Source organism: Scardinius erythrophthalmus (assembly GCF_964197995.2).
Source record: "Scardinius erythrophthalmus genome assembly, chromosome: 14".
In the NCBI taxonomy this organism is placed as follows: domain Eukaryota; kingdom Metazoa; phylum Chordata; class Actinopteri; order Cypriniformes; family Leuciscidae; genus Scardinius; species Scardinius erythrophthalmus.
In genome coordinates, this window is record NC_138234.1 from 34,550,044 (window position 1) to 34,694,222 (window position 144,179).

Below are 144,179 nucleotides of genomic sequence, written 5' to 3' on the forward strand. Positions count from 1 at the left end.
CTATAGCTACATTCTAACATCTTATGAAACTTATTATAACATAACATGACAAAATGTGTTCAATGTAACTGATGTATAGATTAATGTCTTTTCCTCGTTCTTTTTCTCTATCTTTTTATTTATTTATTTATTTTAGTCTTCAGCTCATTGTTCTTTTTAGTATTCTTATGACATTGAACATATCGCAAATACATTTTGTATATTGTATACAAAGTTGTATGTCATAAACGTGTCATCTTTGTATGTTTTGCAAAAAAAATAAAAAAATAAAAAATAAAAGTAGACAGCTGTAAGCACGTCCTAGCCGTCCGTCCGTCACTTATTGGGTTCCCCGGAAACATTTCCGTTGTGTTCTGTTCTATTTGCAGCGCGTTTCTGTATTTGTTTTTTTTGTTGTGAACTTTTGCAGCGCGTTTCTGTAATTGCAGCGCGTTTCCGTATTTGGTTGTGTTGTGAGTATTGGGACGCACGTGAGTTGTAAAACTGATGAAGATGTTTTCTTATTCGCTGGTGGGTTTTTTTTCTATTTGCATGCGTTTTTTTCTGTTTGCATGCGTTTTTTTCTGTTTGCATGTGTTTTCTTCATTTGCAGCGCGTTGAGCTCTCTCGGCCACCGTAATATATATATATATATATATATATATATATATATATATATATATATATATATTTATTTAATTGAATTTAGGGCAACTTTACAATAAGGTTAATTAGTTAACATTAGTTAATGTATCAACTGACATGAACTAACAATGAGAAATACATTTGTTACTGTATTTATTAATCTTTGTTAATGTTAGTTAATAAAAAATACAGCTGATCATTGTTTGTTCATGTTAGTTCACAGTGCATTAACTAATGTTAACAATACAACTTTTGATTTTAAAAACGTATTAGTAAATGTTGAAATTAATATGAACTAAGATTAATAAATGCTTATTTATTCATTCTTAGTTCATGTTAACAACTAATGCACCTTATTGTAAGTGTTGCCGTATTTATATGTTTAACATGGATGTTTATTTAATGTTTAATCCTAGAAAATCAACTTGCTTTATTTGAGCAATTTAAATTCTTTAATCAACATTTTCAGAAGTTTGTGCACCTCTTCTCACTGACCATTTGTTGCACTTCAGGCCTTATTTTGTGTCCTATTAGTGGAAAGTGCCAGACACATGACACAGAGACAGAGGGAACTCACTCCTGGCATATTTGAAATATCTAGGGCTTTTACCGTCACATTTGTGGCATTTTTTCGCCCCCAGTCCTGGTTCATTTCTGACCTTGGTTTGGACATTAAAAGATTATGAAGTTTGATGGCTTAAACATTGGCCCAAATATGCAGTTAATCTGCTTGTAGATCATACACTCAGCATTCACAAACAGGATGTGACAGTGACAATTCCTAAATCCAGGCAATAAAGCCAGGATGTGCTGGAGAGAGAGAGATAGAGAGAGCAAGAATCAGTGACAGCCTCACAGCTGGCATAGCCCTAGTGACCCAAAAGAGGCACGCTCACATGTTGATGTAATTAGGGCACCAATCCACAGTATGTTTCCAAGCTCTTGCCCTTAAGTAAGCGCGAGTCACCAAGGCAGCTCTTCGTGCCGACTGCGGCAGTTCGGTTCGCCTATATTTAAACCGGGATCACTGGATGGGGTCAAGAGTTCAGTCTTGACTTCTGTGGCCCTTTGCAGTTGCAGTAATGTTTTCAGTAAGAAGCAACATCTACATAGACGTCACAGTTGGGAAACCTGAAGTCATGATAGTGTACAGTAGGGCTAGGCTTTTCAATGAAGCGTAAAGATCTGTGGTACCACAAATATTGTAGGGGTGCCACAGGGCTCTGTACTAGGCCCAATTTCATTCTTTGATATTTGCTCTTTAATTACTCTACCGAACTATATAAAAAAATTAAATGATCATTTCTGACTGTATAAGCTGTTAACGTGTAGATTTTTTTTTGTTTCATATGATTCTAGAATGACACTAGAATTCAGAAATGAAGTTTGCGGGCGGGTATAGATGTGCATGGCCATGCTGGCCTTCTCAAGACATCTAATCCGTTTGTACATGGTTAAATATCATAAAGCTGAAACTACAATTACTTTTTTTGGGGAATTGTGTAATATTCTGTCATCTTGGATATAGACCATGCAATGCTGAAAGTGGGCCGTGCATATAAACATGGAAATACTGCAACTTAACATCTTAATTTAAGCTCTTTTGAACTTTTTAGTGCATTTACATGGATAAAAGATTGTGGATAATTTGTTGTAAGTTAGTAGTAGACTTTAGAACTAAAGTTGATCATTCATAATTAATGAATGTAAAATAATCGCTTAAATGTCTTCAAATTAAACACTATCTGTGAGCAACTGTATTGAGTGACCTTTTCAACTATCACATCATGACTTAAGTTGCAATTATAAATAAGTCTATTTTTAAATAAAATTATCAAATGAGTCTATAGTTAAGCATAATCTTGCATAATCTAATGTTACATTACTGAACATTAATATAATAAAACATATCATTTAAAATGGTTAAAAAACTCAATTATATTGCAAAACATTTTACAAAATAAAAATGTATTGTAAAATTTGATGATATATTATTTTAAACAGTATTTTTTACATCAAGGATTTCTGTATTGATTGTTATTGCAACTTAATACAAACTTTGGTGTTTAATTTTGTTTTAATAAACATCAAAATTAAAACAAAACGAAATAAAACAAGATAAAACAAAACAAAACAAAACAAAACAGCTACATTCATTAGATTTGCATAGAATTTATAGTTTGTATTCTTTAAAGATGTTTCCAGTATCTTTATATTTCAACATAGCAGAGTTAAATAAAAAAAGCTTAGTAAATATTTTGTAGTAATATATCAATACATATTTGTTTTGATTTGTTGTGTCTTTTTAAAACTGTATCCTGTACACCTCAATGCAAAATTCACAAACCTAAAACACATATTTCTTAAACGATTCAGTTCAGATCATTCCTGTTTGATTTATGAATTATTTCAGTAAAAATGTCTCTATTTTGTGAATATATATATATATATATATATATATATATATATATATATATATATATATATATATGAAGAGTTTCAGAAGTGCCATCTGAAATTTTCTTATAGAATGATCATTTGTATCAAGCTTGTATATTTAAGTTCAGTAATTTCACTTAAATAACCATTAATAGGTCATTTCAATTGCCATTTAAGTGAAATTACTGAATTTAAATATACAAGCTTGATAAAAATTATCATCTAGAAGAAAATTTAGATTTTCTTAGATGGCACTTAGAGGCTTTTGCATCTGAACTCTATATATATATATATATTCACAAAATAGAGACATTTTTTTCTGAAATAATTCATAAATTATTATGAATTATTTCACAAATTATATGCATTGTTATGGGTAACTATTCCTGTGTAATTTGTTAAATTTTATCTATACCCCAAGAAAATGCTAGAAATATTCAAATGCTAGATGCAAAATGCTAGAAATTCAATACTAGAAATATATATATATATATATTGTTTTTTTTAATGCTAATAATTTTTATTTTTATTCAAAATAAAAAAAATAACTTAAAATGATTAAAAGCTTAAACTTATTAAATAACTTAAAATTATAAGTATTAAAATTGAATCATGGACATATAAATCATATCAAAATATGTGCAGCTTCTTTTAAATGTAGCCGTCGGTTCAGATATTTCTTGACATTTTAAATATTGATCTCAGCATTTCACACGCCATGTGCTAACAGCATCTCTCACCTCCTGAAATAGATTTAACATATAACACGTACATGTCATTTCTTCCTGCTCTCTGTTGTTTGTGGACCACAGAAAATACAGGCTCCTTACAGGTATGTGTTACACTACGGTTTTCATGCCACACAACCACAACCTCGTCCTTGCTGAATAATGTATTTCCATCAGCACAGGTCAGACCAAAACTGGGTCAGATCTCTGGGAGTGATCCTTTTTCCACTTATACGAAGCAGAAAATGAAAACATTGGCTCCGCAAAGCTACACATCTCTAGTCAGATGGAACGACTCAGTTCACTAATAAAGCGGCCAAGGCCACTTCTATTCGAATTTACTCCACTCTTTTCATTACAGTACGAGAGGTTGAACTGAAAAATGTACACGAGTTTGGAAATGTTCCGAGGAACATCTTGTGCAAGAATTGAATTGCTCTGTAGAGTATCAAGTAGCCTATATTTAGTATCTTATTTCTTCAGCCTCATAAAGTTGAGTGTTTTAACTGCTGTTATTTTTAAGAGAGTAAACGCATGTAAGCTCCTGCAAGCACTGGGCCGATTAAAAGCACCTCAGCTAATTGGATTTAATGAATGATTTAACATGGCACAGCCTGATCACATCAAACTGCCCCTGTCCTGCACATTTACCCCCGGGTCAGCGCTCTAATGTGAACATGTCTCCGCACACACACACACCGAGACACACACTTCTGTGCTCTCTCTCTCTTAATCTGTGAGCTTTCGATGTTTCTCACAATTCACATATACATAAAGATGAACTGGTTCATAATGTTGTATTTTTGCTGTTGGTATATTAACAATGAAAATTGTATTTAATAAACAAAATCAAATAAAATATAATATTGTTTATTTAATTAATTCAAATAATATTAATAATTATATTTTTTTTTGGAACCCACACACCAATCATTTTTAAGCATAATAACAGTAATAAAAATAATAATGTTTATTAAACTTGTATATAGATAACAATATGACAACTGACCATTTATAAACATTTAGCAAAATAAAGTAAATAATTCAATTAAACTATTTTATATTAATGCAATAATAATTACTAAAGAATGATGACATTAACATAATAATAAAATAGTTGTTTAACAACAATGTTAACATGTATAACAATACTTATAAAAAAAAGAAACGAAAAAATACATTAAGAATAAAAAACCTAAATTGTGTTAAGAGTGTTCAGAGTCCAAGCTGAAAATTAGAATTATTATTATTATTATTATTATTTAATAACTATTTCATATTATTATTAATATAATAATAAAAATATGTATAACAACACAGTAAAAAATAAACCTAATATACATTTTATATTATATAGTTTGACTATTTCAAAATCACTGTTAAATTGTGGTAAAAAGTTCTTTAACAATTTCTTTATCAAAGTCCAAGCTGGAAATTAGAATTATTATTATTAAATAACCGTTTTATAATTATTATTATCTAATATAATAATAAAAATAGTTATTTAATAATAATAACATATGTATGACAACAATTATATAAAATAAATATTATATTAATTTGTACTATAAAGACTATTTCAAAATCACTGTTAAATTGTTCGTTTTCTTTAACAATTTCTTTATCAAAGTCCAAGACGAAAATTAGAATGATTATTATTATTATTATTAAATAACTATTTTAATATTATTATTATTATCTAATATAATAATAAAAATAGTTATTTAATAATAATTATTATTAGTAGTAGTATTTAATAATAATAATAATAATAATAATAATAATAATAACATATGTATAACAACACTTATAAAAAAATAGATATAATATACTGTACATTTTATATGATATAGTTTGGCTATTTCAAAATCACTGTTAAATTGTTAGTTTTCTTTAACAATTTCTTTATCAAAATCCAAGACAAAAATTAGAATAATTATCATTATTAAATAACTATTTTATTATTATTATCTAATATAATAATAGCAGACCACATGACAACACGCTTAATGATTATCATTATTAAATAACTATTTTATTATTATCTAATATAATAATAGCAGACCACATGACAAAACACTTAATGATTATCATTATTAAATAACTATTTTATTATTATTATCTAATATAATAATAGCAGACCACATGACAACACACTTAATGATTATCATTATTAAATAACTATTTTATTATTATTATTATCTAATATAATAATAGCAGACCACATGACAACACACTTAATGATTATCATTATTAAATAACTATTTTATTATTATTATTATCTAATATAATAATAGCAGACCACATGACAACACACTTAATGATTATCATTATTAAATAACTATTTTATTATTATTATTATCTAATATAATAATAGCAGACCACATGACAACACACTTAATGATTATCATTATTAAATAACTATTTTATTATTATTATTATCTAATATAATAATAGCAGACCACATGACAACACACTTAATGATTATCATTATTAAATAACTATTTTATTATTATTATTATCTAATATAATAATAGCAGACCACATGACAACACACTTAATGATTATCATTATTAAATAACTATTTTATTATTATCTAATATAATAATAGCAGACCACATGACAACACGCTTAATGATTATCATTATTAAATAACTATTTTATTATTATTATTATTATTATTATCTAATATAATAATAGCAGACCACATGACAACACGCTTAATGATTATCATTATTAAATAACTATTTTATTATTATCTAATATAATAATAGCAGACCACATGACAAAACACTTAATGATTATCATTATTAAATAACTATTTTATTATTATTATCTAATATAATAATAGCAGACCACATGACAACACACTTAATGATTATCATTATTAAATAACTATTTTATTATTATTATTATCTAATATAATAATAGCAGACCACATGACAACACGCTTAATGATTATCATTATTAAATAACTATTTTATTATTATCTAATATAATAATAGCAGACCACATGACAACACGCTTAATGATTATCATTATTAAATAACTATTTTATTATTATTATTATCTAATATAATAATTGCAGACCACATGACAACACACTTAATGATTATCATTATTAAATAACTATTTTATTATTATCTAATATAATAATAGCAGACCACATGACAACACGCTTAATGATTATCATTATTAAATAACTATTTTATTATTATTATTATTATTATCTAATATAATAATAGCAGACCACATGTCAACACGCTTAATGATTATCATTATTAAATAACTATTTTATTAATATTATCTAATATAATAATAGCAGACCACATGACAACACACTTAATGATTATCATTATTAAATAACAATTTTATTAATATTATCTAATATAATAATAGCAGACCACATGACAACACGCTTAATGATTATCATTATTAAATAACTATTTTATTATTATTATTATTATTATTATCTGATATAATAATAGCAGACCACATGACAACACGCTTAATGATTATCATTATTAAATAACTATTTTATTATTATTATCTGATATAATAATAGCAGACCACATGACAACACGCTTAATGATTATCATTATTAAATAACTATATTATTATCTGATATAATAATAGCAGACCACATGACAACACGCTTAATGATTATCATTATTAAATAACTATTTTATTATTATTATCTGATATAATAATAGCAGACCACATGACAACACACTTAATGATTATCATTATTAAATAAATTTTTTATTAATATTATCTAATATAATAATAGCAGACCACATGACAACACACTTAATGATTATCATTATTAAATAACTATTTTATTATTATTATCTAATATAATAATAGCAGACCACATGACAACACGCTTAATGATTATCATTATTAAATAACTATTTTATTAATATTATCTAATATAATAATAGCAGACCACATGACAACACGCTTAATGATTATCATTATTAAATAACTATTTTATTATTATTATCTGATATAATAATAGCAGACCACATGACAACACACTTAATGATTATCATTATTAAATAACTATATTATTATCTGATATAATAATAGCAGACCACATGACAACACACTTAATGATTATCATTATTAAATAAATTTTTTATTAATATTATCTAATATAATAATAGCAGACCACATGACAACACACTTAATGATTATCATTATTAAATAACAATTTTATTAATATTATCTAATATAATAATAGCAGACCACATGACAACACGCTTAATGATTATCATTATTAAATAACTATATTATTATCTGATATAATAATAGCAGACCACATGACAACACACTTAATGATTATCATTATTAAATAAATTTTTTATTAATATTATCTAATATAATAATAGCAGACCACATGACAACACACTTAATGATTATCATTATTAAATAATTTTTTTATTAATATTATCTAATATAATAATAGCAGACCACATGACAACACGCTTAATGATTATCATTATTAAATAACTATTTTATTAATATTATCTAATATAATAATAGCAGACCACATGACAACACACTTAATGATTATCATTATTAAATAACAATTTTATTAATATTATCTAATATAATAATAGCAGACCACATGACAACACGCTTAATGATTATCATTATTAAATAAATTTTTTATTAATATTATCTAATATAATAATAGCAGACCACATGACAACACACTTAATGATTATCATTATTAAATAATTTTTTTATTAATATTATCTAATATAATAATAGCAGACCACATGACAACACGCTTAATGATTATCATTATTAAATAACTATTTTATTAATATTATCTAATATAATAATAGCAGACCACATGACAACACACTTAATGATTATCATTATTAAATAATTTTTTTATTAATATTATCTAATATAATAATAGCAGACCACATGACAACACGCTTAATGATTATCATTATTAAATAACTATTTTATTAATATTATCTAATATAATAATAGCAGACCACATGACAACACACTTAATGATTATCATTATTAAATAACTATTTTATTATTATCTAATATAATAATAGCAGACCACATGACAAAACACTTAATGATTATCATTATTAAATAACTATTTTATTAATATTATCTAATATAATAATAGCAGACCACATGACAACACACTTAATGATTATCATTATTAAATAACTATTTTATTATTATCTAATATAATAATAGCAGACCACACACTTAAAAACCACTCAAAACAACTACAAATCTATTTCTACAGAATATATTAGTACATTTTACACTGCAAAGTTAAAATGCTTTCGGAGTAATTCAGTAAGAGTTTATTAGCTCTGATACAGTGGTAAAGCTCTCTGGTCTGATGTGTGTGTGTGTGTGTGTGTTGTGGCTCTGATTTAGTGCATTGGTGAAGCTCTCAGGTCTGGTGTGTGTGTGTGTGTGTGTGTGTGTGTCTTCTCTCGCTCTGGTGTTCTCTGGGTTCAGCGGCAGGGCAGTGGGTCACGCCGGGACTCTGATTTTCACACTGTTCCTCCACTGAACGCCACATCAACTTAATCAGGGTTAGCAACGGAGGTGGCTTGAGGAGCACAGGACCCGGCGGCTCAGCGTGACCCTGCGCTGGTCACACAGATGGGGTGATAATCCTCCCCCCCCCCCCCCCGCGGACAGGACGGGGGCGCTGACACTAAACCGACACGACGGCACCGCCGGCACAGGCAACTTTACACTTTACACAAACTGCTTTTGTTTTCTGGACTAATGAAGGTTGTTTAGCCGACCTGATGGTTTTGTTTAAAAATATCCGCTGTTGGGAAACACCGACTAAACTGACCAAACAAGACAAAAGTAGACGAGCACAAACGAGTGGTCCTAAAGACTCCCTCATAATCAAGAGGACGAGGTTACGCTCTGTGTTGAACGATTGTGAGATCCCGTTAGACATCGCCGGCGATACTGCGGACACTATTGTCCTTCTGTGAAACACAAAAGAAGAAAATCGCACAAAAATTGCGACAGAATCGTTTTGGTTTATCCAATTCACAAAAAAGTCTGATTGATTCTTCCTTGAATGGGACTTATTCGTTTCAACTCATTCTTAGGACAAATTGCGCTAATTTGTACGAGCTGACAAAAAAAATTAAAAAAAATAAATCGAAAACTTGACTTTTATAGTTTTGTTTTCCTATAAAACCCATGTTTAGGTTTAGGAGATTATATAATTGGTGTTTAGGAGTCTATATAATTGTATGATTTTGTATGGCATAACTATAATGCTTTTTACGCTTTCACCACTCCGTACGAATCCGGATAGCGGAGGTTTTACACAGCCGGTTCGTGGGACTTTTGGCACACTTTTTAATTGCATTTTTCCCTATCAAATATTATAGCAATCATCATAAATCGGGTGTCATTCCCACCACTCAGAAATCATCCTGTGAAAACCGTTCTGAAATTGGACATTGCGTTTCAATGGATACGATAACTTAAAACATTTGGCGGGCAAAATTTTTGTGATATCAACTTCAAATTTGGAACATAACTTGGTTAGACGAATAGCTTCGATTTTTCTAGCAATTTTAGAGTCCAAATCATTTTGTAATTTAAAAATAAATAGAAAATGTTTAGTTCAGTACATTTGCTTTACAGTAAAATTTAACTTCAATACATTTACACTTTCATTTTTTGAAGCAGATTCAGTGTCTTTAAAAAAAACCTTTGCTTTCAATTCTGTTTACTAAAAGCATTCATGAATTACAACCGTTTAACAGTTAACATGTGAGGGCCTGTAAAAACGTAAAAAATTGTACGCGTTTTGGCCGTTAGAAAACGGGGTTTCAAAGTGCAAGTGTTTGAAAACAGTCTCCGTGTAAACGCCAAAAACGTGAATTTCTGAGGACGATGCATATTACGTGTTCAGACTATAGTGTTTCATCGCCACCTACTGGTCTGGCAGCAGAATACAGCGTTTTTAGTCATTTTTGCGGATTCGTGTGAATAAGGATCGTTTTGACAATGGTGTCGTCTGTACGTGGAAAACTCAAAGGAAAAACTTCTCCGTTTTAAGCGCATCGTTGTCGTGTAAACATGCCCTTATAAACAATCAGAAAGACTTAAAAGCTAAGTCACCTAAATATATTATATCGCTTTAGCAGACAAATATAACATACAAGTATGGACTTACGATGCTTTTTACAATTTACTTCTATGACACTTTTGCGCGAGTACATTCTTCAAAATATCTCCTTTTGTGTAAAACAAGTCACAAATTTAGAAAAACATGACTAAACGACAAATTCTTTAGGTAAACTAATCCATTAATATGCAAATAAAAATGCAAATCACATTACACTTGTATTCCTTTAAAACAAAATGTTGCAAACTTTGCAACAAAAAAAAAAAAGTTTAAAAGAAACTTATTTCAAGTATACAAAATCAACATGATTGCATCCAAACGCCTTCACGACACCCATCATTTTTTTCCCCTAAAATTTTAACCACACTCGACATTCCCTCAATCTTCCAGCCCATTATCCGTGATTTCAAGATTTATATGTATCTCACATCCATTATCGAGGAGGATATTCGACTACAGCCCTCGATCGCACATGTCACCGCACTTCCAGTAATAGTTTATTTAAAGGCAGTGACACTTACTTGATTTACAACTCTTAAAAGCATTTTCCAACACTGCTGTGTAATCTTAATATTTAATAAAGTCTGCCTGAAAAGCTTACAGTGCAGTGCGCTCGGCAATATATTTTTAAAGTGTTGGTCATACTGGCGTTTTTGACATGATAAAGTGCGTAAATTGAAAACTGAGAGGTTAACACAAAGCACACAAAATGGCATCTTAGTGACGCTTACGAAATCCAGCCGAATTTGTCGCTTGTGCACGAGGTCAAACTTCGGTCAAGTTCTCGGATGAACTGGCAAAATCCGATATTGCTCCAGTGTTTCTGAAACGTTGAATCTCTAACAAAGTATAAACCCAAACAAAACCCTTGTTGTCCCAATGAAAGAATTAAGCAAGGTTCATCTGAAGTTCATGCGTCTGGTATCATAGATTTACATGGGCAAGAGTAAAGGCTGATTTTTTTTTTTCATTCGTGGTTTGTTTTGGGGGGGCTCAAAACTAATCACAGACTTTCACGTCAGCTATGACGTGACATTTTCTGAACTTCTGACCCCGATCGCTGGGTCATCGCTCGGTCAGACCCCTCCCGCGGGCCAGAGCTGGCTCTCTAAAACATAATCGAAATTCCTCGCCATTGCCAACATGCCGTATTTTCGTTCCCTCATAACCAACCCCCCCCCCCCCTCGGTCTAGATTCAGGGTTCACAGAAAGGCCAGTGAATAGGCCCCGCCCTCAGACAGCTTTGCTCCGCCCATCGTTAAGCGACTCGCGACGCGTAACGGTTTCTTCACACAGAAACGCAGCGCCCCCTGTTGCGTGGACCTGGAAAATCATGCAGAGCGTTTTCAAAGCATTCCTTTTTTAATAATAATTACATTATTACAGAACGACAGACTACTCATATATTTGTTAAATATTTGGTCATGCTTTTATGGATGGATCTTTCATGTAAAAATATATAACATTTTCTTTTAATATTGTAACTTTTTTCCTGATATTTCCATTAAAGCCCAGTGTAATTTACATATAACAGCTAACATTCAGCATTTGAGTGTTCTTCAGCTTAAGTGAAACTGCATATTAATATTTGTTATTGAACATATTCTTACATATTATATTTAAATTTTTAATGTTTTAGGAGAACTAATTTGTAATTGTGAAAAAAGCTTAATAATAAGAAATATAAATATCAAAGCTATACTATTATTGTAGCTCCAACTCTTAAATATGTTTTTCTTACATGGATTTGTTTGTCATATTTTCCAATAAATACCTAAAAATTAATGTCTAATGTCTAATGTCTTAATGTCTTGAGTCATTTTGCTTATCAACTAAATGTGTCTTGATTCAAGTCTTGTTTACAAAAAATGTATCAAAATGTAATGAGTTTTAGGCTTAAAACATAAAACATTTTGAATTAATTTTTAAGTTTATTTTTTGTTTGCACTGGCAGATAAACTCACTCGGTTTTCTTTTTCTTTTTCGTCAGATGTAATATCTGTTGTCATTTAGCATCTAAAGTAACTTTATCTTGATTTAAGAATGTTTAGATATGTGTACTGGAAAACAAGACAAAAATACTGAGAAAGAAAATCTTTTTTTGCAGTGCACTGACAACTTTGCATTTTATCCAATGATGTACAGCAAAATCTGGGATTAATATTAATATTTAATTCATTCCAGGAAATAACAAATTGCGATATTCTGAAAAATTCCAAACATTTTGACAAAATAAATAAAAAATTTCTTGAGAACATTTCCCAAATCTTGCTGGAAAACATGATCATCAGGTTATTAACTTTTCATATAAAATTATTTTGCGTTTAATATAATTTATAATGAAAATAAATAGAAAAATGCAACAACAACAAAAATTACATGTTTAGATACTGAGTAATTACAGTTTTTGCTAATTAATATTATCAACCAAAATGTGACATTATATAATAGGAACATTAGTATTCTTATAAAGTTAAAGAGAACAGAAAAACAAAACAAAAAATGGAGATTTGTAAGAGAAATGAATCATCCAAATGTATCCAGCCTGGCAACATTTGTCCAAGGTCAGTTTATTAAAAAGCGTGGGGTAAAAATTGGTTTCATGGGAGAAAAATAACATAAAACACAAGAAAAGAAAAGAAAAAAAGACTTCAAACCCTGCAAGCATCGGAGAGATGAGTCCAACATCGCATTTTATGGCTGACACGGATTCCATTATTTCCGGCATGGAAATGTTTAAATAGCTATTAAAAAGAAGCCATTTTATTTATTTATTTAAAATTATTTTTTAATTAAAAACAGTGTGTCTAGGATAAAAATTATTTTGTATTAATGAACCCACTAGATAAACTAAATATCAAATAAAAATCTGACAAAATAAAGTGTGACCAAATGTAAATTAATCAAAAGTTGAAAGGTTAAATTCACCACGTTACAAACACAAGACATATAATTGCACTAAAAACAAAATTAATAAACATAAAATATATATATATATATATATATATATATATTGTTGGTTCCACATAAAGCTATATGTCTGGCCACACACTTAAATTATGGAAATTCATGACACACATTATATGACACGTATATTGAATATGTTAAAACAATAATTACATTCATTCTACGTTTGCGAAAGACAAAATATTTCATTATAAAAAAAGAACAAAATCAAAAACTATTTATACTACTATTTAGTTGTTGTATAGTAGTGATCATCATTGTAATTTCACTAATAACAAATACTGGCATTTTACAATCAGCCAACGCAGATGAGGAGAAGAGAGAAATTAAATTCAGCATTCATACCTCAATATTTCTCATTCATAAAGGTTGCTGATAGTGTTTTCTGGGTTGAGGGTGTCCTCTAGTGTACAGTTGATGTAATGCTGTCTTCTACACAGTTAAACTTAACATCAATCTAATATTTTATCAACACAAGCATCATTAAATGTTTTAGTTGAATGAATTCATGAATAAATGAATATAGATATATATTAACACCGATGCATTTTAAAGGGATATTTCTGTTAAAAAAGAAAGAAAAATTTGGATCTACTGAAATAAACTTTTGTGCTTTCACTGCTTTCTTTTTTTTTATATATATATATTTTATATATTTTGATATTGCAGGATTTTACACAGCATTCTTGCACTTACTATTCAACCCCATCATGCTGACATTTAAAAAATCAGTTTAGTCTTAATGACATGAAAATATGTCAAGATCAAGTCATCTTGTTTGATTAATTTTAGAAACAAATATTGTTCTTGGTATAAGAAAATTATGCCTAAATGATAAATATTCTAATCTTCAATCCTGTAACGTTCAACCCCAAAACATTTCAGATGTAACAGGGTTTACTAAATATTTTTGAGAAAGAAATGTAATGGGGTTATTATGATTATTTTCAATTATAATCTACATATCTTATGGTACTTTAGGCCTGAGGTGGTAAAATATGACTTTTGAAAGTAGCAAATGAAAAAAAAGGAAATGAATACATATAAAAATGACCCAAGTGAAGTTCATCATTTCAAAAAAGCATTATATCATTTTTTCAATCATCAATCAGCAGCTCCAAAATATATTAAAGCCCTAAACTTAATGCATTAATCTCTTAATTATTATTATAAAAACATCATGACACACATAAACGGATTTTCCCTGGGAATGTGGCCGGTTCGTTCTTAATCATAAAACATTTGATCCACTGCAGTTTCCATAGGAAATATAGTGTACATTCAGATTTATCAGAAGAGTCTTTGCCTTGATCAGAGCTCTGCACAGACCCTCCTCGTTTCCTTTTCTCATGTTGTTCTTACCCCGCTCCTGAAGGCTTCATGCACTGCCACTTATGTTTATTCCTGCAGTAAATGCAGATTCTCTCCAGTCGTCACCAGTGAATCACATGTTAGTGAATCAACCCTACACCACTTACTGGAGGTCAGTGTGTCAGTAAACAGCTTGCTCACCAACAACGGCACAAACCTAGAAACAAATAAATCATTTATTTAGTGATGGATCATTTTGCCAAACTACTTAAGGTTTATTTTCAATAATTTCATTCTTTTAATCTCAAAATGAATTTTAATTAACTAATTAAAAATACCTTTAGAAGAGATGTAGAGTCAGTGAATGCATTTTAATTAATGCAATACCCCACTAGGCAATATGCTCAATTAGACCTTACATTTCCTTTGTGATAAATCTGTGATCTTGATCATTTTTGACATTAAAGGGAAAAGTTATGTTTCTATATACAATTAGGGGGAGGGGAGGAATACTAAATAACATTGTAACTGCATGAAACTCGCTGAAAAACATGATTAATTCATGCGAGTAAGTGTTACAAGATGTAATATAAGTCTCAGGTGTCCCTAGCCGCGTTTCCATTACCCTTCAAATCGCGCAAATTGAAATTGCGAATTGAAAATACGCCCAATGAAAACACGTCAATTTCGCAAAAACTCCCATTTATCGCAAAAAAGTTGTCCCGCTCGCATGAGGTGATTTTTCAGGCAATTCGAAAAATAAATATTTCGCAAAACTGCAATGGAAATAGTTTTCCTGTCATTTTTGTGTGGAAGCAAAAACACGCTGTTTTCGTGTCTGTATCTTTAAATGCAAATTAGCTCCAGCACCCCTCCCCCTTTCCAGAAGTGGGCTGTGCCTTCATACTCCAGGCAACACAAGGACGTGTTTTTTTTGTTTGTTTGTTTTTTCTCTCATTTTGGGGTCACTCACACATGTAAAAAAAGCGAGACGCGGGCAATAGAAAGCGTAAGGTGTGGAGTACCTGTGTCAGTCTTCAGATTCAGCGCCTGTCGGACTGTCCACCGTTACAGGCTCCACCAGACGCTCATACGACACCACCATCATGATCTGTCAATCATTCACAAGGAGATATAGTTTAACCACAGAGCTGCTCAAACGTCTTCAACGTGTGTCCTCACACTCTCGTGTGTGCACTAGATGCTCCAAACAAGACTCACGGTAAGCAGGGCAAGCAGACCCATCATCACCCCCATCATCACATAGAGGTCAGAGGTCAGCCCGCCGGCCCAGAGAGGACCGAGGATGGTGGCCAGTCCTCCGACAGAGCGGCGGATCCCCTGACTGAATCCTGAGAAGAAACAAACAAGGCCTTCGTCTAAGCAAACATTGATTATTAGAGAACCAGAAAAACTAGAAAAGTTTGTCTAGATGAACTTTGCTTGACAAAGCCTTGCCTAAAAGTTTAAAGGTGTGGTATAATTCCCTTTTCACAAGATGTAAAATAAGTCTCTGATGTCCCCAGAGTGTGTATGTGAAGTTTTAGCTCAAAATAACCCACAGATATTTTTTATATCATGTTAAAATTGTCACTTTTTAAGGGTGAGCAAAAACGCGCCGTTTTTGTGTCTGTCTCTTTAAATGCAAATGAGCCGATGCTCCCGGCACAGAGGGCCTGTGTATGTGAATTTTGAGCATTTTACTTTGTAGATGTTGTTTATGCTCAAACATCACACCCTAACTAAAGTTAAAAAAGTGAAATCATAATCAACCACCCCTTTAAAAAGCCAGAGAGCTCCACTAACAGAAGATGGAGGCCACTAAGAGTGATCTTTTCAGAACTCAATGCATTGTAATGTGTTTCGTTTTACTTTATTTTTTACTACTAACTGACCTTGCGTCTTCTGTGATGTAATTTTGGAGAAGAGCGACACCTGGGCAACCGCCACAAAAGGAAGGCCCAGGACCTGAAGGAAAACACCAATGATGAACTCCGCCAGCTGCCACGCAAATCCACCTAAACCAAAGGAACACGTGTGAGCCGTGTGGGATTCCCAGCATCCGAGACGGCGCGCTCCTCCTTCTTCTTCTTACCCTGAGGATTGGCCAGGAAGATCAGGCACCAGACGCAGGAGATGTTGCAGAGGATGAGGCCGACGGCCAGCACCACTCGCTCCGCCACGCGCTTGCTCAACCAGCGCACGAACACGAACCCAGCGATCACCTCCACGCCACATATACAGTACATGATGCTGTTCTCCAGCTCGCCGAAGTTGAAGAACTTCTGCGTCAAAGGAGTCACCATAGTCTGGAGGGACAACGGTACACTTAGTAGTAAAAAACCTGCTGAATTTGAAATGAGGCGACAAATTGGATGCAGAATTGGAATCGAAATTTTAATTTAAGGAAGAAGAAACAAAAATGGAATAAAAATTGTCAATTTAAATCTCAACTATTTAAATTATTTAATTTATATGTATTGCAAATATATGTAATAAATTAACTAAGGCTGCAACTAACGATTATTTTGATAATCGATTAGTTGGCCAATTATTACTTTTTTTTATTACTTCGATTTATATATATATATATATATATATATATTTTTTTTTTTTTTTTTTTTTTTTTTTGACAAAACACACTTTTTTCCTCATCCAATGCTTTCCTTCAAACAAACGTGCCACTGAATGCTATGAAAACTTATATAGAGAATATATCTATGTCTATGCTATACATTACAGTTATTGTAGTTTGAATTACAAAACAAAATGACAGTTTGAAACTCTACACTAAAAATTAAGATAATAATAATAATAAAAAAAAATATATATATATATATAAACAAACTCAGTGTTAAAAGATTAGGTGGAGAAAAAAAAAGAAAAGATAGAGGAATGTTCTGGGGGAACACACACACACACACACACACTCACTCTGGACACAGTAACCTGTTACTGTCATTTCTTTATCCTGTAAATGTTAGAAACATCTTACATTTATATTCAATTATCCCTTTACAGTTGCTACTCTCATAAAATACTTGAATTACATGTAGACTTTTAAACCTAAATTTAACGACCAACAACAGTAAAATTGATATTTTTGTGCTGCATATTAATTGCCGTCCTCTGTAATGCGTCCTGTGTGTTTGACACCGGCGCTCGTTCGGTAAAGTCTGAAGTCTGAGCCTTCATGAGAAATGGAAATACTTGCGAGTATTTGTAACATTTACAGATAAGGATATAACCGTAACATGCAAGTTTTGCGCCGAGGAAACATATCGCGCATTAAACAGCACACGCATCTGTCAAAGCGCTTACCGCGTTAAACATTACGCTTTTGCATTAGCTTGAAGCTTAAAATGAAGAATTCTCATGTTTTGGGCGGCTTGGATCGCGCACCTGTCCCACAACAGCTCAATCCTGATCCATCCGCTAATTTTTAGATGCATTTTGTCCATAGAAATGTGTTATTAAGTGCTGTAACATAGCCCGTCTACGGAGAGCCTGGCCACTCCCTATTAAGTCCTATTGTACCGAATTGTGGTTGTAGTTCCACCAGAGTTCCACTGGGGGCGATCGCCCATGAGTGCAGACTGAATGGGAGTCTATGGGGCTAGACGGCTAAATTTGTCTCTTTCACCTGATTGCCGTTGAGAAATCTCAGATTTGATTGTAGGTTTTGCAAGTTCAACATGGGTTATAGGTCGAAAGTTGAATGAACGAGTACTTATGTCCTTTCGATTTCTTACAGGTTGAGTTGTTGTTGCCCATAACATGCTAGCATTCTGCTAATGAACGCTAATTGGTCAGTGAAGGACTGATTACGACCAGAGATCACGCTTGATGGTCTTTTAAAACAACAAAACAAAAACTCTTCTAGCACGTGTATTTACCTGTGTCAGCGCAAAAGCACCAGTGACTGAAGGACTGCCGTAAGCAGTATCTCTGGTCGTACGATGTGTATGACGTCATTGACATTTTAAAAGACTTTTTAAAGCAAATAAGTGACTAAAAAAAAATCGAACACCCAGCAATGTGTAATTTCTTTGCATCTCCTTTCGAATACAACATTCAAATTACTAGACAAAAAATTATATCCTGAGAAAAGTGGATTTTGAGGGTTATAGCGCCATAGACCTCCATTCACTCTGCACTCGTCCTGTGAGCGCCCTCATATGGAGCCGGAGTGAAACTGCAACCAGTTCAGAAGCCGGAAGTTTACCGAGAGTGGAAGTTCTCCCCTTATTAGACATTCTCTGGCTGTATTTTGACACGACTGGTGGCGGAAGTTTTCCGTTCATTGTCGGCAGACATGACTAATCGATAATGCCGATGATTTTCATTATCGATTAGCTGTTGCAGCGTAAAATTAACTTTCATTTTATGGAGAAACTGAAAACAAAGTGGTGACATATTGCAAAATTAAAATCTTGCTTTGATGGCATAATTAGTTCAAAATGAATGATGACATTTTCCCACAAAACTTGCATTGAATCTAAATTAAAATTCAATAACTTCCATTTAGTGTCATTTCGGTTCAAAATCATGTGGGTATGCCGTGATTTCAATTCAATTACAATTCAAATCCAAATCCATTCAAATTTCAGTTCAACATTCTGTGGAGCTTGTGGCATCTACACATTTTGTGGAATGTGTGGCAAATTAAATCTGAATTCAAATCAATTCAGATTCAACATTGTGAAGTGTGTGGCAAATTCAATTCAAATTCCAGTTAAAATAATCTCAAATCCAAATCCAGATCATTTCAAATTCCAATTCAACATTCTATGAAGTGTGTGGTAAATTCAACGTTTGAGCGTGGCCAACTCAATTTAAATTCCAACACATGAAATTGAAAGTGTCAATTGTTAAATTCAGAATTTTGCCAAACCTGCTACTGCAGGTGTGTGAGTGTGAGTGTGAGTGTGTGTGTGTGTGTGTGTGTGTGTGTGTGTGTGTGTGTGTGTGTGTGTGTGTGTGTGTGTGTGTGTGTGTGTGTGTGTGTGTGTGTGTTCACCTCCAGAGCGGTCTGATTAAACAGTGTGATGAACTGAGCTGCCAACAGCACAACCACCTCCTCTCTGAGGAACTCTGAAAGTAAAAATTATGAAACACACAAGTGTATATTCAGCCAAGCTGATTCACATACAGAAATGTACAGTACAATGACCTAATTTTATTATACAGTTAGTAAACTCTAAAATATGTCAAACTAGGTTTCCAGACTCAATTTATATTAACCCTTGTGTGGTGTTAATATTTTTGTTACTCAGCCACTGTTCGTGGGTCTGGTGGACCCGCTGCATTTTTGGGTTTTTAATTCAACACAATCAAAAATGTTACGTTAAAATACTCAACAGATGTTTACTTCATCCCAATTACAAGCAATATAAACAGCATGTATGGTCAATATTTTCTCTTTACCTTTGTTAGATCACATTTAAGAATTGCAACCTCGTGTGGGAATGGCAGGAGTAGAAGCACAAAACTCACTCTTGCACTCTTTCACACTTACACACAATCTCTCTCTCACACGCACGCACACACACACTCATGCAGACACATACACACACCCACAACACACACACAGACACACACACACACACACACACAAAACACACACATACACACACCCACACACACACTCACTTGGATATGTGGTGTACAGTCACTCTCCTTAGGCATATTGGTTTTTCTAATGTACAAACTGTATAATCTATCCCCCTACACTAACCCTACCCCTAAACCTACCAATCACAGAAAACTTTTGGCATTTTTTGAATTTCAAAAAACACCATTTAGTATGTTTTAGTATGAGGACACAGATGTCATCATAAACCATGTTTACGTTGTAATACCCATGTCATTATACACATTTGTGTCCTCATAAACCATATACAAGAACATACACACACTAACAGCAGGCCCTGACAGGAGGAGGACAGAGTAAAGGTACACAGGACCTACAATTTCCACACTTTTATTAGCCCCGGGTCCAGTGGACCCGAACATCCTGTGTGTAATATAAATGTGTAGGGGGGGTGTACAGTGTGTTTTCATTAAAAATGTGTTCTGATATACATTCCTCAGAAAATGAGCCAAGGCCAATGAGTCTCAGTTTGAAAAAATAATTAATTGTATAATTTTTCTTTTGATAAAAAATTAAAACGGGTCCAACAGACCCGAACACCATACAAGGGTTAAAGGAGAACTCCGGTCAATTTTAACATTGAGCTCATTTTATTGTACATTTGGAGTGCTGTCAATACAGAGAACAACGACAAAAATCGGTGTTGCCTACACCGAGTTATTCTATTTTTAAAATTTGCACCCTGTTGACTTCAATGGGGCAAGTACTAAACCTGCTTTTAGCCTCTTAACATCCTTGATGTGTCATTACAAGTGCACAGCTAATGTGAGTGATTCCTTCTGAGTGAACACAGGTGAATCTGACTGCAGTAGATGTGAAAGATATGAATAAAAATGATGTTATTTAAGCCAGCGCAAATACCTGTTTACATCCTGTTTTTCGGTTGAAGTCCAAAGTAATCGATTGCCGAGTTCACGCGCGTGATCATAGGTAACTAAACCTATGCGCGTGAACTCGGCAATCGACTACTTTGGACTTCAACCGAAAAACAGGATGTAAATACAGGTATTTGCGCTGGCTTAAATAACATCATTTTTATACATTTCTTTCACATTTACTGCAGTCAGATCCACTCGTGTTCACTCAGAAGGAATCACTCACATTTTCTGTGCACTTGTAATGACACATCAAGGATGTTAAGAGGCTAAAAGCAGGTTTAGTACTTGCCCCATTGAAGTCAACAGGGTGCAAATTTTAAAAATAGAATAACTCGGTGTAGGCAACACCGATTTTTGTCGTTGTTCTCTGTATTGACAGCACTCCAAATTTACAAAAAAATGAGCTCAATGTTAAAATTGACCGGAGTTCTCCTTTAAGTGAGATTCAAACTTATCTGAGCATTTAGTGTGTTTTTCTATGGCACCAAACAAACAAAAGATCTTTCTCCTTTAAGTAAAGCAGCTTTGAAAGTCTAATAAAAAGAATTCTACAGTAATCCTATTAGTATACTAATAAGTCAAGCTGTGTGCTTATATTTATATATATATATATATATATATATATATATAGACAGTAACAGTTTAATAGGATAAAGGTGTATTTTAAACTTATTGTCAGATTAAAAATTAATCACAATTCAATAAATTCCACTCGTTTCAATTTAAAATCCTGTGAACACATCCCGATTCCAATTCCAATTTAAATCAATTTCAGCTCAAATCAAATTAAAATGGATTCAAATTTAAATTAAAAAATTTGTGGAGCTTGTGGCAAATTCTATATAAATTCCCAATCAAATCAATTCACATTCGTTCAAATTCCAATTCAACATTTTCTGGAATGTGTGGCAAATTAAATTTAAATCCAAATCAATTCGAATTCCAATAAAAAAAAAAATACTCCATTATAGAATGTTTCATATATATTTGATAGGACACAAAACTTAAAGTTCATTAGAAATCAAAATGATTTCTTTTTTAATTCATGTTCCTCGTAATCTTGAATCAGAATAACTCCCCCTCCCTCCCTCTGCATCTCATCTCTTCTCTTCTCTGATGACGAGGGCGGGGCAACCTGTCAATCACATCAGATCCACCAATAGCAAAGCACCACCATCCAATCAATTCCCCACATACAAAATAAAGCCCCGCCCACATTTATTCGTATTCATGTGCCGTTTCACTGGGATATATGTCACATTAGGGAAGAAAACACTATTGCAGCTTCTGTTTCATGACGACTTTAGGACAGACAAACTAATTGACTTGTTCTAATGAATGTTATTTTTCAGATTTTGAGAATATGTATTTTTGCGGTCACCTCTGCTGGCACTGAAGTTCTTGAAGGGACTGGAGCTGACGTCCTCCGGTGGAGGGGGAACATGAGTCACTTCTCCATTGGCCACTGAAGAGGCTCTGGACTGGACACTGGTGACCGTCCCGTACGACCCGGTGAGCTCACTGGGCCCAACCAAAGGCTTGCCCTCTTCATTGTCCTCCTCCTCCTCTTCTTCTTCTTCCCGCACCTCTCCGTTCCTCTGACGCCTGTCGTCTTGAGGAGTGAAGTCCCAGTACATGAACAGGACCACGAACTGAAGGAGGATCCACAGCAGACACATGAAGAGCTGGAAAACACAACAGATCCATCAGGGCGAGCGCGTCTGCGAACGTCCACACACGCTTCGAGCGCTTCAGTCTCTCACCCCTGGGGACGTGTACTTGTTCACGGTGAAAGGCCCGACCTGGAAGTCACAGAGCCGGAGGAAGATATTGAACGCAGGACCTAGAAGACAAACAGGACAAAGTCAGCATTCGGAAAACAGTATATGAACACCAAGCTGTGCTGTCATTACCAGAAAAATAATTCATATTCATATACATTTTTCTTAAATGTAACAATGCATGTGTAAGTATTTATATACACAGTACACACACATATATAATGTAAACACAAACTTTTATTTTGGATGCGATGAATCGTTGCCCAGCACTAAAAAAAAATCGTACTGACCTTAAACTTTACAACAATTTTTTTATCTTTTTATTTATTTTTTCACATATTTATTCACATACTCATATTTATTTATTTATTAAGGTCAAGAATTTTTTAGAAAAATACATCAAATTTTGTGTTTTTCATCAAACCTTATCATGAACCCCCAGAACGCATGTATATACGACACGTGTCGCGTGGGATCATTCTGTAATACTTCTGTGCCTTTTTTTAAAAGCGTGCCGCTGGTCCTTATTCAATGCCATTATATAGGACTTTTTTAATTTATTTTTTAAATGATGATATAATTTTCATTTTAGGGTGAACTATCCCTTTAACTGTGTGTTTGCAGTTGCTGGAGAAGCTGAAGCTGGCAGTTACAGTAAGGGGTGTTACACTTCCAACATGCGCCTGAGGTGTTCGGCCAATCACAGCACACAGGGTCAGCTGGCCAATCACAGCACTCTGAGCTTTTCAGAGGGAGGCGTTTTATAGAAATCAGCGCGTTTCAGACACACTGGGAATAGAGGTTCTGCAATAATGTGATAAACAATGTGTTTTTTAGCATTAAAGCATGTAACCTTATTCTATCACACCCAATAAACAAAATAATACACTTAAAATAGCATAAGAGTGTGTTCAGCAGAATAGTTGCTGAATCTAAAAGGGTAACGACTGCTATGTTTATTGCACATGATTGGTTGTTTTGCACCTACCAATGAGAAGCCCAGCCTGACGGCAGGCCATGACCGCAGCGAAGACGGTCGAACGGTCCTCAGGGGCCGTGTTTCGAGTCAAGAAGCCAAAGATAGAGGATCCAGCACCAGTGCCGATACCTAGGACAGCAGAACCCAGTTCCATCACTAAAGCACCACACACACACACACTTAAAGAAATTAGATTGAAACTTCACCTGCAACTAGACGACTGCCGAGCAATAACCATTTGGAGTATCCCATAAAATACAGGAAATTACCTAAAGACAGACAGAGAGAGATGTTACCCACAAGCCACTGGTGTTGCAAGCGTAGTCTCCGTGAGGTTCGGGCTTACCAACAATCTCGAAGACATTGGCGAACAGGATGATCTTCTTGGTGCCGAGCGTGCGGTCGGACCATAGGCCGAACAGAGGCCCGGCGAGGAGCCCGCTGAAGCTGAACGCTGATAGGCTGAGGCCGAGGAAGTACGGCGCCGCATCCAACGTCTGCAGATACCGCCATATCGTGGGCAAGATCACAGCTGGAAAACCCCTGCGTGTGAATATTACTGCTACATCTGATATTATATTTTAATTATTATCCTTATAGATAGTGTGGTAGATTGTTAATAGATAAAATATTAACTGTATATTAAACTAACCATGTCTCTAATATCTAACCGTACTTCTCTTTTCAGGCCTAACATGATAACACTTGGAAACACAATGTACTAAAACGTTCTGTCCTGTGTTTTTGGATGTTGTATTGCCATACCCCTTTGACTTTGGTTGTGTGAGTGTAAAAATAACACATTTGGGAATTGAAACTAGACAGACAGATGACTAAATTTGAACCTTGAACAATGAAGTAATCATTAAAACAAAGTTTGCTTTACCTGGTAACAGAAGGGTTTGTCTATGAAAACTATCAAATTGTGGGGAAATTATGTAATGCCGTATGACATTTTTGCCATTCCTCCTTATTCTATAAAAACGGTTGTATTCGTGTTAGCTGGTGGGACTCTCAATGGAATTTGTCTGAGATCCTCCGGCCTTGCTTCTTCTTGGGAGAGATTCCCTGAGAACTGCTCGGGAAGATCTCCTGGCCGTGATTAAAGCATTTAAAGGACATTTGCTAAGGTCTGTTTGTCAATTATTCCTGCGCAGGAAGAAAGCTAGTTAGGGAAGCAAGTTAGTTAGGTAGACTATATATTAAGCGTCGATTGGAGACGGCCCAGGTAATTATTAAACACCGACTGGAGACGTTAGCGATCGTCGATTAGAGACGGCCCCGGTCAGATTAGATAGGACTTAGTTAGGTTTAGGGAAAAAATCTACAACAATAGTCAGCTTAGTAATTAATGCCAGTTTATCATTATATATATATATATATATATATAACCTCTGTGACTCACTATTATGAAAAATCTGAAGAATCTCTGAACACAAAGAGCGATTCGGAGACAGGAATGTCAGAAATTGTCTCTTATACAAGAAACAAGTGTATTAGAAACAAGTAACAATTCAGTCACGGTTATTAGCGACATCCCGTTACACGTGACAGTATCCAAGACAGTATCCTTGTTATTATATGGAGTCTAGAAGAAGGGGGATTTACATTATTAAGAATTTTCCAGACAACTGAAACATTTAGCAACATTAGGCCTATTAATTTATTTTACATTTATATAAGGAATCCAAATAAAATAACAAACTAATAACAAATAACTTTTTTTCTTTTTATCATAGCAATATGAATATTTTAATGTTTACCAAGGAAACGCTATGGTACATTGGTGTCCCATTAACTTAACTAGTATAATATTATGTCAAATTCCCATTAACTGAACAAGTATATGACATGTTAATATTATGTTAAATTCCCATTAACTGAACAAGTAGGCTATATGACATGTTAATATTATGTTAGATTAATGATAAATGTTCAGTACTTAAAATCCAAATCCAGTAAAATGTCAGTTCAACATCCTGTAGTGTGTAGCGTTAGTAGATTCAACTCACATTTGAGTTCAAATCAAATTTATTTAAATTCCAGTTAAAAAATGAGCGGCGCTCGAGGCAAATTCAAATTAAATATTTAATCAAAATCAATTTATGAATCCTAAGTCCGAATAAATGTTAATTCAAATGTTAATTCAATTCAACTTTTTGTTACACTCGTGAAAAATTCCATTTAAATCAATTTACATATTAGCCTACATTATGCGGAGTGTATGGAAAATCATATTCGAATCAATTCATTATGATTTTTTCCATATGACATTTGAAACATAGCAACATTATTTGCTATATGTAGGCTATACATTTATTCTGATATAAGGAATCCAAATAAGATACACACACACACAAAAGCGCCACGCCACGACACGGTAAGTTACTATATCAATATTTTGATGCAAGTTACCATAGTAATGTCATGCTAGTGTGGAGTACCAGTAGCTTGAAGTATATCTAAATATTAATGACACTTGTTCTGTTCTACAGTGAAAATAGCGTCTGATAGCATTAATACAGAATTATTTTAAAGAAAGTAAGTTACTGATATTAGCCATACTGTAACTCTGTGAACTCACCGTACTCGATGCCGCTCAGTAAGAAGATCAGTCCTATCGTGAAGAAGGTCAGTCTCCTCTTGCGCCTATAGTCCATGTTACACTCTTCTTAACAACATTTATCGGTTATCGCAGCGAGTTTGGCTCATTTTATCAGCGCAGCTCGTAATGATCAGGACACCGCGACCAATTACTTCAGCTCAGAGACAGCACTGCAGTGCACACTAGAGAGTGCACACTTCAGCACTGAGGATAGAGACAGCACTGCACACTGCACACTTGAGAGAGCGCACTTCAGCACTGAGGATATCACACACACGGCTAATGTATAGCTATCAGAGAGTTACTCTCACAACTCAGCGCATGTCAGTTATGATGAAATCACGAGCGTGCATTATTCGAACGCAGTGATTTTAATAACAGTAGCCGCAGTGACAGACGCACCTTATGACGTCACTTCCGGTTGGTATTATAAGTTCGACCCACTACTAAATTATCTAGAAAAGTACGCACACCCGAATCTTACCTTTTTTCAAACTATTATAAACATAGCCATGGCATGAAACAAAAGGGGGTTTTGAACATAAAATGTCCGTACTCCTAGTCTTTTGACAATCTGTTAAACTGGTATTCAATTTATGGCAATAATAATTTGAAAGAATTTTTTAATGGCAAAAAAATAATATCAATTCACATTCTATGTTATATTCTTATAAAAAAAAAAAAAAATTATATATATATATATATATATATATATATATATATGTATATAAATATATATATATATAAATATAAATATATAAATAGATATATATAGATATATTACACAATTTTATTATTTTAAAATGTAGAATTAATGATTTAATAAATAGAAAAATATTAAATGTATACACTATTTTAAAATGTATATTTTAAATAAAAAAATGTAATATTCTATTTCACTTAAATAATTTCACATATTTAAATATAGATTTTAAAATAAAAAGTCCAAATGTAATATATAATTTGCATAAATGTGTGTGTGTGTGTAAATATATAATTAATTTTAATATTATTGTTTAATTTGTTAAATAGAAAATAACAAATAGCCTAAGGGTTTTAAAGTGTATTTTGACATTCAATGTTGGTCAAGTATCTCCTTTCAAAAAATATTTCGAACTCTAATGTGATATTCTCTGTTTTGCCACTGTATACAGACACCCAAGGGTTAAATATGTTATCCAGCCCCTCATCTGACGGAAACTTCTGTCTTATGATTTCCATTACGAGCCTCTCAGTGCAAACTGTGCCGCACACACTGACGCTTTTTTTCCCTTTAAATTACATTAAACTGCATTTCTTTCTATGTTGGGACGTCATTTCATTCTCAAGGCCCAGGATGCAGTTCTTCAGACGCTTTTAGACAATTTCTCATTTACTGATAAACAGTTTAAAAGAAAACAAAGGTACAAAATGTTATTTATATCTTAATGTGATTCAATAGGGATTGGATTAAAACGTTTGTCCAACACATGGACAGTTCATCAAATGTTTTGAACATATAAACAAAATGTTTTCTACGCAATTTCCCACAGGCCACAGTTTCCAGATATCATCAGCAACATCAGTCTCTCATCAAAGAACGTCGTGTTAAAAAAAAAAAAGTAGTCTCCTCAGTCCTGAATAGTGAGAATCCCGGCGGATCAGGAAAAGCGATGGGAAACCCTTCAGAAAGCCAGTTTCTTCATCAGCAGATAAACCCTGGAGTCCACCTCGAATCCATGCAGGTTATTGGCATCTCCCTGAAGCCGCATCAGCAGGCCCCCGTAAGACACGTACGCCGATCTGTGCACACACACACACACACACACAATCATTCATTTACTGCATTCACAATGAGAAGCGAGCATTAGAGCAGAGCACTCACAGTCGTGTGGCCGCTTCTGTGGAGGTTTCATCGCCTTCGATCCTATAAACCTTTCCATACATGACATAATCAAACTGATCAGCCCTGCAAAGGAACAACAAACACCAGATATCATCATTAAAATAACAGTCTTCTATGTGAATGTGTGTTAAGGCAACCTATCAATCACATCAGATCCACCAATAGCAAACCACCACCATCCAATCAATTCCCCACATACAAAATCAAGCCCCGCCCACATTTCACTGGGATATCCGTCACAATAGGGGAAGAGAGACTTTTCATATTGCGTTTATAACCAATAAATGTTGATTTAGTGATTTTTTTAGTTACATATGTTATATCATAACCACTTGATTACCTAGACGGTCTGTCATCTTGAGGGTTGTATTCGCCGTCGTCCGGCGTCCCGTCCTCATACAGTGTGCTGGCGATCACCAATCTGAACTTGTCACCTGAGAAAAGGGTGCGTATATATTAGGTTCAAATCACTCACAGTTCGGTTTGTATCACGGTTTCAGTACGGTTCAAATATCCAGACTACAGGCAACAGCACCAATAAACACTATAGAGCAAAGATACCAATAAAATAAAGTGTTTTTCTGGTAGGTCCAACATCAGTTTGAATAAAGAGATCAAATGTAAAATAACATTTAAGTAACTGTATAAATTAAAGATTAATCCTTATTCAAGTTATAAACGCTATTCAATCAAGAGCTGTCAGGGATTTCCTTGTCTTTTGCTGTTGTTGTTTGATTAAAAGCACAGAGAGCAGGAATATTAGGCTACTGTCACTTTAAAGGTGACATATCATGAAAATCTGACTCTTACAGTGTTTAAGTGCTATGATCGGGTCCCCGGTGCATCTACCAACCCAGAAAACGTGAAAAGTGATATCTGATAGCCGATCAGATTTTGCTCCTCTTCTGACGTAGGAAAGGGATCTTCTTATTATATTACGCCCCTTAATCTGCACGTTTCCAAAGCAAAGCATGTAAACTGATCAGTCGTTGCTGCACAGACGAGCACTGAACACTATTGGACCACAGAAAAATGTCACAGTTGTCTTATTTAGACCTCAGGGAACTGTGTCAACTTGTGTAAAAGTTAAACATGACGGTACAAGTCGATGAGATGAATCAATGTAACTCCACAACAAATATATGAATATTTGTCTAAAAGTTGAACCTCTTCCTGAGTCTCTCTGTAAGGCTGCACTCGACACTGGTTATTTCTGAGATTATTCGCGTTTTGTTATTGTGTAAAGGCTCCGCCCTCTTCTGAACGGAGGCGGAGCTCATTTGCATTTAAAGGGACACACACAAAAAACAGCGTGATTTTCCTCACACCCAAGAGGGGCCAAATTTGACAAGCTGGGGGGGGGGGGAGATTTATAATACACCTTGTGAAAGCGGATTAATATGACACCTTTAAGACCTGATGCACGGATCCAGTACACTGACACTGTTACACACACATGCGTTGTCTTTCTCGACTGTTCACTTTCACGTAATGTCTGCTAGGATACTCACCGAGATGGGCATGTTGACATCATTTTTGTGTAAATTTGTCCAACCACAAAACTTGAAAGTGAAGTCAACATTTGTGCGCTGTCTGAGATGTGAGTTATGACAGCCACTGTGTAAATGATTATATTTCAAAAAAAATAATTGGTGTAGAAAATTTACTTTTATAATTATATTTAGGAGTTAATGCAAAACCTGCCTTATGTGCAATATAAAGTATTGTATGTGTGTGTTTATTAGATCTAAAAATAAATAGCAACTGAATTAATCATTTGGGCTCTGTTGTTAATTGTAACCTTTAATATTATAGAAATGTGTAATTAAGGGCTCCCTATATAGTTTACAGCATTAGCAAAGATAGATTTTTTTTATCTGTAAGAATTTTAATTATGATCGAATTTAATTAAACACAGAGACACATAGTTTAATAAAAAAGAAAATAAAAAAAGAAGCAATTTTGTGTTTAGTTTTCTCATACACACCTAAAGGATTATTAGGAACACCATACTAATACTGTGTTTGACCCCCTTTCGCCTTCAGAACTGCCTTAATTCTACGTGGGATTGATTCAACAAGGTGCTGAAAGCATTCTTTAGAAATGTTGGCCCATATTGATAGGATAGCATCTTGCAGTTGATGGAGATTTGTGGGATGCACATCCAGGGCACGAAGCTCCCGTTCCACCACATCCCAAAGATGCTCTATTGGGTTGAGATCTGGTGACTGTGGGGGCCATTTTAGTTCAGTGAACTCATTGTCATGTTCAAGAAACCAATTTGAAATGATTCGAGCTTTGTGACATGGTGCATTATCCTGCTGGAAGTAGCCATCAGAGGATGGGTACATGGTGGTCATAAAGGTATGGACATGGTCAGAAACAATGCTCAGGTAGGCCGTGGCATTTAAACGATGCCCAATTGGCACTAAGGGGCCTAAAGTGTGCCAAGAAAACATCCCCCACACCATTACACCACCACCACCAGCCTGCACAGTGGTAACAAGGCATGATGGATCCATGTTCTCATTCTGTTTTCGCCAAATTCTGACTCTACCATCTGAATGTCTCAACAGAAATCGAGACTCATCAGACCAGGCAACATTTTTCCAGTCTTCAACTGTCCAATTTTGGTGAGCTCGTGCAAATTGTAGCCTCTTTTTCCTATTTGTAGTGGAGATGAGTGGTACCCGGTGGGGTCTTCTGCTGTTGTAGCCCATCCGCCTCAAGGTTGTGCGTGTTGTGGCTTCACAAATGCTTTGCTGCATACCTCGGTTGTAGCGAGTGGTTATTTCAGTCAAAGTTGCTCTTCTATCAGCTTGAATCAGTCGGCCCATTCTCCTCTGACCTCTAGCATCAACAAGGCATTTTCGCCCACAGGACTGCCGCATACTGGATGTTTTTCCCTTTTCACACCATTCTTTGTAAACCCTAGAAATGGTTGTGTGTGAAAATCCCAGTAACTGAGCAGATTGTGAAATACTCAGACCGGCCCGTCCGGCACCAACAAACATGCCACGCTCAAAATTGCTTAAATCACCTTTCTTTCCCATTCTGACATTCAGTTTGGAGTTCAGGAGATTGTCTTGACCAGGACCACACCCCTAAATGCATTGAAGCAACTGCCATGTGATTGGTTGATTAGATAATTGCATTAATGAGAAATTGAACAGGTGTTCCTAATAATCCTTTAGGTGAGTTTATATTGTATATATATATATATATATATATATATATATATATATATATATATATATATATATATAAAATTTATAATAGTGACATGACATAATATTGGAATGAACATCAATGACTTACCGAGATCGACAGGATAAATCTGGATGTTCACATCAAGGATCAGGTCCATTTTGAAAGACTCACTTTCACAGTGAAGACGAGATACTAATAACAACAAAACAAATATGAAATTTTAGTATTTTGATTTTATAGATTGCCAGTGTATTTGGACAACATTGAGTTTGATTTAAAAGTACTTTAGACATTCTTCAGTAACTTTGCAACTACATGTCAACTAGCAGTCATTTGCGTATTAGTAGAGCATTAGGTTCGGGTTAATAGTGTGAGTAGTCTACTAATACTCTAATGAGAGTTAGTGGACATGTACTTGCAAAGTTACTTATAGTCAGAAGAGTGTCTAAAATAGACCATCGAAATAAAGCGAAACCAGACAAATTGTTCTGGCATGGAAGGTCTTTTGTATGATGTTTCATGATATATGTTTTTATTTAGTTGTTGTCTTCCCAGTAGAATTAAAGTAGAATTTACATTAAAATAAATATTAAGTAAAAAGTTAAATAGTTTTATTTTCTTGTTATTTATTTGTACTTCATTTTAAACTTTTTGTTTTAATGTGGAATGCTCAGTATCAATTATTAATGTAGCATTTACATTAAAAACATTAATAGTTAATAGCTAAAATAGTTATTAATGCATTATTTAATGTTTACACTCACTGCCAATAGTTTGGAATAATTAAGATTTTTTATGTTTGTGAAAAAAAAGTCTCTTCTGCTGCATTTATTTGCTCAGATATATAGTAAAAACGGCAATATTGTGAAATATTACTCAATAAGGATACATAGGATTGATAAAAACTTGATTATTCCAGACTTTTGGCCGCCAGTGTTAAGTAAATACTAATTTATTATATAAATACTAATTTAATAATGGATATCGGGGGTAAAAAAAGAAAGAAAAATGGTATTTCTTGAAGTAGAAAACATTAATTTCATATTCTCACCTCTGTCAAACTTTTTCCCATCCGGATCAATATCCTTCACATCAAAGATGTCCTCAAACAGAATCCCAGCCATCTGTCCTCAAACTGGCGAAGTATTATCCTGGTCAAACAAAACAAGGAGGGCAATATTTAACACGTGAATTGTCGATGTTTCATAAAGCCTCATACTAACACTCTCGTTAGTATCAAGTACATTAAACATAGCGTTTTAAATAAACGCTTTTCTGCAAATATGACATACTTTCTCTAGATATATTGTGCGTGATATCGTTCCAGTTAAAAATGTGAGAGAATAACTGTATAAATAAACAACTCTCTTCTCATTCAACACAAATATGAAACATGCCGCGAAACAATGTGCTTCACCTCCGGCCACGTGACTTACTACTGCATCCGGTTCATGGCGCGAATTTACTACGATCATTTTACTTTGCTCTAAAATATAAATATTCCGCCATCGTAGTAAATTACACAGTCGTATTAAAAAAATAAATATATTGACATAAATAGAAAAAGTACTACATACATAAGAATAAATAAATATAACTTCTTTTTAGAAGGCTTGCACGACATAAAATATATATATATTTTTAAATCATGCCAATGTTGATTATAATAAATTAATTCTCAAATAAACAAACCAATAACTTTCATTTACTGGGAAAAAAAAAACTTTCGAAGCCAAATGTATCATCGAGAACTACATTTTATCGCACGTAAAACTACAAACAATTTACGACACTGCTTTCCGGCAACCGTAGTTTCGTTGCGGTTGTTATGAGAAAGCGTCTTCCTCATGGTTACCGCCACGGTTAGCCAAACAGCTTCTGTTTATCCCGCGGAAATCATCTTTAATACTATATATTTCCCGACAGATTTGACATAAAACACATCAGATATGTTGAGCGACGGTTGTACATTAAAATATTCTTAATGCGGTGAGTTCTGTTATACTCAGACTGTAAACTGGCTATCAAACAAGCTAACTAACATAACTGTATGGGTTATACGTTATATATGTGTATTCTGCTTATTATTATATACCTAAAAATATGTGTAGTGTTTTAAGCAGCATATATAAGTCGGTTTATTGTGCGTATGTTTTGCCTTGGACTGAAGATAGGAAAACAGTTCTCAAGTGACTTATTTGTAAAGCAAATTATGTAAGTTAACTTATTTTGTTTGTTTTGTGTCGGTTTTCTCAGAGATTACATACAGCCTAGCCAGCAAAAAGCTGTTTGTTATACTATATAAAAGTATTATTTAGTATTTAGCAATGACATCTTCGTCTTGAGATGTAATATTTCCTTTATGCTCTTCTCTGTATTCCAGTATTATTAAAGTTTATGGTTTGTTGTTTTAGATTGTGGATCAATGAGCTCCAGAAAATCTGCAAAGATGGGTGAGAATCTGGCCAGTGAAAGTGATCTTCTGTCGATGATCAATGAGGTAGGCTTACAGCACTTTTAGCAGGTTATTTATTTATGTAATATTTCACAAATATGGACATATAATGACAAATGACGTAACGGTTTACAGTATCTGAAGTTTGGCGAGTTTGAAGAGACTGCAAGAGTGTTTGAGAAGGAAATCAAACGCAAAGGAAAACCTGCCCTGAAAAGCTCCGGAGCGACACGCCGAGACTCCAGAACCAGCATCACTCATGTGAGAGTTACTGATATATCTACCTATCTATCTATCTATCTATCTATCTATCTATCTATCTATCTATCTATCTATCTATCTATCTATCTATCTGTCTATCTATCTATCTATCCGTCCATCCGTCCATCCGTCCGTCTGTCTGTCTGTCTGTCTGTCTGTCTGTTTCGAAAAAAATCTAGCTTTTAAAACTACTAAAATAAAACTTAAAACTATTTCAAACTTAAAACATTTAAACTTAAAACCTTCAAACTTGAAGCTGTATCACTGCTGTCATTACCTGTCAAGCATTTTACAAAGCATTTTTTTTCTTTCTAAAAGAATAAGAGTTTAAAACGAAGTATAATTCATTTAAATATGTTTACTTCGTGATCAGAGAACATCTTTTGTTAATTTCTTTTTGTCCATTACCAAAATGCTAATTATTTGTGAATTTTAAAAGATTAAAAATAGAAAAGCAACTGAAAAGTCTGACTATTATAAAAATTCACTATCAAATGATTTTACAAATCCAAAACATTTTTGGAAAAAACTTAATTGCTTGTTGAATAAATCTAATAAGAATTCGCTTGCAAAACTAAGAATAAATAATAATATTATAAGTGATCCAACTTCTGTGGCTGACGCCTTTAATCAGCACTTTTCTTCTGTTTGTAAATTACGTCCACTTGATTTCTGTTATTCCAACCCCGTAAATAGTAAATAGTACCGGTATTTGAAAAAATTATATTCAAGAGATTGTTTAAATACTTTAATGAGTTTTTTATTTTTTCTCCAAACCAATCAGGTTTTTTTATGCCCAATTACTCCACCACTACTGCTCTTACAAAATTTGTTAACGATGCTACATCTTCTTTGGACAATAATATGTCCACTGGAGCATTATTTATAGATCTTACCAAAGCGTTTGATCTGGTTGATCACTATATTCTCCTTGATAAATTATATAATAGTCTCTCTGAACAGTTCATTTTATGGTTTAATTCATGTCTTCACTACAGACGTCAGTGTGTAATTTTAATGGTGCTCTCTCTCAGTTCATGATCATGGAAAAGGGTGTGCCACAAGGTTCTTGTTTAGGCCCATTTTTATTAATGACCTCCCACAAATGTGCTCTGACAGTCAAATTCTCTTGTATGCTGATGATACAGTTATTTAATCTTCAAAACGTGATATTAATTCGATTTCATCCTCACTGCAACTTGATTTTAATACTATTCAAAAGTGGTTCTCGGATAATGGACTTATACTGAATAAAAGTAAGTCATATAGTATGTTATTTTCCACTAGGTCTGCCCGACGTAATCAAGGTAATAGTCTAACAATTAGATTCTCAGATGGTACATTTATGGAGAATGTTGAGGAATTTAAATATCTGGGCCTCTGGCTCGACTCCAACCTTTCCTTCAGGTCTCATATTGACTGAAAAAGTAAATTATAATTTAAGACTATTATACCGTTCAATTAATTGCTTCACACAATTGATTAAATTAAGAATTGTAACTCAGCTTTTATTTCCTATTATTGATTATGCTGACTTTGTTTATATGAGTACAACAGAATCATACCTTAAATCCTTAAATGTTGTTTATAACAGTCTCTGTCGATTTGTGTTGAGATGTCCGTTCCTAACCCCATCATTGTCATATGTACCAGCAATTGAATCTCTTATCACCAAAGGCCAGACGACAGCTACACTGGTTTCAGTTTGTTTATAAATGTATCTTTTTTTAATTATCCTCTTTATTTGAAGCAATATTTAGTCCTATATAGGTCAACTTATGGCCTGAGACACCTTGATCATCTCTTTTTTTCTGTCCCAAATATATCTAAAGAAATCGAAAGACGTGCTTTTAAATTCAAAGCCCCCTCTGATTGGAACAGCTTAAGGTCCATCTCTTCCTTTCCACTCTTTAAATCAGCCCTTTTAATTTACCTGCAATCCTGTGACCAATGTAAATGTTTCCCTGGTGTATGACCTGTACTTTCTTTTTCACTGATGCACCCTCTCTCTCATTAATGCCCTTAGTAAGATATTATGTATGTATGTGTACATGTGTATGTTGTTTGTAGGTATGTATGTATGCATGCACGCACGTTTGTGTACATATAGGTATGTATTTTTGTATATGTAGGCTATATATTTGTTTGTTTTAGTGGCTTCGTCAAATATGGTTCTCTCCTGTAATATCTTAATATCATACTATACTGTTTATGTGAATACGCTTTGGCCAGAGGTGGGACAGGTTGGGGTGGTTGGTTGTGAGGAAGAGCTTTAGTAGTGTTTGGTGTTATCTTGAGGACCCCCTCGAAAACGAGATGTTCCATCTCAAGGGGTTATCCTCCAATAAAATGAATTTGAAAAGTTTTTATTTTGTATTTTTTATAAATAAAGTTCATTATTTGATAACTTTTTTTTTCTTCTTCTCTTTCCTATAGGATGATTTCCTCAGCTCCTTTAATGATGGAGACTATAGGGTATTCTCTGAGCTGTGGGCTAAACACATTCCTCCGGAGATTCGGGATTGTGATCCAGCGGCACAGAAACTGGAATTCTACTTACAAATTCATTTTACAATATACCCACTGAAATCTCCTGTAGGAAGTCACGTAAGGGCACTTTATTTCTGGTAATGCTAATAAAATGACCTGTTACTTTTAAATGAAATGACTGTATTGACATAGGTGCATGTACGCTGTTCGACCAACAGATGTCCCCATAAAATAACATATTCAAGCAAACCTCTTTGTTCAGTCAAATGCGTGATTTAAATCAATATTTAATAGACATTGTATTGGCTTTCAGTCAAATGTGATAACTTTTTTGTTTAATGTGAAAACATAACTGTGTAATGCAGGATAAAGGAGAGTTTGAGAACAGGATCACACATTTCAGAAAGTACTTGGAGACCAGAGGGGCGGCGCTGAGCCAGACCACTGAATTCCTGCCCTTCTACGCCCTGCCGTTTGTGCCCAATCCCACGGTGCACCCGTCCTTCCAAGAGCTCTTCCAGGTGCAACACACACACACACAAACTAACAATCACCAAAACACCAGCTGATTAAGAGTCACTGCAAAAAATTGCTTTGAAAACTTAGGATAATACAGTCTTATAGGTACATCATACTAGCATATTGAGAGATTCATATATTTATGTGTGGCAAACATCTGTCACACTGAGCACTTCAGAAGAAGTTTTGAAGTGTTGTCATATTTTCTCTACTTGATCATAGGATTCCTGGATGCCAGAGTTGAGAGAAAGGCTGGAGAAGTTTCTTTCAGTGACTCTGAAAGCGTCAAAGAAACCGAGGCTTTTGACTTTATATGTATCCTTTTTTCCTCATTTATATATATATATATATATATATATATATATATATATATATATATATATATATATATATATATATATATATATATATATATATATATATATATATATATATATATATATATATACACCTCTGTCCAGTGGGAAGTTTTAATTAATCCTGGGTAATGATTATATTTGTTCTGTCTTCAGAAGGTTCCTCAGTGAAAATTATTAACTTTTATTGACTCATTGAACCATCGAATGTCCCTTTTCTAATCTCATGCCAACTGCTTCTGTATGTGGAAATCATAAAAAAGCAGAAGTGTAAAGATACGTTTAACAGTGTTTTACAGGTTAACACAACCGTAGTGTTAAATGCACAAAGGTATCTGAAAATGAAGGTAATATGAAGATAAATCAGTATTCTGTTGGTCATGTGATTTTAACATGGCGGCCAACATGAGGACATAACGTTTTGTTGAATAAACATGTTCTAGACTACTTATCTATCTGTAAATTACAGACACGTGTGTGTGTGTGTGTGTGTGTGTGTGTGTGTGTGTGTGTGTGTGTGTGTGTGTGTGTGTGTGTGTGTGTGTGTGTCTATTATTCGCATATCTCTTGAACCGTTAGTCCGATAGATTTCAAACTTGACAGGTGTCTTGCTACAGGCACGAGTAAGTGCAGTGCCAAGGTTGACGTTGTTTGGATTAAAAATTCAAAATGTATCGGTAAATATATCGGTAAAAGAAGCACTTAGAAGGTTGTGATTTAAAAATAAACATTCTGACATAAACACTCTGTCAGCTACACTGTTTACTTCTGAATATTATATTGTATTCTGGTGCGCTTAACGTTATTGCTTTCTACCATGCACAAACAAAAATGTCACTGAGCCTTTGCTGTGTAATTGTAACAATGAGCACTCAAAAACACCAAACCAACAATTACTAAAAACACACACAAAAACTAATTTTGCACGGGCATTTTGCACTAGTATGACTAATAACCTTCCTCTCACTTAAAACATAAATATACTAATAATTACTTAAGAAGTGTCATAAAATGCTGTTTCAATAACCAACCAAAAAAAATTACAATAATATTTTTTAATAGAGTATATAAACTGTCGTTTAAATGACAGTAAACACATTTATAATGTTACACCTTTTTTTATTTAAAATAAATGCTGTTGTTTTGACCTTTCTATTCATCAAAGAATTCTGAAAAATATGTATCACAGATTCCATAAAGATATTAAGCAGAGCAAAATGCAGTATTGACAGTGTGTAGTGTTTCCTTTACTGTAAAGCAATAATGAAAACTATTAGTGGAATGCTTAAATCACTGAACCTAAGTATAAGGCATATTAAAAGTGATACATGCCTTTGAAACAGGTAATGTTATGACACATCGTCCAACTTAAATAGTTTCCCCGAAACCTGAAATAGCCTTGAGAATTTAATTAATGATTGTGAGAGCATTTAATTAGTTATTGTGAGAGCTTTTAATTAGTAATTGTGTAAGAGCAGCTGAACAATGCACCTTTGAAGGAATTTATGATATCAACCAAAGCTGCTTTACAATAAACAATAAATTGTCCACCTCAGCTATTGATGGCTGAACCTCTGTCGTAATATAGGAAAGCCTGAGGATTATGATTGCATAATCATTAAACATTGTGCAAGTGTATTGTATATAGTCGTAAAATGCACATGTTCTGGTGTTGTGTCAGAACAATGGGCTGTGGATTGTGAAAACAAGTCCTCTGAATGATGTTTAATGAGCAAACTGATGGTGTTTAAGGGGAAGGAAAAATGCTGACATGAATCCATCAAAATGAAAAATAACTTTTTGGCATGACTCCTTAACACAAAGAAACCAGAACGATGGTGGAAAAGGCAACAAAGGTGAGTTATTCTGAAGCATTGTTACTGTAGTATTGTTGGTAGAGCCCAAAATAGCCTAAATTCTAATATAATATTTAATTAATTACTTATTAAATTTGCCATAATTTTGTCCCTAATAATGGGATTGTTTCTGTTTTTCTGTGCAAATTAAATTGCACCTGTCAGAAAAAAAAATGTTTTTTTTTGTTTTGTTTTTTTACAATATTTTCTATAAATGATATTGGATTTATTTTATTAATTTTTTATTAAGATTTTTACAAAATCTTTATCTAGTATCACAAATGACTGTTGTAAGTAATTCATTTGTCACAAGGTGAGGGAAGCATATAGAGGAAGTAGTTTTAATCCTGAATCTCCAGGCGCATTGTAAATCATGATGATGGGAAGTAATTCAATTTTTATAATATAATATAATAATAGGTTACACTTTATTTTAAGGTGTCATTGTTACAGTGTAGTTATACATTTAAGTACTCAGTAATATTTATTAACTACATGTGTTTACTATAGGGTTAGGGTAGGATTAGGGTTTGGTTGAGGGTTAGTTGCATAAGTACATGTAACATATAACAAAGACACTGTAAAATAAAGTGTTACCTAATATTATTATATAATATAATTAGTTCTGTCAAATTGATTTTTCGTGATTAATCGCATCTAACATAAAGGTTTGTAAATGTGTGTGTGTTTGTTTCTACACACATTTTTACAAACTTTTATGTTAGATGTGATTAATTGCGATTAATCGATTTGACAGCACTAAATATAATATAATAATACAAATATGTCGATTTTTGTCAATGGTACTGGTTTTATTTAGCTGTTTTAGTGTTCATTTAGGTTAAAATGCACTGTTATACCCTGAAATTGTTAACTTTCTGTCCTGATGTGAGTCTTTTGCCTCGTGCAGGCACACCAACCCCTGATTTGACTTTGTGTTTTTTGTCATCCAGAAGTGATTCAACAAATGCAGCTCCATGTGACTGAGGCAGAAAGGAAGGCCTCCATCTACATGAGGAGATTCGCTAAGCTGCAGGCCGACCATCACAACCTCATCGGCGTCACGGCCGAGCTGGTGGATTCACTGGAGGCCACAGTCCGTGGAAAGATGGCAAGCAAACATCGAGACCCACATTACGCCCACAATTAAAAAAAAGTCTGATTATTGCACGACATGGCTAAAAAGCTCAAGGGAATGTGGTTGATGTTTTGCAGATCTCCCCAGAGTACCTGCAGGGTGTGTGTATGCAGCTCTTCAACAGTCACATGAGACAGAGCGCTGCTCAGAGTGTAGACTTCACCAGACCCGGCACTGTGAGTCTCTGCGTTAACTGTTTCTGTGCTTTTATGAATACTAGATTAGAATACAACGTTATATGCATTTGGCTACCAGAATGTTGGATAAAAACTGTTCAAAATATTAGGCTTTGTGCACACTGCACCCAAATCCAATTTGTTTTTCAAGCAAATGACTCTTTGTTCAGTCTGTACATATTACGTAAAGGAGTAGTTCACTTTAAAATGAAAATTAGCCCATGATTTACTCACCCACAAGCCATCCTAGGTGTATAAGACTTTCTTCTTTCAGACAATATAATCGGAGTTATATTAAAAAACTCCCGGACGCTTCCGAGCTTTATAATGGCAGTGAATTGCAAACATATTGAACATACACAGATTGAAGCTCAAAAAAGTGCATCTATCCATCATAAAAGTGCATCTCTCCATGATAAAAGTGCATCTGTCCATCATAAAAGTGCATCTATCCATCATAAAAGTGCATCTATCCATGATAAAAGTGCATCTAATCATCATAAAAGTGCATCTATCCATGATATAAGTGCATCTATACATCATAAAAGTGCATCTATCCATCATAAAAGTGCATCTATCCATCATAAAATTGCATCTATCGATCATAAAAGTGCATCTATCCATCATAAAAGTGCATCTCTCCATGATAAGTGCATCTATCATCATAAAAGTGCATGTAAAAGTGCATCTATCCATGATAAAAGTGCATCTAATCATCATAAAAGTGCATCTATCCATCATAAAACTGCATATATCCATCATAAAAGTGCATCTATCATGATAAAAGTGCATCTATCATCATAAAAGTGCATCTCTCCATGATAAAAGTGCATCTATCCATCATAAAAGTGCATCTATCATCATAAAAGTGCATCTCTCCATGATAAAAGTGCATCTCTCCATGATAAAAGTGCATCTGTCCATGATAAAAGTGCATCTAATCATCATAAAAGTGCATCTATCATCATAAAAGTGCATCTATCATCATAAAAGTGCATCTCTCCATGATAAAAGTGCATCTCTCCATGATAAAAGTGCATCTCTCCATGATAAAAGTGCATCTAATCATCATAAAAGTGCATCTATCCATGATATAAGTGCATCTATCCATCATAAAAGTGCATCTATCCATCATAAAAGTACATCTATCCATCATAAAAGTGCATCTATCATCATAAAAGTGCATCTGTCCATGATTAGTGCATCTCTCCATCATAAAAGTACATCTATCCATGATAAAAGTGCATCTAATCATCATAAAAGTGCATCTATCCATGATAAAAGTGCATCTAATCATCATAAAAGTGCATCTATCCATGATATAAGTGCATCTATCCATCATAAAAGTGCATCTATCCATCATAAAAGTACATCTATCCATCATAAAAGTGCATCTATCATCATAAAAGTGCATCTATCCATCATAAAAGTGCATCTATCCATGATAGAAGTGCATCTATCCATCATAAAAGTGCATCTATCCATGATAAGTGCATCTATCCATCATAAAAGTGCATCTATCCATGATAAAAGTGCATCTAATCATCATAAAAGTGCATCTATCCATCATAAAAGTGCATCTCTCCATCATAAAAGTGCATCTATCCATCATAAGTGCATCTATCCATCATAAGTGCATCTCTCCATCATAAAAGTGCATCTCTCCATCATAAGTGCATCTATCCATCATAAGTGCATATATCATCATAAGTGCATCTCTCCATCATAAAAGTGCATCTCTTCATCATAAAAGTGCATCTATCCATCATAAAAGTGCATCTCTCCATCATAAAAGTGCATCTCTCCATCATAAAAGTGCATCTATCCATCATAAAAGTGCATCTATCCATCATAAAAGTGCATCTCTCCATCATAAAAGTGCATCTATCCATCATAAAAGTGCATCTATCCATCATAAAAGTGCATCTCTCCATCATAAAAGTGCATCTATCCATCATAAAAGTGCATCTATCCATCATAAGTGCATCTATCCATCATAAGTGCATCTCTCCATCATAAAAGTGCATCTCTCCATCATAAGTGCATCTATCCATCATAAGTGCATATATCATCATAAGTGCATCTATCCATCATAAAAGTGCATCTCTCCATCATAAAAGTGCATCTATCCATCATAAAAGTGCATCTCTCCATCATAAAAGTGCATCTATCCATTATAAAAGTGCATCTCTCCATCATAAAAGTGCATCTCTCCATCATAAGTGTATCTAATCATCATAAAAGTGCATCTATCCATCATAAGTGCATATATCATAAAAGTGCATCTCTCCATCATAAAAGTGCATCTCTCCATCATAAAAGTGCATCTCTCCATCATAAAAGTGCATCTATCCATCATAAAAGTGCATCTATCCATCATAAAAGTGTGTCTATCCATGAAAAAAGTGCATCTATCCATCACAAGTGCATCTATCCATCATAAGTGCATATATCATCATAAGTGCATCTATCCATCACAAGTGCATCTATCCATCATAAGTGCATATATCATCATAAGTGCATCTCTCCATCATAAAAGTGCATCTCTCCATCATAAAAGTGCATCTCTCCATCATAAAAGTGCATCTATCCATCATAAAAGTGTGTCTATCCATGAAAAAAGTGCATCTATCATCATAAAAGTGCATCTCTCCATCATAAAAGTGCATCTCTCCATCATAAAAGTGCATCTCTTCATCATAAGTGTATCTAATCATCATAAAAGTGCATCTATCCATCACAAGTGCATCTATCCATCACAAGTGCATCTATCCATCACAAGTGCATCTATCCATCATAAGTGCATCTATCATCATAAGTGCATCTCTCCATGATAAAAGTCCATCTATCATCATAAAAGTGCATCTATCATCATAAGTGCATCTCTCCATGATAAAAGTCCATCTATCATCATAAAAGTGCATCTTACCATCATAAAAGTGCATCTATCCATGATAAAAGTGCATCTAACCATCATAAAAGTGCATCTATCCATCAGAAAAGTGCATCTAACCATCATAAAAGTGCATCTGTCCATGATAAAAGTGCATCTAACCATCATAAAAGTGCATCTATCCATCAGAAAAGTGCATCTAACCATCATAAAAGTGCATGTATGATGGATAGATGCACTTTTATCATGGATAGATGTACTTTTATGATGGTAAGATGCACTTTTATGATGGATAGATGCACTTTTATCATGGATGGATGCACTCTTTTAGACGTGTTAGTGTTTATTAATATAACTCTGATTGTATTCATCTGAAAGAAGAAAGTCATATACACATAGGATGGCTTGAGGGTGAGTAAATCATGGGCTAATTTTCATTTTAAAGTGAACTACTCCTTTAATGACTTAAATTCACCCCAAATTCAAAATAAAGGTATAATAAATCATATTGTCCCCAAAATCAGCTAATTCTAGAATTATTATGACTTTTGCATTTTGAGATTATATTCATGACATTTAAGCACATATTTTCCTTATAAATTGTCATTCCCGTAATGCATAAAAATGTCATTTTCATTACCGTAATGCAAATTTTGAATAAGTGATTGTGGTATTATTAGCCACTTTAATTTAAAATAAAAATATAATTTTCCAGACAGTAATGAGTCAATACTGAGAATACAAAACAGTCTCAAAAATAAAATGTCTGGATGCATTATGGTAATGTTTTTTTTTTTTTTGGACGGGACAACTAAAAATGCTTAATTGTCATGAAAGTAGTTACAAATGTAAAATAAAATTTGTTGAGAGCACATAAACAGAGAAATTTTAAATCATGTCCATCATGATACCTTCTACGACTCACTCAATCACCACAGTTATGAATTTACACACATAACTAGTTTTTTATATATATGTGTGTGATATGCCCCCCCATGCTTTTCCATCGTTTTTCTATGTAAACATGCATTAGACAAACGTGTTTGACCGTTGTGCCTCTCACGTCTTTTGTGTAAAAAAAAAAATCCATTCTCATTACCATAATGCATCCAGAAATACAGTAATGACCAATTTGGAAGAAAATGTGCTTGATTATCATAAAGATAATGATTAACAATTGCAAAAATCATAGTAATCCTAAAATAATCTTAATTTTAAGTGCAAAATGATTTTTCATATCTTCCTTGACATGATGTTCTAAAAGATGTACCTTTCATTATTGTTCATTCCACTACCCCGTTTCTTACATTTATATATAAAATTATTATTTTTTAAAAAAAAGCATGTGTTTTGTGTTCACATTTACCGCTGGTCTGTGAATTTTCGCAGACAAAATCCAGTCATTTCACTAGTAATCCAAATGAAAGATTTCCACACACAGATTCGCAAATGAAATTTCGCTTGTGTGTTCAGACAGTGTGATTCATATTTGGTGTATTACCCCAAAATCAAAATAAGATATAATAAAAAATATTGTAACTAAAATAAGCTTATTCTAAAACTATTATGACTTTTGCATTGTGACTATATTAAAAACAATTAAGCACATTTACTTACAAATTGTCATTACCGTAATGCATGGAAATCGAATTTGTATTACCGCAATGCGAATAAAAAATTTACAGTTGTAGTAATTAATGCTCATTTAAATAAAAACAATCTTTTTCATATTATTACAGTAATGAATTACCATTGAGAATAATAATAATAATACGCTACACTTTTAAAAAATGGACAGTGAACCCTTTTGGCCGGCGAAATTTCATTGAAAGTTTACTAATGTGACACAACTTTAGATATACACTAATTGGAGCTTTTTTTTAATGTACTGCTTTTATATATATAGTCTGTGTTTGTTTGTTTGTTTGTTTGTTTGTTTGTTTGTTCAGCTTCTATCATGATTTATTAAAGTAAAGCAACTAAAGTGTTACATAACGTATATGATGAGTATTTGTAATATTGAAAACCTGACATTTTTCACATTAAGAGCCTCTCAAGAATCGCATATCGGTTGGATAATCTGACATTCCCTAAAATGTTTGATATTTGACTTGCTTTTGGAGCTAGTGTGTCCTCAAACATTTCTTCCTGTGTTTGTTTGTGTGTGTCTGACCATCTGTTCATGAAGGGATATTACTCTATGAGCCCTTATGATGATGGATATGTAAGTTGCTGAATGTTTCATCGTCGTACTTCCTGCTGTTCTGGACTTGCCTGCGTAACCATTAGCCCTGCCTGTCTTCTTCCTCCTTTGTATTTCGTCCCAAAGCCTTCTAGTTCATCTAGTTCCCATTAGACCGTCTTAGTGTCATGGGACGTACATTCTTGTTCAGTCTAAGAATGATCCACTTTGTCAACAGGCATGTACATTGTTGCTGAATCTCAAAGGAAGCACATAATGCTGAATACTTTGAAGACTGCTTAGTATTTTTGTTTCACTTATTTGTGTAGTTCCCCGGAGTTAACAACAGGTCTATATATTGCAGGTCATATCATGAAAAATATTTCCTTTTCCCTTTTGATATAATCTCGGACTTCCAGGTATCAGATAAACAAATCTCATGGTCTCGCCTATGCTTGTTAACAGTGTCAGGTTTTGTGCTTCAGAAACATGAGCCACCGGATTGTGTTGAAGGAGGAAGGAGGAAAAAATAAATACACCAAAAATAAGTAATATGCCAAATTAAAGATCATGTGACACTGAAGACTGGAGTAATGATGCTGCAAATTCAGCTTTGACATTCACATTTGAGCATATTCGAATAATTATTTTAAATTGTACTAATATTCCACAATGTCACTGATTATACTGTATTTTTAACAAATATAAATGCGGCCTCGGTAAGCAAAAGAGACTTCCTTCAACCAGGATAGGCTCATTATGTGCAAACCCTCATTGTGAAATCCACATACGCAGACCGGCTGCAAATATCCTAAGCAAACACTTAAGATTTGCCAAACTTAGGAATGTTCGCATGAATAACTCTGGCTATCCAGAATGTTCTCCTCAAACCAGTTTGAAGTCAAACTTGCATTATAAGAACAGCCCTTCTGAGAAGGATGTTTACATTTGGCAGGGAAATGTCCTCATGTACCTGAATATCTTGGATATCAATCCTTATTCTCCAAATAATGCTCACTCGATCCACCTTCTCCTGGGTTTCGGTGTATCCCTCCCCCAAGGGAAAGAGTCTAATTGCATCCATGAGATGCCAGATTTTGCTCTGTTGGAAATTAGATCCCACAGGTGCAGCGCTATAATGATCTTGGGGAATTCCTTTCACTAACGCCCCGTCCTAGAACCTTCCAGCTTTGCGGACCGGTCATTTATTTGTTTCAGGTCATTCACTGCATGTACTCGTTACCCCCCCCCGTACTGCATGCGGTCGCAACTGTTGTAAAGCGCATGCTAGTTTATTACTGAATACTCACATTGAGATAGAATAACTAGCGAAAAGTTCACTAACACACACACACAGGCATTTTGTTTTTATTTGCAAGCCGATGTATCAACAAATTATAATTGTTTTCCTCTTGATTTAGGCATCCTCACTGCTGAGGGCATCTGTCGCACCTCAGTAAGTGTTTTTTTTTTTACTTTGAGATTGATTAAAGAATGGTTGAAAGTGGTTTCGGGAGTAATCGAGGGTATATCTGCTGAACATTTGATAACTTGATGTAGATCACACTTTTTTTTATGCCAGGCCCAGGTGATCCGTTTGTATGGCCCCGTTTTTAAAATATATTTTTTTTTCAAGTATGAAGACCCATTTACATAGTTTGAGGAAAAATGTTATGTGGAATATAAAAAAGACTATATTTTCTTCCCAGAATTAAATAATTTTCATTGACCCGAAGCAAATATAAAATATTATTACGGTATATATAAATATATTAAGCTGTATTATATTATAAATATTTGATATTATATGTCAAAATCTACAGCTGTCGATAAAGTAATTGCATTCTAGACAGTCTTTACAGACACTCATTCTTTAAATGTTTTAAATTGATTAAAATATTATCTCAACCAGCTTATAAACTTTGGCATCTTGTACTTTCCAAGTCATTTAAATGTAATTTTGAAAATGTAATCCAACCAGACTTGGAAACATGATCTACTTTTTTTACACCATAGAATTGCCAGCTGAAACCTGAAGAGCAAGATCTCATGTGACGATTTGTCATCTTTTTATTTCCTGCTCGCAGGAGGCCCAAAGACGTGCCGTTGCTGCCTTCGCTGGACTACGAAAAGCTGAAGAAAGACCTCGTGAACGGATCAGATCGACTGAAGGCTTTGCTGCTTCAGGCTTTGCGCTGGGTAACTCAGAGCGAAAAACATCAGCACTTTTGCTGGCGGGATCGGTCCAAGGGTTGGGATTCGGATACATGTTATAAAATTACAATTTCAGTTCCTCTTATCCATTCCTTTGTGTACATTTTAGTATGACTTTAAACCATTCAAGACTCTTGTTTTGCAATAAGACTTAGAATAAATAAGTTTTTTTACCTTATTGGAATCAAAATTAGGAATCGATAAGAATTGGAATAATTAAAATTCCAACGATACCCAACCATAATCGGTCCTGATGTATCCCATAGTTTCTGCCACAACAGCAGAATTACTACAGTTGGAGGTGTTTTCTAAGTCAAGGATCACTGTTAGTATTGCTCAAACCTAAGAAAATTATAAAGATGTCGGAGTGGGATCTTTAGACATCCACTGAAAATACCTGAGCAATCGCATGGAAACATGCTGAGAATCACTGCAGTGTGTACGTGGCCAAACTGCAAATGTAAATCCTTTAAACTTGATGATTAGTCTAGTTTTGTAAGGGATATTTTGTTGTTTAATCTCAGTCTCTTTGAGGTATTTTCTGTCCTATGGAATATGCATTTGCATCACATGCCAATTTTCTTGTAATTTTCCATTGGTCGGCAGAGGTTGACTCGATCTCTTCACGGTGAGCAAAGAGACACAATTCTACAGGCCTTCATCAGCAATGATCTTCTGGAGCGGTATAGTACCGAACAGGTACTTAACAAACTCCTTGTCATGGAAAACTGCATGTTGGATCATTTTATAATTCTAAGATAGCCTAATATTTAAAATAACATCATTTATTGGGGCGCTGATATCGTGTATTTAGCTATTTTGACACATTGTTTCCAACACTTAACCTCCTGTATGCTGCCTCAATGCAAATACGCAAAAAAATGCGTTTTTTTTTTTTATGCTTATCAATGTTCAGTGTCGAACATTTTACTATAATTAAACAGAGTTCCACATAAAAACATGTTTAGCCCATTCCCTATATGGGCTATATATTAGGATAGTATTAGGGATGCACGATATATCGGCCACCAAATCAGTACTATCGGCCGATAAATGTTCATTTTTAATGTTATCGTTATCGGCCCAATAAGAAAATTAGGCAGATATATTAAAGCTGATAAATAATGTATTATTTCCTTCTGTGGAGACACTTCAGATGCATGATCAACATGATGTTTTTGAAGTGCTTGAAATATGATTGGAATCACTTCAAAAAGGAAAATATAGTTAATTGCAGGGCAAGTCTGTCATATTGGCTACATTATAATTGTGTGCCTGGGACGTGAGACTTTTGTTTTTGCATTCAGGCTCTCAAAAATTATATAATAATTTGGATTTAGATTTATCGGCCAATATATCGGTTATCGGCTTTCGAATATAAAGAATAATCGGTTATTAATAATCAGTTTTGAAAATAATAATCAGTTTTGAAAATAGACCCTTTTTAATCGACCCCTTTTATATCATTCCAATGTATTCAAATTGCATTTCGATTGAAAACATTCCTTTTGATACATGATTGCATTTGGCAGTTCACGATGAGGACAGGTATCAAACTCTTCTAAAATGTGTCATCTCAGGTATTTATGATAAATGATCAGGTTTCAGCAACTAACGTGACTTGACTAATTTCCAGTCAATGTCATCTGGTTCCTTGTGGGACAGTCTAGTCGGCTGTCTTTCTGTCTTTGTGCAGGCTGGGAGATAATATCTCATGTTACTATGATCCAGAATAAATGAAATTGTCCTTTGCAGACAACACATTCTACCAAGAGTAACTTTTTACATAATCGTTTTGTGTACTTTGCAGAAAACTGTTCTTCATCTAATAAAATCCAAAAATGAGATTGTCAGACAGTATATGGCGAGACTCATCAATGCCTTCGCCTCATTGTGTGATGGTAAGTGAAAAATATTTCTTTTTTCTTTTTGTTCCTTAAAGCAGTGAAGCAAACAAGGACCCACCAATCATAAACACACACATCCCTCCATCGCTCTAGGTGGCGCTATAATAAGCAAAGTTGGTATGTGTACCTCCAGAACTCTATGGGCTAGAATCAAAAATCTGCCCCTGAATCATTTGAGCTTGTGTATTTTTTTTTCCGCCATTTCGCATTTTTTTCTTTACGTTTTTCGAACTTTACGTTTCCCAATCCGCTTTGTACTGTTACAGTGTTGGTAGTCTGTGTAAATACACAATGTTTACTCGTTCTCTGTGTTACCTGGACCTAAAAATGTCACTTTTATTTCTCAGCAAAAGTCTAGACGCTTGACTACAGATTATACTTCCTAATTTTTGTATCCCCGCCCACAGACAGTTGATTTGACAGATTATTAACAGAACACTTATTGTAAAAGTAGGTTTATAACTGAAAATAAAGAACAATATGAAAACATTCATTATTATACTTAACACTATTGTGACTAAAAGTTTGCTAAGAAGCATTTCCTACTTGAGCAAGAGTCTGGTCAAGCGTAACCAATAGGAGTAGTCTTGGACAACAACATGCCCAGTGCATTATGGGTGTCTATTACCTATTTGGCAAAAGGCTGTTTTTCTGTTTTCTCTAGTCATGTAGCACGATTTCAGCTTTTTGTTTCGCCAATCTACCGCATAGGCAGCCAAGTTTTATTGAAAGCCCATTTTGAGAACACCCTTTTAAGGTATGGTCACATTTACTGTTGTTTGGTCAAATTTCCACAGGTTAAATGTAGGAATGCACATAATTGGGAATCACATGCTAGAATTCTCTGTGTGCAAGTTAGTCATGCAGATTCGTTGCTCTGATAGCTACTCTACATTCTTGTGTTGATGGATATCACAATTGACAGTAAAAAAATTTCCTTTTTTCCCACCAGTACGTTTTTTGGCCCTGGCCCAAACAGATTAAAGCAAAATTTAAATTCATTTCTGGTTCTCAATTCTCAATATTTTTGGTTCAACATATTTACAATGGCAATTGTATAAATTGTATACACCTCTGTCTTTAGTTCTGAAACATGTTTATCGTGGTCTTATGCCTTGTTGCACTGCCAGGGCGCATGTATCTGTCTCAGATACCCTCTTTACTGAGGATTCTGTTTGACTGTCTGAAGACTGAAGAGAAAGAGTCTGTAACTCGAGAAAACGTGCTTGCGGCGCTGCAGAAACTCAGCCTCAGGTGTGTCACTCTCTTAATAAGAAAATAGACTGTAAGAATATGTTTTCAGTTGTTTCTCACTTTTAAAAAGTTTAAAGTACAAAGTTTAAAATTTACTTTTATTTACAGTTAAACTTTATTTTAATGTGTCCTTGTTACACGTGACATGTATTTACTGTAGTAATCACTATAAATTAGCCATAATTACATGCAACTAACCGTATACATAACAAAACCCTTATCCAACCCTAACCCTATAGTAAGCACATGTAGTTAATTACTGTTACTCAGTACTTAATTGTATAATTACACTTTAACGGGGACACAAAATAAAGTGTAAATAAACATTTAAAATAAATATTAGGGATTCCAGGTTTTTTTCCAATCAATTTTTTTTTCCGAACAATACGACCTGCAACAAGCAAGGTTCATGGCTATGACGTAAACTAATCTTGTAAGCTTGTTTCTGCCATAAAAAAGACGGTAATTGTGACTTTTTATATCACAATTCTGTCTTTTTTCTCGCAATTGCGAGTTATAACGCAATTCTGACTTTTTTCTTAGAATTGTGAGATAGAAACTCTTGCCATTGCCAGTTATAAAGTCCAAGTTGCGAGATATAAACTCGCAATTGGGAGAAAAGTCAGAATTGTGACATAAAAAGTTTTTTAATTGCAAATTTACATCTCATAAGTCTGCCTTGTTTCTCGCAATTTTGAGTCTGTATCACGCAATTCTGAGGAGAATTGTGAGTTATAAACTCAGAATTGCGCAAAAAAAAAAATAATTTGCAAGAAATGAAAGCTGATATGAAGTCCGAATTGTAATATATAAACTTTTTTTTCTGCAATTTGCAAGATTATAACTTGCAATTCTGACTTTTTTTCTCAGAATTGTGAGATATAAACTTGCAATTGCAACAGGGGAAAAAAAATCAACATTTTTGAATTGTCAGATAAAAAGCCGCAGTTTTGTATTCCGTGGCGGAAACACCCAGTGGCTTATTTTTCTTTGTTTTTCTTTACATGTATGTGATATTGTCATGTCATAGTTTTAACAGGAAATACTTCAAGTGATTTCATGGGGTCTTTACAAAAATATATGTTATTATCTATTATATATCATATTAAAAGCCTAAAAGCTGCTCAGTGTGTGTGTATGTTCTGCTGTGAGCAGGCGAGCGCAACAGTCTGTTATGATCAGAGATGGTCTGATTGGCTGGCTGGTCAAAGAGCTCCACGACTCCGACTGTCTATCCGACTACACCCTTGAATACACCATCTCCCTCCTCATGAACCTCTGCCTGCGCACTAAAGGTGACACAATGAATTATTAATCAAAGACATCAAGATGCGTATAAACCAGTGTATTGTGCGTCAGTCATCCTTTGTTTAGACTTTTATTTGCATTGCTTATTTTAGCAAATCAATATTTACTTGTCGCTCATCATGTTTCAGGAAAGGAGAAGTGTGCGGAGGAGGCCAAGCACGTCCTGAAAGTGCTGACGGAGCTCTTGGGACATGAGAACCATGAGGTACAACCGCTCATCCGCTATCCACAAACAAGGCGTGTTATTTGTGCTTGTTCTCCCCTTACAGCCTTCGTGATTACTGAAACTGAAGGCGTCAATCAGCTTAGTCCTTTTTACGTCAACCTGTTCTCAAATAAGAGGGCTTTTGTCAACTTTGGATTAAAAAAAGTTTGTCTTGCAAGTGTTCCATGAACTATTCACTCCCTTTTTGAAACTTTAGAAGTGGAGACTCAAGCCTACACTTTACATTATATTCAGAAATTTGCTCACCGGTCTCAAAAATTCATTGCAATATTGAAACTTAATAGTATTAATGGTATTAACTGAATAACTATTAATAATAAACTATTAAGCTGAGCATATATATATATATATATATATATATATATATATATATATATATACAATGTATGTGTGTGTGTGTTACAACAAAATATATTGTATTTGTAGTTGATTAAACATTAGCTGTGGTTCAAACATACTGTATATAATATACATTCTATACTTTTATTTATTTTTTCCAACATTTTTGACTCATTGTGTAATAAATACAGTAGAATAATAGAATATTAAGTAATATATAAAAATAAAAGTAATTGATTTTCCTTTAATATCCAGTCCACTTCACCCATTTAAATAAAAAATAGGCGCAATTTATAAGTAAAGTCATAGTGTTTTTTACAATACTAATAGTTTCAAAGCAGCTTTACAGTAATAAACAGGAAAATAATTGAAAATGTCTCAAAATTCCTCAGTTATGCTCTACAGAAGACAGGAGTGTCTTCAAACAAAACTCATTTCAAGCTTTTTTTTTTTTTTTTGAGATGCCAAAGTTTAAAATGTCCATTGCATATTTGTTTTCTTGTGTGTAAATATAGATTCGCTACTATGTGAATGGAGCTTTATACAGCATCCTGTCCATGCCAGAGATACGAGAGGAAGCGAAACAGATGGTACGTGTTTAATCACTGTTCATTCACAAATCCTAGGCAATAGACTCCAATTCCTTGAGTCATAAAAATCCCATTCATTATCATTACTTTAGCGATAACATTCAAACCTTTCAAAGTTAAACAGTGATGTGTGCACATGTAGACGTCACAAGAATTGTTTGATAGTTAAAAAAAATTGTTTGATAGTTAAATTCCTGGTGAAAAACTACACTACCCATTATCCTTAAGTGAACTCCACCAATCAGAAAAGTCACTGCCAAACATATACAGTATATATATATATTTTTTTTTAATGTTTTTGGTAAAAATGAATAAAGTCCTTCTGGTGAATGAAAAATGAATAAGAAAGTGGTTACATCACAGAATACAAATAATGTGAGTATTTTGTTGTTGCGTTTAGAGTATGGAAGAGACCCTACGCTGTTACAGTAAAGAAGAAAACCCTGAACTCAACAGACAAATCGAATTCATCATCAAACTGCTTAACTCGGGTAAGACGAAAAAAAGCCGGTCACCTCAAAAACGTTTGCTTAAAAACAGAAAATCTGTCCTCATCCTACTCAACCCATGGGACGTTTTTCAAAAAGTGCCTTTTTGAATAATATCCTGGCCAGCGTTTTCAGTAGAATAAAGTGAACGAGGACTGGGTTATCAGCTTCAAAAGGGACGGAAACCACCATAAATGCATCATAAACTCAGTCCATATGACATGGAATAAAGGATATGAGTCATTAGGACTACTTTTATAATGCTCGTCACTTTCGACTGTTAATATGTTGCATTTCATGGATGTCATACGGGTTTAGAACGACATAAGGGTGAATAAATGAAGACAGATGGGTTTCCATATTTGCCTTCATTCATAACTGTCGTACACAGCGGACATTCCCGAGCATGAACCTGAGTCGGACGATGAAGAGGATGATGACGACGATGATGATGAGGTAATAACAGTAATTCACTTTAATCTTGTCTTCAGAGAAAGATTATTGCTCAACGCGCGACTTCTGACTTACTACAATCTACAGGAAAGGCTATCAATGTTATTTTATTAGTATTGGCAGTGTTCAGATAATTTACTGCTTAGTCACCTGACCTGTCTGCAATTCTTGAATCTTGTTAACAGGAAGATGTTATGGAGGCAGACCTGGATAAAGAGGAAGTCCTGCAGTCTCAGCCAAAAGAGCTCAGCGGAGAGTCTTTACTCACAACCGAGTATCTAGGGGTAAACCATCACACTACATTTATATGACGACAGAAACCAAATCCAGGCTAAGAACATCACACACAAGGGTATTGTTGGTCAAGAGTCAGGACCCTTAAATATAAGTGTCACACCTCCATTTTTGACATTAATTAAATCCCTCGCAAAGGAAACAACATTCAAGACATCAAAAATCTGAAAGCAGTTACGCATCTTTACTGACTTTACAGCAGCAATTCATAGTTCACTGCTCTAACGTAAACATACTTTGCGTGTAAATGAAGAATTCAGTTCAATTCTGATCTGCTATCAGAGGTGACTGTGTCCAAGTTATGTATTTAAAAAATGTACACATACAAATCACACAGTTAGGCAGAAAACAATGAGCTCATTGTAGTAATGAATACAACAAATGATTATTACATATAGAAAAATATAGCATTGGTGCATGTTGATTCAGAGTTTGCTTCATCTGAAGTCTTCACAGGAGTTGGCGTTGTCTCTTCACAAGTGTTGGCCATCTGAAGTCTTCATGATAGGATCAGAATCCAAACTAGAGCTGACAAACTCTCTATTTACCTCAGGATGGGCATCCCGAGATAAAACAGAGAAGCAAATGAAAAGTAATTAGCGTAGCTGCTGTTCATAACATTAAGCAAAAATGATCATGTGCCTTTGATCTGATATGATTGGAGTATTAGGTTGTGAGATGCATTATGTGAATGCTTTGCTAAAGATATGCATCTTTAATCTAGATTTAAACTGGAAGAGCGAGTCTGAGCCCTGAACATTATCAGGAAGTCTAATCCAGAGTTTAAGAGCCAAATGTGAAAACGCTCTCCCTCCTTTAGTGGACTTAGATATCCTAGGTACCAGAAGCCCAGGGTTTTGTGATCTTGAAGAGCATGATGGATTGTAGCGCAATTAAATACAAATGAGCTTAACCATTTAGGGCCTTATAGGTCAGTAGCAATACTTTGTAGTTGATAAGGAACTTTATAGGTAACCAGTGTAGAGATGATAAAATTGGTGTTATATGATTATATTTTCTTGATCTAGTAAGAACTCTAGCGGCTGCATTTTGGACTAACTGTAGCTTGTTTATTGAGGATGCAGGACAACCAGCTAGTGATGCATTACAGTAATCTAGTCTAGAGGTCATGACGCATGAACTAACTTTTCTGCATCAGAAACAGATGTGTCTGAGAGGTGTAAGAAGGCAGTTTTTTATCATATGAAATATGATTTTCGAAAGACAAGTTGCTGTCTAATATAACGCCCAGGTCTTTAACTGTAGAGGATGAAGTTACAGTACATCCTTCCAAACGCAAATTGTATTCTAAGAGATTCTGCGTACAGGTTTTATGTCCAATAAGTAATACCTCAGACTAAGCTGAATTTAATAGAAGAAAATTAAGAAAAAGTCATCCAATATTTTTATATCTTTAACACTCTCTGTCAACTTAGATAATTTAGAGAATTCATCTGGTCGTGATGAAATGCATAATACATTTATATATTCCATGTTTTCTTATAATATTACCAATTTTCAGCATATATGTTGAAAATAGCAGAGGGCCTAACACAGATCCTTGCTGCACTCCATCATTTACTGACATTATCTTAGATTTTTCCCCGTTTAAATAGACAAAATGGTAACGTCTGATAGGTACGATCTAAACCACCTTAATGCCTGTCTCCGTTTGCGCTCTAGATTAAGAATTTCTCTCTTGATAGCGTGAGTAATACTGTTGTACCACGGTGCATTACTTTTCTCTCTGACTGTTTTAATCTGATTGGTGCGACAGTTTCTAATGTGCTAGAGAAAATGGTGCAAAAACTGCTAGTCATTTGGATTAGATAGGATTGGTTCCTTGCAATATAATTAAATCTAGTGTATGATTAAAACGATGAGTAGTGACGTTTTGCTTGAAATCGCGCAGCACACATATTCATCTAAGAGCGTGGACGGCGTCAGGATGTTCGCAAACAGTATACCGCTGGTCATGCGTTTCAAACTTATTTGAACCCCTATTGAATAACTTAATATAAAAGAATAAAAGAACTTTGCCGAGTATATTGGGGCCTTAATGGCTATGGATTACAAAACCTTCAATATGACCCACCCCAACTTCCTGTTTCAATAAGAAACACATCAACACAGGAGTGGTGACAAGTGATCAGAAGCCCCGTTTATACCAAGGACGATAACTATAAAGTTTAATAATCGTTCGAATTTTATGAGAATTAGTAATGTCCACGCCACAGCTATAACGACAGTGGAACGAAATAGTTAATCGCTTTCAGGACGATTTTTTTTTTTTTCAACTATGAAAACAATGACTGCCAATCAGAATCCACACCGCGTTAAAGAACTCGAGCATAAATGTAGCGTGCATTTACAATAAACAGCGTTATCGTCTGATGGTGTGGATGCTAATATAGTTATCTTTATAGTTATCGTTCTTGTTATGAACTTGCCCTAATCCTGGTATTATCATGCGTCTCGGATGCATCTACTTTACCGTTCAAAAGTTTGGGGTCAGTAAGATTTTTAATGTTTTTAAAAGATGTCTCTTCTGCTCACCAAGGCTGCATTTATTTGATTAAAAATGCAAACAAAAACAGTCATATTGTGAAATATTATTCCAATTTAAATCAGCTGTTTTCTATGTGAATATACAGTAAAGTGTAATTTATTCCTGTGATCAAAGCTGAATTTTCAGCATCATTACTCCAGTCTTCAGTGTCACATGATCCTTCAGAAATCACTCTAATATGATGATTTGCTGCTCAAGAAACATTTATGATTATTATCAATGTTGAAAACAGTTGTGTACAATGTTTTTCAAAATTCTTTGATGAATAGAAAGTTCAAACAGCATTTATCTGAAATAGAATATTTTCTAACATTATAAATGTCTTTACTGTAACTTTTGATCAGTTTAACTCATCCTTGATGAATAAAAGTATTGATTTATTTTATTTCTTTCCCCCAAAAATAAAATTAAAAATCTTACTGACCCCAAACTTTTGAACGGTAGTATTTAATGTTACAAAAGCTTTAGATTTCAGATAAATGCTGTTCTTTTGAACTTTCTATTCATCATAGCATCATTAAATAAAAATGTAAATAACTGTTTTCAACATTGATAATAATCAGAAATGTTTCTTGTGCATCAAATCATCATATTAGAGTGATTTCTGAAGTGACACTGAAGACTGGAGTAATGATGCTGCAAATTCAGCTTTGATCACAGGAATAAATTACACTTTACTGTATATTCACATAGAAAACAGCTGATTTAAATTGTCATAATATTTCACAATATTACTGTTTTTGTTTGTATTTTTAATCAATTGGTGAGCAGAAGAGACTTCTTTTAAAAACATTAAAAATCTTACTGAACCCCAAAGTTTTGAACAGTAGTGTAGTTGTAGACTGATATATTAGCCAGGCAGTGTAAACACAGTATTTGTTCCCCTTCTGTCACTTTCATAATCTATTGATAGGAAGATGTGCATTATTCATTGAGAAACTGTGGTTTTGTGATTAATTTGAGATGTGTCAGCTGTATTCTGTGTGATAAGTGTCTCTCTGGTGCTTTGTAGATAATGACCAACATGGTGAAGATGAAGAGAAGTTCCTATCCTCCATCGTCTCACAGCACAGACGAGCCCCTCCAGCGGCCGGTTACGCCCAGCTCTCACAAAAACTCCATGTAAGAACCTCATTCTGAACGCCTGTTCATAACAGGACGGATATTTGGTGTGAAAATTCGGTCCTTAATTCGAATCGACGGCTGTTAGCGCGTCTGTTCAGACCGACTCAAACATTCACACATGCCGTCAATGCCACAAAATGAGATACGGAGTCAAGCGTTAGTTGGTAGATGTTGATAAATTTGTAAAAATTTATCATGTCAGCTTTAGTAACAGGGTTGAGTATTTGCTCTTCTTTGCTAATTTTGAAAACAGGACTGAGAATTTGCTAGTTTTTGATTACTTTGGTAGCGGTTGGATGTTTGATCGCTTATGATAGCTTTGGTAACAGAGTGATCATTTTAATACATTTGGTAACAAGGTTGAAGTAACTATTTAATAATGTTTCTAACAAGGTTGAATGTTTAATAACTTTGAAAACAGGGTTGACGATCATACATTCAAGTTTGGTCATTTTAATAATTTTGGTAACGGTTGCATTTTTAATCGTTTTGATAACATTGGAAACAGGGTTGACGATCATACATTCAAGTTTGGTCATCATCATAATTTTGTTAACAGAGTTGAATTTTTTAATCGTTTTGATAACATTGGAAACAGGGTTGACGATCATACATTCAAGGTTGGTCATCATCCTAATTTTGTTAACAGAGTTGAATTTTTTAATCGTTTTGATAACTTTGGAAACAGGGTTGACGATCATACATTCAAGTTTGGTCATCATCCTAATTTTGTTAACAGAGTTGAATTTTTAATCGTTTTGATAACTTTGGAAACAGTGTTGGATACTTGAACTTGACAAATGTGGTCAACATATGGGATTTGTTCCTTGCTTTAAAAAAAATAGTAGTTCTGATTTGTTTTCTGTCGCACTGCGTTGAAAATTGGCCAATTAATAAGATTTAAGATACAAGATATAGCTTTAAGATATAGCTTTTCTATAAGCGGCACCTAGTACAGTCAGAGAGTGAATTTGGAATCTGATATTTTTCTACGCAAAATATAACAGCATATTTGTGCCGAACATTCGTGTTGGTATGAACAGGCCTTGAGTCGTAACACAAGTACACAACTTTGCGACTTCAATGCCATCTTGGATCTATAAAATTAGTCTACCACTTCTTAAAAGGAATTTCACATTGGTTAACACATTGGAATGATGTTATAGATTCACACCAAATGAAGACTTAAGGAAACTGTTTAAGTCAACCTATCTTTTTTTTTTTTTTTTTTTTTTTTTTTTTATATTTCACATATTTGGATCATTCAGAAATCTTCCTCTGTCCATCACAAATCTAATTAGTTTTACAAACTCTTAAATTATGTGTGAAAATGTAACGCACGCGGCACGCCCAGATATGGTTCTTGTGCATGTCAAGTTACTTTAATAAGTTCCTGTGTACTACGCTTCCTTGTTGGTACAGTAACCACAAAAAGTTATTTTTCTCTTTACCAATTAAAGTGTTGTCATTGGAGATGTTTAATTAAACAGAATACCTCAAACATCGCTCACAGCTGAAGTGCAAATGTGTCTACGTTCACCCATGGCCTTGTCGTCAATAAGGGAGAAGTCAATAGTTCTGCCCTCAAGTCAAATAACGTGTTAATGTGCAAGCAGGATATACAAGACTTCATCCTCATTGTTTCTACTGAATGAAGCATATGGATCAGTGATGGGAGCAATCCTGGACAATTGGTTGCGTGACTGTCAATGTTTTGACCTTGCCGTTTTGAAAAATGTGAATGAAAGAAAACAGCATTGTATTTATGCCCTTTATCGGGATAGAATTTCTCAGAGCGTGTGTTTTTAAAAATATATATATATATATATATATATATATATATATATATATATATATATTGTATATTGTATATTGTATATTATATTTATAATATATTTACTACCATCTCCCCAAAGGACGTTTGGAGTAGACCAAGTTTATAATGATTTCTGAAGGATCATTACACAACTGTTTTCAACATTGATAATAATAATGAATGTTTTCTGAGCATCAAATCATCATATTAGAATGATTTCTGAAGGATCATGTGACACTGAAGACTGGAGGAATGGTGCTGAAAATTCAGCTTTGACATAACAGTAATAAATACAATTTTAAAATATATTCAAATATAAAACAGTCATTTAAATTGTAATAACATTTCACAATATTACTGTTTTACTGTATTTTTGATGAAATCAATTTAGCTTTGTTTAGCAGAAGAGACTTCTTTCAAAAACATTAAAATATTGTAATTATTCCAAACTTTGCACTGCCAGTATATTTAATTCTGTTCATTTATAAGCACCAATATATGGAAACAATGCATAGTATACACATTAATATTAACCTACGTACACTACCAGTCAAAAGTTTTGGATTGGGAAGATTTTAAAACAAAAAAAAAACAAAAAAAAAACAGTAATATTGTTAAATATTATGACAATGTAAAATAACTGTTTTCTATGTGAATATATTTTAAACTGTAATTTATTCCTGTGATCAAAGCTGAATTTTCAGCATCATTACTCCAGTCTTCAGTGTCACATGATCCTTCAGAAATCACTCTAATATGATGATTTGATGCTCAAGAAACATTTATGATTATTATCAATGTTGAAAACAGTTGTGTAAAAAAAGTTTAGGTTTTATTGATGAATATAAAGTTCAATAGAACAGCATTTATTTGAAATGTTTATTTTTTAAATATTTATTTTTTTATTTTTTGTGTTTTTAATTAAATACAGGCAGAGTTGGTGAGCAGAAGAGACTTCTTTTAAAAACATTAAAATCTTACCGATCTGAAAACTTTTGATAGTGTATAATTTTTCAATGCAATTTTTGAAGCATGTCAAATTCCAAACGTCTGTAGCCGCGTTTCCATTACCCTTCAAATTGCGCAAATTGAAATTGAAAATACGCTTAATGGAAACACGTCAATTTCGCAAAAACTCCCATTTATCGCAAAAAAGTGTTTACGCTCTCATGAGGGGGTTTTTCAGGCAATTCGAAAAAGGAATATTTCGCAAAACTGCAATGGAAACAGTTTTTGCGCATTTACAGTCAACTGACTTAGAAGACGCGGTGTGTCTGAAGTCCATGTATAGCTACTTGTTATGTTAAAATATGTTATTTTATTATAACATTTAATAGGCTATATTTAGAGAACTGAAACAAAATATAGCCTATGTAGGCTAAAGCTTGAAATGTCCACTTTAAAACGAACAAATTCGAATCGAAAGCTAATACCTTCTGATTATGTAATTCGTATGAAAGGTGCATTTCTCTCTAAAAGCGCATCTGCTTAACAGCGGAGATGGAGATGTGATTTTAGCCGACACTTAGAAAACAATAGTTTATTAATATATTAATGGCTCTTCTCATTCAGCACTGCGGGAAAGACATCAATTCCAGTTTCTAATTTGGCCTTAGAAAACCAGTAAAATCGACATGTTTTCCATATTAATTTGTGAATATTTTAAATGTTTAATAAAGGGGAAAAAAGTCATAAACAAAAATCAGAAAATTCGTCGATATTTACTTTTTTCGCAGCAGCTGGTGTAGCCAGTTCAAATTAAAATTTTGGTGTTCAACTTTGCGTTTTAAAAAGACAACAACCGTTCATTTTTCGTTTTTCAATTAGGGGTTGAAAAAGGAAAAACGAATGGACACAAAAGTAGCCGACATGGATCGTTTGGACAGAATACAAGACAGAATTCTTTATTAAATTCATAAAAGAAACAAGAATTAGCCTATAGGAATACTGGATTCTAAATCTCAAAGAAATGCCACAATCAAAACCTCGGAGCAGAAATGTGGGTGAAACACCCAGAAACTCCTTATATGTGTCGTTCGGGGGTCTTTCCCTGCCATTAATGCTTGGATAACACACCACGTCTCCTTCCATTAATAATAATAATAATGTCTAAAGCGGTGGCTGTGATATTATAACCAACGTCCGTTGCCGTGATTTTTGGAATGACTTATCGCGAGAGAAAAAAGGACGTTTTAGTCGCATAACATCGGTTAATGGAAACGCCGTCATTTCGCAATAGTTTTTTATCGATATTTAGATAATAGCGCAAAACGTTTGCGCAAATCTGTAATGGAAACGCGGCTTGTGACAGTCATATTGTTGGACTGAACAGTAATCAAATTGCTGTTAATCTAACTTTGTCAGCATTTTCAGTGTTGCATGAGTTAAATTACAACACTAGTCAAAATAGGAACTGAATTTTTGTCTACACAATCCTATTAGGCTACTCATTTACACTGCCATGTTGGACATGCTAATGTTGATTTGTGCATGTGAAGCCTTCAGATGCGTCCGTCTAATGATTTTCTTTAATTAACATTTTTATCAGGCTCCTATGTATAGGTTTCTACCTAATTACCGACATTTCTGAATGGCCTGAGGCTGTGATTTAGTGAGTTTGAAGTGAAAATATTTGATGAACGTATACTATGTGCGGAGAGCATTCACTCAATATCATTATCTCATTTTTGACATTTTTGACATCATTTTAGAGAAGCTTTTGCATCGGAGGTCTTCATGTTTGTGTGTGTGTTTGCCTATGCAGAGCTGGTGGGGACGGAGTGTACCCCGTTACCCGACTGAGAAGTGAAGGAAGCCCCGCCCACTCTCGCTTCAGTTCCCGCCCCCCTACTCGCACCGGCAGTCGGCCCAGCTCTGCTGAGTCCATGCACCAAACACTGGGTATGTGTGGCATATAATACATATGTGCTCTTGTGCTATTTTATTTATTTTTGCATTGTTTTTTCTCTGAATAAAAATATCTTTTATCTCAGAAAAATACAAATATCATTGTCTTTGCAACCCTTCAGAAAGATGAGATCACAGTTCCATCTTTGTTAAATATTCAACGTTTCATTTGCATGATTCAGTTTTTCATGGACGCGTTCCAAATGCACAGCTTGAGGAGTTCACTTTGATGTGGCTTTCAGTGGCTGCAGGCGAGGGTTTGTCTGAGAATGCTCAGACGAACCCAGATATGTTCATTCGTGCAAGTGCTGTCATTTTCTTTTAATCATTCCCTCTGAAACATAGTAGTGAATCAAGGTATGTAGGTCGAAAATGTTGTTTATCCACTCGAGGAGGTGTGTTTTATTAATATTTTATTTTATTTTTGTATCAGGTTTGCAATTTGTTCAACCCTGTTCCCTGTTTGGACCGTCTAAATAGAGTTTAAATCATTGATTTGGGTGATTTGTAATTATTAACAGAAAAAAAAAATGAATTGGTCAAATTATTAACAATGTGTTATAAATGATTTATAGTAGTAAGAAGAAAAATTGAATGTTTGCTAACTTATGATAACTTTGGTAACAGAGTTGAATTAACTGTTTTAATACCTCTTCTAACTGGGTTTAATGTTTAATTACTTTGGAAACGGTTCACGAAACATTAAAAGTTACCAAAGTTTAAATGTTTAATAATTTTGATAACTTTAGTTGCAGAGTTGAATGCTTGATAACTTAAGTAACATGGTTAAATGCTTGAACTTGGTCAACATATGGGATTTGTTCCTTGCTTTTAAAAAAAGTCGTCTGATGTCAATGTGTACCCAATATTTGGAAAGCACCATAAAATTAATGGTTCTGGTTCTACAATCTGATTGGATGAGCCATGTTCAAAGCTGTTTGCAGCTACAAACACCAAAAATATCAATCAGTTATGTAAAAAAAAAAACAGCTTTACATCGTTTCTATCAAAACTTGGCCGAAATTAATTTTATCTCATTGCTTTTTTTTTTTTTTTTTTTTGCATTTGTCTTAATAGCGGTTGTGTCATCAAAAATATGCGACACCTGTTTAATTTATCTCTCACTGACTTTTTCTCTCTTAGCAGCAATTCCTATTCAATTTCCTTGCGAACAGCAACCATATAGCACATCTCTCCTAGACCACTTTGCATTTCCCTGTGAAAGTGAACAGCTCTCAAGTCCTTCACTGTGGCGCGTGTGTGTTAATGATGTCAGCCGCATGTGAGGTGTGTGTGACGTCTTCTAATCTTTCTCCAACCAGCCTCTGATTCTGAATGCTGGCGTTCCTCTGTGGAATCGGGGCTCGCGGGATCCCCGGAGAGACGTGTGCCTCCACCAGGCCAGAACAACACCAACGGCCAATCCTACAGGTGGGTTTGCTGCCCGTTCAGCGTATTTTTAGCCCAACATTACTCATCCTGGGATCTTCCACAACAGTTTTACATTAACAAGAGGTTTGAGGATCCGGGTGCGACATTCCATGCTCACTGTGGCATGGCACATCTAAAATGTAAAGGTCCACAGGATCCAGTGTTATCAAGCATGTCACAGGTTGTAACTCAGCTCTGGAAGGCAGCGAGCTAGAGAGAGACCAAAGGAATTTGGGGTGGGAGCGAGGCATCGAACCTTGAGTCTGCATTGCCACAGGACAGAGTTTGTCATGAGAATCCAACAACTGCTAAACAAAGGGCTTATTCAGGTACCTTTCTTCCCAAATCCCTGTCCAACCTGACTCCTGGAGACCTGTGCATGTAATGAGTCTTTGAACACACGTGCACCACATTCTCTTGTGTAAAGATATTATTACACTCTCATCCAACAGGAAAACTGCCAATCAAGAGTATGAGCTGAAATATTCATCGTCTTATTTATTTTGAAGACACTCTATGGGCCCTATTTTAACGATCTGAAACGCAAGTATCAAACGTGAAACGCAAGTACATTTGTGGGCGGGTCTCGGGCGCTGTTGTTATTATACCGGCGGGATAAATGACTCTTTCTCCCGACGCAAATCTAAAATGTGTTGGTCTGAAGCAGCTTCATTACTCATAGGTGTGGTTTGGGCGTAACGTGAAATAAACCAATCAGAGCGACATCTCACATTCCCTTTAAGAGCAGGCGCGCTTGTTCCATGGCGGATTACTATTGTAATGGCGGATTTGCCAGACGCACACCAGGAGCGGTTCACAGCCGAGGAGACCGACGTTCTCGTCAGGGCCGTAAAACACAGAGAAGTGACATTGGGGATGGAGAAACACACCCAAATTAGCTTCGGTTAAACAGGCGTATGATCATTTGGGTAAATGTGTAAGCTAGATGTATGCCTATTTCTTCACATCTTCATGGACACCACAATGATTTCCCTCGTGTCGTAATATTTTTCCTTGTAATTATGTATGGTTTGCAAAAATGAAAACTGCTGCATCTGTGTGTAGATGAGAGAATCAAAGTGTATGCTGTTGTGCACACGCTACATTATGGCCAAGCATGCGCCCTTAAAATAGCATCTGAACGCGCCACTATAACGCGCCACTGACTTTAGACGAGGTTTTTCCTGGTCAGTGGCGGAATTGTTTTCTGAAACTGCAAAATATCACCAGGGAACGTTTGCCCCGGAAACGCCTCCTCTTTTCACTGAACCGCCCCCGGGAGCGCAAGTTCATTCCCTAATTTACCGACGTGCGTCTGTGGAGGGAAAAGTCCGCTGTGCGCGGGTGCAAAACAGGAATGATGCATGCGTCGGTGTACAAAGCCAATTGCGCTGGGTGCAAGATAGGGCCCTATATCCGTGTTTCCACCGAAATTACCCAAAACAATTTGTCCCAGGAACTTTTTTTCCCCTGACCTGTTGCTTTCTGCGTTTCCAACGTGGTCTAAATTTCCGTGAAGATTAGGCAAGTTAGTCAGGTGACGTAGGACTTCGCACGACATTCCAGTTCCTGCTGGATTTCGTCCTCCGCATATAAGCTTGATAAAACCTGAACCTCGTCGTTGGTCCATCGGATGTATTTTTTAAACTCCACTGTTGATTCAAATAGCAAACAACTCCGCAACAGACTTTTAAAAATGGTGGTTGAAATAAAATGCTGCTTGGAGTCAGCCAATCAAAATGCTGCGTGAACTCAACCAATCAGCATGTTCAGCGCCCAAGTCCCACCCCCGAAAGTTCCTGAACTTTTAAATAAGCACTTCCTCTCGAGCAGGGGTTTTCTGAGGAGGACATTTTTACCCAGAACTTCATTTAAACCCTGGTCCCTGTGGTGGAAACACCCCAAAGTCCCTAGTTCCTGAGGAAAGTTCCTGCGGTGGAAACATAAAAACAGAATGCAAACATTTCTATATGCCAATTCACGCTGCACCAATAGACACCGACCAACAGCAACAGACACTTTGTCGAGTTTTGTCGGATCAGTGCGTTACCCATCGGCATTTGTTGTCGTTGGTCACCGCTTGTTTTCGCCGATCGAACATGTTCAATTGCATTTTCAATCGTCCGAGTCGGTGCAGTGTGAATTGGGCTGACGAGCGCTATAAATGATACGCGCAAATCTAATTTAAATCAGTACAAAGATATATTTTCACTCTTAACTTCTGGAGAGAAATAGCGCAGACATTGGACAAGGAAGGAAGTTTCTAAGTGCGCATGTGTTGAGTGCCTGTGTTAACGAATGCTATAAAAAGAAGTAGACTTTGAAAGGCTGTACTTATGCCAAGTGTGTGTGTCAAAACTGAAGTATACTTTAAGCTTAACAGAAAACTTTTAGGAATGCTGTAATAAATGAAACATGAATCCAATAAATATGTTCATTAAGCAGCCTCAGGTAGTTTTACAAGAACAAAGGCCCGTTCACACCAAGAACGATAACTATAACTTTTATGAATATGATATGAAAAACGGGGTACATTTAGCAATTTAGCGGGTGTATGATGAATATGACGATGTTATTATGAACTACATGCCTTTCTCCACTGACATTCTGAGTTGTTTAAAACGTTTCTAAGGATCCTGATTGTTAGAAAGGCATACTGAGATGGTGAATGGGACACGTTAGCAACACATTATTAGCTGTTTGATAACGTAGTCAAGAAAAGGCTAGTCATATTAATTACCATTATGTGTCCAAAATTGTAGAGAGCGATACATAAAATGCGTTACCATTCTGATACATCGACTCTGCTATTCTTTTATTCATTTAGAAAGAGTTTTAGAACTATATCTGTATCGTTATAGTTATCATCCTTCAAGCGATATTCATATGAAAAATGCTTTAGCCATTAGCATCGTATAGAAAGCTACAAACAGTATATTTCCCACTTCATTCAATGAAAACAATCCACATATCATCATTAAAAGTTGTTTTTTACACTCAGTTGGTTGTTGAAGCAAACTTTGAGTAGTTGTTCACTTGTCATGAACATTTAGCTTTATGCTAAGCTAAAAATCTAAAAAATCCCTCAGCTAGAAACATTTGATTGAGAAGCAAATGCAAATGGAATCAAATGAGTCTGCTAGTCACTCTGAGCAGCACTGGACGAAAGGCAAATTGCAAATGTAAACTTAGTGGCTTCTCTTTCATTCTCTTCTTTCTAGTGGCCAGACTGTGGGCTTTGCATGCCGGCCAAAGATTCCTCGCACCCCTGACAGTGACGCAGGCAGCACTGGCAGGTCTCGTCTGGCCCCCCAGTTCTCCAACAGCGAGCCCCAGCAGAGCGCCAGCCGGCCCGGGTCGACAGGGGGCTCCGGGGGGCGGCCCAGCCCACTGAGTGAGTCATGCACTCAACTTTCCCATCAAAAACAATACTCTCAAACCATCTCTCAAACAAAACTTGTGTGCATTTATCTTATCAATGGGATCAGTCACCCATCCCACCCATGTTTGAAGACTATCCCTGTGAATCCCTGTTTAATGTAAATCCAATGGCTGCTTGACATTTTGTATGTGTGCAGTAAAAGTACAAACGCCTTTGTTATATACTTTTACTCTCATGTGTACCATATTGTGTAACATCATTGTGAGCTCTTATGTATAAATCAAATACACCGATGACAGGCCATTACTTACTATGGTCAAAGAGTGTTAACATTTCCGGTTCAGATTACCCTATAATTATTTAACAGGCGCATTAACTGTTTTGCTTAATTTATTAGTTGTGTTAACGATTTTTTTAATACTTTTGAGAACTTGGGAAAAAATGAATTTGAGAAATGATTTGTTAATCAATTTAACTCTTAACTTTTTAATTGCTGTGTTTTCAGATGCTAAATAAATGCAATCCAGTAACTGGCCTTAACAATATATTAAATTATTAATACTTAAAAAAAAGAAAACAAACTATTTTTTTTTTTTTTTAAATGTACTGTAACATATTTCATTCATTAATTGAATGTTATAATGACAAAATGAATCATAATGTGAGTAATTTGTTTAGGAATCAAACCGCACAGGCTGCAATAATGTATTTGATTCACTAAAAAGAACCAGATTATAAAATTAATTTGTTCAGATTAAGATTACACTGATGGTGGTGTATGTTTTTGGTTCATTAAAAAGAGCCGGCTCATAAGAGTCATTCTTTCAGGAATCAGACAACACTGCTTGTGCTGTACACTTGTGATTAACTGAACTGCTTCATAACACTGTATATTAATTACAGTATATTTATTTACACACACACACACAAACTTGTTTTTATATCTTTATGTAGACTTTCCATAGACGTAATGATTTTTTACGTAGACGTAATTATTGTTAGACGTAACAGTATTTTAAAAATACTGTTAAACCTGTATATTTCATCCCTCTATGCTAACCCTACCCCTATACCTACTCACCACAGAAAACTTTCTGCCATTTTACAGTTTCAAAAAACATCACTATGTATGATTTATAAGCTGTTTTCCTCGGGGGCCTGACCAAATGTCCCCACAATGTCAACATTTTCACATTTTACTATCTTTGTAAGGACATTTGGCTCTCTCAATGTTGGTTAAACAAGAACACACACACATATACACACAAAATTGTTTAAAAAAAATTACTCATATCTTTTTTTATTAGTATTGTGATCCACAACATTTACACAAATTCACTTAAAACTATTTACAAACAGAAAATATGCACTGAAGTTCAAAGTGCCACTTTGTCTGATAGCCAAAACTCTCATTCTGTTCTTCATAAAACATGGTTTTCCTTGTACTTTTACTTGATCCCCATAGAAATCACATTTGAACAAGGAAAGGAGTTTAATGGAAATCTAGTAGGTTAGGTTGACCGGTGTTCCCAGAGTATTTGATTTCAGGAGGAAAAGCTTAGTTTACAGACGTTTTTACAGTTTAAGCTCAGTTTTTTACTTGAAGTGATAAATGAAAGTAAAATTATGACCAGTAAATAATAGTGAAGTAAATTTTTGAAGGAAAGTCATTGAAGATTATATAAGAAAAAAGAGAGATTACTATAAATGCAAATATGGAGATATTTGACTTGAGATAAGGGAACACTTTAACGTGTCTTTATTTATTTACTCTCTCATTCAGTCGTTTGTTCTTGTTTTTATTGGAACAGATGTCAAGCAGTATGAAGCACAGCTGAAGAACAGCTGAGTGTGTTATGACGTCAAAGGACAGTGTGTCTTAGAGATTGACAAAGGCGTCCTTATATGTGCATTAACATATTTTAATTAGCTGATTAAAGTGAAGGGTTCTTGGTTTAACAAGTTATTCTTAGTAATATAAATGAGTAATCATTTTATTCAGATTTGGGTTTGGGTTCCATTCTGCGTAAATTACCATTTACACATAAATACATTTGCAAATATTAATTTAGCAGATGCTTTTATCTAAAGTCACTTGCAATTGAGGCACATAAATGTCTTTCTCCTGAAGTAAATGTATGCTTTGGGTGTTTGGGTCATTGGTAGATGGTTTCTAGATAAATCTGATTGATATATAGAGTGTTCTGGGTGGTTGGTAGGTGTTTGGGTTGTTGGTAGAGGGTTTCTAGATAAATCTGGTTAATATATAGTGTGTTCTGGGTGGTTGCTAGGTGTTTGGGTTGTTGGTAGATGGTTTCTAGATAAATCTGATTGATATATAGAGTGTTCTGGGTGGTTGCTAGGTGTTTGGGTTGTTGGTAGATGGTTTCTAGATAAATCTGGTTGATTTATAGAGTGTTCTGTGTGGTTGCTAGGTGTTTGGGTTGTTGGTAGATGGTTTTTAGATAAATCTGGTTGATATATAGTGTTCTGGGTGGTTGCTAGGTGTTTTGGGTTGTTGGTAGATGGTTTCTAGATAAATCTGGTTGATATATAGAGTGTTCTGGGTGGTTGCTAGGTGTTTGGGTTGTTGGTAGATGGTTTCTAGATAAATCTGGTTGATTTATAGAGTGTTCTGTGTGGTTGCTAGGTGTTTGGGTTGTTGGTAGATGGTTTTTAGATAAATCTGATTGATATATAGTGTTCTGGGTGGTTGCTAGGTGTTTTGGGTTGTTGGTAGATGGTTTCTAGATAAATCTGGTTGATATATAGAGTGTTCTGGGTGGTTGCTAGGTGTTTGGGTTGTTGGTAGATGGTTTCTAGATAAATCTGGTTGATTTATAGAGTGTTCTGGGTGGTTGCTAGGTGTTTGGGTTGTTGGTAGATGGTTTCTAGATAAATCTGGTTGATTTATAGAGTGTTCTGTGTGGTTGCTAGGTGTTTGGGTTGTTGGTAGATGGTTTTTAGATAAATCTGATTGATATATAGAGTGTTCTGGGTGGTTGCTAGGTGTTTTGGGTTGTTGGTAGATGGTTTCTAGATAAATCTGATTGATTTGTAGAGTGTTCTGGGTGGTTGCTAGATGTTTGGGTCGTTGGTAGGTGGTTTCTAGATAAATCTGGTTGATTTATAGTGTGTTCTGGGTGGTTGGTAGGTGTTTGGGTTGTTGGTAGATGGTTTCTAGATAAATCTGATTGATATATAGAGTGTTCTGGGTGGTTGCTAGGTGTTTGGGTTGTTGGTAGATGGTTTCTAGATCAATCTGATTGATATATAGAGTGTTCTGGGTGGTTACTAGGTGTTTGGGTTGTTGGTAGGTGGTTTCTAAATAAATCTGATTGATATATAGAGTGTTCTGTGTGTTTGCTATGTGTTTGGGTTGTTGGTAGATGGTTTCTAGATAAATCTAATTGATTTATAGAGTGTTCTTTGTGGTTGCTAGGTGTTTGGGTTGTTGGTAGATGGTTTCTAGATAAATCTGGTTGATTTATAGAGTGTTCTGGGTGGTTGTTAGGTGTTTGGGTCATTGGTAGATGGTTTCTAGATAAATCTGGTTGATATATAGAATGTTCTGGGTGGTTGCTAGGTGTTTGGGTTGTTGGTAGATGGTTTCTAGATAAATCTGGTTGATTTATAGAGTGTTCTGTGTGGTTGCTAGGTGTTTGGGTTGTTGGTAGATGGTTTCTAGATAAATCTGATTGATGTATAGAGTGTTCTGGGGGTTTGCTAGGTGTTTGGGTTGTTGGTAGATGGTTTCTAGATAAATCTGGTTGATTTATAGAGTGTTCTGGGTGGTTGCTAGGTGTTTGGGTTGTTGGTAGATGGTTTCTAGATAAATCTGATTGATATATAGAGTGTTCTGGGGGGTTGCTAGGTGTTTGGGTTGTTGGTAGATGGTTTCTAGATAAATCTGATTGATATATAAAGTGTTCTGGGTGGTTGCTAGGTGTTCCGGTTGTTGGTAGATGGTTTTTAGATAAATCTGGTTGATATATAGAGTGTTCTGGGTGGTTGCTAGGTGTTTGGGTTGTTGGTAGATGGTTTCTAGATAAATCTGGTTGATTTATATTGTTCTGTGTGGTTGTTAGGTGTTTGGGTCGTTGGTAGGTGGTTTCTAGATAAATCTGATTGATATATAGAGTGTTCTGTGTGTTTGCTATGTGTTTGGGTTGTTGGTAGATGGTTTCTAGATAAATCTGGTTGATTTATAGAGTGTTCTGGGTGGTTGTTAGGTGTTTGGGTTGTTGGTAGATGGTTTCTAGATAAATCTGATTGATATATAGAGTGTTCTGTGTGGTTGCTAGGTGTTTGGGTCATTGGTAGATGTTTCTAGATAAATCTGATTGATTTGTAGAGTGTTCTGGGTGGTTGCTAGATGTTTGGGTCGTGTGTAGGTGGTTTCTAGATCAATCTGATTGATATATAGAGTGTTCTGTGTGTTTGCTATGTGTTTGGGTTGTTGGTAGATGGTTTCTAGATAAATCTGGTTGATTTATAGTGTGTTCTGGGTGGTTGGTTGGTGTTTGGGTTGTTGGTAGATGGTTTCTAGATAAATTTGATTGATATATAGAGTGTTCTCGGTGGTTGCTAGGTGTTTGGGTTGTTGGTGTGTGGTTTCTAGATAAATCTGATTGATATATAGAGTGTTCTGGGTGGTTGCTATGTGTTTCGGTTGTTGGTAGGTGGTTTCTAGATCAATCTGATTGATATATAGAGTGTTCTGGGTGGTTGCTAGGTGTTTGGGTTGTTGGTAGATGGTTTCTAGATAAATCTGATTGATATATAGAGTGTTCTGGGTGGTTGCTGGATGTTTGGGTTGTTGGTAAATGGTTTCTAGATAAATCTGATTGATATATAGAGTGTTCTGGGCGGTTGCTAGGTGTTTGGGTTGTTGGTAGATGGTTTCTAGATAAATCTGATTGATATATAGAGTGTTCTGGGTGGTTGCTAGGTGTTTGGGTTGTTGGTAGGTGGTTTCTAGATAAATCTGATTGATATATAGAGTGTTCTGGGTGGTTGCTAGGTGTTTGGGTTGTTGGTAGGTGGTTTCTAGATAAATCTGATTGATATATAAAGTGTTCTGGGTGGTTGCTAGGTGTTCCGGTTGTTGGTAGATGGTTTCTAGATAAATCTGGTTGATATAGATTGTTCTGGGTGGTTGCTAGGTGTTTGGGTTGTTGGTAGATGGTTTCTAGATAAATCTGGTTGATTTATAGAGTGTTCTGTGTGGTTGCTAGGTGTTTGGGTTGTTGGTAGATGGTTTCTAGATAAATCTGATTGATATATAGAGTGTTCTGGGGGTTTGCTAGGTGTTTGGGTTGTTGGTAGATGGTTTCTAGATAAATCTGGTTGATTTATAGAGTGTTCTGTGTGGTTGCTATGTGTTTGGGTTGTTGGTAGATGGTTTCTAGATAAATCTGATTGATATATAGAGTGTTCTGGGTGGTTGGTTGGTGTTTGGGTTGTTGGTAAATGGTTTCTAGATAAATCTGGTTGATATATAGAGTGTTCTGGGTGGTTGCTAGGTGTTTGGGTTGTTGGTAGATTGTTTCTTGAGAAATCTGGCTGATATATAGAGTGTTATGTGTGGTTGCTAGATGTTTTGGTTGTTGGTAGATGGTTTCTGGATAAATCTGATTGATATATAGAGTGTTCTGTGTGGTTGCTAGGTGTTTGGGTCATTGGTATATGGTTTCTAGATAAATCTGGTTGATTTATAGTGTTCTGGGTGGTTGCTAGGTGTTTGGGTTGTTGGTAGATGGTTTCTAGATAAATCTGGTTGATTTATAGAGTGTTCTGTGTGGTTGCTAGGTGTTTGGGTTGTTGGTAGATGGTTTCTAGATAAATCTGGTTGATTTATAGAGTGTTCTGTGTGGTTTATTAGGCGTTTGGGTCGTTGGTAGATGGTTTCTAGATAAATCTGGTTGATTTATAGTGTTCTGGGTGGTTGCTAGGTGTTTGGGTTGTTGGTAGATGGTTTCTAGATAAATCTTGTTGATTTATAGTGTTCTGGGTGGTTGCTAGGTGTTTGGGTTGTTGGTAGATGGTTTCTAGATAAATCTGGTTGATTTATAGAGTGTTCTGTGATGTTGCTAGGTGTTTGGGTTGTTGGTAGATGGTTTCTAGATAAATCTGGTTGATTTATAGAGTGTTCTGTGTGGTTGCTAGGTGTTTGGGTTGTGGTAGATGGTTTCTAGATAAATCTGGGTGATATATAGAGTGTTCTGTGTGGTTGCTAGGTGGTTTCTATGGCTTTCTGGGTGATTGATACAGTGTTATGGGTGGTTGCTAGGGTTGTTGGTAAGTGGATTCTAGATAAATCTGGTTGATTGATAGAGTGTTCTGGGTGGTTGCTATGTATTTGGGTTGTTGGTAAGTGGTTTCTAATTGTTGATTGATCATTGTTCTGGACGGTTGCCTAGGTATTCTGGATTGTTGCTAGAGTGGCCTTGGTTGGTTGTTTATGTGTTCTGGTTTTGCAAACACATTCAGAGTGATTGATATGCCTTGTGGTTGCTTGGGCTTGTTCTGGGTTATTAGGTTATTGGGGTGTTCTGGCGGTTGTTTGATTGCGGTGTTTTGGGTTGTTGCTAAGGTGTTTGACTTGTTGCTACAGGGTTTTTGGTGCTTTAGTGCATTCTTAGTTGTTGCTACAGTGTTCTGGGTTGTTTTGTAGGTGTTTTGTTAGGGCATTCTGTGTGATTTATAGGGTGTTTTAGGTGGTTGTTAAGGTATTATGGGTGGTTGCTAAGGTATTATGAGTGGTTGCTAAGGTGTTCGGGTTTGTTGCTGAGCAGTTGCTATATTGTTCTGGGTGATTTATAGGGTGTTTTAGATTGCATCTGCAGTGTTCTGCTAAGGTGTTCTGGCTTGTTGCTAGATGTTTAAAGGGTTATTAGTTGGTTGCTAAAGTGTTGTGGATGGTTGCCAGGGCATTGTTGTGTGGTTGCTAAGTTGTTTTTGTTGCACATAACTTTATTTTAACATTTGTGGTTATGTGCAAGTAACTTACTAAAACCGAAGTAACATTAAAACAGTCATTCTGTCTTGACATTAAAATGTCATAATTTAATCTTACTGTAAATGCATGTATTATTACTGTATAAAGTTACAGGGTTTCACTATTTTAGGGTGTCCTTGTAGCAGTGTAATACATTTAATTACTGAGTAATAATTAATCAAGATTAGGGTTTGATTTATGGTCAGTTGCATGCAATTATGCATAATTTAGGGGTGTGCAGCGGAGCCAAGATCTTTATTTGTATCTGTATCTGTAACCATCTCAAAATGATTTATATCTGTATCCGGATAAAACTGGAAGTGGGCGGGGCTTTACCCGGAAGTTCGTACAATTACTTGAAGACCGTAGTATATGGTTTTACAGCCTATCTGTTTTCTTTGTAGTTATCACTGAACAAATATACCTTGTATAACAGATAAAATAATATTTTTTTATGATTATAACGTATTTAAATATCTTCTAACTGTCGAAGCCGATAGCCTTACATTGGCAATGCTGGTTTCTGAGACACGCAGAGACAGAACGCACATACGGCTGTTTGATTTGCAATCTTCCTGTGCTTATTCCATTCATACTATAAAATTATATAAAATTGTAGAACATGTGTATGATGTAGTATTTCAGTTGATTTGCTCTTGCCAAGCTCTAATTTCTATGAAACACATGGAAAGGCAACAGCAACGCGGCAGATTGATTTGCGCTCATTTCATTCATACTCATTCACTTCACACAGAGACACACTCATTATTGCGTAGTGGACTTACAGTTGTTCCACAAGTTTGCTGCAGTCGCTTGCGAGTGTCCGCCATGTTGAATGGATTCGTCTGATAACGTCGGTTAGAGCGATGTGACGTTGATGGCGTCACTTTACAACGCTCAGTAAACTTGAAAATAATAATTTAAATAGGAGCGTTTACTCAAAAATGTTGAGCTTCACAAAAATAAAATTCCTCCTTCATAAAATGTAATTGTTTTAAGTTGCATCAACTATATAACAGACTTTAATTGCAGTGTTCTCAATCTTTATAAGTTATTAGTACTTAGTAAATTAGCAGCAATAACATCAGCACAGCAGCAGTGTAGCAGATCTATTCCGCCAAGAACAAACATATTAACATTGGCATATCCATTACCATGCCAAACACTCTGAGAGTTGTGTATAAAATATATATATAAGTTATAAGGCCATTATATATATATAAGGCCATATCAAACATTTTATATCCATTCCACTATGAGGTCTGTCTTTCAGAAATGAGAATGGAATTAGACTTGCCCATAGTGTAGTTAATGGTGACTTCTTCCTGCCTGATACATTACTGGAAAATCAATTATCCTCTATAATGCACACATGGTCAAAGCTCCACATTATGTTTAGTTCCTGTTAAGGGCTCCATCTTTTTATCTTACCGATCATAATATTACAAATTGGAAAAGGCACTCAGTGTGTCTGTTCCGACCACAATCTGATCAGTTTAGACCACAAGGAATATGGCTATTGAACTAAGAGTACAACATTACCCAATGTGAGATCACTGCTAGAAGGGTGAAGCTCACAAAACCTGTCAAGGTCTCAAAATTTTTTATTTTAAATCAAATTAATTACATAAATTACATAAGAAAAGCCCTCAGATAAAAATGATTCAAAGACATTGCATGGTTGTAGCAGATGAAAAAAAAAATAATTTAATAGACGATAAAATAAACAACAAAATAGTCCAACTTGGGGAGGGAAAATACTGTTGTGTTCTGTTCTGTCATTGTTCCGATTGTAGAAAAAAATATATTATTACCTATTTTTTTATGTACGGGTCAAAAAGCATTATATTTGTGTTCATTTGTAGCACTTTTTTAATGAATTGCACCAAATTTACATTTGATATTGACAAACAAAAATGTTAGCCTTTATTTTTATAATTTCAGTTTTCACGTTAAGTGCTTTTGTCATTTTATTAGTATATATATATATATATATATATATATATATATATATATATATATATATATATATATATATATATATATATATATATATATAGCTATTTAGGTACAATTTTATTTGCGTTTCAGTTTTAGTTTTTATTTATTTCCATTTAATAATTTTAGTGCTTCAACCTTTTTCTTATTTCAGTTTATTGCCAAGCCAACATTTTCAAATTTTTAATTAATTGTTTACATTTTTCAACTAATATTTATTTTATTTATATTTAATTTCAGCCTCATTTCAATTGACACAATTTAATTAACAGAAGTTTATTAATAAAAAATACTAAAAATACAAAATACTAATACTAGTTTATTAGTAAAAAAAAACAACATATATATATATATATATATATATATATATATATATATATATATATATATATATGCACACATATACACACAGTATGTATTAAAAATTCTCAATGACATTAAAACAGTGATATATTATTTAAATTATATATATATATATATATATATATATATATATATATATATATATATATATATATATATATATATATATATATATATATATATATATATACATTATTTTAGTATTTATTGAATTCATAATGATTTAAATAAATGGAAAATAATTTTTTGGTTAAATATTTTCTCAATTTAAAAAAACTTAATGCTCTTAAAAAAAGTCTCTATGGAAAATGTCATTTTTTATTTGTTGTTTTTTGGATATTTCTTATGCATGTTTTATTTCACCATATGATCCTTTACATTTAATTATGTTCTTATACTTATCACCTGCAAGATTTATTTATAGATTTAAAGAGATAACAAAATTGCAGAAGAATGCATTAACAAGTAATTAAAGTGACTAGTTATAAATGTGACACACATGTTTATTACACTCCAGACCTTCTTTTCACCTTCTAGGCAGCCAGTTGAACAGAAAGTGAAAAAGGGAAGCTTTCAGCAGAAGCCTATCACCAGAGGAGCATCCAGCTTCCTGTAACAGCATCCAAATTTCTTATCAGGCCGTGGGCCTGTGGAACAAAGCTGAGGATTGTGGCTCCTGAGGACCTTTCAGCCCCTGCCACAGAGCGCCTCTGTAACACAACACACTTCAGCAATCATCACAACAAGTACTTTCATTATCCCACAACCTTCCAAACGCCTGCTGCTCCCCTCCGGCTTTGTTACTCGTGAACCTCGACCACCCTCTCTCAGAGGAAGCAGATGTATTTAAAAACATAGAAGAATGAAGGCGTTTTCACTCCATGTTAATTGTGTTTTCTGTATCGCACTCATGGCTTTATTGTTGTTGCAGCTTATGTAGCCTTGTTTAAGCTAGCCTGCAGTCGTACAACTTCAAACTCACTTGTAGTTTTTTTTGCATGATTGTGCTGTGTAAAATAGACCTGATGGAGGAAACTAACACAGGTAACTTTGAACTACCAGATGTTTGGTGATTCTACCAGATGATGTTTGGATATGTATTTTGCCATTTTAAAATTAGCTTTGTGCTTTAAAGTGTTTTGAAGTCATAGATTGTGAATATTTTTTTTTTACATTAAATATAATAAATTTTATATAAAAATAAAATGTCCTGTTGTGTCATATTATTAAGGCATGTTGACATTATCAAGACTGAGCTTGGGAATGGAGAAGAAAGATAATTTAAGTGATTTTGAACATGGTATGAATGGCTGTTGGTGTCAGACGGGCTGATGTGAGTATTTCAGAAACTGCTGATTTACTGGGATTTTCACGCACAACCATCTCTAGGGTTTACAGAAAACATACCGTAGAAAATATCCAGTGAGCCGCAGTTCTATGGGAGAAAATGACTTGTTGATGCCAGAGGTCAGAGGAGAATGACCAGTCTGGTCTGAGCTGATAGAAAAGTAACAGAAACTCAAATAAGCACTCGTTACAACCAAGGTTTGCAGAGAGCATCTCTGAACGCTCAACACGTCATCACTGAACGCTCAACACGTCCATCCTTGAAGAAGAAGATCATCTCTGAACGCTCAACACGTCAAACCTTGAAGAAGAAGATCATCTCTGAACGCTCAACATGTCCAACCTTGAAGCAGAAGAGCATCTCTGAACACTCAACATGTCAAACCTTGAACTAGAAGAGCATCTCTGAACGCTCAACATGTCTATACTTGAAGAAGAAGAGCATCTCTGAACGCTCAACACGTCTATACTTGAAGAAGAAGAGCATCTCTGAACACTCAACACATCAAACCTTGAAGCAGAAGAGCATCTCTGAACGCTCAACACGTCAAACCTTGAAGCAGAAGAGCATCTCTGAACGCTCAATAAATCAAACCTTGAAGCAGAAGAGCATCTCTGAACACACAACACGTCAAACCTTGAAGAAGAAGAGCATCTCTAAACGCTCAACACGTCTATACTTGAAGAAGAGCATCTCTGAACGCTCAACACGTCTATACTTGAAGAAGAAGAGCATCTCTGAACGCTCAACACGTCTATACTTGAAGAAGAAGAGCATCTCTGAACGCTCAACACGTCAAACCTTGAAGAAGAAGAGCATCTCTGAACACACAACACATCAAACCTTGAAGAAGAGCATCTCTGAACGCTCAACACATCAAACCTTGAAGAAGAGTATCTCTGAACGCTCAACATGTCAAACCTTGAAGCAGAAGAGCATCTCTGAACGCTCAACACGTCCATCCTTGAAGAAGAGCATCTCTGAACGCTCAACGCATCAAACCTTGAAGCAGAAGAGCATCTCTGAACGCTCAACACGTCTATACTTGAAGAAGAAGAGCATCTCTGAACGCTCAACACGTCTATACTTGAAGAAGAAGAGCATCTCTGAACGCTCAACACGTCAAACCTTGAAGAAGAAGAGCATCTCTGAACACACAACACATCAAACCTTGAAGAAGAGCATCTCTGAACGCTCAACATGTCAAACCTTGAAGCAGAAGAGCATCTCTGAATGCTCAACATGTCAAACCTTGAAGCAGAAGAGCATCTCTGAACACACAACACATCAAACCTTGAAGCAGAAGAGCATCTCTGAACGCTCAACACATCAAACCTTGAAGCAGAAGAGCATCTCTGAACGCTCAACACATCAAACCTTGAAGCAGAAGAGCATCTCTGAACGCTCAACACGTCTAACCTTGAAGCAGAAGAGCATCTCTGAACGCTCAACACATCAAACCTTGAACCAGAAAAGCATCTCTGAACACACAACACATCAAACCTTGAACCAGAAGAGCATCTCTGAACACACAACACGTCCAACCTTGAAGCAGAAGAGCATCTCTGAACACACAATACGTCCAACCTTGAAGCAGATCATCTCTGAACGCTCAACATGTCAAACCTTGAAGCAGAAGAGCATCTCTGAACGCTCAACACTTCAAATCTCGAAGCAGAAGAGCATCTCTGAACACACAACACGTCCAACCTTGAAGCAGAAGAGCATCTCTGAACGCTCAACACGTCCAACCTTGAAGCAGAAGAGCATCTCTGAACACACAATACGTCCAACCTTGAAGCAGATCATCTCTGAACGCTCAACATGTCAAACCTTGAAGCAGAAGAGCATCTCTGAACGCTCAACACTTCAAATCTCGAAGCAGAAGAGCATCTCTGAACGCTCAACACATCAAACCTTGAAGAAGAAGAGCATCTCTGAACACACAACACATCAAACCTTGAACCAGAAGAGCATCTCTGAACACACAACACGTCCAACCTTGAAGCAGATCATCTCTGAACACACAACACGTCCAACCTTGAAGCAGAAGAGCATCTCTGAACGCTCAACACGTCCAACCTTGAAGCAGAAGAGCATCTCTGAACGCTCAACATGTCAAACCTTGAAGCAGAAGAGCATCTCTGAACGCTCAACACATCAAACCTTGAAGCAGAAGAGCATCTCTGAACGCTCAACATGTCAAACCTTGAAGCAGGAGAGCATCTCTGAACACACAACACATCAAACCTTGAACCAGAAGAGCATCTCTGAACACACAACACGTCCAACCTTGAAGCAGAAGAGCATCTCTGAACACACAACACGTCCAACCTTGAAGCAGAAGAGCATCTCTGAACACACAATACGTCCAACCTTGAAGCAGATCATCTCTGAACACACAACACGTCCAACCTTGAAGCAGACGAGCATCTCTGAACACAACACATCAAACCTTGAAGCAGAAGAGCATCTCTGAACGCTCAACACATCAAACCTTGAAGCAGACGAGCATCTCTGAACACACAACACATCAAACCTTGAAGAAGAAGAGCATCTCTGAACGCTCAACACATCAAACCTTGAAGAAGAAGAGCATCTCTGAAAGCTCAACACGTCAAACCTTGAAGCAGGAGAGCATCTCTGAACGCTCAGCACACCAAACCTTGAAGCAGAAGAGCATCTCTGAACACACAACACATCCAACCTTGAAGCAGATCATCTCTGAACGCTCAACACATCAAACCTTGAAGAAGAAGAGCATCTCTGAACGCTCAACACGTCAAACCTTGAAGCAGGAGAGTATCTCTGAACGCTCAAACCTTGAAGCAGAAGAGCATCTCTGAACGCTCAACACACCAAACCTTGAAGCAGGAGAGCATCTCTGAACGCTCAACACACCAAACCTTGAAGCAGAAGAGCATCTCTGAACACACAACACATCAAACCTTGAACCAGAAGAGCATCTCTGAACACACAACACGTCCAACCTTGAAGCAGAAGAGCATCTCTGAACACACAATACGTCCAACCTTGAAGCAGATCATCTCTGAACGCTCAACATGTCAAACCTTGAAGCAGAAGAGCATCTCTGAACGCTCAACACTTCAAATCTCGAAGCAGAAGAGCATCTCTGAACACACAACACGTCCAACCTTGAAGCAGAAGAGCATCTCTGAACACAATACGTCCAACCTTGAAGCAGATCATCTCTGAACGCTCAACATGTCAAACCTTGAAGCAGAAGAGCATCTCTGAACGCTCAACACTTCAAATCTCGAAGCAGAAGAGCATCTCTGAACACTCAACACATCAAACCTTGAAGAAGAAGAGCATCTCTGAACACACAACACATCAAACCTTGAACCAGAAGAGCATCTCTGAACACACAACACGTCCAACCTTGAAGCAGAAGAGCATCTCTGAACACACAATACGTCCAACCTTGAAGCAGATCATCTCTGAACGCTCAACATGTCAAACCTTGAAGCAGAAGAGCATCTCTGAACGCTCAACACTTCAAATCTCGAAGCAGAAGAGCATCTCTGAACACACAACACGTCCAACCTTGAAGCAGAAGAGCATCTCTGAACGCTCAACATGTCAAACCTTGAAGCAGAAGAGCATCTCTGAACGCTCAACACATCAAACCTTGAAGCAGAAGAGCATCTCTGAACGCTCAACGTGTCAAACCTTGAAGCAGGAGAGCATCTCTGAACACACAACACATCAAACCTTGAACCAGAAGAGCATCTCTGAACACACAACACGTCCAACCTTGAAGCAGAAGAGCATCTCTGAACGCACAATACGTCCAACCTTGAAGCAGATCATCTCTGAACACACAACACGTCCAACCTTGAAGCAGACGAGCATCTCTGAACACAACACATCAAACCTTGAAGCAGAAGAGCATCTCTGAACGCTCAACACGTCAAACCTTGAAGCAGACGAGCATCTCTGAACACACAACACATCAAACCTTGAAGAAGAAGAGCATCTCTGAACGCTCAACACATCAAACCTTGAAGAAGAAGAGCATCTCTGAAAGCTCAACACGTCAAACCTTGAAGCAGGAGAGCATCTCTGAACGCTCAAACCTTGAAGCAGGAGAGCATCTCTGAACGCTCAGCACACCAAACCTTGAAGCAGAAGAGCATCTCTGAACACACAACACATCCAACCTTGAAGCAGATCATCTCTGAACGCTCAACACATCAAACCTTGAAGAAGAAGAGCATCTCTGAACGCTCAACACATCAAACCTTGAAGCAGGAGAGCATCTCTGAACGCTCAAACCTTGAAGCAGAAGAGCATCTCTGAACGCTCAACACACCAAACCTTGAAGCAGGAGAGCATCTCTGAACGCTCAACACACCAAACCTTGAAGCAGAAGAGCATCTCTGAACACACAACACATCAAACCTTGAAGAAGAAGAGCATCTCTGAACGCTCAACACATCAAACCTTGAAGCAGAAGAGCATCTCTGAACGCTCAACACGTCAAACCTTGAAGCAGGAGAGCGTCTCTGAACGCTCAGCACACCAAACCTTGAAGCAGAAGAGCATCTCTGAACACACAACACATCCAACCTTGAAGCAGATCATCTCTGAACGCTCAACACATCAAACCTTGAAGAAGAAGAGCATCTCTGAACGCTCAACACATCAAACCTTGAAGAAGAAGAGCATCTCTGAACGCTCAACACGTCAAACCTTGAAGCAGAAGAGCATCTCTGAACGCTCAAACCTTGAAGCAGGAGAGCATCTCTGAACGCTCAACACGTCAAACCTTGAAGCAGGAGAGCATCTCTGAACGCTCAACACACCAAACCTTGAAGCAGGAGAGCATCTCTGAACGCTCAACACACCAAACCTTGAAGCAGAAGAGCATCTCTGAACACTCAACACATCCAACCTTGAAGCAGATCATCTCTGAACGCTCAACACGTCTAACCTTGAAGCAGGAGAGCATCTCTGAACGCTCAACACATCAAACCTTAAAGCAGACGAGCATCTCTGAACACACAACACATCAAACCTTGAAGAAGAAGAGCATCTCTGAACGCTCAACACATCAAACCTTGAAGAAGAAGAGCATCTCTGAACGCTCAACACGTCAAACCTTGAAGAAGAAGAGCATCTCTGAACGCTCAACACACCAAACCTTGAAGCAGAAGAGCATCTCTGAACACACAACACATCCAACCTTGAAGCAGATCATCTCTGAACGCTCAACACGTCAAACCTTGAAGCAGGAGAGCATCTCTGAACGCTCAACACATCAAACCTTAAAGCAGAAGAGCATCTCTGAACACACAACACATCAAACCTTGAAGAAGAAGAGCATCTCTGAACGCTCAACACGTCAAACCTTGGAGCAGAAGAGCATCTCTTAACGCTCAACACGTCAAACCTTGAAGCAGAAGAGCATCTCTGAACGCTCAACACGTCAAACCTTGAAGCAGAAGAGCATCTCTGAACGCTCAATACGTCAAACCTTGAAGCAGGAGATCATCTCTGAACACACAACACGTCCAACCTTGAAGCAGACGAGCATCTCTGAACACAACACATCAAACCTTGAAGCAGAAGAGCATCTCTGAACGCTCAACACGTCAAACCTTGAAGCAGAAGAGCATCTCTGAACGCTCAACACATCAAACCTTGAAGAAGAAGAGCATCTCTGAACGCTCAACACATCAAACCTTGAAGAAGAAGAGCATCTCTGAACGCTCAACACACCAAACCTTGAAGCAGGAGAGCATCTCTGAACGCTCAACACACCAAACCTTGAAGCAGAAGAGCATCTCTGAACACTCAACACATCCAACCTTGAAGCAGATCATCTCTGAACGCTCAACACGTCTAACCTTGAAGCAGGAGAGCATCTCTGAACGCTCAACACATCAAACCTTAAAGCAGACGAGCATCTCTGAACACACAACACATCAAACCTTGAAGAAGAAGAGCATCTCTGAACGCTCAACACATCAAACCTTGAAGAAGAAGAGCATCTCTGAACGCTCAACACGTCAAACCTTGAAGAAGAAGAGCATCTCTGAACGCTCAACACACCAAACCTTGAAGCAGAAGAGCATCTCTGAACACACAACACATCCAACCTTGAAGCAGATCATCTCTGAACGCTCAACACGTCAAACCTTGAAGCAGGAGAGCATCTCTGAACGCTCAACACATCAAACCTTAAAGCAGAAGAGCATCTCTGAACACACAACACATCAAACCTTGAAGAAGAAGAGCATCTCTGAACGCTCAACACGTCAAACCTTGGAGCAGAAGAGCATCTCTTAACGCTCAACACGTCAAACCTTGAAGCAGAAGAGCATCTCTGAACGCTCAACACGTCAAACCTTGAAGCAGAAGAGCATCTCTGAACGCTCAACACATCAAACCTTGAAGCAGAAGAGCATCTCTGAACGCTCAATACGTCAAACCTTGAAGCAGGAGATCATCTCTGAACACACAACACGTCCAACCTTGAAGCAGACGAGCATCTCTGAACACAACACATCAAACCTTGAAGCAGAAGAGCATCTCTGAACGCTCAACACGTCAAACCTTGAAGCAGAAGAGCATCTCTGAACGCTCAACACATCAAATCTTAAAGCAGACGAGCATCTCTGAACGCTCAACACATCAAACCTTGAAGAAGAAGAGCATCTCTGAACGCTCAACACGTCTAACCTTGAAGCAGAAGAGCATCTCTGAACGCTCAACACGTCAAACCTTGAAGCAGAAGAGCATCTCTGAACGCTCAATACGTCAAACCTTGAAGCAGGAGATCATCTCTGAACATACAACACGTCCAACCTTGAAGCAGACGAGCATCTCTGAACACAACACACCAAACCTTGAAGCAGAAGAGCATCTCTGAACGCTCAACACATCAAACCTTGAAGCAGAAGAGCATCTCTGAACGCTCAACACATCAAACCTTAAAGCAGAAGAGCATCTCTGAACGCTCAATACGTCAAACCTTGAAGCAGGAGATCATCTCTGAACACACAATACGTCCAACCTTGAAGCAGACGAGCATCTCTGAACACAACACATCAAACCTTGAAGCAGAAGAGCATCTCTGAACGCTCAACACATCAAATCTTAAAGCAGACGAGCATCTCTGAACGCTCAACACATCAAACCTTGAAGAAGAAGAGCATCTCTGAACACACAACACGTCTAACCTTGAAGCAGAAGAGCATCTCTGAACGCTCAACACGTCAAACCTTGAAGCAGAAGAGCATCTCTGAACGCTCAATACGTCAAACCTTGAAGCAGGAGATCATCTCTGAACATACAACACGTCCAACCTTGAAGCAGACGAGCATCTCTGAACACAACACACCAAACCTTGAAGCAGAAGAGCATCTCTGAACGCTCAACACGTCAAACCTTGAAGCAGAAGAGCATCTCTGAACGCTCAACACATCAAACCTTAAAGCAGAAGAGCATCTCTGAACGCTCAACACGTCTAACCTTGAAGCAGGAGAGCATCTCTGAACGCTCAACACACCAAACCTTGAAGCAGAAGAGCATCTCTGAACACACAACACATCAAACCTTGAAGCAGAAGAGCATCTCTGAACGCTCAACACATCAAACCTTGAAGCAGAAGAGCATCTCTGAACACACAACACATCAAACCTTGAAGCAGAAGAGCATCTCTGAACACACAACACATCAAACCTTGAAGCAGAAGAGCATCTCTGAACGCTCAACACATCAAACCTTGAAGCAGAAGAGCATCTCTGAACACACAACACATCAAACCTTAAAGCAGACGAGCATCTCTGAACACACAACACATCAAACCTTGAAGAAGAAGAGCATCTCTGAACGCTCAACACATCAAACCTTGAAGAAGAAGAGCATCTCTGAACGCTCAACACGTCTAACCTTGAAGCAGAAGAGCATCTCTGAACGCTCAACACGTCAAACCTTGAAGCAGAAGAGCATCTCTGAACGCTCAACACATCAAACCTTGAAGAAGAAGAGCATCTCTGAACGCTCAACACGTCAAACCTTGAAGAAGAAGAGCATCTCTGAACGCTCAACACGTCAAACCTTGAAGAAGAAGAGCATCTCTGAACGCTCAACACATCAAACCTTGAAGCAGAAGAGCATCTCTGAACGCTCAACACGTCAAACCTTGAAGCAGGAGAGCATCTCTGAACGCTCAACACGTCAAACCTTGAAGCAGAAGAGCATCTCTGAACGCTCAATACGTCAAACCTTGAAGAAGAAGAGCATCTCTGAACGCTCAACACGTCAAACCTTGAAGAAGAAGAGCATCTCTGAACGCTCAACACGTCAAACCTTGAAGAAGAAGAGCATCTCTGAACGCTCAACACGTCTAACCTTGAAGCAGAAGAGCATCTCTGAACGCTCAACACGTCAAACCTTGAAGCAGAAGAGCATCTCTGAACGCTCAATACGTCAAACCTTGAAGCAGAAGAGCATCTCTGAACGCTCAACACATCAAACCTTGAAGAAGAAGAGCATCTCTGAACGCTCAACACGTCAAACCTTGAAGAAGAAGAGCATCTCTGAACGCTCAACACACCAAACCTTGAAGCAGAAGAGCATCTCTGAACACACAACACATCCAACCTTGAAGCAGATCATCTCTGAACGCTCAACACGTCAAACCTTGAAGCAGGAGAGCATCTCTGAACGCTCAACACATCAAACCTTAAAGCAGAAGAGCATCTCTTAACACACAACACATCAAACCTTGAAGAAGAAGAGCATCTCTGAACGCTCAACACGTCAAACCTTGGAGCAGAAGAGTATCTCTTAACGCTCAACACGTCAAACCTTGAAGCAGAAGAGCATCTCTGAACGCTCAACACGTCAAACCTTGAAGCAGGAGAGCATCTCTGAACGCTCAACACATCAAACCTTGAAGTAGAAGAGCATCTCTGAACGCTCAATACGTCAAACCTTGAAGCAGGAGATCATCTCTGAACACACAACACGTCCAACCTTGAAGCAGACGAGCATCTCTGAACACAACACATCAAACCTTGAAGCAGAAGAGCATCTCTGAACGCTCAACACGTCAAACCTTGAAGCAGAAGAGCATCTCTGAACGCTCAACACATCAAATCTTAAAGCAGACGAGCATCTCTGAACGCTCAACACATCAAACCTTGAAGAAGAAGAGCATCTCTGAACGCTCAACACGTCTAACCTTGAAGCAGAAGAGCATCTCTGAACGCTCAACACGTCAAACCTTGAAGCAGAAGAGCATCTCTGAACGCTCAATACGTCAAACCTTGAAGCAGGAGATCATCTCTGAACATACAACACGTCCAACCTTGAAGCAGACGAGCATCTCTGAACACAACACACCAAACCTTGAAGCAGAAGAGCATCTCTGAACGCTCAACACGTCAAACCTTGAAGCAGAAGAGCATCTCTGAACGCTCAACACATCAAACCTTAAAGCAGAAGAGCATCACTGAACGCTCAACACGTCTAACCTTGAAGCAGGAGAGCATCTCTGAACGCTCAACACACCAAACCTTGAAGCAGAAGAGCATCTCTGAACGCTCAACACACCAAACCTTGAAGCAGAAGAGCATCTCTGAACACACAACACATTAAACCTTAAAGCAGAAGAGCATCTCTGAACGCTCAACACGTCTAACCTTGAAGCAGGAGAGCATCTCTGAACGCTCAACACATCAAACCTTAAAGCAGAAGAGCATCTCTGAACGCTCAATACGTCAAACCTTGAAGCAGGAGATCATCTCTGAACACACAACACGTCCAACCTTGAAGCAGACGAGCATCTCTGAACACAACACATCAAACCTTGAAGCAGAAGAGCATCTCTGAACGCTCAACACATCAAATCTTAAAGCAGACGAGCATCTCTGAACGCTCAACACATCAAACCTTGAAGAAGAAGAGCATCTCTGAACGCTCAACACGTCTAACCTTGAAGCAGAAGAGCATCTCTGAACGCTCAACACGTCAAACCTTGAAGCAGAAGAGCATCTCTGAACGCTCAATACGTCAAACCTTGAAGCAGGAGATCATCTCTGAAGATACAACACGTCCAACCTTGAAGCAGACGAGCATCTCTGAACACAACACACCAAACCTTGAAGCAGAAGAGCATCTCTGAACGCTCAACACGTCAAACCTTGAAGCAGAAGAGCATCTCTGAACGCTCAACACATCAAACCTTAAAGCAGAAGAGCATCTCTGAACGCTCAACACGTCTAACCTTGAAGCAGGAGAGCATCTCTGAACGCTCAACACACCAAACCTTGAAGCAGAAGAGCATCTCTGAACACACAACACATCAAACCTTGAAGCAGAAGAGCATCTCTGAACGCTCAACACATCAAACCTTGAAGCAGAAGAGCATCTCTGAACACACAACACATCAAACCTTGAAGCAGAAGAGCATCTCTGAACACACAACACATCAAACCTTGAAGCAGAAGAGCATCTCTGAATGCTCAACACATCAAACCTTGAAGCAGAAGAGCATCTCTGAACACACAACACATCAAACCTTAAAGCAGACGAGCATCTCTGAACACACAACACATCAAACCTTGAAGAAGAAGAGCATCTCTGAACGCTCAACACATCAAACCTTGAAGAAGAAGAGCATCTCTGAACGCTCAACACGTCTAACCTTGAACCAGAAGAGCATCTCTGAACGCTCAACACGTCAAACCTTGAAGCAGAAGAGCATCTCTGAACGCTCAACACATCAAACCTTGAAGAAGAAGAGCATCTCTGAACGCTCAACACGTCAAACCTTGAAGAAGAAGAGCATCTCTGAACGCTCAACACATCAAACCTTGAAGAAGAAGAGCATCTCTGAACGCTCAACACGTCAAACCTTGAAGAAGAAGAGCATCTCTGAACGCTCAACACATCAAACCTTGAAGCAGAAGAGCATCTCTGAACGCTCAACACGTCAAACCTTGAAGCAGGAGAGCATCTCTGAACGCTCAACACGTCAAACCTTGAAGCAGAAGAGCATCTCTGAACGCTCAATACGTCAAACCTTGAAGAAGAAGAGCATCTCTGAACGCTCAACACGTCAAACCTTGAAGAAGAAGAGCATCTCTGAACGCTCAACACGTCAAACCTTGAAGAAGAAGAGCATCTCTGAACGCTCAACACGTCTAACCTTGAAGCAGAAGAGCATCTCTGAACGCTCAACACGTCAAACCTTGAAGCAGAAGAGCATCTCTGAACGCTCAATACGTCAAACCTTGAAGCAGAAGAGCATCTCTGAACGCTCAACACGTCAAACCTTGAAGCAGAAGAGCATCTCTGAACGCTCAACACGTCAAACCTTGAAGCAGACGAGCATCTCTGAACGCTCAACACATCAAACCTTGAAGAAGAAGAGCATCTCTGAACGCTCAACACGTCTAACCTTGAAGCAGAAGAGCATCTCTGAACGCTCAACACGTCAAACCTTGAAGCAGAAGAGCATCTCTGAACGCTCAATACGTCAAACCTTGAAGCAGGAGATCATCTCTGAACATACAACACGTCCAACCTTGAAGCAGACGAGCATCTCTGAACACAACACACCAAACCTTGAAGCAGAAGAGCATCTCTGAACGCTCAACACGTCAAACCTTGAAGCAGAAGAGCATCTCTGAACGCTCAACACATCAAACCTTAAAGCAGAAGAGCATCTCTGAACGCTCAACACGTCTAACCTTGAAGCAGGAGAGCATCTCTGAAGGCTTAACACACCAAACCTTGAAGCAGAAGAGCATCTCTGAACACACAACACATCAAACCTTGAAGCAGAAGAGCATCTCTGAACACACAACACATCAAACCTTGAAGAAGAAGAGCATCTCTGAACGCTCAACACATCAAACCTTGAAGCAGAAGAGCATCTCTGAACACACAACACATCAAACCTTGAAGCAGAAGAGCATCTCTGAACACACAACACATCAAACCTTGAAGAAGAAGAGCATCTCTGAACGCTCAACACATCAAACCTTGAAGCAGAAGAGCATCTCTGAATGCTCAACACATCAAACCTTGAAGCAGAAGAGCATCTCTGAACACACAACACATCAAACCTTAAAGCAGACGAGCATCTCTGAACACACAACACATCAAACCTTGAAGAAGAAGAGCATCTCTGAACGCTCAACACATCAAACCTTGAAGAAGAAGAGCATCTCTGAACGCTCAACACGTCTAACCTTGAAGCAGAAGAGCATCTCTGAACGCTCAACACGTCAAACCTTGAAGCAGAAGAGCATCTCTGAACGCTCAACACATCAAACCTTGAAGAAGAAGAGCATCTCTGAGCGCTCAACACGTCAAACCTTGAAGAAGAAGAGCATCTCTGAACGCTCAACACATCAAACCTTGAAGAAGAAGAGCATCTCTGAACGCTCAACACGTCAAACCTTGAAGAAGAAGAGCATCTCTGAACGCTCAACACATCAAACCTTGAAGCAGAAGAGCATCTCTGAACGCTCAACACGTCAAACCTTGAAGCAGAAGAGCATCTCTGAACGCTCAACACATCAAACCTTGAAGCAGAAGAGCATCTCTGAACGCTCAATACGTCAAACCTTGAAGAAGAAGAGCATCTCTGAACGCTCAACACGTCAAACCTTGAAGAAGAAGAGCATCTCTGAACGCTCAACACATCAAACTTTGAAGAAGAAGAGCATCTCTGAACGCTCAACACGTCTAACCTTGAAGCAGAAGAGCATCTCTGAACGCTCAACACGTCAAACCTTGAAGCAGAAGAGCATCTCTGAACGCTCAATACGTCAAACCTTGAAGTAGAAGAGCATCTTTGAACGCTCAATACGTCAAACCTTGAAGCAGGAGAGCATCTCTGAACGCTCAACACATCAAACCTTGAAGCAGGAGATCATCTCTGAACACACAACACGTCCAACCTTGAAGCAGACGAGCATCTCTGAACACAACACATCAAACCTTGAAGCAGAAGAGCATCTCTGAACGCTCAACACGTCAAACCTTGAAGCAGAAGAGCATCTCTGAACGCTCAACACATCAAACCTTAAAGCAGACGAGCATCTCTGAACACACAACACATCAAACCTTGAAGAAGAAGAGCATCTCTGAACGCTCAACACATCAAACCTTGAAGAAGAAGAGCATCTCTGAACGCTCAACACGTCAAACCTTGAAGCAGGAGAGCATCTCTGAACGCTCAACACATCAAACCTTGAAGCAGAAGAGCATCTCTGAACACACAACACATCAAACCTTGAAGCAGAGCATCTCTGAACACTCAACATGTCAAACCTTGAAGCAGTAGAGCATTTCTGAACGCTCAACACGTCAAACCTTGAAGCAGGAGAGCATCTCTGAACGCTCAACACGTCAAACCTTGAAGCAGAAGAGCATCTCTGAACGCTCAACACGTCAAACCTTGAAGCAGAAGAGCATCTCTGAACGCTCAACACGTCAAACCTTGAAGCAGGAGAGCATCTCTGAACACACAACACATCAAACCTTGAAGCAGAAGAGCATCTCTGAACGCTCAACACGTCAAACCTTGAAGAAGAAGAGCATCTCTGAACGCTCAACACATCAAACCTTGAAGCAGAAGAGCATCTCTGAACACACAACACATCAAACCTTGAAGCAGAAGAGCATCTCTGAACGCTCAACACATCAAACCTTGAAGCAGAAGAGCATCTCTGAACGCTCAACACGTCAAACCTTGAAGCAGAAGAGCATCTCTGAACGCTCAACACGTCTAACCTTGAAGCAGGAGATCATCTCTGAACACACAACACGTCCAACCTTGAAGCAGACGAGCATCTCTGAACACAACACATCAAACCTTGAAGCAGAAGAGCATCTCTGAACTCTCAACACATCAAACCTTAAAGCAGACGAGCATCTCTGAACACACAACACATCAAACCTTGAAGAAGAAGAGCATCTCTGAACGCTCAACACGTCTAACCTTGAAGCAGAAGAGCATCTCTGAACGCTCAATACGTCAAACCTTGAAGCAGAAGAGCATCTCTGAACGCTCAATACGTCAAACCTTGAAGCAGGAGATCATCTCTGAACACACAACACGTCCAACCTTGAAGCAGACGAGCATCTCTGAACACAACACATCAAACCTTGAAGCAGAAGAGCATCTCTGAACGCTCAACACATCAAACCTTAAAGCAGAAGAGCATCTCTGAACGCTCAACACGTCAAACCTTGAAGCAGAAGAGCATCTCTGAACACACAACACATCAAACCTTGAAGCAGAAGAGCATCTCTGAACACACAACACATCAAACCTTGAAGCAGAAGAGCATCTCTGAACACACAACACATCAAACCTTGAAGCAGAAGAGCATCTCTGAACACACAACACATCAAACCTTGAAGCAGAAGAGCATCTCTGAACGCTCAACACATCAAACCTTGAAGCAGAAGAGCATCTCTGAACACACAACACATCAAACCTTAAAGCAGACGAGCATCTCTGAACACACAACACATCAAACCTTGAAGAAGAAGAGTATCTCTTAACGCTCAACACATCAAACCTTGAAGAAGAGCATCTCTGAACACACAACACATCAAACCTTAAAGCAGACGAGCATCTCTGAACACACAACACATCAAACCTTGAAGAAGAAGAGCATCTCTGAACACACAACACGTCTAACCTTGAAGCAGAAGAGCATCTCTGAACGCTCAACACATCAAACCTTGAAGAAGAAGAGTATCTCTGAACGCTCAACACATCAAACCTTGAAGAAGAAGAGCATCTCTGAACACACAACACGTCTAACCTTGAAGCAGAAGAGCATCTCTGAACACACAACACATCAAACCTTGAAGAAGAAGAGTATCTCTGAACGCTCAACACATCAAACCTTGAAGAAGAAGAGCATCTCTGAACGCTCAACACGTCTAACCTTGAAGCAGAAGAGCATCTCTGAACGCTCAACACGTCAAACCTTGAAGCAGAAGAGCATCTCTGAACGCTCAATACGTCAAACCTTGAAGCAGAAGAGCATCTCTGAACACACAACACATCTAACCTTGAAGCAGGAGCATAGGCGCCGATTTATGTTTTCCTCCGTGGGTGCTCATGGGCGTACGCCCTTAAAAAAAAAAAAAAAAAAAAATAGTCAATTTTTTTGCACTTCAGAACCTTTGGAAATGGACAGCGGCCGACACTTAACAGTGTTAAATTTGAAAAATACTGTTCGATAGAACTGCTTGGTTTGTTACCACAGTAACAGTTATCTGCGTTCTTCCTCCGCGATAAAGTTCCACATTTGCGGCTATCCAACACGAAAATGCATGCAGCAAAGCCTTTCACAACATTGTTTTCTTCAGTTTTGTCGACAACTTTACCATCTAGCTATTCTTTTCTTCAACTCCTCAGCATCCATCTCGACAACTGCAAGCAGATCGCGTGCGCGCGCGGTTATGATGACTTTTTAAAAGTTGGGAGGGCGTGGGCACAAATAAACTGATGTGGATTTTAAATTATTATTTTTTTTTACTTGAAATACGGGCATATTTTTGTAGATGTGTTCCTAAAGATGTGCATATATTTGTACGTTTGCACATGATTGTTTTAAACCCATGTTTAGACCCGTGTTTCCCCCGTGTCCGACCCGACCCGCACCAGTTTGAGCAAAATTTGCGGGTAGGCTACCCGAACCCGCGCAGGACTCTGTCACACAAGTCCACACAGTAAAAATTAGATTTGTTAACTCACCATTGCGGTTAATTCTTCAGAAGGAACAGAATTAAAAGAACTGCGCTGTAGCTGCGTACAGAGCAGGGTCACTAAAGAGGCTTTTCATCCGAGAAACGCTGTGATTGGTGGATAGGATATGGAGCAGGCGATACCATAGATATCTATGGGCGATACTACTCGACTGACTGCGACATAACCAATCACAGTGTGACAGACGCTTCACATATCACCGACTGCAATGATTAATTTTAAATGAATGTAGACAGAGCGCCTACTGGCAGTCTGGCACACGTGGGTGCTCGGTATTTTCCGTGGGTGCTCGGTATTTTCCGTGGGTGCTCGAGCCCCGGAGCACCCACGGTATCGGCGCCTATGAGCAGGAGAGCATCTCTGAACGCTCAACACACCAAACCTTGAAGCAGAAGAGCATCTCTGAACACACAACACATCAAACCTTGAAGAAGAAGAGCATCTCTGAACGCTCAACACGTCTAACCTTGAAGCAGAAGAGCATCTCTGAACGCTCAATACGTCAAACCTTGAAGCAGAAGAGCATCTCTGAACGCTCAACACGTCAAACCTTGAAGCAGAACAGCATCTCTGAACACACAACACATCAAACCTTGAAGCAGAAGAGCATCTCTGAACACACAACACATCAAACCTTGAAGCAGAAGAGCATCTCTGAACACACAACACATCAAACCTTGAAGAAGAAGAGCATCTCTGAACGCTCAACACGTCAAACCTTGAAGCAGAAGAGCATCTCTGAACGCTCAACACGTCCAACCTTGAAGCAGAAGAGCATCTCTGAACGCTCAACATGTCAAACCTTGAAGCAGAAGAGCATCTCTGAACACACAACACGTCCAACCTTGAAGCAGAAGAGCATCTCTGAACGCTCAACATGTCAAACCTTGAAGCAGAAGAGCATCTCTGAACACACAACACATCAAACCTTTTTTCGGAACCATTGGCCTACAGCAGCAGAAGACACACACTGTCAGCTCAGAACAGTAAAATGAGGCTACAATTCACACTGACTCTCCAAAACTGGTTCCCTGGCCTGATGTGTCTCGATTTCTGCTGCAACATTCAGATGGCCGGGTCAAAAATTAGTGTAAACATCATGAAAGCATCTTGCCTTGTATAAGTGGTTCAGGATGCTGGTGGCTTAATAGTGTATTGGATATTTTCTTGGCACACTTAGTATCAATTGAGCATTGTTTAAACACCACAGTCTACCTGAGTATTGTTGCTGACTGTGTCCACCCCTTTATGACCACAGTGTATCATCTTCTGATGGATACTTCCAGCAGGATAACAGGCCATGTCACAAAAGCTCAAATCTTCTCAAACTGGTTTCTCGAGCATGACAGTGAGTTCACTAAACTCAAATGGCCTCCACAGTCACCAGATCTCAACACAATAGAGCAGCTTTAGGATGTGGTGGCACGGGAGATTCACATCATGAATGAGCAGCCAACAAATATGCACTTTTGACTGTGCTTTTTATATTTTTTATATCTTTTAAAGATATTAAAGGCAAAAGGCTTATTTAGATGTCAAAATTGTTATATTGGTTATGTTGTGTAAAACGTTCCTACCAGACAAGTTATAAGGAAAATTATAAATTATAAGGAAACGCCAGTAGTTTTTTTATGCTTGGTTTGTAGGGAATTCCAAACCTGCGCGCATATATTCAAACGCACATAACTATAGAACCCATTTTTAATGCGCATGTGACCGCCATCAGCGTTTCTCACAGGTTCACGTTTAAAGTCTGTGTAGAGAGAATGGTGTAATCTTAGCGGCCCCTAATTTAATAACAAATGACCGTTGCGACGGAAGCGGAATCAAAACTAACTTTAGATGGAAAATAACTTCATTAAAGAACCGCTATAAAGCCAAAACAATCTCTGTTACCTTAAATTATACGTTTATCTCTGTAAAGCTGCTTTGAAACAATCTACATTGTTAAAAGCGCTATATAAATGAAGATGACTTGACTTGACTTGACAGTTTTTTTGTTTTTTTTTTCATAATATTTTGATCACAACTGACAGCAGATGAGAAGTCCTACTGTGTGTCGCGTCTTTCCCCAGTTGGTCTGAACATCTGCGCAAATCATAACAGTGTTGAAACCTCAAGCGAACACTAACACATGTCTGTAATGCTTCTATTTTGGGTTCATTAATCCACTTTCTGTCTTTTTTCTCTTAATCCACATATTGAGTTACCTGTTTGCCCTCAAAATATCGTGTTTATGAAGTGTGAGAAACAAAAGTACCTAATTTGAATAAATGGTAAGAGAATGTTAAGCAGCCTTCTCTAGAAGAGAGGAAGGTGCTAACAATAACTGGCTTGTTTGAGTATAACATCAAAGGTCCACAATGACACTGTCATTTCCTGGAGTAAATGTGAGTGCATATAAAACATGCAAAAAGTCCATTCGACATAGTCAAGGAAGGACTGAACCATCCCTAGAGACTTTAATGTGGGCTCTTTTGACATGGGCCAATAATTCAGGACACTCAAGCAAATGTAGAGCAACATGTTAAAATCCATTCAGATCTAATGGACTGCTAGGTTGTTTATAACAATCACCCAGGACACCCTAGCAAATGCAATGCAATGCTACCCCCTCTTAGCTATGGCAGTTTCAAAGCAAACACCACTCACATTTTCTTCAGTAAATGTAGTTTAACTAAAGTGACTAATGTGTTTTATTTGGCAGTGCTTTGCTATCTAACTGTCCACACGTGTAAACCCAACAGTTCTGACGACAGCACTGTTTCTCCAGCTTCCTGCATGGTGCGCTACACAAACAAGACAAAAAACAGCACTGAAAAACAGGAATTATTTAATCTAACTTCAGCTGTGTCCCACAATCCTCTCTTCCTTTCGTTCTCCCTCCATTTCCTGCTGTATTCTGGCTGTCATGGTCTGTCCATGTGCATCCTGTGCTTCAGGGGGATTTTTCCTGTATCCCCCCCAATCCCCCACCTTTGACCTGAAAATGGACCGTATTTGGACCATAAGTCCCTCTGTTTCTGTCTCCTAAAACAACAACTCCTTTGCCACCAGTTTTTGGCAGACAAGTGTGCCCAACAGATTTCAGTATATTGTCCAATCTGACTTACGGCCTCTTGGGAATGAGGAAGTCCAATGAATTTTTTATTTGTTAATGATGGACGAAACTGGGCTTGTCTTAGCAGATCCCAAAGCAAGGTTTCAGAGTTACTAGATCAGGAGATGTCAAGGTAGGGTAAGAATGGCAGTGTCCTTTTAGCGGAAACTGTCCTGCTTACAGAGCGTTGTGCTCTTTGGAACAGAATTCCTGGTGAGGTTAGACTTGTCCACAGGGGACGAGCCCTCTGGACATGTTTTTATGACTCAAGCTGAGCTCGGCATGATGGAGTACCAAACATCTGAATCCTCAGCTGTGTTGTACCTTACATTTGCAGATTTCCTGCAGGCCTTGGCATTGTGACAACCCTACAGACAAAAGCTAGAAAAAAAAATGTAATTCAACATGTGATTCTGAACATTTATGTAAAACCTTTATTTAAATATTAAGGGCAGTTTCATCTTCCAAAAAAGTGTTATAGTAAGAATGGAATCACAATTTAGAGATTTTCACCCTGCACTTAATCTCAGGATATTATCATTCCAAACCTCGCATTGAACCCCAGGTAAAGGAACATTTCACACTTGTAATTCAGAAGTGGGGTTAGCAATGCTTTTTACCCAGGGTAATGAAACCCTGCTCAGGAACTGAGTTAGCACCGATTTTAACCCAGGGTAATGAAACCCTGCTCTGGAGCAGAGTTAGCTCCGCTTTTAACCCAGGGTAATGAATCCCTGCTCCAGAACTGAGTTAGCACCGCTTTAACCCAGGGTAATGAAACCCTGCTCTGGAGCAGAGTTAGCACCGCTTTAACCCAGGGTAATGAAACCCTGCTCTGGAGCAGAGTTAACACCGCTTTAACCCAGGGTAATGAAACCCTGCTCTGGAGCAGAGTTAACACCGCTTTAACCCAGGGTAATGAAACCCTGCTCTGGAGCAGAGTTAGCACCGCTTTAACCCAGGGTAATGAAACCCTGCTCTGGAGCAGAGTTAACACCGCTTTAACCCAGGGTAATGAAACCCTGCTCTGGAGCAGAGTTAACACCGCTTTAACCCAGGGTAATGAAACCCTGCTCTGGAGCAGAGTTAGCACCGCTTTAACCCAGGGTAATGAAACCCTGCTCTGGAGCAGAGTTAACACCGCTTTAACCCAGGGTAATGAAACCCTGCTCTGGAGCAGAGTTAACACCGCTTTAACCCAGGGTAATGAAACCCTGCTCTGGAGCAGAGTTAGCACCGCTTTAACCCAGGGTAATGAAACCCTGCTCTGGAGCAGAGATAGCTCTGCTTTTAACCCAGGATAATGAAACCCTGCTCTGGAACTGAGTTAGCATCGCTTTAACCCAGGGTAATGAAACCCTGCTCTGGAACTGAGTTAGCAACGCTTTTTACCCAGGGTAATGAAACCCTGCTCTGGAACTGAGTTAGCACCGCTTTTAACCCAGGGTAATGAAACCCTGCTCTGGAGCAGAGTTAGCAGCGCTTTTAACCCAGGGTAATGAAACCCTGCTCTGGAACTGAGTTAGCACCGCTTTTTACCCAGGGTAATGAAACCCTGCTCTGGAACTGAGTTAGCACCGCTTTTAACCCAGGGTAATGAAACCCTGCTCTGGAGCAGAGTTAGCAGCGCTTTTAACCCAGGGTAATGAAACCCTGCTCAGGAACTGAGTTAGCACCGATTTTAACCCAGGATAATGAAACCCTGCTCTGGAGCAGAGTTAGCTCCGCTTTTAACCCAGGGTAATGAATCCCTGCTCCAGAACTGAGTTAGCACCGCTTTAACCCAGGGTAATGAAACCCTGCTCTGGAGCAGAGTTAACACCGCTTTAACCCAGGGTAATGAAACCCTGCTCTGGAGCAGAGTTAGCACCGCTTTAACCCAGGGTAATGAAACCCTGCTCTGGAGCAGAGTTAACACCGCTTTAACCCAGGGTAATGAAACCCTGCTCTGGAGCAGAGTTAGCACCGCTTTAACCCAGGGTAATGAAACCCTGCTCTGGAGCAGAGTTAACACCGCTTTAACCCAGGGTAATGAAACCCTGCTCTGGAGCAGAGTTAACACCGCTTTAACCCAGGGTAATGAAACCCTGCTCTGGAGCAGAGTTAACACCGCTTTAACCCAGGGTAATGAAACCCTGCTCTGGAGCAGAGTTAGCACCGCTTTAACCCAGGGTAATGAAACCCTGCTCTGGAGCAGAGTTAACACCGCTTTAACCCAGGGTAATGAAACCCTGCTCTGGAGCAGAGTTAGCTCCGCTTTTAACCCAGGATAATGAAACCCTGCTCTGGAACTGAGTTAGCATCGCTTTAACCCAGGGTAATGAAACCCTGCTCTGGAACTGAGTTAGCACTGCTTTTGCCATGTTAACCCCGCATCGGTGTGCCAAACTTGTACAATGTGAAACAATGCGGTGTTAGAATGTTATTACTAGATGCTTAGCAACAGACAACCAATCGCATGCCTTATATTCAAGCGTTTTGCACAGTGAAGGAAACACGGCACGTTGTATAAACAGTAATGTACTAACGTACTATATACAGTATGTACAGTAATGTAGTATAGTAATCACTGTAAAGCTGCTTGTCACTGTAAAGCTACTTTAAAACAAAATATTATATAAAGCACTAAATGAATAGAGGTGACTTGACTTAATGTCAGCATTAGATGGGAAATAATATCAAATGGTGACAAAAGGAGTGACAATTGGGGTGAAGAATAGATTTTTTCATTCTTACCTTTATTGTCTGAAAAGAGCATTCTGGGGCCGGTTGCATAAACATAGCCATTATGTTGTAAGTTTTAGTATGATCCACTAGTAGTTAGTCAGGGGCAGTCAGTTTTACTTTTCTGTATGAAATTAGGCCAATCTATGTTTTTATGTAACTGATTTTAAAAAAGTCTTGTAAGACTAGTCTTAGCGATTGATGCAACCAGCCCCAGGTTAAACTTGATAGTACAGTCGGCAATACATAATATGGGTATTCACAAAGCCTTTATGTAAACATATCATCTCTGGTTACGCACATAACCTCTGTTCCCTAGATGAGGGAATGAGACATTGCGTTTGCTAATGCTTATGGGGAAACGCATGCAGCGTTTGTCCAGTCAGTGACAGCAAATTAGGATGTTAACCCAGGGTTTAGAAATGTACAATGTTAACCCCAAGGTCAATTTTGTGCAGTGTGAAATGTGAAGCAAGATAACCCAGGGATCTGTTTACCTGGGGTGTAGCATGGCCCAGTGTTAACTGTGTAAAGTGTGAGAAACACTCTTATGTTGTTTCAAACCTGGATGTTTAATGGTCAATGAATCATTTCACTCACACTATAGTACAGCTATCATGTGAAACTTATGTGAAATTACTTGTTACTTGTATTCTACATTTTTTGACATATTCTTTGAAGTGCCTTGGTGTACAATTAAACCAACATGGTACATGAATCATGTCATAAAATCTCTGTATCGTCTGCCTCAAAGGTTCACTAGGTAGTGTGCATGTGCCAAATGTGTCAGTCAGTGCTCATGGTCAGTGGAGTGTGCTTTGAAGGGCTTTGAACTGTGCACTAAACGGATGTGGAATATGGAAAATGTAAGAAAAGAGACTTCCCATGTCCGCGTTGCACTCCGGCTCATCCATGTCAATGTAACACAGATGTCTTCGTCAGCAGAGTCCACCTTTTTACTACACACACCATCCTCTTGTGGCAAGGACTTGTGCACGGACTACAATGTATGCACCAGTGATTTGAGCGTTTGGTCCACTAGGTTGTCCATATGCACTGGACAGAGCAGAATGATGAAAGTATATACGTCCGTCTTCCACTCTGGCTCAGGAACGGTCCACGTGACTGCTGATTTGTGCACAACATTTGCATGCAACCCTATGAAACCCACACTGAATGCACCAATCCCAGCTTACGGTCAGTGGAGTAGTGTACCTTGAATGGCTTCTACACTCAACTGTTCACTAGATGGAGTGGAACGTGGAAAATATACTATAGGATACTTCCCATGTCCGTGTTTCGCTCCGGCTCTCGGACAGTCTACAAGACCCAAATTTCATCATCATTACAGTCCGCTGATGTCCACACACACCATCCACATGCAACACTGATTCTGTATCATCGTGTACAACAGTGCATGCACGAGTGATTTAAACGGCTGAAAACAAAGGCTCACTAAGTAGTGCGTTACGTATGCACTGAACAATGGAGTGTACTTTGAGTGTCTTCCACACTCAACCGTGCGCTAGGATGAGCCGTATAAGTGACCTGACTTGGAGCACTTTACATAGGCTGCAACTCTTTGTCATACAAATAGTGTATCGACCAACATTTTGTTTTTCCAAGAAGTTAATCGCAGTGCATTCTGGGAAAAACAGACAATTCTGCTTTAGATTTAGGCTTTTAGGCTTAATGTTGCTTGACTGTAGGACATCTGTCTCTGAAATGTGGGTGAAATCACTTTTTTCCATTCCACTGCGCTACTTTAGTTGATTTTTCAATGTATGACCGTTGCGCTTGAGTCTCGCGTCTCATGCATGACACGGCACTCTAAAAACACGGCACTCAAGTCAAAATAAGTTCAACTTTTAAAGGCACACTATGCAGGATTTGTACCTCAATATAACAGCTTCGAAGTCATTTCGATTGGTAAACAAACTCGTAGTAGGGCGAATCATCCCGATAATCCTCTCAAACTTACAAACATCATCTCAAACTTATATTGCTGGTTTTGCCAGCGGCGAATAACGTTTTTCCCCGCTGGCAAAACCAGCAATATAAGTTTGAGAGGTGGCGCCCCCGACAAATCTCGCTAGAATCACGACTTGTTTTACGGCATGACGTCACATACATCAACAACTCTATGGAAGACACACGCATTTCAGACGTGAATCATGGCAGAGCCGACGAAGAAAGGGCGGTCGGAAGAGTCAAGGAAAAGAAAACGAGAAACGTATTTACGACAGTAACAAGGTATCTGACGTGGGTACCTGGGGGGGAGGCAATTGAGAGGGAGGACAATCCCGCCCACACTGATTGATTGGTTGACTTACCGAAACAGGCCAATCAGGATGTTCTCTGTCTTACATGCTTCATGAGGCACACACGCCCACTAGCACACACACACAAGGTCTCTCGCTCCCTCTCCCTCTCTGCCGTGCGCGCGCTGATCACGGTTTGGAACACAGTCTCTGTCTCGCATGCACGCTCTTGCTCGCGCGCTCTAGATTCCGGGAGATTTTAACTAATTTGCGGGCATCAGGGAGCCGCTACCAATATGCGGGAGACTCCCGAACTTGCGGGAGACTTGGAATGTAGGGGAGAGTGGGGTGATTTTGTTCGTTCGTTCGTTTATTTATTTATATAGCACCTTACAGACTACCACCGTAGTTCCAAGGTGCTGTACATTGCAATAAAATCAACAGGACAGGAAAAAGACATAAAACATCCATGTACAAAGTGCTAAAAAGCCAGAGAATACAGATACGGTTTTAAACGACCCTTAAAAACATTAAGATTCAAGGAAGATCTAACGTCCAATGGTAGATTGTTCCACAATCTAGGTCCAGCAACAGCGAAAGCACGATCACCTTTCGTTTTAAGACGTGTACGGGGAATCGTTAAGAGAAACTTGTTTACTGATCTTAGTCTTGCACCTGCGCTATAGGGCTTGATGAGCTCAGCCAAGTATTCTGGCGCCATTCCGTGTAGTGCTTTAAAAACATATATCAGGATCTTATACTGTATCCTAAATTGTATTGGTAGCCAACCTAACACAGATAGAAGGGGAGTAACATGGTCTGTTTTCCCAGCATTCATCAACAGCTTTGCAGCAGCATTTTGTACTAGCTGCAGGCGGGCGATGTGCGTTTGACTGGTTCCAACATACAGTGCACTACAGTAATCTAGACGTGAAAAAATATATGCGTGAACAACTTTTTCCAAGTCGCTGGCTGAGAGAATTGGTTTCAGTTTTGCTATTGCTCTTAAATAAAAGAAGCAATTGCGTACTACTGTCTTTATCTGTCGATCAAAAATTAAGGAAGAATCAAAAATGACTCCCAAATTCTTTACTTGATCCTGCAAGTATCCCTTCCATAGGCCCAATTGATCGATTAACATTTGGCTATCAGCTGTGCGACCAAAAATAATAATTTCTGTTTTGTTTTCGTTCAGTTGGACGAGATTTTCAGCCATCCACAGCTTTACTTCCTCCAGACATCTAAGGAGAATGGCATTTGAATCCTTACCACCGGATCTCAAAGGCACATAGACTTGAGTGTCATCTGCATACAGATGGTAAGAGATGCCATACTTCTTAAAAATCATTCCCAGCGGGAGCATATACAGTGAAAACAAAGTGGGACCTAAGATGGACCCTTGTGGGACCCCACAGCAAATAGGTGACGGTGCAGAGTAGTTGTTACCAACCTTCACTAAAAAGGATCTACAGTCCAAATAAGAGGCAAACCAATTTAGGACAGTCCCCTGAATACCAACAAACTGCTTTAAACGAGTCAGAAGAATCCGGTGATCAATGGTGTCGAAGGCTGCTGACAAATCCAATAAAATTAATGCTGCATGATTACCTACATCTGTAATTAAAAAAAGATCATTAACAACCCTTAAAAGGGCTGATTCTGTACTGTGACCACCCCTAAAGCCGGATTGAAATTTATCCGAGATATTGTTCTTTGTTAGGAAAGTGGATATTTGTTTAAGCACAACTTTTTCAAGTATCTTGGACAAGCCAGGCAATTTTGAAATCGGCCGATAATTTTTTAGATCATAAGGATCCAGATTTGTTTTTTTAAGATAGGGCTCAACAATAGCTTGCTTAAGGCAAAGTGGTACGATGCCATTCTGTAAACTGCTATTAATAATAGATAAAATACTTGGGCTGACTATATCAACACCTTCCTTGAGAATGGACAACGCAACTGCATCAGAGGGACAAAATGATCGCTTTAAGTGAAGAATGACATTTCTAATATCAGAAATTGATACTAGTTCAAACTGACTAAAAGAAACCATCTCAGTTAAATCTGTTAACACTGGGTTAGCAACCATGGATGAAAAACTTCCCCTGATGGCATTTATTTTCTCGACAAAAAATTTCAAAAAAGAATCACACGTAGCCGATGCTACAGTAAGACAGATCAGTCTATTGATAACAGCAAAAAGTTCACGTGGTGGATTTTTAGCAATCACATCAGACAAGTAACATGCTCTAGAATCATTCACAGCTTTTTGGTATTTTGTCAGACTTTCCCTTAACATTTGTAAGGACACCTGCAACCTATCTTTCCTCCATCTCCTTTCTGTTCTTCTACATTCCCGCCTAAGAGCCCGAGTCTGTTCGTTTAGCCAAGGTTGTGTTTTGTTTTTTCTTTCCTTTGTTTTATATGGAGCAACAGAGTCCATGATATACATACAAACAGAATTAAACTTTGTAGTCAACTCATCTGGATCGACTGAGGGGGGTGCTGACTCGATACCAGGGATTTGTGGAGAGGCAATAAAATAATTTAAGAATTCTGATACTGTAAATGGGGTGAGTATACGGGAATATACCACCGACATAGGAGCAGAAGGACATACACTTGGGAGATTCACATTAAATACCACTGGACAATGATCAGAAAAGCTATGTGGGATAATATTAAGATCACAGATCGAGATTCCTAAAGACAGAACAAGATCGAGAGAGTGACCAAGTTCATGTGTACCACTCCTAACAGATTGAAACAAATTAAAAGAGTCCAACATTCCTAGGAATTCGGCAACCATAGGTTTTCCTGGGCAACAAACATGAACATTAAAATCATAAAAGATTTGTGCCAGGGGGGGGAAGTAGTTCCACCCTTGTTTCTGGAAAACCATAAAAGAAATTGGTCATGTGACCACATCATTTTGAAAAGCAATCACTTTTACTCGTCCTCCAAAGAAGAGAGACACATGGCATGAGAGTTTTAGTGCAAAAAACTGTTTTCCCTTTCAAAGAAAAATTTCTATGATTAAGGTTTTTTGATTGTAGTGTCTGAACAATTATAGACAAGTTTGAAAACATTTCACACATGTTTTAGTGCTTTAGTAGGCTACACCATGAGTCTATACAGTTAGCATGATGTTAGCTCTTTACTGCTGGATCATGCTAGTTTTTTGGGTCTGGGGTGATTTGTGCCAAAGGGCTTGGGTTAAGTTGTGCCAGATCCAGACCACCTAGACCTACATACTCACAGGGGATCATCTGGAGAAGTGAGGAGATGGACATGCCTCATCAGTGTTTGACTTGGGCCTGCCTGCTATTTGTTTAATTTAGCTAACACTGATTTCAGTTTTGAGTTTGCACTATGTTATTAAAGAGAAGTTTTATTCCGGTTTTAAGTGGCCTATGTCACAATAGGATGTTTAGAAATTAGCCTAGTCACTTTATTCTTATATGTTACATAATTGGCAGACAGCGCTATGCCAACAGGCATCTATTGCCAAAGCCTTTTTGCCTGAAATGATTCACAAATATCATATATTGTGTTGCTATGGTGCTCTAAATGGTTGCTAGGGCGTAGCTTGATAGCTTCACAATGATCCTGAGAGACTGATTGGTCGTCTGAGTAAAATGAGCCCGCCCCCTTGTCTCTGTGACACTGTGATCCAGAGTTATGTTCAATACAAAATCCCTATGCAATTGACCATAGTAGGAAAAACGCATGCTATGGTATTCCAGGGTGACAATATCTAAATAGACCTTAAGTGAGTCATTTTGTATTGAATTTATCTTGCTTTCATATAGCATTACGGTTCATAACATTAAAATGTTCTGTTTTACTTCAGAAATCACTGGCACAATTTACCCCCAATGTATTCCCCCAAAGGCACAACTTCCCCCGCACCAGGGGCAAGTTGTGCCATGAGACCACTTTTTTCCCAAAAGCTATATTTCTGAAACTATTTATTTCAGATCCAAAGTTATTGTTCTCAAGGATGCACAACATCCTGAAATACATGTACATCCTTAAGTTGAAGGCATTACTGTCATGGCCTCACTTTAAAGTCACTTTGAGTAAAAACTGGCACAACTCACCCCACTCTCCCCTATGCCTTAACAAGATAGGCCTAACACACGTATGTAATGTTAGGCAAGATACCACACTGAGCAGAAAACGGAAAAAACAAATAGCATGTCTATAGCCCAGAAATAGACGTACATTTGTCAGAGTAGAAGTAGCTTATACTAAATGTCTGGTCAGAATAGAACATTTGAATATGCGTATAACTATTGACTATATGATTTTAACGATGCAATAGACAAAAAGCATAAATGGATCAATAGAATAATGTTTGAAAGGATTTTCTACGCTTTTTTTTTTCTTATACACCACGTTTCACAAGATTTCATTTTTAATATGAATGAGTATGAATGAATAATTTTTTACTTTTTAGTTGCATTTGTTTGGTTCTTTGTTCATCCTCAAACAATTATTTTATTTTTATAATTAAGAGGTTTTCACAAGAGTTAACTGTACACTACAGACATTAAACTTTGCTGAAATTAAACGTCATTACCTGGAAGTGTTCTGTTAACTCTGCTAAACTATAATTAGGCTAAATATATAAAAACGAAATAGAAATGTGTTCACAAAATAAAAACTAAACTAAAACTAACAAAACCATTAATGAAACTAACTAAAACTAAACGGAAATTTGAAAAGGATATTAAAATAAAATAATGATAATAAATTATAACCTTGGTGTGTGTGTGTGTGTGTGTGTGTGTGTGTGTGTGTGTGTGTGTGTGTGTGTGTGTGTGTGTGTGTGTGTGTGTGTGTGTGTGTGTGTGTGTGTGTGTGTGTGTGTGTGTGTGTGTGTGTGTGTGTGTGTGTGTGTGTGTGTGTGTGTGTGTGTGTGTGTGTGTGTGTGTGTGTGTGTGTGTGTGTGTGTGTGTGTGTGTGTGTGTGTGTGTGTGCTTACGTCAGCCAGAGACTGCTCAGGAAGGACCAGAGGAAGGCATCCATGTTGTATTAGTGCAAATGCCAAATGTTATCTTCTTCCTTTGTGAAACACAGACCAAAGGCTTCCAGATGACCCAGATGTCTGTAGTTTGTCCACAGATTCTCTCTGACGAGATGGCAACCTCTGCGTCTGCATATAACATCTGTATAATAGAAGAAAGTGTCACAGTTACCTTGAATCACATGCACCTTGCAAGCCAATCATATTGTACGACTATTTTACACCTTCATTCATTTGAATCTGTAAAATCTCATTTGCAGTTTTCCGTATGATCTGCTTATGCCCCACTGATGTTTAGTTTTAGAGGTAGACCTTCATGCGGACACTTTATTAGGTACACCTGTTCAGCTGCTCATTAACACAGATATCTAATCAGCCAATCATATTGCAGCAACTCAATGCATTTAGGGCACGTTTACACGACAACGATGCGCTAAAAACGGAGAAGTTTTTGTCAAAACGATCCTCATTCACACAAATCCGCGAAAACGACTAAAAACGCTGTGTTCTGCTGCCAGGCCAGTAGATGGCGATGAAACACTACAGACTGAACACGTAATACGCGTGTGCATGACGTCATCGTCTTGTGAGATTCACGTTTTCGCCGTTTACACGGAGACCGTTTTCAAAAGTTTCCGTCTTTAATTTAAACGAACGGCCAAAACGCGTACAATTTTTTTTATGTTTTTAGTTGAAAACGGTGTCGTGTAAACAGGCCCTCAGACATGCAGACATGATCGTGATGATCCGCTGAAGTTCAAACTGAGGGGCTGTTTACACGACACCACTTTCAACTAAAAACTTAAAACTTTTTATGCGTTTTGGCCGTTCGTTTACACGACAACGGCGTTCTGGGTGCCTGAAAACTCAAAGTTTTGAAAACGGGTTTCAAAGTGCACGTTTTTGAAACCGGTCTCCGTGTAAATGGCAAAAACGTGAATCTCTGAAGACGATGACCTCATGCACATGCGTATTACGTGTTCAGTCTACAGTGTTTCATCGCCATCTACTGGCCTGGCAGCAGAATACAGCGTTTTTAGTCATTTTCCGGATCTGTGTGAATGGGGATCGTTTTGACGATGGTGTCGTCTATACGTGGAAAACTCAAAGGAAAAACTTCTCCGTTTTAAGCGTATCGTTGTCGTGTAAACGTACCTCAAGCTTGATGAGTCTCGATTTCTGCTGCAACATTCAGATGGTCGGCCCAGAATTTGGAAACACTGTTCCATCGTTAATGAATAACTGCTCATTAAAACATTAATGATGAATCAGCTTTATAAAGTGTTGCGGAACATTTTTATGATGGATTCTGGGTCAATGGTTAAACCATAAAATCGAAACATAAAAGTCAAAAAAATAATAAAATGAAGGCAAAAGATTCCAAGTGTTAACGTGACCTTCGCATAACCAACAGAAAAAATGGACATCATCCAAGGAACACAAAAGCACCCAAAGAAAGGGTTGGAGAAAGTAAACCCAGGTTGGGAGGTGAGAAGGCGCGTGTGTATTATGTGTGTGAGGGCTTCTGTTATCAGTAAAGCACACCGCCGGCTCAGATAAACACGGCTGATGGAGTGTCCTCCAGCACGCTGACATTGAGGGCCCTTCACCGCCACACTCTCAAACCTGCCAATGCACTTCACTGAAAACACAATGACGCCTGATTTGTAAAATGAATAAAAATCTGATGATCATTGTTGCATTTTGAACTCTTTCCCATGCCAGGCAACTCTACGGACACCTGGACAGTGACTCATTATGTGCAGCTGGTTTCCTCATATTGTCCTTTGCCTTTTTTTCTATGACTAAACAGCTAAACGCACTGTAGGGAGGGCAATCTTTCTTGCTTAAGCCAAGTCACTGGATGCACTGTTGCCCTGATCATTCCTTTTAGGGTATACTACTTTAAAGCACACTTTATGTTTTTTTTTTGTTTTGTTTTTTTTTTGTATCAAAATATATGGTCCCACTTTATATTAAGTGGCTTTAAGTACTATGTACTTACATTGAAATTAATAATTTGATACAATGTACTTATTGTGTAACTACATGTTTTACATTGTACTTACATTTGAAAAATTCCTGCATGTAATTACAGCTGTAATTAATTTATGTAATTACATTTGTAGTTACACAGTTGATCCTTCCCTTACACCTTAAACCTACCCAATCCACCACACCTGTCCCTAACCTTACCCGTATCACACCTCAATAGCAGCAAAAGTGTTTTACAATACAACATGAACACAATAAGTACACTGTAGCCTACTTATTTTTTGATGTAAGTACATAGTACTTAAAGCCACTTAATATAAAGTGGGACCAAATATATGATGATCAAACAATATGTATTTTTTTTCTTAAATACTGAAAGAGCAATATATGGTAAAAAAAAAAAAAAAAAAAATCTGACATTTGATAACGTATAAATCTTGTTTTATTTAGCTTTATTACTAATATATATATATATATACACTCCTCCTCCAGTAGAGGCTTTGCTTTATGTGAGTGCAAAGGCAAATGGTTGAATCAACAACAGAATAATACAAGTACACTTACTCTGATGCAAAAACCTGCGTCATCTTTTTCTTATATATATTTTTCTTATTTTTATATATTATATAAGTTACTTCAATGTGCCAGAAAACGATGACGCAGGTTTTTGCATCAGAGTAAGTGTACTTATATTATTCTGTTGTTGATTCAACCATTTGCATTTGCAAAGCAAAGCCTCGACTGGAGGAGGAGTGTTTGACGCTCAACTGTTTGGCAATTTATTGACATACGTCAATTCATAAATCCAGACCTAAGCTTGGTTTAGAGAAATACTTGTAATTTTACTTCAGACCCCTGGGGTTAAATTTGCACAGATTCGGATTAAGTATAAACAAATATATCCGATGTAAAATCCACTTTTGCCTTTCTTTCAATAAAAGAGTTTACCCTTGAGAGTTAAATATATATAAACCTAAATTAACTTCTCATCATTTTGAGCTAGCTCAGTTAAAGCAACGATAATATATTTTCAATGTAAAGGTTCTGCTGGCTTTGCGAGTGGGCGTGTGCGTGTGCGGTGGGCGGAGTCATCATGCCCTGCTCATTTGCATTAGAGTCACGCACGCTTTAAAAGAAGCGGCTGCGCTTCGAGGATGTCGTGCTTCGCCTTCGCATCTTCATGTGAATTGTGAAACTCCTTACTTCGGAGTTTGCAATCGTCTTTTGTCGCGTTTCTTTTCTGTCTTTATTGAAACTATGTACCGGATTGTCTAAAGAGACCCTTTCATTCATCTGAAGAACACCAGACCTGTTTCACATAACGTTTAATATAATATACGACAAACTCTCGGAATGTGAGTATTTGCTCGTTAAGTGTTTGTTTGTTGTATTGTTTGTAACACTTTACAATACGGTTTCATTTGTAACTACTACATTAGTTAACACGAACTAACACTGGACAATAGCAGTTATTAATCTCTTAGTTAATGTTAATTTCATCATTTACTAATATATTATAATGTCAAAAAGTTGTATTTGTTAACATTAGTTAATGCACTGTGAACAACCGATGGACAATTATATGTTAAATAACATTAAGAAAGGTTAATAAATGCTTTAAATCTAGTTAGTTCTGGTTAACTGATGCTTTAAATAGTGTTAACAAATCAGACCTTATTGTAAAGTACCGTTCTATATGGTTGCACTTTATTTTAAAGTGTCCGTTTTACAGTGTTATTTAATCACTGAGTAATATTAATTAACAACTTGCACTTGTTTTAGAGGTAGGGTTTGGTTTATGGTAAGTTGTTATAACTACATTAAATACATGTTACTAACAAGGACACTAAAATAAAGTGTTACCTGCTTTTTTTAGATGAAGTTTTCCTTTAGAAATCGATATTAGATCTTGAAAATAATTATATGATAAAATCTAGGCTATGACAACGGAAAATGGGTTAGCAACAGCATTTGTGGTTCGCTACAAATCCACTCCTCATTCAGTACTGTAAAATATTATGACATATATAAATACACTTCATTCAGTGCTGATTTTACATTAAAATGTTAAATATTGACATTATTCATGTATTCATGTCATTATCATATGATAATATTCAAATAACTGATTTGACTCATGCCATATGATATTCTAATTTAAATGATCTGTTTATGACAGACATAATTTCATTCCATGGAAAAGAAACGAAACATTTGTTTATGCCAAGCACTGATCATATTACGGGATAACAATATTTCCATTGTTTGGATGTAAAGCTGCATTCGAAAGGAACTCAATATAATTTGCTCATGTTTCAAGGCTTTACTACGGCTTTATTTTAAGGTGTCATTGTTGTTATACATGTAATTACTGAATATGCACATATTATAGAGTTAGGGTTTGGTTTATGGATTTTATAATATTAATATTGTTTTCTAAATCTAATATCGATAAACCATAAAAAAAAAGAAATAAAAAAAGCGGGTAACACTTTATTTTAATGTCCTTGTTACATAATGTAACATGTTCTTATAACAACTTACCATAAACCAAACCCTAACTCTATAATAAGTGCATGATGTTAATTAATATTACTCAGTAACTCCATGTATAATAACACTGTAACAATGACACCTTAATATAAAGGGTTACACTGTGTCATTGTTACAGTGTAATTATATATTTAAGTACTGAGTAATATTAATTAACATCATGTGCTTACTATAGGGTTAGGGTTTGGTTGAGGGTTAGTTGCATGTAATTATGCATAATTTATTACTATGGTAAGTACATGTAACATATGTAACAAGTACACTGCAATAAAGTGTTACGAAATAAAGTGTAACCAAACAGAATATTAACAAAACGGGGTTACACTTTATTTTAAGGTGTCATTGTTACAGTGTTAACAATATATTAAAGTACTGAGCAATATTAATTAACAACATGTACTTACTATAGGATTAGGGTTTGGTTGAGGGTTAGTTGCATGTAATTATGCATAATTTACTGTTATTACGTATATGTAACAAGGACACCGTAAAATAAAGTGTTACCCAAAACGGTAACACGTTACAATAAGGGTTTGGTTTATGCTGTAGATTAGAAGGAGATCACAATTCTCATTTTTCCGACTCCAGGATGACGACCAGAGAGCGATGGCGAGTTTACAAGCGCATTAGCCTGATGTTCTTCCTGGCCGTGGTCACGCTCACCGTGGTCCAGAGGGGGAACATCACCTCGCTGCAGGACCTCCAGGCGGACCGCATCGAGAGGCAGACGCGCATGGAGCTCATGGCGGATGGAGAGCTGCAGAAGAAGGCCTTGATTACTGTGAACTTCTGGAAGAGCGCGGCACAACCGGAGTCCAGCACCAACGGTCCGAGGACAACCCAAAAGCAGAGGCCCACGAGCTGGGACGTCACCTCCTCCAACTGCAGCATCAACCTCAACTTCTCCACGTCGGACTGGTTCACGGGTCTCGAAGCCAACTTCAAGCAGTTCCTGCTCTACAGGCACTGCCGGTACTTCCCAATCCTCATGAACCACCCGGAGAAGTGCGCCGGAGACGTGGACCTGCTGATGGTCATCAAGTCGGTCATAACGCAGTACGATCGGCGGGAGGTCATTCGGCAAACTTGGGGCAAAGAACAAGTGATCAACGGGAAACGAATCAAGACCATTTTCCTTCTCGGAGCGTCGTCCAACGTTGAAGAGCGTGCGAATCATCAGAAGCTCCTGGAATACGAGGATTACATTTACGGAGACATCCTCCAGTGGGACTTCATGGATAGCTTCTTCAACCTGACCCTCAAGGAGATCCACTTCTTGAAATGGTTCTCCACGTACTGTGGAGGAACCCAGTACATCTTTAAAGGAGACGACGACGTGTTCGTCAGCGTTCCCAACATCTTGGAGTATCTGGAAGCCAGCAAAGACTTGAAGGACCTCTTTGTCGGAGACGTCCTCTTCAAAGCCAAGCCTATTCGCAAAAAGCAGAACAAGTATTACATCCCGCAAGCCTTGTATAACAAGACGCTGTACCCGCCGTACGCCGGCGGAGGAGGCTTCCTGATGGACGGTCCCTTGGCGCGGAAACTCTACGAAGCGTGCGACACTCTGGAGCTTTATCCCATCGACGACGTGTTTCTGGGAATGTGCCTGGAGGTGCTTCAGGTGACTCCGGTAAAACACGACGCTTTCAAAACGTTCGGGCTCGTGAAGAACAAAACCAGTCGGTTGAACCGGGAGCCGTGCTTCTTCAAGAGCATGATAGTGGTGCACAAGTTGCTCCCGCCGGATCTAATAAACATGTGGAAACTGGTCAACAGTGACTTGATCTGTTCGCAGAAGTCGGAGATCTTATAGTCTGAGGCTTCGCTGTCGTCTCTGAATCCGTTATCGGAGGGAAGGGAATGAAGGATCTTGCGGAGAGAGAACTTTGAGGCGACTCAAAGATAAAGTACTCCTTTTTTGAGGAGATTTCTGGACGATATTTTTAATTTATGTACCAAATGGCGTAGTATGTAATGTGGATAGTGTAAATAATGTGTAAAGGGTTCATTTGGTAACCTAGTTTTTTGTTTTTTTTGGGAACCTTTAGGCTACAGAACCAAAAATGAAAATTGTTTACAACCCTGTTTGACTCGTCTGTGGAACCCAAAATTATTTAGAAAAATGCCAAAGTGGTCTAATGTTTTGGACCCCATTGACATTCAATGTATAGACAAGAAAAAGGACAAATTATGGCAGAATTTTCATTTTTTTGAGTCAAAGGACTTGTGTGCACAAAATGATGTAAAATCAAAGACAAAATGTAATTGTCCCAAATCGAAGGAAACTAGTCTCTACCTCACCGATGTTGTTTAGTCTGCCCCTCTGTGGATGAATGTTACCTTCACATGTTTTCAGAGTGGATTCATTCAATAAGACTGTTATTTTTTACTGCAATGGTGTACATTTTTAAATTCCATTACATCATTTATATAATGATAATTGCTGTTCAAGAGGTTGCATCATTTAAAGCTTATCGTTGTGTGCTTTACACACTGGCTTTGTTTGACTTGCCCATAGACTCGAGATGCATTCGGTAGAGGGTTTACTTTAAAACTGTGAAACAGCAAACTGTCTGGTACATGTACATGTCGACTTAATTTATGAAATGTCTCCTTGGATCAGAGGGGGCGGAGTCTGGTGTGTGATATTTAACTGTACTTGAAGGTAACGCAAAACACTTGCATTTGTGATCAGAACTGACATGGTCTGATTGTGTAGAATATGAGTAGAACGAACACTAAGGTGAAAATGGATTATTATTTGTAAATAAAAATTTCTTCCAAAAAAGAAAAACAAAGTGTTTGATTGTATATCCTTTGAAGTGTCCGAGGTGACCTTGAAGGGGGGAAAAGTGCGCATTTAAAAAATTTGCATTAATTAGAAAATTGTATGTGTACGTGTATTTTATTGCATTTCAACAAGTTTGGTTTGATTTTCAAAGTTGTTTTCAAAGCTTCTCATAATGTGTATATTTCAACATAATTCAAATATACATATATATATCAATATATATTTAAAATATAATAATATATAACATAAATTTATATAATATTTAGTGCTGTCAAATTGGTTAATCGTGATTAATCACATCTAACTAATATATATAATATATATATAATATAATATAATATACTAATATAACTAATATATATATATATATATATATAAGGTTTGATTTCCAAATTTCAATTATGTATGTATATAACGTGATTTTGTGAATTTCAAAGTTTTTCATAATGTACACATTTCAACACAATTCAAATATTTAAATTATAATAATATATAACATATATTTCATATATGAAATACACAATATTTTGTCAAAGGTTTGATTTCCAAATTTCAAAGTTTCTCATAACGTATAACGCACTTCAAATTTCAATATATATATATATATTTGAAAATTGAAAAATATAAACAATATAGGTTTATATAGTATTGCATATATAAAATATATTTAATGTGCAAACACATTTCCACCATCTGACCCTTTGAAACAAATCCCAAAATAGCCTATGAGGATATTATTTTGCATATTTTCCTAATGAAGATGTACTATAGCAACTAAACAGTGCTAAAGTAGATACAAGTCAAAAACGAGATTGTCTAGAATACTAGAAAAAAATATTAAGTTCATTGTATATGTTTTTAGGATGGTACACCCAGTAAAAATGCTGTAAGATTTCTTGTTCTTTTTAAAGTCAACACAGAAGAGGGAACTTCAAACATCCGAAAAAAAAAAAAAAAACATATATAAACTGCTATAGATAGACATCTTGACACACGAGAGTGTTTGACTTGTACATACTGTAGTATCTGGTGACTGAGATCAAGTTATGCCTGAAATCATAAAGCCATGTCACATGAATGAGAAATCATGAAGCAATGCAGTTTCATAGTTGAAATCTGAGATCTAATCTTCACATCTAACATGATTCACGTTTTCTTTTCTTTTTTTAGGAGTATGAATTTTATTTGAAATAGACATTGTTGGTACACGCAGCTGTGATCTGTTTTCTGAGAGAGAGAAATGCTGTGAACTCTTCAGTGATGCTATAGTGAAGGCCTGATCTGCTTGTTCATTCCATAGACATGCTGAAAAAACACTCTTTAAACGTCAAACGCTATATGTGTAAAACAGCAAATCAGTGCCACGGGGTATTTCAGCATTTCGAAACATTCTTTGAAGTCTGCGTGTGTCGTTATCTATAAAAATGAACAAAGACAGAACAGAGCTTCAAAGTTCACCTTAATAAAATGAAGAGGTATAAAACGTCATTAATAATCCCTATGGAAGGTCATTTCTGCCACATGAGACAAAAAACATGCTTAGGTAAATCTTATGACATAAAAAGTCATAGTTATGACATAGTAAATCATAATTATGGGATTAAAAAGTCGAAACTGACAAAACTCGAAGTTATGACAAAAAGTCACAATTATGAGACCGAAAAGTCAAAAATGGCAAAAAAAAAGTAAAAGTAATTATTACAAAAAGTCCAAATTATAAATCAAATTAAGAGATTAAAAAAATTACAATCATGACATTCTAAAAAGTAATACTTATGACATACTAAGTCAAAATGGACAAAAAATGTTTTAATTATGACATAAAAATGTAGAAATTATCACACAAAAATAATTAATTATGTCATATGACATATGTATATAGTATATACTAAGTCATAATTATGGGATTAAAAAGTTGTCAAAATTATGACAAAAAAAAAATCCAATTAGACATACCAAATCAAAATTATGGACATTAAAAAGTTTAAATTATAACATACTTAGCCAAATGATGACATATTAAGCCATAATTATGCCATAAAAAGGTGAATTTATAACAAAAAGTGAATGTCATAGATGAAGTCGTATGTATTTCATGTCACTAAATCATAATGACTTTCCATGATGTCATAGCATGGACATAGAAAGTCATGACTTCTTGTCTTGGCATGTCTTTTTTATGTCACAATTTTGAGCTTACACGTCATGATTATAGCTTATTGTGTTAGTGGCCTAAGTGTAGTTTCCCACACAATAGGCTACATCTCATTCATCCTGAAACTTATTCAGACAGCTGACACTTGGCGTGAACGTTATTGAATTATATTCAAAAGATTTTTTTAAGGGGACAATTTTCATTTAGCACTTTTCAAGCAAACATTTCACACACACACAAAAGTTTAGTGCTTGAAACCCAGACCATCACTTATCAGCAGATGCTGCCTGGCTTGATAAATAAATAAACCAACCTCAAGCTTGTTTAGGCTAATAAACAGAGAACTTGTGGGGAAATAAGCTTCATTTACCCTTCAGACAAGCTACAGGGACCGTAACAAGCCCTCTTTTCTTTAAACGTTCAATGAATGGTTTTTGGTCTATTCCTGCTGTAGAAGTGGAAAGCTATCGTGATCTGCTTTCTGGAGGAGTCTGCCCTCATCTGGACATCTAGCATTACAGCAGGAGATTATGGGCAAGACAATGCTCTTAAAACACTTTTTTATGACTTCATAACTAAATTTGGCAGAGGACTTTGTGTGTCACTTAGTTCGTAATCGTGTTGTAACTAAAAACAAAAAAATAACTAGCGATGTAGTGAAGGAGCGCCCGAACGATTTACCCATTGATTATTTCGCTCTTCAATCAACAGAAGCAGCGGCGCCATCTTGTGTCGCTCTACTGACTACATGGCAGCTCCGTCAAAGGACACATTTATTAGTTCGCGTTTGTCATTCACACAACCAACGTTAATTTGTAACATATGGATATGTCAAATTAGCTTATCTAGCACCCATTGAAAACCATTATTGTCCAACTAGCAAACAATTTGATTTAAATATGCTTTATCTATGGCAAACATGATGCTTTCTGGCAAGTGTCTCTACTGTAGTCGTCTTATAAGTAGGCTAAGGAATAATTGACGACAGGCCGTTGAATTATTAGAAAAATAACTCCGCTTCTCGTCGTGACCGCATTACCACCTCGGGTGTGCATTATTTTTCTAATAATTCAACGGCCTGAAGTCAATTATTCCGCTTATACTACAGTTACCACACCTCGAAACATTGTTCAGATTATGTATTTCAGGACGTTTGTAAAGTTTTTGACATTAAAACGCTCTTGTCTGTAGGACTAATTTCTTACGCATCTAATCCAATGCCTCCGTTGCTAATTCCAAAACGTCATTTTAGAGTTAGTAACGGAGGTTTGAGCCACTGATAGCAGACTAATGCTGGGACACACGACTAGCTGACACATTCTCTGGCTGTTTTCATCGACTGCAGCAGATTTTAAACACCGACTTTGAACACAGACTGAACACGCGTTTGGGCATGATCAGTCATACGTATCAAATTACATTCATAACCGGCCTTAAAATGTGTCCCCAGTTATTAACGCAGTTATTAGAGAGAGATGTTGCAATAATGAGATAGAAAAGCATGTGCGTCAATATTATTTATTAATTCAATTCCTTTTAATTAATTCGAATTCATTCTTTTTTTTCTATTATTGACAGATGACAGACTAGCCAAATAAATTAAACACAAAGCCCTTTTAACAAGTAGGCCTATCAATAATTATTTATTTGTTATATTATCTGCAATAATAATCCGTGCTACAGGATTATCCATTTATTTAGCCTATATTCAGTTTAATTTTCTATTGATTATAGATAGGACTATATACTTTATTAAAATTAAACTGCATGTTTCCATTGATTGTGAAGCTAGACATTGAAAATTGCAGATGGCTAAATGTTTTTTCTTGTTATGAATTGTATCCTATTTTCCGTTATTACCGTTAACTACGCGAAGTGATATGGAACTGTAATGCGGTCAAGACCTGCCTGGAACTACTTTAGCTGTGCGTTTCCCTGAAAATAATGCACACCTTAGAACGTTTGTCAACCAATCAGATTCAAGCATTCAACGGCCCTGTAGGACTGTCTCATACAGGTTTTTTTTTTTTTTTTCAGTATTTCTCTAATATTGTGGCAGTTCTCTCATAGTTAGCCCAGTCCAGTAGCATTCAAATGACGTTTTATCTACGTTAGTTGGCTTTACTGAATGAGTGATTAGCACAAACCTGCATTGTGACAGACTAGTAAAGTCACCAGTTGGGTCTTTAATTCAATTAAAGTTATGAAAATGTCTAAGATCAGTCTGAATAGAGTTGCAGATCTTATTTGCAACACATACACAACTTTCAAAAATCACAACCAAACAGTTTAAAAACCATGTTTAATCAAAATGGTTCTTTACATTATGAAAAATCTGAACTGGAAAAAGAAAAAAACCATTAGTCACAAAAGCCAAATTTAATGGATATATAAATTTGACATCCTCACAGAGCTGTTGTCCGGCTTCAACATTCAAAACTTTCATATAGATTTATATCTCTAAATACTACTAAATAGGTGTCAACTCCATGTATACGTTACAATATGCTTTGCACATTAAAAAGGTACTGCACATTAAACTTGCACCTAAAAAATGCAACTAAAAAAAAAAAAGAAAAAGATGAAATTAAATAAAAATTGAGGGGGAAGAGTGGAAAAACACACTAACAAAAAGAAACGAAAACAAACCGTAGCATGTACAACATGTACCTAAACCAGCAGAGCATAATTACAACATTCACATTTCATTTTTACGCGGATGGTTGAGACGTCTCAGAACTCTCAGTTCATGGGGAGCGAGGGGTCGGGGGGTCAGGGGTCACTGTACAGTTACTGACGCTTTCTGGAATGTCCTAGAAATGCTCTGACAAAAGTGGATTTAAGCAATGAAAACAGTTCATTCAATTACAGATTTAATCATCAAACTTAATCTTCTTTCCTTGTGGCCTGTCCCCAAATCCACCTCGTCCACCTGAGGGGGGGGGGGAGAAGAAAACAAAAAATAAAAGTTAATTTTCATCTTAAATATATAATTCAGTACTTTTGTTGCTAAAACAAGGCTAAATGTTCAGAACAGCACACTGCCAAAATGTAGTGATTGACATTAATACAAACCGACAGAAAAAGTCACATTGTTCATGTTATTTTTTCTGTGCAATTTGCCATTTCTAAGCGTCGTACTTAAACTATCCTAGAGTTTTAATTCGATCAACATCACATTTGGTGCATCTCGTCTAAAGGCCTTTGCAGAGATCTTGAGTTTTCATTGAAGCCTTACAAAGTTTGTTTTGCCATGAAACGGGAAGCTGTATTAACTCAAGCATACAAGGTCACTGCCACTCTGTGGCCCCAGGAAAACCGCAATATGCTTTTAAACCGGTAAATATAGGAGGATTATGAGTGTGCCACAGTTTCTGCAACCAGTAGGTGGCGTCATTATCTGAATGTTGGCATGCATGACCCCGTTTAGAGCTGGTAGTAAGATGCGCTTTGTTCGATCGGATCACAAGTGGATGCTAAATACAGGTGTAAACGGGGTCTAAAACATTTTGAGCTCGTCCACTTTCAACCACTTCCAGAGGTAGCTGAACAGTCAACCAGATTGCTTTTGTAGTGCAAACGCTCATGTGTTCGAACGCGTTTCAACAGCCACAAAAGATCATCTACTGACCTCATGAGTAGACATTATGGGAAGCGGCTAGCCAGACGGGATTTAAACTTTGGCTGGAGACCCAAGTTTGGTTTGAAGATGAAAAGCGCACCAAAAACAATGTGGTACAAATACAATACTCTCCATTCCTGATTTCTAACGCACTCACAGCGTTCGGCTGGTCTTGCGGCTGTTCTTATGTAAATTGCGTGAGCTTACGTCATTAGATCAAAAGATCTGAAAAAATCCCATACATTTACCCACCCATAGACCCTCCCCTCGAAGAAATCAGGACAGAAGTGGTTGAAAGTGGACTAAAGAGATTTAAACACCTAGCCTGGCAAGCCAGACCTATATCAAGATGTTAGGTCTGGCAACACACCATTGGCACGGCTCAATCCGAGGGGCGGGATAAACGATTGGCTTTCAAATTCCCTCTGCACGCAATAGGACAGCGCTACAACCAACCAGAGCGTTTTCCACCAGCGGAGCTAGTTGATAGATTGTAGTTTTGCCGTATCTGGTCGGCAAAACTACAAACACGTCTTCCTTTTAAGAATGATGTAAGTGCCATTCTTTTCTCAAAGAACAGCTTAACTCCAAGTCCTCCAGAGTCGCGGCCAAAGCCGATTCGAAAGACCGTTGTTCGCAAGCAGCAGCAGCTCTTCGTTTTCAAGTAGCAGGGAACGGTCGCAACCAGGTGTAAACGGGAATGTATCCCTCGTCTACTTGTGATCTCATCAACCAAAACACATCTTTAAAGCTACACTGTGTAGGATTTTCTCCCATCTAGCGGTGAAATTGTTTATGACTACCAACTGAACATTACTTTCTAGCCCCTCCCATTCCGAGGGCGTTTTAACTCATACGGTGGCCGTATTATTTCAAATCTGCTCGGCAGTCACGAGTAATCTCCCCCTCGCATTCGTCACGGCGCCACTGAGAGTGTAAAAACGCAAAAGGCGAAGCTTGAATTTCCAGGTATGTCCCTCTTTGGCTAATGCATTTTCAAGATGGAGGCGCAACATGGCTGCCGGCATTCAGGCGACTCGCTCGTATGTATTCTGAATGGCAGATTCTATACTTACGAGAATACTTGATTAGTTGGTAGAAGTAATTACACAGAGCACATATTTTGAAAGAAGTGTTTTTTGCTAAGAATCAACTTAACTTACAGTGTAGCTTTAATACCAGCTGTAAACAGGGCTCAGATGTCTCTAGGCAAGGACTGGTATGCTTGAGTTACTACAGCTTCCCGTTTCACGGCGAAACAAACTTTGTCAGGCTGCCATGAAACCTCAAGATCTCCGCAAATGTCTTTAGATGAGACGCACCAAATATGATGTTGATCGGACTAAAACTCTAGGACAGTTCAAGTATGACGCCTGGAAATGGTTAGACTTCTGTAGATGTGGCACAATCAAGTGTTTTGCATAGTTGACACCTACCTCCTCTCCCTCCTCTGAAGCCACCGCCGCCGCCCCGTCCTCCTCGTCCGCCCCTGAATCCGCCTCCTCTACCGCCACCCCCTCGGCCTCCGAAACCCCCCCGTCCGCCTCCTCGTCCTCCAAACCCTCCTCTGCCACCGAAGCCCCCGCCTCGGCCGCCCTCGCCCTTGGGCCTGGCGTAGTCCAGGGTCACTCTGTTGCCGTCGATCTCTCCGTCATCCATGGCTTCTTTGGCCGACTTGCAGTCTTCTTCACTGTCGAAGTCTACGAAACCGAATCTGGGGGAGGAAACCGTATTCAGTAAACATTCAAGGAGGAAACCAGCAGCGGTTTCTGGATCAAACCGGCTAAAGATGTCTCACATCAGACATGGGTACTTTCCAATGAAACACCTGGAAACACCTGTTTGAGTGTGACTTTGAATCTACTTCTCGTGCGAATCCATACAACGCCACTGAACTGACAGAGAGGAGCTCATGAGAAGCAAAAACCACAGTTTGAGAGAGAATCAAACACATCCGTACCCTTTTGATGATCCGGTTTCTCTGTCCATGGCCACTCTGGCGCCAACGGCTCCTTCAAAAGAGTCTCTCAGAGTCTGATCTGTGGTGTCTTCTGACAAACCTTTGACAAACAGGGTTTTTGTAGGTCCTACAAAGTGTGGAAAAAGCAGTTAGCACTTTAAGCATTTGCGAACAATATTAAGCTGATAAAACTTTAAGCTGCAAATCTACAAACCAGAGTTTCCTCTTCCTCCACCGCCTCGCTCTCTCTCGCTCTGACTGTACTCTAATCTGATGCTTCTGCCCTCAATATCTGTGTTGTTGCAATTCTCCAGCGCATCCTTGGCATCCTCCACATTTTCAAACTCCAAAAATGCATATCTAGAAAAACAAAACAAGACATTAGACCAGTCCAATAAGCTGGAGAAAAAAAAACAAACAAGATGCTTCTAAATCACACCAAGACAAATGTTCAGAGCCAAAATTCAAACATTTCACTTTCTCAATAGACACATTAGCAGCCATTCATTAGTGACGCGAAAACTTGCATGCCATCACCACACCTTTACGGATAGAGATTTACCACTGAAGAAAACGGACGAATCAATCCACCATATTTAGTGTAAGAGCAGGAGCGGCCATTTGTAAGTTGAATGTGTCTGGCTTTGGGTGTTAGTGTTATTTTACCTGTGCAAAAATTATGCAGCTTGATTTGCAAACTGTTACAATATTAACTTTTTGTAGCGCAAATAGCTTTAGAATTGAACGCACAGCCATTCTGATAATGAAACGAAGTCGCACGCACAGGAAATAGATGTTAAAAGAGTAGCCTTCAAAAGCATAATCCATTTGATAGCGTGCGTGAACTCAGGCGGTTTTTGAGGTGCCCTAGATAGTTTCACCTTTGTTCAGTGTCTGCGCTATTTTTCTCCTGAAGTTATGAGCGATAACAATGTCTTTGTGTTCTTTTTAACTCATGTTGCTGCATCTCAACCTTGTCAATGTGAGCTGCTGCTGCAGTCTCCAGTATTTTGTTGTTTGTAGTCCCTTTGGTTTCGGGCCAGTGTACTATTATGTACTATTCTTGTGATGAAATTAGCATCACGCTCACTGTACACAGACTCCTTGTGCATGCATAAAACCCAAAGTACACTTTGGCCTTTAGGTCACATGTCCAGAGAGCTGCTGCTGTTAAAATAAAACTGCAAATTGGTGGCGCTCAAAGTAACTAATTTACCAAATAATTGCAGCAAATAGAGGAAGAATTCAGGTCTCAGAAATGAAAAATTAAATATTGCGAAATGCTTTTTGTACCAGAGTAACAGAGGCATTTCTGCTGATCTATTGTCAGTGTGATACTGCATTATTCAGCCAGTCTGACGTTTTATTACCCATTACTCAAGACAAATCATGCAAAAATCAGACCGAATTTTCTTGCCGAATATTAGTGTGAACGTGCATGAGACCTAATAACATCTATTCCTCTTGATACTGTATCATTATACTCCTACACATCCTTAAAGACACTACTGAAGCGCTGGACGTACCCCTTCGGCCTGCCGTTGTTCTGAGGTATTCTGATGGACACTGCCTTCTCAAACACACTCTGGAGGGAATCTTCAGTTGCACTGAACGCCAGATTGTTTACGACAAGGACTTTGTTTGAAGCACCACCGGTTGATTGAGCTAGAAAACAAGAGACACATTAGCATTGATAAAAACACAAATAAAACAGGAACAAGGACACCTAGATGGCATCGTTACTCACATCTCCCGCTCTGCCGGCTCTTTTCTCCAGTGAAGTCTACCGTGATCGAGCGGCCCTGAACATCGGCACCTTGTGCCTCTTCCAGCATCTTCTCGGCGATCTCCTCGGTCTTGAACTCAACGTAGGCGATTCTGTCACCGAAGTGGAGGTCGTCAGTCAACCATTTGCTCAAAACAAGTTTTATTTGTTAAAACAAACAGTCACAGCTTAATCTTACCCTCTGCTTGAACCGTTGCTGCCCATCGGTACTCTAATATCAACAGCCTGGTCAAAGAGTTCCTTCAGATCATCTTGCGTTACTGAGTAAGGGAGGTTCTTCACGAACAAAGTGCGTGCATCTCTCTCTGAGGGAAGGAAAACGATAAAACGTTGGATTCTGGAAACTCAAAGTTGTCGTATAGCACGGCGACTGATCCAGATCAGTACTTGACCATCATGGAATCCACATGAGAGTTCAGGTGTTGATAAGCTGACATCATTTCTAGACTCGGCTGGATTGACGTTCAAAGCGTCAGCTGTAGGACATTACCTTTTTTGCTTTCCTGGGAGTCCTCCTTGCTTCTGGCCCTGTCGAGTTTCAGCGGCTGGCCCATCAGCTTCTTGCCATTGAGGGCCAAAGCCTTCTGCAAATCCTCTTCAGACGAAAAGTCAACGTAGCCAAATTTCCTGCAAAATTCAAGAGTCAAATCAACATTCACAATGCCTTCGCATGAATTTGACTGAAAGATGAGATTCAGAAATTCTCCTTACTTGGTCCCACCAAGTCGCACATCCTGAATTTCTAGGCCTTCCTTTGAGAAGAACTTGGAGATCGCAGATTTAATTTCATCAAAGTCCTTATTGCAGTTCAAGTTGCCCAAATAGAGACTGAAACCTGAAAGTTCACACCAGAGTTAGTTCACCAAACCACGACAAGGAAACACACCTCTATTTCCTTAAACCAGCATCAGAATTGATAAAAGGTGACATCACATACATCAGTATTAAGTCCCTTGTGATCATCATATGAAGTTAAATGTGCAAGAACTAAAGAATAGTGCGCAAGTCTCACCCTCGCCATCAGTTTTCACCTTCTTGGCAGGCGGTGTTCCCTTCTCTTTTTTAGCCTCAGCTTTCCTCTTCCCTGGAGTGACCGGGGTTTCTGGAGAACAAAACATGGGAGTTTTAGAAATTAAAGACTGCCAAACTCCAAAGCGCCATGAAAGTACAATAAAATGTTACAAAAACTTCACGGCCTTACCTTCTTCCTCCTCCTCATCATCGTCGTCTTCATCATCATCATCTTCGTCATCATCTTCAGATTCCTCCTTTGCCTTCACCATTCCTGCCTTTTTGGCTTTGGGCGCAGGAGTCGTGTCCATTTCCTCTTCTTCTGAATCTAAAAAAAATAAAAATAAATCAAAATCATTGAGAAGTGTAAAAAAAAAAAAAAAAAAAAACATCCGCTCCACAGTATCATCCAAATCATTCAGTATTAAGTCCCTTGTGGTTCATAATATGTGCAACTTAAATAAAAAAAGCCATTCACACACCATCATCTTCGTCATCATCATCATCATCAGATTCCTCCTTGGCTGCGGGAGCTTTAGCTTTGGCTGCAGGTTTAGCGGCCTTTTTAGGAGGCGGGGTTTCTTCCTCTTCAGATTCATCTAAACAGGAACACAAGTTTAGACAGGGATTTACAACAAAGCCGTGTTCAGAGCGAAAACGACTTCACACTAGAGGTGGGCGATATATCGTTTAGACGATAATATCCAAATTGTTGTCTGGACGATATGCAAAATTGAGATATCGAATATTTCATAATTTGTACAATCCGACCCCCCAAACATGAAAAGAGCTGGAAGTTAAAGAGAAAACAAATAACGCACACAATAACCTTCTAAACAATTATATGTAGCGATTTTTAATACTGTGGGGCAGTACTATTCGCGGAAGCAACCTCCAAGTGGCCCAGCCCATGGTCCCGCGTCGTCAAAAACGCATAAGTAAATTCGAAACAGTGCGCGCAGAAGCACATGCACAAAACCGTTTTTAAAATGATATATGAATTATTTTTATTTTATCATATGTCATTTTACAAAAGGACATTTTACAAACCGTTTGCGCGTGTGCTCCTGCACGCAGTTTTTCGGTCAGAACACAGCAATCAGAGGACGCGCTGAAAACTGTAATGCTGTTCTCTTCCTTCATAACTCGTATTGAGAAGATTTGAGTTGCAGAGGAATTTGTGACTGTTTCACCTGTTCAACCACATCAAAGTTTCGTAATTAGTGCTTTTTCTCTTATTTTTTTTCTTATGTGCTGAAGGGCCGCTGTGCCTTGGTGAAACGTTACGTGAAGAGCTCTTTTCCAAAACGCCATAAACCTAAAAAGCTGCCTCAAAGATCCACCAAAAGTAACGATTATGAATATGTAAAATATTGCAATAAGACATTTTAAATTGTTTATTAATTTCTGTGTCGGCTGCAAAGATGAAGTTGACGATGACTCGCGATCTTCGCAGTATAGGCTAGTGAACGCACCAGAGAAATGCACATTTATTAGGCTACATAGTTTTATTTTGTTTTGGATGGTTTTGTTTAGAACCAGCTTTCTGTAAAAATATTTCACATTTTTTAGGCCTGTGAGGCGAGTAGGCTACGGTTCGGTTCATGATGATATAATCTCCAGTTCAAGCACCGGCGCCTTTAATAATTTATATTTAATTTTAATGTATTAAATCCAGGAAATTGGTCAATGAAAATTTTTATTAAAATTAAGATACAATTAATACAAAACGAAATTCGTTTTAAAGAAAGGCTTTGTGCTTTTTGTTTTGAGGTCTCTGTGAAAGTTTGAAAGTCTTTAGTATTTTTGCCGCTTTCAGAGCACTCGCGTCCATAATGGAGAACTGACACGTAATATTGTTTTTTCCTCATAAATGCAAACACGAAAAATAAAAGACAAAAGATTTTTTTTAAAAGACAAACCGTCAATTTTTTTTGGGGGGGGGGGGGGGATGGATGGATTTATAGCGTTTTGGGGAAAAAAAATGGATGGATTTATAGCGTTTTGAAAATATATATATTTTTTTACTTTGAATCTATCATCAACAATATTGTTGTTTGATTTAATAATCACTGTTGCAAAAGGTGCCTAGTTCCGTTTTTTTTTTTTTTGTAAGTGGAAAAAGATAGGGGCTTCCTCAGATTCTGTTTAGTTAGCTCCTTTATTGTTTCTTTTATAGCCTACATAGGTAAAATGCAGCAAGTCAAAAGACCAACTGGACCTTCTTTGCCAGTTTGCACACATTTCTTTGAAGGATGGCAAAAATATCGTCTGAATATCGATATCGAGATATTGGAAAAAAATAGAGATATTCATTTTTGTCAATATCTCCCACCCCTACTTCACACTGCCTGCCATCATGTTTAAATGAATAATTCGAGCGTTTCGCACCGTCGTCTTCGTCGTCAGACTCCTCAGCAGGAGCGGCTTTGGCCGCAGGAGCCGCTTTCTTGGCCGGCGTGGCTTTGGCGGGAGCAGCTTTCTTGGGTGGTGGGGGGGCCTCTTCTTCTGACTCTTCTACACAAGACAGGAAATGGTGCAAATCGAGCTGTTAGAATGTCATTGTCTTGAAATTGCACAACACTAAGGTTGTGAATCGGCACATTCTACAATACGTTTGATATTCAGATGCAGAATGTAAGATTTAAGGGGGGGGGGGAGGCCTTACTAATGCTCTAAACTATTTATACATTTTACATTAAATTGTCAAGCACCATGGCCAACAAAGTCATTTTCAAATGTGCTATACATGTCTGTGTATATATATAAAGTTGAAGATGTATATTACAAGTAATTTTTTCAAACCATCAATGTTTTAGTATACAAACAGTAATGATATAATTGGCTTTTACTCCCAATTTGCTTTTCAATACACATTTAAACAACGGCTGTCATAAATGTTTAAATAAATCAATAAGGGTTTCAGTAAAAATAGAATAATTGTGCAATAGTTTTTATTTTTATAGCTGACTAACGAATTTGTTCATTGAACGGCTCCGATGCAAATATAACGTTACGTATAGTTTACAAGCTGTTTTATTGACGTCTTGAGTTCTGTATATTTGAACATTCCCTCAGATGTCCATTCGTGTTTATTTGGTGCTATAACTAGCAGTAAAGAGCTAGAGAGTAAAGAGCCACATGAACTGAGGCAATTTACAATTTGAAACCAGAGACTTTCATAACATCATGAAGCTTACTGCGATCAATTGGATGGAAGGTGCGCCACAAATTACGGCTAGTGAACTCACACACATCAAACACTGAACAAATAACGATTCTTGGGATTTAAGAATCGATATCTGCTCTCCAAAATGAGAATAGATTAAACATACTGTTCTTCGCCAGTGTTTTCATACCATCATCATCCTCGTCCTCGTCACTGGACTCCTCAGCAGGCGCTGCTTTCTTAGCCGGGGTCGCTTTAGCAGGCGTGGCCTTCTTCGGGGGGGGAGGAGCTTCCTCTTCTAATGGGAAGAGCAGACAAATACCAATTAGACTTCGGATTAAAGAGCAGTGCGCTGAGAAAACCATCGTGGAAAAACGTGCGTACCAGATTCATCATCGTCGTCGTCTTCGTCATCATCCTCGCTCTCCTGTTTGGCAGCGGCTTTCCCGTTCTTCACTGCCTTTACCGGAGCGGCGTTCTTCTTCGCTGCAGCTTTGACTGGTGGAGCCTGTTGAAATTAAACTTGGTTATGAATCACGCTGCAAATAAAGCAGTTGTAGCCGAGTCACAGTCAAGTCCTCACCTCTTCCTCCTCATCGTCGCTGTCCTCCTCGCTGGAGTCCTCTTCCACATCTTTGGGAGGTGGAGGTGCTTTTTTCTTCAGCGGCGCCTCTTTCTTCGCTGCCTGCAGACATGGACAAATCATGGGATTTACTGGAACCATTCGGCAAGTTTGGGATGAAAGATCTCAAAGTATTCACAAAAACCCGACAAAAGAGTTCAGCATAACTTTAAGAAATTATGACATTCAATCCTAGTGTAGATGTATGTTTTAAATCATAAATGTAAAAAAAAAATTGAAAATTGCCAATTTTTTTCTTATTTTTTTAAGTGGTTTCATTATGAATCCAACTAATTAGACATGCCTTTTGACTATAACATTTTATTAAATCATAAAAAATAAAGGAACAGAAATTAAACCAAAAACCCACGGATACTGTGGAAAAAGCACTCCATAGGACCGCTTTCATTAAACTTGATGGATTGATAAATCGGACAAGTTTCATTGCTTCAAATAATTAGAGATGCGTTTGATTACTAACATTTAACTGAACCATTAAATCAAAGTACAGAAGTTAAAGCTGGGAAAAAAGGATTTTGAAGGGCCCAAAATGCGATTAAAGTCACGCACACAAAACATGCGAACCGCACACCTTGTGTTTCCTGCTGAATGAGGTTGGCGTAAGAATATGAGTGTTTATTTGTAAAGTGCATCTCACATGCTGGTAGTTTCAGTTTCACTTTAGGCACAAAAAAAAAAACTTTATACGTCATTCTCATTCCTAATCCTAACGAGCCAAATACTACTTTAACATAAAAGCCAAATCTTTATAAATTATGTAAATCTTTTAATGCCGTTTGAAATACCAAATATTTGGAGGTGAAACCATAGTTTGTTTTTAGATTACTGATGAAAATAAGATTTGAAACAGAGGAAGACAAGTCAAAAGCTCCTTTATACATATACGTTGTGTATGTGTGTGCACATTCATGGCATGTATTTGGCAAACCAAATGTTTGGAGGTGCAGCCCAATCAAAAACAATAAATTCTGTATGTAATGCATACAAAACGAACAAAATGGCCAAAACATGTTTGCATATCCTGTGGATCATTTAAATACCACGTGTTTCTCTCGCGAAGCGGCTTTTTGTATACCAAACATTTGTGTGTGTAATTAAATTAAACTTAAACACACTACCTAAACTGAAAAGTAACGTTAAAAAAAAAAAAAAGTAAAAAGTTAAAGTTTGGGTTTTAAAGTACTATTCAACAAGCAAAGACCTGCGCGTGAACAAACCCACGTGGGTTCGCGTTACACGTGGAAACCCCACATGCGCGCTACCAGAAGAGTAAATATATTTTTTTTCTTCGTATAACATGCAAGATTAAGCAATACTCGCGTCGTGCTCGCATATTATACTCGTGTGAGTCGCGTAAATGTGCATAACCAACGCGACGCGGTTTAACGCAGCGTGTTAAATGTCTGCTCGATCACTTCAAAGAGCCAAAATGGAGGCGTTAGCATCAAGCTGCATCGCTGCACATGGCTAGCACACGAGTCGAGCTAAACCACGACACGGTAACAGCGCTAAAAACCTCGCTGACCGGCGCAGAGTGATTTATTTACTCTCTCAACACTAAAAAAAACGTGTAAAATTAAAACCTAACGCGTATTGTTAACGAGTCTCAGCTGAGGCCTACCAAACGGAGGAGCGTGGTCAGCCCGGGACAACGGGGGAAACAAACAAAGACAGATTACATATAAATGACCTCGTTTTAGACGGCACGAGTTATCATTAAAACACAATTTGCACTTTTGAGGTTACATAGCAACGCTATAAATACCTACAATGGAAATACGTGTGGCGCACATGTGGGCCTTCCCGTTACAAGCAATACAATAAAATTATATATATTTAAAAAATCGCATTTTGAGCGTGGTGTATCGCATAGTTACAGCATGTTTGCAGATATCTTACCTTAGCGAGCTTGACCATGACTGAAGCTGTTGGTGCTGTGAAGCTGGTTTAGCTGTGAGAGTGGCGCAGGCTGGAAGAGTTCAGTCACACGTGGTTCTTCTCGCTACAGGACAGAGGAGCGCGAGCGGGTTCGCTTTTAGTACGGCCCGCGAAACCCCGCCCACTGACGTCGGCCGTAGTACTCGATTCCGCGAGTCGGTTCGTTTGAACAGTTCGTTTCGATTCAGTGATTCTTTTTGTCAGCAGGTGGGCCACGACATCCTGGCGCGCATGGCATAAGAGTGACTGAATAGATCAGTGAGGTTGACATTTACATGGACTTGTGTAGCGAATTAAAGGTGGACAAAACAGACCTCTCACCATCCACCCAGTCAATCCGAAACCAAGCCCTGCACAATATTTTTAATGCAAAACAAATACGTCATCCCTGCACCACCCAGGGGTTTCAGACTGGGGTCCGGGGACTCACTGGGTGGGGACACATGGGAGTCAAAATAAATAATTTATTAAAATGTGCAGCGTTTCGACCCAAGGGTCTTCGTCAGGCAAACAACAAGTAGGCTACTTGCACAGGTACTTGTAGTCTGCCTGACGAAGACCTTTGGGGTCGAAATGCTGCACATTTTAATAGATTTGTGGAAGCAGCAGTGGCAGTGCAAGACTTCTGGATGTGCACATACTACTACACTGAAGTGAAATAAATAAATAAATAAATAATCTGTGCATATACAGTCTAAAACATTTTAAAATAAAACAAAATATAACACAATTTGATTTAAATAAAAAAAATGTGATAAAACTAACTAACTAAATAAATAAAGCTTGATTTAGATAAAAATAAGAATATATATATATATACACACACACACACACACACACACATATATATAAAACATTATAATATAAAATAATACAATTTGATTTAAATACATAAAATAAATGTGATAAAACTAAATAAATAAAGATTGATTAATATAAAAATAAGAAAAGCTGAGTAAAAATAAATAAAATAAATAATAATTAATTAATTAGATACAGTATATAGAACATTTAATATATATATACTATTTGATTTAAATAAAATTAACTTGATGAAACTAAATAAATAAAGCTTGATTTAAATAAGAAAGGCTGTGTAAAAATTTAACAAAATGAACAATCAATTTCTTAAAAAAAAATTCAAAATAAGTGTAATTTAATTTAAATATTTTTATTTATTTAAATACATACAATTTAATAAAACTAAATAAATAAAACTTGATTTAAATACAAAGAAAAGTAAAATGTAAAATGTAAAAATAAATAAATAAAAAACAACAAAATATTAAAATAAATAAATGATGGCATTAGACACAGGGTCGAATGGGATTTCTGTTATGGACTCGGGGAGAGTTACTGTTATATGAGAATCCTAAAGCTGACATCCTGACTAACACTGTCAAAGCATTTCATATTCCTAGAGGCTCTCCTCTTTCCCCTCTGCCTTTTCTTATAGCCATTCGACCATTTGCAATCGCAATTAGAAGAAATAGAGATATTGAAGGTATAACAATTTCCAGTTTTGAACATAATAGCTCTTTTTGTTGACGATGTAATATTGTTTTTAAAGAAGCTGGATACATCCATCCCTGCTCTACTGCATCTTAGTGAGATATCTGGGAAAGAATCAGGGTATTGGATTAATAATTAAAAGCAGTAATGTTAATATGTTTAAAACTTCCAGAGTCTCCACATATCTGGGTATTAAAATAGATGCTGTTGTAATAAATTATGATTCTGTTTTTGATAATGCAGCAAACGATGCACCTCATTACCCATAATAGGGAGGATACATATATTAAAAATGAATATATTGCCATATGTTCTTCTGAATATCCCTCTAGCACCTCGAAGCACCTTATTTTCTAGACTGAAGAGGCTATAGTTACTGAATTCATAAGGAATAATAGACTTTATATCTGCCTTATGATAGAGCTGGGCTTCAGTGCCCTCATGTCCAATGGCATTATTTGGCAGTTCAATTAAGATTTATTATGTTCTTTTTTTTTCTCGTCTTCTCACGACTGCACCTACATGGTTAGAATTGGGGGAAAAAAATCAATTAAATCAGATTTATCTCTGGAAACGTATCTATATGACTCAGACTGTGTAGAGTATTAAAGAAAATGAAGGAAAACGTTACGAATCCAATAGTTTTAAACATGAAACGCAGAGATATTTGGGTATCTCGTATACAAATTCATCAACTCGTTACTGGGATGGGGAAATGTATTAAAAATATAAAGGATTTGTATATAGAAGATAGACTAATGTCCTTTCAAGAAGTGATTACTAAATTTGGAATATCTAGAAATATTAGGTATTTGCAAATAAGGAGGTTTATTTTATCATTTCAGAAGTGTTTTATAAATATACCACCTTTATCCAACTTAAAGCTACACTGTGTAATTTTTTAAGTTGATTCTTAGCAAAAAACACTTTGTTCTTTCAAAATGATATGTGCTCATTAATGTGTAATTACTTCTACCAACTAATCAAGTATTCTCGTAAGCGTAGAATCTGCCATTTACAATACATGCGAGCGAGTCGCCTGAATGGCGGCAGCCATGTTGCGCCTCCATCTTGAAAATGCATTAGCTAAAGAGGGACATACCTGGAAATTCAAGCTTCGCCTTTCGCGTTTTTACACTCTCAGTGGCGCCGTGACGAATGCGAGGGGGAGATTACTCGTGACTGCCGAGCAGATTTGAAATAATACGGCCACCGTAGGAGTTAAAACGCGCTCGGAATGGGAGGGGCTAGAAAGTAATATTCAGTATAAACAATTTCACCGCTAGATGGGAGAAAATCCTACACAGTAGCTTTAAGGAAGTCACCAAAACTTTTATATAAACAATATTCACTTTTATATAACATGGATCTTCTGGTCGGACCTCAGTGACGAAATATCAATGAATGATTGGAGATGCTCAGAGATGCTCAGAAGCAAACTGTTAATACAAGATTGAAAATGTTACAGTATAATTGGCTAATGCCCAGTATTATTAAACAAATTCAACAAGAATATTACAGACATATGTCCTAAATGTACTTTCTTTCATTGTGTGTGGGAGTGTGAAGAGATCTTGAAATTGTGGAAGGGCAGAATAGAGAAAATAATCAATGTTACAATTTCTCTTGAACCTAATTTTTCTTTATATTAAACTTAGCCTATATGCTAGTAATCTTACATTGAGAAGAAGAGAATATATTTGTGTCTGGCCTTTTATGGGGGTCCGGGTCCCTCGCACTAGGATGATCCGTGGCATTTTATTTTTATTTTCAGTTGATTAATTGATGATGTTGATTAAGTAACCAAGTTATTTAATAAATGCAAAATTCAGTTTTATACTGCCTTTGTGTCTCGGAGCAGTTCATAACGGATATAAACTCACAATCACAAGTTATAAGCTTCCGTAGCCTATACTGTTGATAACACGCATTTGAACTAACACACCGGGGTGCGTTTACCAAAAGCATCGTTGGCCAAAATTATCTTTGTATTAATTAACAAATTAATTTTGTGTTCAAAATTATTCAACAAATATTTTTCGGAGTTTCTAGACTATTTTAAATGTCATGGATGACTTGGGCCGATCGGTTGATTATGATCGTATAAGAGGGGCGTTAGGAGCTCAACAGCGCCCCATGTTTCCTATGTAAATCTGTGGTGAAACATGGAATTGCATCTTGTATTAAAATGATACATCAACATAGTTCCGGACAATTCAGTAGCACCTCAATGCAGTGCACGAGATCCGGGGGGCGGAGTTGGATCCAGATATAAAGGGTGGAGATTGGTAGGTTTAGGGATTAAGGGGTGGAGATGGGTAGGTTTAGGTATATGTAAGGTGGGAGGAGTTGGATCTGGATCCGACTCCTCCCCGTTGATTTCATGTTCCGCAGTGAGGGCCATCTCGGACAATTCCACATCGATCCGCACCAGCACAGTGTATATCAGTCAGCAAACGCGTTACAATGTGAACGTTTGCTTTCAATGAAATTAATGTAGGCTACTATATTTTAGTTAGATTATGTTTTCATATTTTGTATTTTTATGGGATTTTATGGTACTGAATTACATTTATGGATCCATTTATTACCTATTATTGATCACTTTTTGAGCATAGACCTTAAAATGAAATGTCCAAATTAAACAGTTGTAGCCTAAATCTGGAATGCTTTGGACTTATTATTATGAAAAATGCATAAAAAAATACTATTTTTAAATTGTATATGAAATATATTTTCCAAAACATGTTTTACTCTAAAACTGTGAGAAAATCAAAGCCATAAATCTAAACAAGTTGTGTTCCAAATTTGAGGTTGATGAGCTTTCAGAAACACTTTCAGTAATGCAGTACCAAACGCCTCCACTAGATGATGAAGAAGAAGTTTTATTTATATAGCGCCTTTTCCTAGCTCAAGGTCGCTTTACAATACATTTGCACACCCACATACACATTGCAAACATATATAGCCACATTATCAAAACTACATATTAAATAGATACTTTTTAGCAGAGTCTTGAAGGTAGACAAAGTAGATATAGAATAGCCAGTTAAAAAAAAAAAAGGAAGATAAAAAATATTTACATTCCAGAGAGGGAAACAATTGCAAAAGAGCAACCAATAAAATATTAAAATAAAAAAATATATAAAAACAAAAAATTATATAAAAAAAACAGCCTGTTTTTGTACAGTAACCCAGTTCCCCATGCGCTCATCATGGTTAGGCTACTTTAATTTATCTGAGAATATCATTGAGATTTGTAAATGAGTTCAGTGATTCAGGTCAAATTATGATTATGTCAAAACATAAACCAACACCACCTGATCAACTTTTCTCTTTGTTCATCTGAGAGTTATAACTCGGATACAACAACCAAACAAAATCTAAAGTTAATGATTTAAGGGTCAAGAGCCCAACTAAAGCAGCACTGATCACCATAATGGTGACTTAAAATAGTTTTTCTCCTTCAGTGATTCTGCTTGTTAACATCAGTTGTCTTCAATAATGGTCAATCATCACTCAACGAATCACTTAATTAGCTCATTAACTTTACCACTCTTGAGTGTTAATTTAACACTCATATTTTAGCACTTTAACACTCTTGAGTCTGGAGCCATAACTCCCAGGAGAGTTCATTTAACACTGGAGTTTTTTGAGCAGGGGTGTTCAATCCTGCTCCCGGAGTTTACAGTCTGTCCAGTAGAGTTTAGCTCTAATAAAACACACCTGAACCGTGAACCAGCTGATCAAGGGCTGTGTCCCAAATCGCCCCATACTCTTAAATAGACCACAGTGATTTGTAGTGGTGTCTGAAACCATAGTGGACGTTATCGAGTGCACCCATTCAATCCCATAATGCACCGCAACAACGAGTGTACAACTGATGTATGCTATGCTCAACGGCTAGAGAATTCCCATAATGCACTGTGAGAGTCGTGCGTCGAATGAATTCCCGCGTGTGACCAGAAGATGGCGCCACAGCTGAATCATCCATCCATCCATTTTCCAAACCACTGGTCCAATGTGGCTACAGCGTAATATCATACAGGTATAAATTCCTTTTTAATTGATTATTAGATTGTTTAATTACGGTTTATATATGCTAGTTTCCATGAAAGAGTTCGAGATAAATCTTTTCATTACTACTGGAGCTGTCAGTTTGCTACGTATTAAATGATTATGCAGCACAAACCATGCAAAAGCTGCAGCCCTTCTGCCTCACTAAGTGTCCAAATTCACTCACTCGTTTTCATTCACTGCTTCAAGTGGACTATATTAGTGGACTGAAGTAGAGAATAGTGAATGAGAGTGTAGGGGTCTCATTTATAAAACTGTGTATATCCTTACTAAAAGCGTATACGCCCGAAAGCCAAAAATGGCGTAACGTAAAAAAATATTCAGACTTATAAAACCGTGCGAACGCCAGAACCTGCGCAAAATTCCCTTTATAAATCCCAGTCAGTGACATATTGTGTCTCCACCCCGAAATAACCATATATGGAGCTTACAACGCCTAGTTTAACTATGCAGATCCTCATCTGCATATCATTTGCATCTGCATATTCATCCACGTGATGAATAACGTATTAGGAAACGTATTAGGAAAATATGAGATATGGATGTGCTGTCACATTACATTGCTAAACAAATTTATTTAGTAGCCTACCCTTACCTTGTTTTTGAAAAAATAAATCAAATATTATAAAATACATTTCAGAGAAAGTTTTTCTCAATCTTTTCCACTGGCCAAATAGTATTTTTAATTGCTTTATATTTTTTATGGAAACAGATGGGCCTTGTTGTGCATTATTTGCACGAAAATATTTTCTCAGACAATCTGTCATCATGATAAGCAATCCTCTCTGTAGTTAAAACATTAAAAACACAGCATGCCACACGCAGGATAAGGGTTCGGAAGCATTGCATCTACTTCAAATATTTATATTTATTAGAATAAATCGTAGTTTAAACATTATTTTATTTATTTAAACTGTTATTGTGAACATGCACTGTATTTATGATTAGGACTCATAATGAAGATTTACGGTTTTCCTTTATCTAATCTGCCGTTAGATAAATATGCGGCCCAAATATAACGGCCTGACGCGCATGGCGCGGACATTTAAGAAGGGATGATGGATGTTTGCTTCATGTGATAGGCTTGGTGAGTGAAATTATATTTGTATTATCTTTCTGTACTTGTATAACTTTCTTAAATTGTTCTGTCTAGAAGTGACCAAAAAGACATTTAACTCCAGCTCACCATCGGTGTCGCGAAACTGCTCCTCTCCAAAATGTTCGTGCCCATGGGTCAGAGTTTGCGTGTTTGGACATGTGTTCAGATCATGCTGCTATTCAGTTTTTAAGCAATTAGACTTTACTAGTGGACAAAATCACACTAACCACCCTAGTAACCACATAGAAACGCTAAAAAAAAAAAAAAAACAAAAAAAAAACGGTTTTGTGGCAATGAGGAGATTATCAGTGACCACAAGATGGCATCATTGCGTTTTAAACTGCAGTTGACTCATGTTTCCCAGGACTTCAGATGAAACATGCTATTTTTCATGTACTTATTCTATATGTTTGTACATTCGGGATGTTTATGTTACCCAATATTTGTGTTAAACATATTGGGTCACTTTGCTTGGTTATGAAACCCAATGGTTTCCACAAAAATATGATAACAATCATAAATGTTTCTTGAGCATCAAATCATCATATTAGACTGATTTCTGAAGGATCATGTGACACTGAAGACTGGAGTAATGATGCTTTGAATAAATTACATTTTATAGTCGGCTATATTGAGAAAACAGCTAAATTGTAATAATGTTTAAGTAAGTAAACTTTATTTATTTATATAGCACCTATGGCAGATAGAAATCACAAAGTGCTTTACAAAGTGCAACAATTTAAATAAAAGAACAATAAAACACAGATAAGACTATCAGAGCTAAAAACAAAACGTAAAAGCCCATCAACGAAAAGCTTGTCTAGATAAAAGTGTCTTTTATCAAGAGATTGGACCACACACAAACTCATTAGTTCCAGAGTTTGGGAGAAACTTTTGTGTTTTGGGGACCATCAGGAGGTTTTGACCTGAGGACCGGAGAGTGCGGGAGGGGGAGTAAGGATGTCCATGTAGAGCTCTAAAAGTCTAAACTAAAATTTTACAATCAATTCTGACTGGAAGCCAATGGAGTGTTGATAAAACCGGTGTAATGCGTGTCCTTCTGCTCGTTCCTGTTAAAAGCCTGGCTTTTATTTTGCACCGTTTTTGCAAACGACTCAGAGAAGATCTGTTAAAACAAGTAAAAAAAGATTTGCAATCTAAACGAGAAGAAATAAAGGCATGAATAATCATCTCCATGTCAGCTTTGGACAACAAATATTTCTCAAATGATAAAAACCGTTTGATTTGAGGTAGTTTTTGATCTGGAGCGATGATTAAGGTTTCAGTCTTTTTAGTTATTGTTTAACCAGTTCTTAATGCAAGACAGGCATTCCAGTAAGTCCTTTAACTTAATTAACTGTGACTCTTTGAATGAACAGTAACTGAATGACGTCAGCATAACAGCCATAAGAAGCACTTTTAAAATGACGAATTATTTCACCAAGAGGGCTAATATACAATGAAAACAAAATAGGACCTAAAACCGAGCCCTGAGGAACTCCACATGACAGAGGGGACATTTCAGACACAATATTTCACAATATTACCTTTTTGATGAAGTAAATGAAAGATTTTGAAATAAGTCTCTTCTGCTCGCAAGGCCGATATATATATATATATATATATATATATATATATATATATATATATATATATATATATATATATATATATATATATATATATATATATATATATATATATACACTCACCTAAAGGATTATTAGGAACACCATAATACTGTGTTTGACCCCCTTTCGCCTTCAGAACTGCCTTAATTCTACGTGGCATTGATTCAACAAGGTGCTGAAAGCATTCTTTAGAAATGTTGGCCCATATTGATAGGATAGCATCTTGCAGTTGATGGAGATTTGTGGGATTCACATCCAGGGCACGAAGCTCCCGTTCCACCACATCCCAAAGATGCTCTATTGGGTTGAGATCTGGTGCCTGTGGGGGCCATTTTAGTACAGTGAACTCATTGTCATGTTCAAGAAACCAATTTGAAATGATTCGAGCTTTGTGACATGGTGCATTATCCTGCTGGAAGTAGCCATCAGAGGATGGGTACATGGTGGTCATAAAGGGATGGACATGGTCAGAAACAATGCTCAGGTAGGCCATGGCATTTAAGCGATGCCCAATTGGCACTAAGGGGCCTAAAGTGTGCCAAGAAAACATCCCCCACACCATTACACCACCACCACCAGCCTGCACAGTGGTAACAAGGCATGATGGATCCATGTTCTCATTCTGGTTACGCCAAATTCTGACTCTACCATCTGAATGTCTCAACAGAAATCGAGACTCATCAGACCAGGCAACATTTTTCCAGTCTTCAACTGTCCAATTTTGGTGAGCTCGTGCAAATTGTAGCCTCTTTTTCCTATTTGTAGTGGAGATGAGTGGTACCCGGTGGGGTCTTCTGCTGTTGTAGCCCATCCGCCTCAAGGTTGTGCGTGTTGTGGCTTCACAAATGCTTTGCTGCACACCTCGGTTGTAACGAGTGGTTATTTCAGTCAAAGTTGCTCTTCTATCAGCTTGAATCAGTCGGCCCATTCTCCTCTGACCTCTAGCATCAACAAGGCATTTTCGCCCACAGGACTGCCGCATACTGGATGTTTTTCCCTTTTCACACCATTCTTTGTAAACCCTAGAAATGGTTGTGCGTGAAAATCCCAGTAACTGAGCAGATTGTAAAATACTCAGACCGGCCCGTCTGGCACCAACAACCATGCCACGCTCAAAATTGCTTAAATCACCTTTCTTTCCCATTCTGACATTCAGTTTGGAGTTCAGGAGATTGTCTTGACCAGGACCACACCCCTAAATGCATTGAAGCAGCTGCCATGTGATTGGTTGATTAGATAATTGCATTAATGAGAAATTGAACAGGTGTTCCTAATAATCCTTTAGGTGAGTGTATATAGATACTTTTTTTTTTTTTTGCTAATAGTGTTTCTTATTTAAAGGAGAGCTCCGGTCAATTTTAACATTGAGCTCATTTTTTTGTAAATTTGGAGTGCTGTCAATACAGAGAACAACGACAAAAATCGGTGTTGCCTACACCGTGTTATTCTATTTTTAAAATTTGCACCCTGTTGACTTCAATGGGGCAAGTTTTAAACCTGCTTTTAGTCTCTTAACATCCTTGATGTGTCATTACAAGTGCACAGTTAATGTGAGTGATTCCTTCAGAGTGATCACGGGTGAATCTGACTGCAGTAGATGTGAAAGATATGAATAAAAATTATGTTATTTCAGCCAGCGCACATACCTGTATTTACATCCTGTTTTTGGTCGAAGTCCATAGTAGTCGATTGTCGAGTTCACGCGCGTGATCATAGGTAATTAAACCTATGCGTGTGAACTCGACAATCGATTACTATGGACTTCGACTGAAAACAGGATGTAAATACAGGTATTTGCGCTGGCTGAAATAACATAATTTTTATTCATATCTTTCACATCTACTGCAGTCAGATTCACTCGTGTTCACTCTGAAGGAATCACTCACATTAGCTGTGCACTTGTAATGACACATCAAGGATGTTAAGAGACTAAAAGCAGGTTTAGTACTTGCCCCATTGAAGTCAACAGGGTGCAAATTTTAAAAATAGAATAACACGGTGTAGGCAACACCGATTTTTGTCGTTGTTCTCTGTATTGACAGCACTCCAAATTTACAAAAAAATGAGCTCAATGTTAAAATTGATCGGAGTTCTCCTTTAAAATGGCTAGGGTTTAAACATTATAATTACAAATATAAATATTTTTGATATAGTTCTCTTTGCTTGAATCTTGCTCTCCCAGGTTCTTTGGTAAGTTCAATGATCAGACGTTGCTTTTCTCTTAATTTTCTTTTAACTGGATTATCTGTCACAGCGTCCCTTGCTTTCCTTTGCAATAAATAAACCCAAATGACCCAGTGTGAGTCATAGGAAACCGGCTTTCAAGGACAAAACACAGTTTTTTTTTCTTTCCTTGTGTAATTCTCCTTTAAAAGCACTCTCTCTATATATATACGGCATTAATTCAGTGTAATAAATATGGTATTTTACCCACTTAGTGGGTCAAACGTAATTGTAGCAAGCAATGCTCTTAAACTCCCTTTTGACATTTTGGATTTAGATAAAATTCTGCAAAATGCTTCCCTTATGTTTCAGAGATTTATCTGAACGGCTCAGTCCTGCCCTCTTATGCTCCTCCTTATTCATTCTAGCGGTTTTATTAATCAAATCTTCAATTTAGAGGGCGTAGTCTTTCATGGCCCAGTCCCAAATGCCACACATCATTGGCTGTGCACTTTATGGACTTACACTGGGCTTACAACGATCGTGAAGTCCACGGCTGTGTCCGAAATCCCACTATACCCTTAAATATATGGCACTATTTGAGGGAACAGCCATTACTAGTGTCTGAAACCATAGTGGACATTATCATTAAATCCCATAATGCACCACAATAACGAGTGTTCGGGGGAAATTCTGCGCCCTTGAAGGGCCCTTCGGGAAGGGGACGCCATTTGTAGGGGTTTTCCAAACGAAAGTGAACACCTGGATCCCTTCACGAAGAGCCCTTCCACAAGCCCATTAGTGAAGGGTGCATGCGATGGTCACTTCAAGGAAGCAATTTGATCATATGGTCATGTGACCCAGCGAATATAGCCTACTCTTGATGCATTTTAAAGCTATAGATGGCTGGAGAGTTCAAGCAAACAGCAGTTCAAGTTGTTTTGTTTTGTTCGTGATATATCACACATTTTTGTCATGTTATGTTACGTTAAGTTTCATAGGTAAGAAATTTAAGTAGAGTCCAAAGATGAGACAGCAAGTTTTAAAGTTGAGAGCAGAGAAATACACTCACACACACATCCCAGATAGCACACGACTATTTGATGTGAAACCTACATCTGGAAGACGTATTTTAAAGAGTGTTTGCTCATCTGCAATACGTCTATAGGACGTTTCTGTCAGATGTCAAATAGACGTTTAGAAGATGTCTTTAAGATGTAATGATTTAGAATGATTTAGAATGTATGTTAAACTGACATCTTCTAAACGTCTATTTGACATCTGACAGAAACGTCCTATAGACGTATTGCAGATGAGCAAACACTCTTTAAAATACGTCTTCCAGATGTAGGTTTCACATCAAATAGTCGTGTGCTATCTGGGATAACACATATTTTAAACACTTTTTTATACATATTTATAAAATGTATATTTATTTGCAACAGTTATGTTAACAGCAATAATAAGACATTTCTGTCGTAAGAACAGCTGATGGACACCATGTTGTGTTGATGTTGTTGTGATAATGAGGAAATTATTGTCTTTCGTTGCTCCCTTCATCAAGTGCGTTACAAACGGCTGCATAATGGCACACACACACACAAGTGCCCTGCTCACT

The 144,179-nt window shown here is 37.2% G+C and overlaps 5 protein-coding genes across 10 annotated transcripts; 2 read left to right on the forward strand and 3 right to left on the reverse strand.

Annotated features, from left to right (window-relative positions):
- Nucleotides 1-14,488: 14,488 nt before the first annotated feature.
- On the reverse strand, nucleotides 14,489-27,351 carry mfsd8l1 (major facilitator superfamily domain containing 8-like 1). The gene is made up of 12 exons (XM_081385634.1): nucleotides 27,105-27,351; nucleotides 24,867-25,052; nucleotides 24,727-24,789; nucleotides 24,530-24,649; nucleotides 23,524-23,603; nucleotides 23,142-23,445; nucleotides 20,250-20,323; nucleotides 17,325-17,538; nucleotides 17,125-17,247; nucleotides 16,451-16,581; nucleotides 16,255-16,340; nucleotides 14,489-15,446 (listed from the first exon to the last, which is right to left on the reverse strand). Exons 1-11 carry the CDS (start codon nucleotides 27,178-27,180, stop codon nucleotides 16,260-16,262), a joined length of 1,452 nt encoding a protein of 483 aa, XP_081241760.1. The 5' UTR covers nucleotides 27,181-27,351; the 3' UTR covers nucleotides 14,489-15,446; nucleotides 16,255-16,259.
- A 657-nt stretch (nucleotides 27,352-28,008) lies between these two features.
- polr2h (RNA polymerase II, I and III subunit H) lies at nucleotides 28,009-33,689 on the reverse strand. 3 transcript variants are annotated; one of them, XM_081384187.1, is made up of 6 exons: nucleotides 33,513-33,671; nucleotides 33,272-33,371; nucleotides 32,329-32,412; nucleotides 29,351-29,444; nucleotides 28,990-29,073; nucleotides 28,009-28,907 (listed from the first exon to the last, which is right to left on the reverse strand). In XM_081384187.1, the coding sequence occupies exons 2-6, from the start codon at nucleotides 33,342-33,344 to the stop codon at nucleotides 28,790-28,792; spliced, it is 453 nt and encodes a 150-aa protein (XP_081240313.1). In that variant the 5' UTR covers nucleotides 33,345-33,371; nucleotides 33,513-33,671; the 3' UTR covers nucleotides 28,009-28,789. The 3 variants fall into 3 exon arrangements, with proteins under 3 accessions (XP_081240313.1, XP_081240315.1, XP_081240314.1); XM_081384189.1 differs by having other exon boundaries at nucleotides 28,153-28,907; nucleotides 33,657-33,689; XM_081384188.1 differs by having other exon boundaries at nucleotides 28,153-28,907; nucleotides 33,638-33,689.
- A 350-nt stretch (nucleotides 33,690-34,039) lies between these two features.
- armc9 (armadillo repeat containing 9) lies at nucleotides 34,040-79,407 on the forward strand. Of its 2 annotated transcripts, XM_081384899.1 has the most exons (26): nucleotides 34,101-34,209; nucleotides 34,635-34,720; nucleotides 34,811-34,936; nucleotides 37,373-37,543; nucleotides 37,792-37,947; nucleotides 38,168-38,260; nucleotides 40,133-40,157; nucleotides 41,111-41,268; nucleotides 41,373-41,471; nucleotides 46,553-46,588; nucleotides 47,968-48,002; nucleotides 48,634-48,745; nucleotides 49,367-49,459; nucleotides 50,571-50,661; nucleotides 51,798-51,921; nucleotides 53,077-53,216; nucleotides 53,358-53,434; nucleotides 54,310-54,384; nucleotides 54,785-54,875; nucleotides 55,264-55,328; nucleotides 55,511-55,609; nucleotides 59,201-59,310; nucleotides 63,894-64,030; nucleotides 65,359-65,467; nucleotides 68,689-68,861; nucleotides 78,748-78,903. In XM_081384899.1, exons 2-26 carry the CDS (start codon nucleotides 34,646-34,648, stop codon nucleotides 78,768-78,770), a joined length of 2,493 nt encoding a protein of 830 aa, XP_081241025.1. In that variant the 5' UTR covers nucleotides 34,101-34,209; nucleotides 34,635-34,645; the 3' UTR covers nucleotides 78,771-78,903. The 2 variants fall into 2 exon arrangements, with proteins under 2 accessions (XP_081241026.1, XP_081241025.1); XM_081384900.1 differs by lacking the exon at nucleotides 46,553-46,588 and having other exon boundaries at nucleotides 34,040-34,209; nucleotides 78,748-79,407.
- A 32,200-nt stretch (nucleotides 79,408-111,607) lies between these two features.
- Nucleotides 111,608-115,786, forward strand: b3gnt7 (UDP-GlcNAc:betaGal beta-1,3-N-acetylglucosaminyltransferase 7). Its single transcript, XM_081384904.1, has 2 exons — nucleotides 111,608-111,803; nucleotides 113,590-115,786. Coding segments are annotated over exons 1-2 (1,230 nt in total). The 5' UTR covers nucleotides 111,608-111,801; the 3' UTR covers nucleotides 114,818-115,786.
- Nucleotides 115,787-120,238: 4,452 nt separating this feature from the next.
- ncl (nucleolin) lies at nucleotides 120,239-132,211 on the reverse strand. 3 transcript variants are annotated; one of them, XM_081384901.1, is made up of 17 exons: nucleotides 132,041-132,211; nucleotides 130,082-130,183; nucleotides 129,883-130,006; nucleotides 129,665-129,796; nucleotides 128,721-128,846; nucleotides 126,812-126,928; nucleotides 126,520-126,657; nucleotides 126,331-126,420; nucleotides 126,030-126,153; nucleotides 125,809-125,945; nucleotides 125,497-125,623; nucleotides 125,280-125,410; nucleotides 125,059-125,197; nucleotides 123,747-123,892; nucleotides 123,533-123,659; nucleotides 123,009-123,286; nucleotides 120,239-120,882 (listed from the first exon to the last, which is right to left on the reverse strand). In XM_081384901.1, the coding sequence occupies exons 1-17, from the start codon at nucleotides 132,056-132,058 to the stop codon at nucleotides 120,824-120,826; spliced, it is 2,115 nt and encodes a 704-aa protein (XP_081241027.1). In that variant the 5' UTR covers nucleotides 132,059-132,211; the 3' UTR covers nucleotides 120,239-120,823. The 3 variants fall into 3 exon arrangements, with proteins under 3 accessions (XP_081241027.1, XP_081241028.1, XP_081241029.1); XM_081384902.1 differs by having other exon boundaries at nucleotides 129,689-129,796; nucleotides 132,041-132,153; XM_081384903.1 differs by lacking the exon at nucleotides 128,721-128,846 and having other exon boundaries at nucleotides 129,689-129,796; nucleotides 132,041-132,153.
- Between the last annotated feature and the right edge of the window lie 11,968 nt (nucleotides 132,212-144,179).

Bases quoted from the DNA above. Each gene is read 5' to 3' on its own strand.
- mfsd8l1 (XM_081385634.1), bottom strand. From the start codon at position 27,180: ATGGACTATAGGCGCAAGAGGAGACTGACCTTCTTCACGATAGGACTG. The intron at 23,446-23,523 runs GTGAGAGACTGA...TGTGTTTTCCAG, and splicing joins ACAAGTACACGTCCCCAGGG to CTCTTCATGTGTCTGCTGTG. The intron at 16,341-16,450 runs GTGAGTCTTGTT...AATGATTGACAG, and splicing joins GTCTGCTTGCCCTGCTTACC to ATCATGATGGTGGTGTCGTA.
- polr2h (XM_081384187.1), bottom strand. From the start codon at position 33,344: ATGGCTGGGATTCTGTTTGAGGACATCTTTGATGTGAAGGATATTGAT. The intron at 29,445-32,328 runs GTAAGTCATTGA...CCCTTTTCTCAG, and splicing joins GATTTATCCTGTCGATCTCG to GTGACAAGTTCAGATTGGTG. The intron at 28,908-28,989 runs GTGAGTGCTCTG...GTGTGTGCACAG, and splicing joins ACAGAAGCGGCCACACGACT to ATCGGCGTACGTGTCTTACG.
- armc9 (XM_081384899.1), top strand. From the start codon at position 34,646: ATGAGCTCCAGAAAATCTGCAAAGATGGGTGAGAATCTGGCCAGTGAA. The intron at 51,922-53,076 runs GTGTGTCACTCT...TGCTGTGAGCAG, and splicing joins CTGCAGAAACTCAGCCTCAG to GCGAGCGCAACAGTCTGTTA. The intron at 53,217-53,357 runs GTGACACAATGA...ATCATGTTTCAG, and splicing joins CCTCTGCCTGCGCACTAAAG to GAAAGGAGAAGTGTGCGGAG.
- ncl (XM_081384901.1), bottom strand. The intron at 129,797-129,882 runs GTACGCACGTTT...TCTTCCCATTAG, and splicing joins CGACGACGATGATGAATCTG to AAGAGGAAGCTCCTCCCCCC. The intron at 126,421-126,519 runs GTAAGGCCGTGA...TTTGTTCTCCAG, and splicing joins TGATGAGGAGGAGGAAGAAG to AAACCCCGGTCACTCCAGGG.